This window comes from Lepisma saccharinum, unplaced genomic scaffold (assembly GCF_977018435.1).
Source record: "Lepisma saccharinum unplaced genomic scaffold, izLepSacc3.1 HAP1_SCAFFOLD_513, whole genome shotgun sequence".
NCBI classification, from domain to species: domain Eukaryota; kingdom Metazoa; phylum Arthropoda; class Insecta; order Zygentoma; family Lepismatidae; genus Lepisma; species Lepisma saccharinum.
This window is the reverse complement of record NW_028143196.1, coordinates 48,418-192,596: the sequence shown is the minus strand read 5'-3', so window position 1 is coordinate 192,596 and position 144,179 is coordinate 48,418.

Here is a 144,179-nt window from a genome sequence, read left to right as displayed (position 1 = left end):
AACAAAAAAATTATTTTGTTAGTCATTACAAAAAAAAAAAAACACTGACTGTCATTACAAAAAAAACTTTGACCGTATTCTTAAATAACCAGCATACCTATGAATCTCTTTGGTTTCCGAAAACAAACCAACATGGAGACTGTACACCACACGACGACAGATCATGAATTTCTACCTTCCATGTTAACTAAACTCAACGGTCTACTGATTGTTCACCTTAACAGCATTTGGACGAAATTGGATGACGATGTAGGCAAGATGTTTTACGTCTTCAACAACAATTTACATTTTTACGAAATTCCGATCGATGGAAAACTTCAAATCACCGTGAATCCCGAGAACATAGGCGAAATCAAAATATCTACCGGCAAGAACATTTTTCGAATCAAGCACGACAAGATGCTTTCTAACATTACGTACGATGTTTCTGCAGGAGATTATCTTTACGTGGAACTCCTAGGAGATTACGACAAACTCATTGCTCTCTTCGTAGAATTACGAATCGTCTATCCTATTATAAATAACCGTTAACCAAAATGCCTAACGATATTTTCGGCAACACTAAGCGTGTAGACCACGCAGAAGAGATTCTCATGTTGGACGTCCGAATTAAAAAGTTGAGGAGCGATTTGATCGCTTTGCAGGAGACCTTAAACAAAAGTTTAGAGTCGGAGATCGCTACGCTCCAAACGCAATGTCTCGACCCCATTCTGAAAATCGATTCCGAACTGAAAACGCTCATAAAAAATTATGTCGACGTACCTTCTTACGACAACGTTCAAAATATACAGTTGAGCGTGGATAAGCTTCAAAATGATTTGCTCAAATTGCAGCAATTTCAATCGAAAAATGAAGATTTGGAAAAATTGAAACTCGAAATCGAAGAACGAACTTCGGCAATCGAAAAGAATTTCTCTGAACTTCAAACCGTCGTGAAAGATATTGATGTAGAACGCTTGCACGTCGTTGTTTCCAAATTACAAGAAGAATTCGCCAGCACGTTGGAAGAAATTAAATCCAAGTTACAGACTTTGGAAGATACCATGACGAACCTACCATCGTCAGACGAACTGCAGGTCATCGGCAAAAGCGTCGCGAACATAAAAATTCAATTGGAGGCTTATCAAGATTTCGAACACATTCAAACCACCATCGCTACGCTTCAGGCGTCTCTGGAGTTGATCAACGAAGAAATTAAAAATATTCACGCTGAAGCAAGTGCGTTGACGAGCATACAAGACACGTTGAGCACGGTTCAGCAGAAGATCGAATATTTAGAAAATTTGAACGTCGAAACGAATCTTGCTCATTTTCATCACGTACTGGACAACATACAGGGTGACTTGGAATCGTTACGGACGAACGTACCTTCGAGCGAAGATTTGGAAAAATTGAAAACAGCGGTGACGGCACTATCCGATTCGAGCGACATCAAAAGTTCATTGAGCGATCTCGAGAGTAGGGTGGCCAATCTCCCCACCTCAAAAGAATTACACGCTTTGAAAAGGAGCATATCACGTATGCTGAAACGACTGGAAACAGAAACAGCGAACGTGGAACAGATTCGAGACGAACTTGCTTCGCTGGTGTCGACGCTGCCCACTTCGCAGAGCGTCGCCGACCTTCACACACAGTTTACCGAGATGCGAAGCATCGTGAACGATCTTACCGAGAAAAGTTCGAAATTGAATCAAGTCGAGAACCTTCAGAGTATCGTCGTTAACATCAGAGATCAAGTTGGAGTGCTGGAATCCACGCCGGAATCGACGCTGGCCTCTTTCGGTGCCAAATTACAAGAACTCAACGAAAACTTCAAGCAGTTGAACGTGGAAGTGAAAATCAAACCGTCATTTTCTACAGTAACAAATACCATCGTCGAACATTTGTTGCCCGTACAAAATACACTGGGACAGCTTCACAGCAACTTCGTTAGCGTCGATACTAAATTCGCTAAACTGCATTCTCTGCAAGCCATCGAAATCAACAGCGTACCCAATCAACAGAGAATCTCCACGTTCGTCGAAGGTAACAAACTGTACATGTTACATCCTTATCATCCGTACTACAAGTTTCTTCTCGATGGTACGATTCAGATAAACGAATTTTCGTACTGGTCTCACGGCAGAAAAGCTAGCGTTCCCACCATGACCTTGATATCGAATCGCGGTGTCCAGAAAGCAGGAAACATTCCTCTGGCACGTTGGAACGAAACGCGCAACATATATGAAATACACGAAGACGAAGATCTCACCGTTTTTGACGTGAGTGCCGGCGATAAGCTGATCATTCAAAACACGAGCGAAGTGCCACCCTCTTTGAATCCCATCACGCTGGTGCTTCTCTTCAAACGTAATCTCTAAAAAATGTCTAGGCAAGCCATCGTCGAAGAATTGCATAAACCTGCACACCGCAACTACGAACGTTTGGCGGTGGTGACCAAGGGAATCGACGACCTCTGGCAAAGTGACCTCGTGGAGATGAGTAGCGGCAATCTAAAAAATGTGCATAAATTGAACAAGGGCAACAAGTATCTCCTTACCGTCATAGACACGTTTTCGAAATTCGCATGGGCTCTACCTTTGAAAGCCAAAACGGGGATATGCGTCACGGAAGCATTCAAGACAATTTTTCGCGAAAGCAGCAGACGACCTCGGTTTTTGCAAACAGACAAGGGGAAGGAATTTTACAATGCCGTATTCCAAAAGTTTATTCGGAAACACGACATTCGACATTATTCAACCTTCAGTCACATCAAAGCCAGCATCGTGGAAAGATTTAATCGAACCTTGAAAACACACATGTGGAAACGATTCACGCTTCGAGGAAATTACAAATGGGTCGACATCCTGCCGGAACTCGTCGACACCTATAATGATACGGTACACAGAACGATAGGCATGAAGCCAGCTGACGTTACGAAATCCGACGAGCAGCGTTTAATTTCTACAGTTTACTGTCCAAAGTACACTCCCACAACTACCAAAAAATCAAAATTCAAAATTGGAGACCAGGTGAGGATCAGCAAATTCAAACGCACCTTCGAGAAGGGATTCACAAAAAATTGGAGCACGGAACTTTTTACGGTGGCTCGAGTTTTACCCGGAAACCGACACACGTATATAATAAAAGATAGTAGCGGCGAGATTTTGAAAGGAAGATTTTACGAAGAGGAACTCTCTAAAACAAAACACCCCAACACGTACCTCATCGAGAAAGTATTGCGTAGGAAAGGCAACAAACTGTTTGTCAAATGGCTGGGACTTCCAGAAAAGAGTTGGATCGACGCGAACGAAGTGATCTTGTGAGTACGTGGAACGTGGTGAAGCGTCTACCGGATTCGGAAAGTCAAACAAAAAAAAAGAATGGTGAGTTGCTTCCCGACAGCATCCGCTGCCTGATCGTAGGTCCTTCAGGGTGTGGAAAAACAACACTGCTCGTGGACAATTTTCTCCTCGCACCGAATTGGTTAGATTGGAAGAACAGGCACCTCTACGTATTTTCGAAAAGTTTGGAGCAATCCAAATACCAGCAACTGATGAAACTGTACGATGGTCTGGACATTGCAACGTTCGCTTCGGAAATAAAGCCACTCGACGATTGTCGTGAAAATTCAGTCGTTGTGTTCGACGATGTCATCCTGGAAAATCAAAATGAAATTCGCAATTTTTTCACGCAAGGTCGTCACAAAGGAATAGATTGCTTCTTCCTAGCTCAAACGTTTTCCAAAATTCCAAAACAGTTAGTACGCGACAACGCTAATTTCATATGTTTGTTTCGCCAAGATCACACCAACCTCAAGCACGCGTACGATGACTACGTAGGCGGAGACATGAACTACAATCAATTTTCGGAACGCTGCTGCTCCCACTGTTGGAACAGTGACGATTTCGGATTCACGACGATCGACATGACGAGGAAACCCAACGACGGAAAATACAGAAACAAAATCAACGACTTTCTAAACGTTGCAACGTTGTGAGAAACGACGTGTATAAATAACGTTATGACGAAACGAAAAATCGAAGACGAAAATCTCAAGCTTCGCGATTACCTCGCGAAACGCTTCAAAGGTTGGAAATCCGAGAATCGCGGATTCTACGAAGAGAAGAAACGTCAAGATCAACCTGTGATCGACGCCATCGGCGATCTAGGTAAAGAAATTAAAGGCGTCACGGAACAAAATAAAAATTTGATCAACGAACTCGTACCACTTGCAGCTAAAAGTTACACCGTACCCACGCCCATTTCGAGCATTCCTTCGACGCCGTTCGAACTGAAGGACGTACCGCCACGACGTCGAGCCATAGGTAGCACGCCATCGTCTTTGGATAAGATCGAGTTGGGACCTTTGGCACGAGACTACCTGAGCACGGGGAAATTCGACAAGGATGAAGTGTTCGGATTGTATCCAAGCATGGAGAGCAACGAAGGCGGCGGTGTGGTTTGGAAGATTGGAAAATCGAAGGTGAGCTTCGAAGGCAACGACATTAAAGTTAATTTAGGCGAGAAGGATAGTTGGAACAGGTATCCGGGTACGGTGGGACTGTGGGAACTCGTTGCCAAAAAGCAGCCGAAAGATTACACCGACGAAGATTACCAGAGTTACAAGGAAATTTTGATCATGACGGATGCCTTATACCAGAACAACGACGCCTCGCAGAATAGGGTCAAATCCAGCAGCGGTGAGAAGTACAGAAATCTCATCAAACCGATATGGAACCAGGTGAAAACAGGCAGCGGCGTCAAACTCTACAACACCCTGCCCAAAGAGTTTGTGTGGGTGGACGACGTGCGCAAGCTCATAGACCGATTGTTGGTTATTGCAGGAGAGGAGAATGCAGGCAATCGTAATTTCTACAACGAGAAGGTAGGAATTGTGGACATGATCAGCACCAAACTTTCCAACTTCATCGTGAACGACGACAAGGGCATAGGTCACCTCATTAAAATTATCAACACGCTGCCTCCGAGATTCTGGAACGTGGCCGAAGGAAAGGGACTCGTGAACGACATCATCAACAAGTTACCTTTCGAGATGCATTTACCCGGCTACCAGTTCTGCGGACCGGGTACCAAACTCAAGAAAAGATTGGAGAGAGGAGACAAGGGTGTGAATCCGTTGGACGCCGCATGCAAAGATCACGACATTGCCTACAACACCACTCGCACCGATCTGGATGCACGTCACGAAGCAGACAGAAAGTTAGAGCACGCAGCTTTCGAAAGATTCGTTAGCAGAGACGCTTCGCTGGGAGAAAGAGTTGCAGCACTGGGCACCACCATAGCCATGAACACAAAACAAAAATTTGGATGGGGTGTGTAGAAATAAAAAAAATTCTCGAACCGTGAAAAAAATTTCTTCGGCATATAAATAACACTACATAAAAAAAAAAAACTCTAGTTGTGTTTGCCATATAAAAAAATGAGTAAACAATCACTAGACGCCCAAGCATTAAAACAAATGTTAAATTCATCAGTCGAATATGTAAAAATTCAGGAATTGGAAGTGGACAAACCTTACACGATAACTTCCGTTTCAATTGTTTCTACCCAGTATGGTCCCAAGGCGCGTCTGTTGCTCAACGCACAATACAGTCTATTTTTACCAGATCGATACGCTAACATGTTATCTGACGAGAAGCTGGCTATTTTAATCGAGAACAAAACTCAAATCGTGTACAAGGGTACAAAGGAACTTCTTGGTAAAAAACAAAGCACGTAATAGAATTTGTGTAACGGTTCTGCGCGGAGTATATCCTTGAAAAAAAATTATACGGAACAAAAAAAAATCTCAGAACATTTATATATAAATAACATACCGAAAAAAACTACACAAAACAAAAAAATCTCAGAACATATATATAAATAACATACCGTGAAAATAACATATAGAGCATCAACATGAAGCCCAAGGGTGTCGTGTACCAGATACCATACTCCAATTTGAAAAATCTAGGTACCCTCGATGGTTTACTCACCAAGAAACAACGCGAGAAGAAACGTTCTTGCTTGACGAAAGGACACGGAATGAAATTACTTCTCAGCACACCTCAATTGAGACGCTTGCAGCGTTCGCGGAAACAGCAAAAAATCGGAGGTTTCATATTCAGCATCCCAGCCATCCTGGCAGCATTGGGGGCCGTTGGAAGTTTGGCCGGCGGAAGTGCCGCCATCGCGAAAACAGTCATCGACTCGAAGAAGAACAAGGCAGAATTGGAAGAACAGAAACGTCACAACCTGGCTATGGAGAAGAAGGGGAAAGGTATAACCAAAAAACAAAAAAGCAACCTCGTTGCTTTGAAAAAATATAAAAAAAAGAAGAAGCCCTGTCCAACTTCGATATTGAATCTCTGATCGAACTGTTGGGAATAAAAAACTTCAGGGGTGTTTTCATGTCCGATTCTCTACCCTCTGCTGTGAAGAAAAAAGAGTATGGCGTGGTCAACCTGGACAGTTACAAAAATCCTGGTACACATTGGATATGCTACCTCAAAATTGACGATAACAATGCATTTGTTTTCGATTCGTTCGGTGGCACACCACCTGCCAGGTTGGTGAAGTATCTCAGTGTTGCCAACCTCTACTACAATGACAAACGCATCAAGGGTTTCACCGATGTTAACTGCGGCCACCTATGCCTTTCCGTTCTCGCATACATGTCTAAAATAAATAACCCGTCGGTGGAACATTTTCAAAAAGCATTGTGGAATCTTAAATACGATGGGCGTGTTCCATCTCACGAGCGAATCTTCGATCTTGAAACTCACGCTGCACGACGACATCGTCTATCCTAAATCCGTAGCTCTGCGTGCATTCTACAGCATGTACCTCATACCTAACGTCACGCAGCACAACAACAAAATTAGTGTCGGAAGCGAACACATCGTCGTCACGCCAGGCCAATACAATCTTTCCACTTTGCAAGCTCAATTACCCAAGGGCACGTACCTTTCTCAAAATTCGGTCACGCACAGAGTGGAAATCGTGTCGGCGACGGAGACCGTGGACCTGGGTACCATAGGAGAACTTTTAGGTTTCGAGAACAACACCAAACTCGAAGCTGGCATCAAACACACGGCAACCAACATTCCTAAATTTCTGGCCATAGAAACTCTAAACGTTCACTGCAACGTGGCGGAAGGAATGATTACTAAATCTTCGGACGGGGAGTTGCTGGGAAGTCACAAGCAGACGGGAATCATAGCTACGTTCAAACCCAGTTCCGAATTCATGGAACCGATCATCTACACACCCTCTTCGCCGATCTATTTTCCAGTATGCCGCAACCGCATAGACGACATAGAGTTGGTGGTGACAAACGAGAAAGGAGACGTGGTGGATTTCGCAGGTGCCACTACAACGGCCATCGTGGAGATCAACGTATAATAAATAACACGCATAGTGAAAATGGAGCAAATCGAAAGTTACGAATTGCAATCTTTTCCTCCCAACCGTCGCACGTTCGCCAATCTCAACGAAGCGAACAGGGAGATCGAATACGACGTGGACGTAGGTGATGGGTTTGTTCATCCTCACAGAGCGGACCTCTACCTTCAATTCGACGTGGTGAAGAAGGAAAGCGGAGACGCGTTTCCGCCCAATGCAAATTTGATACTCGTGGACAACTTCGTGCCTCACCTGTTTTCGCAGGTGGAGGTGAGGAAACACAACACCGTCATCGACAGAATAGACTATCCAGGCATCACGTCGACGGCAGTGGGAACTTTGAAATTATCCAAAACGGACGCAACATACTATCAAGCAGGAGGATTCGAAGCAGGGACGAAAATATCGACGACAAGTCACACGGTGCTTTTTCCCATGCGTCTGCTGCCGGGATTCTTCTCGGACTACAAGGAGATCATGTGAAAGGGAGGATTGCGCGTCACGTTTCGAAGGGCAGCCAACGACAACGACGCACTGATGCGATACACCAACTTGAACGCCGACGGCACGCCGATAGCCAACACTTTACCCGAAGCGGCCAAGTGCGTCATCCGGAGCATGGAATTGAGAATGCCGATCGTGGAATACGAAACAAACTACGCCCTCAAGTACAAAGCGGAGATCTTGAAGAGTCCGCAGGTGCCGATTCACTTTCACGGTTACCAGTGCGTGCAAAAGGTGGCGTCGGGAAGTCACATGGAATTCGACGTGACGACGCAGTTCAACAACATACAGTTCGACATGCCAGATTTCGTCGTGGTGCTTTTTCAGACCGGGCGCGATAAAAATCAGGAAAAAAATTCCAGCAAATTCGACAACTGCAAGATCAAGAATATTTATCTGAAGAATGGAAGAAACGAAGTGTTCCCGCGCGAGAATTACAACCTCGACATGACCAAAAACGATTACCTAAAACTTTACGAAGCTTACACCTCTTTCAAACGCGTGACCGAGGGAAACGTGGACATGTACTACACGCCCAGCGAATTCATAACCCACAGACCCATGTCCGTCATCAATACCACGAAGAGGAAGCAGGTGGTGGTCAACGATCGCACCAACATCAAGGTCGTCTGCGAGTTCAACAGCCCGTTGCCCGAGGACACCGTATGCAGTGTGATCCTGGTCGCCGAGAAGTCCTTCGTCCACGACGTGAAGAACGAGAGGGTCACAGAGCAGTTTTAACAAGTTTTTAACATTTTTTCTTGCACAATAAGAAATTTTTGTACTAGCACAATCAGTTTCAATGGCACAATACGAAAAATTTCACTAGTTCAAGATCAGTTACAATATCAATTTCATTACTTATCAGTTACAATATCTTTTGCACTATAGCACAAGACAATCAGAAAATTTGCACAAAAATTTTGTTGTTGTTGTTTTTACATGAGAAAATTAACAATAAAATTTTTTTTTATCGTTTCAGATGCTGTTGAACATCAAAAACACATACACATACAAAGACACTAAAAAAATAAGCATGCAACTTTATTTGTAACACACACACATATATTCTCCATCTTCATCAAAAAAATATTATAATAAACATAATTATTTTTATCTATCACACAATAAAACTCTATATCCAAAATATTACAACATCAAATAACACTAGAGTCGTTAGTACACGTTGCATGCATTACGGAGGTCCTCTGTAGGGTTTCATGGAAGTTTGGGAAAAAAAAAAAAAAACACGTGAAACTCTACAGAGGTGCGGTTATCTACAGCCGCAGCCGTTAGAACCTTTTTGGGTTGGGCACCACGCACCCTGGCGGGGTTAGGGGCCAGGCATCCTAAAAAAACAACAATTATTTATTTGTTTGTTTGTCTCACAATACGAAAAATAATAAGAAGCGCCAGCGCGCGCACGTATGTATAGCACATCGTGTTTCCCCCGAGAGAGGTTTACAAAAATCGTAATAGGTCTCTCTTTCTTTATCTTACAGCAATATTGGTATCTCTATCTTTTTTTTTAGTTGCAGATGGGTTGCCAACACACTCTAGTTAATAATGCTACATATTATACACACACACGCACACACATACTGTGTTGCCATCCATCCATCTCTCTCTTTTACGGCAGTATATATTTGTTGCCGGCACTCCTTGCTAAATTGGCTAAACCCTTGCCAAGTAAAAAAGCTGTAGGTAGGTGTGTGGCAGCATTGTCGGTTGTTTAACTCTTCCCTCTCTCTCTCTCTTTTTTTTGTAAAAAAGCTATGGCAAAAATATCAGTAGGTTGGCAAATTGCTTTATGCACTGTAAGGCCTCAAGCAAAATTGCCAGCTCCTTGCTTTAGGTTAGGTTAGACCAAAACAAAAACCTTGGTGATTTTTTTCAAGTGAGGAGTTGGCAACACTGCAAGAAAATAAGGCTCGCCTTACGAGAAAAATCCATTAAAACAAGCCTCAAGCAGTATTGCCAGCTTCTTGCTTGAGGTTAGGTTAGACCCAAAAACAAAAACCTTGGTGATTTTTTCAAGTAAGATGTTGGCAACGCTTCAAGGCGAGCCTCAAGCAGTGTTGCCAACTCCTTGCTTTAGGTTAGGTTATACCCAAAAACAAAAACCATAGTGATTTTTTCGAGTGAGATGTTGGCAACACTGCAAGGCAAGCCTCAAGCAGTGTTGCCAGCTCCTTGCTTGAGGTTAGGTTAGACCCAAAAACAAAAACCTTGGTGATTTTTTCAAGTAAGATGTTGGCAACGCTGCAAGGCAAGCCTCAAGCAGTGTTGCCAACTCCTTGCTTTAGGTTAGGTTATACCCAAAAACAAAAACCATAGTGATTTTTTCGAGTGAGATGTTGGCAACACTGCAAGGCAAGCCTCAAGCAGTGTTGCCAGCTCCTTGCTTTAGGTTACATTAGACCCAAAAACAAAAACCTTGGTGACTTTTTCGAGTAAACAGTTGGCAACACTGCAGAACAAGCCCTCAAGCAGTGTTGCCAGCTCCTTGCTTGAGGTTAGGTTATACCCAAAAACAAAAACCTTGGTGATTTTTTCGAGTGAGGAGTTGGCAACACTGCGAGCCCCACCGAGCCCCATTTTCGGGCGCCGAACCGGGGACACTGACCTACTCAAGGTATTTTTCCATGGGGCATATTAACCAGATAATAGTGTTGCCCCCTCAAGAAACACCACTTGAATTCGAAATTATCGCATTCCTGCATTCCCATTATAATAAATTAATGTACATTACTATGACTGGGATCAAATTATACGCGTGAAATATATACTTTTAGCTTACATTCGTTTTCTAAAGGGGAGAAGTGGCCATCCTCGCCCCCCTTTCAGATTTCCATGCTCCTATATTATTATACTTTAATCCAGAAATTTAGGGTTGAGGAATCTTATCGCCGGTTATTAAACGATATTATGCTCTTGAAGAAAATGAAGTATTACGAAGCCGATGAAAGTTCACAAAGCAAAGCAACAACGGCGGAAGAAGGTGCAGTGGCACAACCACAGGGGGCAGGGGAGATTAGCCCTCAAACTTGTACGGAAATCAATTCTAGGAGGTAAGGAAGGCGGCAAACATTGGACTATAGAAAGAAAGGTTGCAGAATCTAAGAGTAGCAAGACAAAGGGATACTGAAGATGGATTTAGTTTTCACGTCTGTCGTGCACTATTTCTTCCAGACGGTCAAGAGCACCTGCAAGGAGGCACAGAGGGGCAAGTGCCCCCTCTTGATTTCTATCTTTATACAAATATAAATAAAGTTATATAAACTTGGACAGTTGCTGCTGCTTACGGTGTACGTCTTGCCCGTGTAAGGTAATAAATAGATGTATTATTAATTTTTGAAACCCCACCGTTCATTTATAAACACACTGTATATGAGTCATTGTGAATTCGAGTCAATTAAAACATTTTGCGTTGTTGCGAGATTATCTATTAGGATAAAATTTGGACATAATGAATCTAAGTAGAGAAAATGCAACTTGTATATCAAAATTGCCATGTCCATCTGATCTCCGAAAGTAGTGTTTAGCACGTCACATTTCAAGTATATTGTAATAATCTTCAATTAAGCCAAACGTTAACGAACAAAACAACTTTTATTTAACTTATAACTTCATGTTATATAAACTACATGAAATACATTTAACAAAGACAAAAGACAAAAGACAATCTCTCTCCAACTCGACTTGCTCACAGTATCTCTTCTAAAATTTTTATCTTTTATATTTTTCGTAACTTCTATCATATATGATTGATTAATTTGAGTCCACTTTATGCACAGTTAGGCTAATCGGGACTGGACCTACAGTTTAAATTGAAATCCCAATCACTTGTGTCTCCACCGGGTATCGAACCCGGGACCCCTTCATTACAAGGCGACGACGCTACCACTGCGCCATCGGGGAGGCCATTTCAAGTATAGTCCATGATTGTATCTAGTAGTATATGAACGAGATGTGTCCCTCCATTCAAACAATACGTGGCTTGTCCCTACCGAACGAAGTGTGTCACTTATAAATTAAGTTTCCGAAAGCAGGTATTATGCAAGAACAGAACAAAAAATACTTGTGAGAAATTACAAAAATTATAAGTAAGTTCGTGGCGGGAGTTATTGACGGTTTTCCCCACAACCTATCCGCTTTAGGTTCCGGGTTCGAGTCCTGGTCTGTAAATATCTTTTTTAGGTGTCTCTTAATTAATTTAATCTAATTATCATCCATCTTCATAGTTTCGATTAATTATAAAAGTGACATAAAAGCGAAGCAAAATAAGAACAAATAAAAATAATTGCAAAATGATTACAATGTCAGAACTACATTTGAAAAATAAAATGCGAACAGAAGATTCATTTTCAAACAGGTATTTGGGTAGAATTGTGTAGACAGACAGCATGATCCCGAAAGTTGCCAATCCACGTGTAGCATGACCTTCGATACTGGGGTTGTGCTTTTTCAGGAAAGTTTGCTCGACGCTCTTCAAGCGTCTTATCAAGAATGCCTCGGTGTTTGCAGCATTACCAACTTATTTTTCGTCGGGAAAATCTTTTTTCTCCTATTTAATCTGCGGTTGACTCTACAATACAGCATATTAATCAAGATACAACAACTGAATTACGGCGAAGTAGGTTAGAAACCCTGCGTGCTCAAGAACAGCTTCGATAAGGCACCTGAATTGTTTCGAGCTGAACCAGGAAATGGGCGATGTTTATTCCCCAAGGCCATTCCGTAAAACTAATGCCACAAGAAGTTTTCTGTGTGGATTTGTGAGCATGAAATTGTAGGTTAATGATAGTGCTACAAGACGTCAAGTGGATTTATTTTTCTGTTTCGTTATTTTAGATAGCTTTCCTACCTATATAGTTTGAATAACTAATTAATCATTTGATGAGCAGACAAACACGAAGAAGCCGATCCCGTGGCAAATTGGTTAGCGTAATAAACTGCGAAGTCTAATGTCGGATTAGAGCCTGGACTAGAAAATATGGATGGGTTGGGTCATTGTCTTTATACCACTTCCATCACCTATCACATCCTTTATCATCGCGATTAACCGAAAGTGGTAGACGCGAAATAAAAATAGAACCTTTGCATGGAAGTCCGAAAGAGAGGCAAGGAAGGTGGGGGGGGGGTGCAAGACCCACCTGGAAAATGAAAGTCAACCAAACACTATATATATATCACACAATTCCATTTCAGCTGCAATAATATATGTTAATTATTGCATGAACATAACTAGCTAACTAACTAACTCTCTAGCCTTCTTAAACCCGAAGGTTCATGGCTGCAGCAACACAGGCCTTCCATCTGTCCCTATCTTGAGCAAGTTCTATATACTCTTTTCCATCCCTACCGATTTCCTTTAAGTCTATCTCAACGTTGTCCCTCCATCTTCGTCTTGGCCTTCCTAAAGTTCTCTTACCATCAGGTTTCCCAACAAGAATCCTGTAAACTCCTCTTTCCTCTCCCATTCGTGCCACATGGCCTGCCCACCTAAGTCTTCTTGATTTAATTATTCTAATTGTCTCCTCATCCCTTTTAGGTCCAAATATTTTCCTAAGGATCTTATTTTCAAATAAGATGAATATGATACGTAACTTCAAATTAAAGCAATGTTTTTTGAGGAGACAACACTGTTATGCACCTTGTTTGCCCCCCCCCCCCCCCCGGAAAAACTACCTTGCTTGCCCCTCTTTGGAAAAAACTCAACAAAGTGCATTGTGAGGGAAATGCGTTTCAAGTTGTCAGCACAGTTCGAGCTCCACAAAAACTTGGTAACAGTAGATCGGAATGTTTCATGCGTGATTTTCAAAGATTTTATGGAGTTTGCACTGTGCCTGGCAACTTGAAACGCATTTCCATTACAATGCACTTTGTTGAGTTCGCCCTTCGTATCCGCAATGCCTCATATTTTCAATTACTTTGAAGCATTTTGGACCATTTTTTATTTTTATAAGCAACTGCATTAATTGATAGAATGATCTTAAACATGAAACTAATTGTTTCTTCCAATGATTAACTGTTTTCTTTGCCTTTCATTACGCTAGGTCACTCAGCCGCTATCTTCGTTGTGAGCCTAGATTAAGTGTGATTGGAGCTTATCCTATATGCTTTCTTCATACAGCATGGCTGTCGGCTACATGTTTGACATCTTAACACAACTTCTTTCAAACATCGCTCATGAAATGTATTTCACCTATCGTCCTACGGGAATCAGAGGGACGTAACTACAAAAATGCTGTTTTCAGTTTCGTGAAAAAAAAATCCTCTGAAGAGTATTTGGAGTAAATCGACATTTTCCACTTCTAATGCTTATCTGTAAGGCGGAGTCACGTTTAAGAGTCATATTCCTAAGAATACATTATTTCCTCTCCTATTAATTTGATAAATTAGAGTTAAGTCGCTCTGGTTCTCACACACGCTTTCAGCTCCTATTTTCCAAAATTTGGCACGTTAGGTATTACGCCAGATGTGTCATTTGGGTACGATACTACATTTTTATTATATGCCTGTGGAGATTCGAACAGTGTTCTCGGCTTGCGAGCCAGGTTATATCGGCGTTAGCGTCCAACGTTTGGAGCGCGTATATTCCTCTAAGCAGGATGCTCCAATGTATGCGCTCGAAACATTGGACGCTAACGCCGATTTAAGCTGGCTCGCAAGCCGAGAACACTTCGTCAGGAAAGCTACACTTTTTTACCCATGAAAGTTATTGTCCGTGGCCTGCAAGCAAGGTTCTTGCAACAAACTGCCTCGAGAGAATTATGCGTAGGCTATGTGTGACTTTTCTGTTTCTCAGACCACGTGTGACTACCTACAAATTATGTGAAACAATAACATAAACAACTTCCCATCTGAGTATGAGAAACCACTTGCATTCTAGCCGGGTTCGATTCCTGGTGGAGGCACAGTGATTCGAATTCCACTTTAAACTGTAGGCTCACTCCCAATTAGCCTATCTGTGCATACAAGTAAACTTAAAACAAGACAAACTTTCATTCTAACCTCAGTCACTTATGGGAGCTGCTTAGAAGTAGTAGTGTTGACTGCCATGACTAAAATTTCTGGATCCAAGTTCACTTCGTCTCAACGATTTTATTTGTTGTTTTAAGTCCCCTTTATGCACAGTAAGGCTAATCGGGACTGGACCTACAATTTAAAGTGGGATCCGAACCACTTGGGCCTCCACCGGGTATCGAACCCGGGACCCCTCTCTCGACGATTTGACCGAGTCTGCACTCCCTGCGCTGCACTCCGCTGTCTATGCAATGTAGTTTTAAAAGTTGTTAACTGAGGTATCCTAGTCACCAATTCCACCGCTGCCACCGGTTAGTCAAGGTGTGACTCATCATCAGCCAGGCTCGAACGAAACGCAACTCATTAAACCGTCGCGGACGAACTGTAGCATTTTTCTAGGAATTTCGCTTTCGGACGAAACGCTACTGAACCGTACAGCAGTCCCAGTGCCTGCTCCAAGTTGCACAGCTGCTTTCGGAGCTCTTGGTTTGGAAAGGGAGTGGGGATGAGGAAAGGGTCTTGATTTTTCATACTGAATCTCGTTCATTTCGTTCTCCTATTTCTCTTGGTTGAATTTTCTGAGATACGGAATCTACCTCATTTTCCTTTTCATTACGTTTTATTGCGTCACCCACAGTACTCTTACATGTAGTTAACATTTTCAATTTCCCTGTACCTGCACCCTTTGGTTAGGTAAAAATAAATAACTGCAGTTCGTCAAATGTTGTATTTTTGTTTTTGTTACCCATTTTTCTCGTACTTCAGTCAGGGGCAATGGAGCTACTGGTAACAGACGTAGTTAGGAAATAGCATGAATTGTTTCTTCCCCGCACTGTAGTTGACCGATAAAAGAACTATGTAAAGTCTCGTTTCTATTACCACAAATTTTACCGCGCAACATGACACGCGGCATGCGACGCTGCATGTGCCAAGCATTTGTTGAAATGGAAACTGTCTGCAACATGCCGCGGCGCAAGTGTCGGGGACAAAATTGCCCCAAACGATTAAGACGCACAACGTGCGCGGCGACAATGAAAACAGTCTACAGCAAGTTCCTGGGGCACGGGCATACGAACTAGAGTAGAAACAGACGACGCGACTACAATCTGTGGTCCAACAAGATTTAATAACAATGCAAAATCACTTGCAGTCATTCTTACAAAGTTTTCGTATCCACTTTGAAGACGTAAGTCTCTCATCAACGAGTTATATGCTCCTTCCGAATTTCTTTTCGCTTGAAAACTTCTAATCCACCATCTAGGTTGTTTTCGCCTCTTTTTTTTTATAGAAATTCATGATACGCGCCTGCCATAACCACAAAACCCGCCATAGCTTTATTGTTCATCTTTACCCAAGTTAAATCACCACCAAATTATTACAATACAAGAGAAGAAACACTGACTACTCTAAAGCACTGCACAACGCTACACTGCGATCCTGCACTCCAGTGTTGTTGCGGACGTATTTTGAAGAAGTAGTTTTGAATTGGAAGCAGTACGAGTACACTAAATGACGCGCAACATGCGCCGGCACATGTTGCACCTCATGGATCTGGAACTTGTCAGAATGGAAACGTAGCTTAACAGAAACAGAAGGCTTTCACGATTTGTCTGAATATTAAAGTGATCTCTTCTTTCACACCCAAACATAAATAACTATTTTCAGATTTGAAACCGTAACAGGGGTGTAAGGGGTGACCTTCCACGTAGTACACCCAATCGTCAACTTCATTCCACGTAGTATACCCTGGACTGCTCTTTGCAGGCTCTGGCGACTGACCCTATAGCCAGTATAATTCTGTGTGTTCTGTTTTTTGTCATGTGTGCTGAGTGCCCCTTTAGAGCCTCAGCTTTTAACCTAAGTCAGAATATTTTAATATTTCAGTTATTCGATATTACAGTTACGTTATTTGTTATGGTAAGGGGCTGGACCCCGTATAACGTGGCGGTTGCAAAATAGCCTAAGTGCTGACGCACCCAAAATTAAAAAAGAAAAATGTAACAGGGAATATAGCTTTAATAAATGTCTATAAATATTTCACTATCGTTTCTATTTATGTACATGTTGTTAATTTTGAAATATTGTGAAGAAATGCAGCAAAATGCTACATATTCGATTACTAATGTGAGCCACTGTACATGTTATGTTTTTATTTCATGAACAATGCGACACCACAGGTCCCGAGTTCAGATCCCAGCCTGTATATTGTTTTCATTATTTTCTTCGTGATGTCCTTTCATCAATTTTGTCATTGCATCACCCATCCTCGTCTTCGCGATTAGCCAAAAGTGGCAGAAAACCAAAGTTAAATATAACAAATCAAAATCAAACATTACTTTGCAAGACAAGAATGGATAGGTTATTTTGAAGCTGCTGTTATTAAAAGCAAATTGTATGTAGCTTTCCTAGACAGAAGTTTCAAACACAGAAACTGATTGATTGGATAAGGGCTGTGGATTCCTACTCGAGCAGAAAATATATATGTTTCAATTTATTACGTACAACAATAGCAGACTGATTTCCCGCTAAATCAAAGAAAACTTGCATTCACGGTTACAAATTGACGTGTTGAATGACCTTAACTACAGACTTCGCTCACTCCAATTCTGATTAATCGAACAGCACACCACAACGTGGGTCATTAAATATTTCCAACTTACTCTCGAGTTCCTCAACTAAAAATAAATTGACTGCGAGACAAAAACTCCTCTGCGATAACTATATACCACGTTATATGCAGAGTATATGTAAGTTGAAATTCCATCATAATAATTTGAATTCTTCAAGTAGTAGCTACAAATATAATTTTTCATGCATATTTTCTTAGCAAAATATGAAGTTTCTCACTTCACAAGGATAACATATATATAGTATTTCACAAGAGTTTTTAGTTCGAGCTAGTCGTAGGCCTAATATGAATATAAACGTCACTTCATTACTTAGTTTAAAAAAGTGCCAGGCAATCAAAATTCGAGGGTATGCCTGAAATTATTTGTAGTATCTCATGTATCAAGGGGGCTTTTTAAGTAGTAATAGTAGAAACGTAATTATACTGCATGTTGCAACTGAAACCCTAGCCTCGAAGACCGAAGTCGTTGGGTGGTCCACTCATACACTCGGTACCAAACATTTCAAGTTCGAGTAGACACCTGGGCATGGCTGGTTTTTTTTTGTAAGCATCCCTTCATAGATTTAATATGATCATCATTCATCTTCATCGTCGCGATTATCTACAAGTGGCAGAAAAGCGATATAAAACAAGAATAATAGTATAACAAACAAAAGAGGATAAAAGGATGAACTGAGTTAATGATAGGAAGTTTTATAAAATTACTGTTTCTTGAAGAATCCTGTCCTTTGTTACTATTTTATTTCTCAGTCACACGTTGCTCAATGTTCACGTCGACTGTCGTCCTTACGTACTTGAAAATTACTTTCATGTCTGCCTATGCTCTTCTTTCAAACGTGGTAGGTGGGCGCTCTGTCTGTTTCTACACCAATAAGTTTAATGAACCTCCTGTCCAAGAAGACAAGAATTACTGAAAGTAATTTTCAAAATTGTAAGCGGATGAGGCCCTTGTAAATGATAAAATATACTGTCCTTTTATTCGCTTAGTTTTGAGAATCACTTCCCATACAATTCTTGCCTTCTTGAGAGTCCAATGGCCCTGTCTAGCCACAAACCAGTTGCACAAACGCGGTTTCGTTTGTTTCGTACAACAATTCCATCTAACGTTTCGTTTCTACGTAGTTTCTACTTGCTAAAAGTGCCTTTCATATCGCCCCAGGGCGTTCTCTACTCGGCTCCGGAGCGAGATTATAAGAACTTGCCCACTCCGCTCCGGAGCGCTCCGAGGTTGGATAATACGAGTTTATACAGAAAACTAACGATCAAGGGTTCCGAGTACATTAGTAATTTTGTTTGTGGAATTTGTACGGCATTTGAACATCGCCTGTTATTGTTGTTATAAAACTGATTATTACTAAACGCCACGGAAACAGTCCAGACAAGATTACGTCGCCCACCTACAGTGTTGCCAATAAGCAAGGAATAATCCTTACACAATACACCAGGGAAGGCACAATCAACCGCATACGTACAACGCGCAATGTGTCAACTGTGAAGCGTAGAAGAAGTGTGGAAAACCTGGAGAACCAGGGGTGTGTAGAAGGCAAGGGGAAGCTTTGATCTTCACTGGACTGTTTTCGTGAAGAGAGCGATATTATTATTATTATTACTATTATTATTATTATTATTATTACTATTATTATTATTACTATTTTCATTATCACTTTTACTACTCTACTACTACTTCTGGGGACAATATATTTCAATAGCAGTTGTGCCACCTGTGTTTTATAAGTTGAGAGAATGGAACTCTCATTTACTGCCACCAGGGATCGCGACTAAAACTCATTTCCGTTCGACTTCTGGTTCGGGCTAAGCACTTCGGCATATCGGTCCGACGTTACAGTCCACACCGTGGGAGAAGTGAGTTATTCCGGAATATTGGTTCGAGTAACATTGGTCAAACTACTGCAGAGAATCCATTTGACCTTTCGAACGCCAGGAGCACGCAGAGGAAAGACGGAACAACGTGTACAGAGGAAGATAGGCAGACAGGTGTTCATGCAAAACAAAACACTCGCTGGTGCATTATTGCCATATCTAACTTTCTTTGCGCTGGTTATGATGATACTTTGAATGTAGCGAAAGATAAAAGTTTAAAGTAATTGGGAATTCAGGTTGCTAATTTTCACTGTATGTTTGTTCCGGCATAACTCTCGAACGCCTGGAACGATTTCAACCAAACTTGGTACACATATCACCTACAATCTGGAAAGAAATACTGTGTAAGACATCTCTGGCACCCCTAGGGGTGAGGGTGGGAAGGGTTGACATGTAAAACGACCGATATTAGTGTGGAATCCATAGTTTTCGGGGTCGTTAAGATGAATAGTGACACTCCCAATGCCGTTCAACTCCAAAACACCCCTGGCAACCCTAGGGGTGGGGTGAGAAGGGGGCGACATGTAAAAATAATAAAAAACGACCGATATTAGTGTGGAATCAATAGTTTTCGGGGTCGCTAAGATTAATAATGACACTCTCAATGCCGTTCAATTCCAAGACACTCCTGGCACCCCTGGGGTGGGAAGGGGGTGACATGTAAAACGAGCCCGACCCTGTGGCCGAGTGGTTAGCACATCACGCTATGACGCCAGGGGTTCCGGGTTCGAATACCGGCTGGGCATGGATGTTTGTGAGTGTCCATTCATCAAGTTCATCATATCATCACTCATTCTCATCTTCGCAAATTAGCCAAAAGTGGCACAAGAAGCGAAGTAAAATAAAGCAAATCAATCAATTAATTAGTTAGTTCTACTATAGACCTTCAATGATTACCAAGGTTTCAGATGCATGGAACTAACGATTAAAGATTTTATTTGTCGTTGTTGTACATTGTTTGCAATAATTGTAGACAGCTTATAATTCCACTAACCGAGACTGTTTCGGAAGGATCCCTCCATCCATGTTAAAAAATATTTTAAAGCCCATAAATCAAAGTTCACAGGCACACATACTATGAACATACTTTTAGAAGAGAACACCTATTTTAAAACGTCTCTTTAAGAAAGTAACAATACGCGTAAGCCAGAGTCGGTGTAGCACACTTTTAATACGATTGGCAACGCTGCATCTCCCTCGAAAAGGCAACGATCTGTCTGCCAAGTACGTACAACAGCAGAAGTCATGACGCAATGCACCTGCCAAGGAGCGAGCAAGACACTACGCGCCAGTTTCCTCCACCTTTCCTCTTGAAAGGGGAACAACAAGGCCAATCCGCTAGCCGGTAGCACTGACGTCAGTCATCTACACAAGAAGCGCAGAACACGAAAACAAACAGGGCTGTCGTGTGGGGGAGGTAGCATAAGCAAACGTACAATCCCGCAACACTGATTGCTTGAACGGGTTCATATCCAAATTAAGATAAGGATGAGATATGATGAAATTGAAGAAGGGTCAGTCACAAAGAACTCCAATTCCCAGACTGGAGTCGTGAAGCGTTGAGATAACCATTGATGTGGGGGTAGGGCCCGACACATTCCCAATCTCGCTCGGCCATTTGGAGGTGATGTGATCAGCACCACGCTCCGGCCACCTTTACCCCCCCCCCCCCCCGAGGGTTTCCCCTAGTTATCCATTTATTTGAGTCTGGGTTAGCCCAGGAGCCGCTATATGCTGGGACAAGGCCGGAATAATTTCGAAGTTAGATCATCCACCGCGGGATTCAAACCCTGGTCTCCAGCGTTGCAGTCAGACGCCCTACCGACTAGACCAGCAGTTGCGGTTACACCATTCATATATAAAAATAACTATCTCACCGGATATGAGCTTGCACTTCAAATGCTCCGATTGCGGATCAGAGCACTATTGTATCTCGCCCCGCTCCGGATCGGATCGTGCATGTAAAAATAAGTAACCACTCCGCTCCGGAGCGGAGTGCTGTAGTACCATGCTCCGCTCCGGAGCGAAGTGGTATCGCACCACGCTCCGCTCCGGATCGGAGCGTGCGTGTAAAAATTACTAACCACTCCGCTCCGGAGCGGAGTGCTGGCTCGCCACGCTCCGCTCCGGATCGGAGCGTGGAAGCAGAAACATCCAACCACTCCGCTCCGGAGCGGAGTGCTGTCGTCCTACGCTCCGCTCCGGATCGGAGCGTGTACGTAAAAATTACTAACCACTCCGCTCCGGATCGGAGCGTGCAAGCAGAAATATCCAACCACTCCGCTCCGGAGCGGAGTGCTGTCGTCCCACGCTCCGCTCCGGAGCGAGGAGCGGAGTAGAACTGACGCTTCGAAATCGCTCCGGAGCGCTCCTTTAGTACGCTCCGCACTCCGCTCCGAAACCCTGCTTCGAACACGCCTTCGATAACGGTATTTGCTATTCGTAACGGATATGTGTATCACTTTTTCGAAACAGACTTTTGTGGAGGGAAAGAACTGTAACGTTACAAAAATAACGAGCACAATTATACGAGAGACCTATGTTATTCTCTCCGGAACACGGCATCGGACACGGTATTGCACATCGGAACGTCTGTATGATACCAGCTATCAATAACGTTGTTGCTTTGAAGCAAGGAGTGTAACGTTTTTACAGTCGTGGCCTCAATTAAGTTACTGGTTAATTGTAACGTTACTACCACTTTCCATACACACTAAAGTTACTAGTCAATACGTGACAAACTTGTTTCTTACCCTGTAACGTTACTGGTTGCCGGCAATGGATGTAACGTTAAAGCGTCACCTAACGACCTACTGCTTTACAGATCAGTTATGGTTCGGTACCGTTATGCACACCTGTAACGTAATGTTCATATACCTGAGGTAACGTTTCTGTTCACGAAAAAAGTTATTCTGTTTCTGGTTGTAACGTAACGGAAACCGTAATTGAAAATACCGTTCCATTTCGTTACGTTACGACTCCCTGCTCCTGGAGGTCAGAGGAATGAGAAAGCCTCGATACGTCAGGAGGGTGTCTCGTAAAAAGTATTACATGGTGTTACGGGGTGTTTACTGTTAGTGGTTATAATATTAGCGTATGCTCTGGGTCGAATCCTTGCTGTGATAACTTGATGGCTTTTATCAGGGAGCGTGGCTGGTCTCATTGTCACCTACTTCCTTCTTCTTTCCTGCCGAATGAAGTGAATAATCTTCTGCGCGTTGCTCTCTATCTGGTGCTACTAGGTTTTATTATTTCTAATGAAATACCGGGTATCCCAGAAGTCTTTCCCTGATTACAACCTTTTTTTCATATCCACTATATGCAATGTAGAGACGTGAAAGTGGTGCCAACATGTTGGAAAAATAAGCAATTTTTATTTGTTGCAGGTTTCAGTAATGTGGCTGTAGTGTAGCAGTGTCAGTGCCAAGGAATCCGGAATTAATGCTCTTGACATCGGGTGGCATCTTTCCATACAATGTTTCTTGGACTTGACAGGATTTGGGAATGAAGATAAATTCCATTTTTTAAATACCAACTTATTGATGGCAGATATTCTAGACGAAATAATTCTGTAAATTTGAAAGTTCCTCTGCACTGTTATTGGTGACCGGGTCTCGTGATACCAGAGGGCATGCTGAGCTTTTTCCTGATTTTTGAACATTTCCGGATTCCTGGGCACTACACTACAGCCACGTAACTCAAACTTGCAACAAAAAGACTTGGTTAGTTTTCCATCATGTTGGCACCACTTTCACATCTCTACCTTACATATAGCGGATATGAATAAAGTTTGTAATTAGGGAAACACTTCTAGGCCACCCTGTACCTATAACCATTCGAATTACATTATCCTTTTTGAGATATATCATAGGGGCAAGTGGTCCACTGGTCTCCCCCTTGTGGGCGCCATGAACGAGGTGACTCGCTTTCAAAGATTTACTGTATTGTTAACCACACTTACATCCTCCATGCATCTAAATAGATGCAGATTCAAACATAGCTACGCATTTCTTGGAATAAATGAAAATTAATATCCAATCTTTGGTTCATTTACTGTAAGTTGCAGTCAGTTTCAATGAGTTCTGTAATTTAATTGCAAGAAGTTAAATTCACTTCACTATCTCCACTTCTTTCCCCGCCATGCATCCTTTCGTCAAGATCAGATTGTTGCCATGGCATTTGAAGATACATGTGTGTGGCTTTCAAGCTGATGAGGTCTCCGCAGCTTTAACCCGACGCCTTATAGTCATGTCAGAAGGCCACTCTTTACCCGGTAGAGGCACAAGTGGTTCGGATTCCACTTTAAACTGTAGGTCCAGTCTAGATTAGCCTTTCTGTGCATAAAGTGGACTTAAAACACCAACTCAACAACAACAACAACAGAAGGCCACTCAGTAAGGATTAGTGTGTAAACGCCACTGCAAGTAGTGTGCGAATTAACGGGAAGGGGTGGGGGACGCCAGAGATTTCCACCCAAAAAAGTTCATTCCGGCAAAATAAATTTATTTTTGTCCCTGCCAGGGATGTTTAAGAAAATTTAATTGAAGGCATGTAGTATACCATTTCTTAACTATGTATCAATCAATGTTCTCTCAAAATATTATGTAACAAATGTGCATAGAAAATAATAAGTTTACGAGAAACCGGTGTCAGCAAAAACTAAACAAGTAATATTCACGACATTGAAACTGTATGTATTAGTTTCAGTTATATAATACTATAAAAATGAAGAGTAATATATCGGTTTCTTGGTTCGTTTTCGTATTTCAGTTAGCAACTGTAAAACTCACTTAATTCTCTTTGACCAGCAAGCCATAAGCACTAGGCAAGCCCATCCACCTTGCAGCCTGTTGGATAAAAATGAGAGAGACGCATAACTTAAGTATTTCTTGCTCTCCAAAAATAGATTTTAGCTATTCTGAATAGCTTCATAAATTAACCTATTATCTCGTTTACCTTACAGTTCGCAATTCGTATAACTTAATCCTTGTTAATGGATTCATTCTCCCGTAAATAATAATTAAATGTTTTCATTTGAAGTTAGCAATTCGTATTTCATAGTATGTAACTTATATTTGATCTTTTCTAGTCGTTGATAGCTCTTGGAATTTTAGATTACTTAGCTCTAATGAATATGTGTTTATTCAGAAGAATGCAATGCGTGTTATAACGCCTAAATCTTGTTGGTGTTAGTATTTTAATGACACAAGCGAGACTTGAAATATTAATAATAAAAGTTATATACTAATGTGTAACATCTCTTGAGTTATTTTTAAGTACATTTAAAAATAGGCTATTCAATAAAAGGCATATGTGAAGATAATAAGAACATAAGCAAAGGTGGACATGTGTTAGGTGTGCCTTTCTTCCTGCTATTGAACAGCAGTATTCCAAAATTATATTTTGCCATACATGTCTTCTTTTGGATTCTTCTGTATATTAGGGTACAGCGAAAAAAAGCACTTTGTCAAAGTAGTATATAAAAGTGGAATATGTCTTTTCACTCTCTTACAACGTACAAAAATTCTCGGTTCGGGAACTTCACTCTCTCGGCGCTAACTTTGATTTTGAAATTTGCTGTGGCAGCAACTAGAGGGGAGGGGGCATAGAGGCAGTTTACCCCCTCTACTTTTACCACTCTTGCCTCAGCACCATGTCCTGTAAATCCTAAAACTTGTCTACCAAGAGAAAGGAAACTGTCTTGGCTCCCCACAGTTTTGGCACACAATCGCCCCTTCTAGCAGGAACCATCAGGTAGGCAACCTGCTGTCACGTACACAAACTGCATTGTTGGTGTTTGAGGTAGAGGATCATAGATGGCAGCATGCAAACAGAACGACGCTTATGTTTGATGATGCATAAAGCAGTTCAGAAAGTGGGTCAGAGATGGCAGCACTCAAGAAAACGTATACAATTGTAAAATTAGAAAAAGGAAAGCGCTGATGTGGTGAAATAATGATTATAGATATTAATACTAATTATAATGGAAGAAATAAATGAACTTAGCACAATAAGAGGATATAAATAAGGTGGAAAGGGTAATTAATATTCAGTAATAGCATAAGTGATCATTATATAAAAGTTAAGAAGTCGAATTGTAATTACGATTCTGGGTCTATTTCTGTTCCCACGAACTGAGAGTTTCGTGCGGCTTTTGCGTTGTTGTTCCCAGGTGTAGCGCCATTTCACGGCAGGCACCCAAGCACTTTTAATAGGCGCAACTAATGCAGCTCCAAGTTAAGGTTAGAGCCGGTCAGGCGGCGATCTTTAACTAACCCCTTTCTCTTTGTTTGTCTGGGAGATCGATCTTCTTAATATTTACGTCAATTTGGATAAGATCGACAAAGAAGCCCACAGAAGGAAAAGTAAACAATATGTAGTAATTACAAGAAGAAGGTGCCTTAGTAATTATAAGAAGAAGATGACTTAGTAATTATAAGAAGAAGAAGCCTTAGTAATTATAAGAAGAAAATGACTCAGTAATTACAAGAAGAAGAAGACTTAGTAATTATAAGAAGATGACTTAGTAATTACAAGAAGAAGCCCAAAGAACAAGATTGGCTACAATTAATAAGAAATAAAAATAGAAGAAAAATATTGTATGAAAAGATTTCCAAAGTTATCTAATATTTGTACTTGATTATTCAAGAATATATTACGAATTGTACCTTCCGTAGTGGGTTAAATCTATTGTTTTCTTTCTATATATTCGTAGTGTTAGTCACCCTGATGTGTGCCCAGAGGTATCTCATTGTTTCTACCCTGTGCTAAGCTGGCAGATGCTCACGTGAGAGGACGTGGCATAGATTAATGGCGACCAACGTGTGGGGCACTATACAGACCAGAGGTTGAAATAACTCTAAGAATAAGAATTTGGAAAGATAAGTAAAGCAAAAATGGAAGAAGAAAAATATATATGTTGTGGCGAAGAAGAAAATAAGGAAGAAATAATACAGTGTAAGGTTTGGGAAGAAATAAAACACTGGTTAAGTGAAGGAATCCGGAAAGAAAAATATGAGATGATATGTGAAAGGGGAGAAGGATACGAATGCAAGGAATGCAGGAAAGCAAAGTTAAAGGAAAAAGAAGGAAAGAAAGAAGAACAAAACACGATGGAGATGTTTATCAAAATGATGAAGGAAATAAAAGAAAGTCAAGATCAAAACAGCAAAGAAGTTAAAGAAAGGTTGGAAGAAAATAATGATAAAATAGCAGAGTTGGCAGAAGTATGTGAAGAAAACAGGAAAGCATTTGAGAAAAAGATAGAAGAAATGTTAAGGATGTCAGATGAAAGACATGAAGAAACCAATAGAAAGATGCCAGCAGAGGAGTACAAGTTTAGAAAACAAAATTTTGGCAAATAAGAAATAGATAGATATTAACATTTCCAAAATAGATGAAGTAGAAAACAGAGTAGAAGAAATGAAGATTGCGACAGAAGAAACAATAGTAAAAGAAACTTTGAAATTTAGAGAAATGATAATTACAGAGCGACAAGAAGTTGGGGAAGAATTAGAGGAGAGTTATAAGAAGATGCAAACACTCGAAAGTAAGATCGACAGAGGAAAGAAAGAGAATAAAGTACAATGGAGAGGAATAATTCCTAAAATAGAGGATAAGAGAGTACAAGATAGACCAATAGGTTTCAATCGAGAAGGAAATGATGGAAAAGAAGAGTATGAAAAGAGGAGAATAAAAAAGGAAAGTAGTAGCAACGAATCAATTACAGAGGAGGAAATAAAGCATAAAAGGAATCATCAGAGGAAGAAAAGGAAATGGAAAAGTAGTGAAGAAGGGAGCGACAATGGAAGATGGTTGGACAAAGTAAACGGAAGTAATTTGGAAGTGGAAAGATATAAGACAAGAATCCCTAAGCCTAATGAATTACAACACTTGCCCAAGTTTAATGGAAATATATCTGACAAGTGTCCACGAAAATTCCTGAAGGAACTAACATCTAACGTCAAGCTCATGAGGATACCAGGAAATATGATACTGGACCTTATCGAAGGATGTTTTGAAAAGTCTGCGGCAGGCTGGTATCAGTTAAATCAGCACAAGTTTGGAACATTCGAAAAGTTTAGTAAATTATTTTTGGAATATTATTGCAGTGAGGAAATTAAGGAAAGACAACTGGAGACATTGAAAAAAAATATATAGATTGGTCCAAGGTTGAGAGTTTGGAAGCACACACATGGGAAACATTAAGGAGCTTCCGAAATTTAAATGAAAAATGGAATGAGGAAGAGTTGGTTAGACAAGTGATAAAAACGCTACCAATATGGACACAAAGAGCGGTGGCTGTATTAAAAATAAGGAAGGTGGAAGACTTGATAGACTACCTCAGAACAGATGACATGCTGAAAAAGACTCAAAGGTCATGGGATAAGGAAAAGGAAAGTAGATATTATCCTAAGAGGCATCATCCTGAAGAGGAACGTCCAGAGCAAAAATTTCGGAAACAAGAATTCGGGATTAGGAACATAGAAGTCAGAAATGCATATAGAGGCAGAGAAAGATGATTCTTAGAAGATAACGGAAACGGCAGAAGGCGAAATAATGTTCAGGAAGAGCAAAGAAATTATAGAAGAAATATAGGACCGTGGAGAGGAAAGCGCGGATATAGAGGAAGAAATGATTATTGGCAAAATGTGAATCAAAGAAACTCAGAAAGAAGGATGGAGATAGAAGAAAGGCAACCTAGAGGAAACAATTACAACGAGAGAAACGAGAGGGGAAATACTGAGATAAATGAAGAGCAAAGAGAAGCAGTGGAATTAGTTAGAAGCCAAGTGCAGAACGAAGTAGGAAATGCTGGATGGCAGCAGATAAATGAGGAATCGAGGAACGTCGAGAGACTAAACTTGTAGAGCTCTCGCAGCAACTCCCAGGTGTGAGAGCAAAGGAAAATGATGAATATATGAAGGGAGAACATACGATAAATGAAGAAGGAAATCTGAAGTTATTTTTAATTGGAGAGCCGAGTTTTGAGAACTTAAAACCTGGAAGATCATTGTATGTGGAAGCAGAAATAATAGAAATTAAGGTTAAATGCTTGATCGATTGTGGGAGCGTTGTCGAAGTAATGAGCTATAAATGTTGGCAAAGAATTAAAGAGAAATACCCACAAGCAAAATTAGACGCTTCTGCTAAGGACAAAGTCAGATTAGTTATGTCTGCGGGAAATTAAGAATACAAAATTCAGGGCACGGTACGCATCATGATGAGCATCAGAGGAACTAATTTCGAAGTAAAATTTCTGGTGATAAAGGGTTTGAGGTGTGATATAATCCTAGGAGTACCATTCTTAGAAAATTACAATGGGCACATACACATAAAAGAAAAACGGCTAAATCTAGAATCAATGGAGAACATGAAAGTAGATATCCCTATGGAGGAAGAGATAAAAGGTCACGAGTGCGAAATAGGCATTAGGAAGCAAAGTCTTGTATATCAGAAACATGATGCAGTGTATCAGAAGAAAGACTACGATGATATAATTGAAAATGAAAATGTAAAAGGTGAATATGAAAGAGCGGTCGAAATAGAGGACCATAAATACAAGGCATCGAAAGAAGAAATACAAGCCAAAGTGGATGAGTGTCATTGGATCTCTGAAAATGAAAAAGAAGAATTAAGATATATTTTGTTGAGACATAGGGGAATATTTAGTCAACGCCCAGGGGTGACGGATGTATACACCTATAGGATTGAGGTAGACACAGCGAGTCCAATAGTGTCAAAGCAATATCCTATACCCTTTGCAAAGAGAGAAGCTGCAGAAAAGGAATTGAAGAAATGGTTAACTTGGGGGATAATAGAGAACTCCAATAGCTTACATGTAAGCCCAATGCACGTGGTAGACAAACCGGAGGGAGGTGTGAGGCCCGTACTGGATTTAAGGGAGCTAAATAAACTTTTTCCGGCAGAATATACTTCACATCATTTGATATGACTTTGGGATACTTTCAGGCAGAAATAGAAGAAGAGTCTAGAAAATATACAGCGTTTCGATATGGATCAACGTTATTTCAATTTAGAAGGCTCCCATACGGTCTAAATTCATCAGTATCAGTTTTTATGACGGCTCTAAATAGAATAGTTAGTATAGAAACAAGAGAATGGCTTGCTATATATGTGAATGATATGTGTATACATACGAAAGATTGGGAGACACACATAGAAAAAATAGATTGGGTATTAAGTAAATTGGCAGAAGCAGGATTAACTGTCAAATTGGAAAAATGCTGTTTTGCAAGGAAGGAAATACGTTTCCTAGGTCATGTAGTATCTGGAGGTAAAATAAAGATGTGCCCAGACAAAAATGACGCGATAAGAAAGTTCCCAAGATTCCTGGGAGTATGTAATTGGCGATCAAAATTTATACACAATTACGCAAACAAAGCCAAGCCATTATATGAACTTCTCAGAAAACATATAAAATGAAAATGGGAAGGAGATGAAGAGGAGGCTTTCCAAAGACTTAAGCAAGACCTTATACAAGCGCCAGCTATAAGCCAACCTGATTTTGGGAAAATGTTCCTTTTAGGCACAGATGCATCGAACATTGGATTGGGAGCATACATATTTCAGAGAAACGACTCCAACGAAGAGAATGTGATACAATATGCTAGCAGAAGCTTGAAGAACTTCGAAAGAGCGTATACGATAAGTGAGCTAGAGTGTCTGGCGATAATATTTGGAATAGAAAAGTTCTCTGCATATCTGAAAGGCAGAAGATTCAAGGTGGTATGTGTTCACAAGAGTCTAGTTTGGTTAAATTCCGCAAGACAGTGGAATGCAAGGCTGACGAGATGGGCGATCTTACTGCAACAGTACAGTTTTGATGTTATGGATATAAAAGGAAAGGAAAACCATGTTGCAGATACTCTAAGCAGAGCACCTTTGAAGAGAAATCAGGAAGCAGAGGAAGTGATTAGGCTAGAAATCAACGCTATCGCTGAGGAAGAAGTAAATGGTATTAAAGAAGAGGAATGGTGAGTTGGAACAGAGGAAAATGAGGAATTAAGGGATATTATCAAGGTGTTGGAAGGAGAGGAAGGAAACAAGAAAACGAGGATGTCTAAGATAAAGAGCAAATATAAAATTATAAATGGCATCGTTTTCCAAGTTAGCTATGAGAATCCGAACCAAGTAAGGATAAGTGTACTCCGAACCTTGATAAGAAGAGTACTCGAGGTCGTGCATGAAGGATCTGGCCACTTCGGAGTTTATAAAACGTTGAGATTAGCTAGAAGATTTTACGTATGGAAGACTATGAAGAGTGACGTTGTTAACCATGTCAGAAATTGTACAGTTTGCGTACATACTAAACCCTCAAAGATAAAATTCGGGAAAGAAGAATTACATATTATCACTAAATGGCCATTAGACATGGTTTCTATAGATTTAATAGGACCATTACCTAGGTCTAAGGGATTTTTGTATATATATTGACGTGTGTGGACGTATGTAGCAAGTTTATAATGTGCTATCCTTTAAAGAAAGCTACAGCCAAAGAAATAGTCAAGAAGTTAGATGAAGGATTTATCAAACATTATGGTAGACCAAAGAAAATGCTGACAGACAACGGGACTCAATTTACTTCAGAATATTTCAAGGAATATCTATATTTCAAAGGCATAAGGTTGATTAATGTTACAAGATATCATCCAAGTTCCAATCCAATTGAGCGTTACAATGGAGAGATTGAGAGATTACTTAGCATGTACTGTCATGATCATCATACAAGGTGGTATGCAGTAATTAATAGGTTAGTTCGATTATTAAATAACTCTATATCAGCTGAGGCAAATATGAGCCCGACAGAGATTTTCTTGGGATATGAAGCAGAACCGATGATTTTCGATGATTTAGAATGGCCAAAGAAGGTTATGGAAAGGGAAACGAGGAAAGAATTTTTCAATGATTTGTATAAGAAAAGAAAGAAAGAAAGAGGAAGTGAAAAAGGGTGATATAGTTTATTGTAAAACACACCCAATAAGTAAGGCCATTGATAGCACAATTAAAAAACTGTTTTTCAAGTATGAAAGTCCGCATATTGTATTAGATACATTTAGGAACGCATGAGAAGTGAATAGTAAGAATGGATGTTGCAGAAAATTTTTCCTTGCTTACGAAATTTCTACGAAGGAAAAATTTCAACCCAAAGGAGGGGAATTTTGTGTCACGTACACAAACTGCATTGTTGGTGTTTGAGGTAGAGGATCATAGATGGCAGCATGCAAAAAAAAGACGCTTATGTTTGATGATGCATAAAGCAGTTTAGAAAGTGGGTCAGAGATGGCAGCACTCAAGAAAACGTATACAATTGTAAAAAATAGAAAAAGGAAAGCGCTGATGTGGTGAAATAATGATTATAGATATTAATACTAAATATAATGGAAGAAATAAATGAACTTAGCACAATAACAGGATATAAATAAGGTGGAAAGGGTAATTAATATTCAGTAGTAGCATAAGTGATCATTATATAAAAGTTAAGAAGTCGAATTGTAATTACGATTATGCTCCTATTACGGTTCCCACGAACTGAGAGTTTCGTGCGGCTTTTGGGTTATTTTTCCCAGGTGTAGCGCCATTTCACGGCAGGCACCCAAGCACTTTTGGTAGGCGCATCTATTGCAGCTCGAAGTTAAGGTTAGCTCCGGCCAGGCGGCGATCTTTAACTAACCCCTTTCTCTTTGTTTGTCTGGGAAATCGATCTTCCTAATATTTACGTCAATTTGGATAAGATCGACAAAGAAGCCCACAGAAGGAAAAATACACAATATGTAGTAATTACGAGAAGAAGATGCCTTAGTAATTACAAGAAGAGATCTTAGTAATTATACGAAGAAGATGCCTTAATTATTACATGAAGAAGATGCCATAGTAATTATAAAAAGAAGATGACTTAGTAATTACAAGAAAAAGAAGACAGTAATTATAAGAAGAAGATGACTTAGTAATTACAAGAAGAAGCCCAAAGAACAAGATTGGCTACAATTAATAAGAAATAAAAATAGAAGAAAAATATTGTATGAAAAGATTTCCGAAGTTATCTAATATTTGTACTTTATTATTCAAGAATATATTACGAATTGTACCTTCCGTAGTGGGTTAAATCTATTGTTTTCTTTCCATATATTCGTAGTGTTAGTCACCCTGATCTGTGCCCAGAGGTATCTATCTCATTGTTTCTACCCTGTGATAAGCTGGCAGATGCTCACGTGAGAGGACGTGGCACTGCACAACAGAATGAGTTCCTACATTTTTCTACGGTTGTACTTATACTCTGTCCCGGGCATCTCTGGTGCAAGGCAACGCATAGCGGCGAGAAGGGGGTCGAGTGGGCGAAGCGAAGCAGTACCCGCTGCAGGAAAGGTTGGTATCTGCAGTCGCTTAACCCCTCCACGCAGATTTGTCCCCTCGCACGTATTCGTTTGTGGAACCGTCTCGCGTCACTACTTGCGCATAGACTTGTTTTCGTTCGCTTGCTCCAGATATACTCGGGACAGAGTATATATTCTATTTCTGACTATGTGTGCGCGTTGAACACTTCCAATTATAATGCCTTCCTTTTTTCCGGTATTGATAAATACGTAGGCTACCCTACATACTATGAGACCAGTTAGACCAGTTAGTATAGGTTTTTGCTAAACATTTCTGTATATGTGGCATCATCAGTCCTCAGCTTTATTTCCCACTCGCCATACTTGGGCAGGATTCGAACTACACTCTATTCGGGATTCTCGGGAGCAAGCGAAAGAAAACAAGTGTCTGCACAGTAGGACTCGAGAGAGCTCCGCAAATGAACACATGAGAGGGGAGTGAGTGCATGGAGTTGAAACGCAGCTGCAGCTACCAGCCTTTTGCAGCAGCGCGCACTGCTTTGCTTCACCCTCTTGCATTCTCCCCTTCTCTACGGTTGTGTGCAACCGTGCTCTACAGATTACCGAGACAGAATGCAAGAATACAAGTTTATTTTGAGTTTCACATTCGTTCCTTTATTCAAACATCAACATTCATGGGTTTCGTATGGGAAAAAAAATGTTGCACTCCGAATTATAGCGCCAAACTTTGTTTACTGAGTCTACAACTCTCACATGTTCAGGCCCGAAACTAACAAAATGATGATGTCCCCTATCAATAGTGTTAGCTTATAACTTTTAAAACAAGTTATGACAGTTTGTTAGTTTATCTTTTTTAAATATTTTTACATTTGAAATATCGCATTTTTCATTTAGTGCCCCTTTTCAAGCAATTTTATGCGCTCCCTTTACAGATGGAAGCCCAAGCTCTTTAGTACGGCGGATATGTGTAAAATCGTGTATTTTAGTGATATAAGCATGAAACTTCGAATGTAGTTTACTGTACACTTTAATATCATTTTAAAGATTGGAGGCATTTAAAATACCCCGTTGGTCAACAATGGCGGACGTTTTTAAAATGGCGGCTGCTTTATTAGTATATCTTTTGACAAAAGCGGTTCTAAATGCGTATTAATCGAAAAAATTACATTGTCTGCCTATATTTAAGGGGCATGTTTTTCATGATTGTTTATAATAGCATGTTGCTGTTCAAACAGCTTAAGTTTTGAAGTGTAATCGTTAATTGTTAACACTTTAGTTACTAATTATCATATTTCACGGATGTGGTTATATGGGTTGTATACATTCCAAGGGCAAAAAGCAAAACACTGAAGCATTTATAGTCGGGTCAATATGGAGATATTTACTCAATTGTGCATTTTTGTGATAAAAGCATGAAATTTGGTCAATAAATTAGTAATATCATATCAAACGTTTTGAAGGTTGGTGGCACTGAAAATACCCCATAGGAAGGGGGTGAGCGAAATGTTTTTCAAAATGCACGTCGTAGGGATCCTCAATACATCTGATGGGCTACAATACTATCGTCACTTGTTTTATATTGCCGTCACGGAAAATAGTGCTGGAGACTATAAAATGAATTATTACATTATAACAAAGACGTCTGATAACAGGTAAATGATAATTGCCTAAATTACAGGGGCGATTCTTGAATATTGATACCCTATAATTTGCTTGCGTCATACAACAGTTATTTCTGCTTAGCTTAAATTTTAACAATAAATAAAAGGTTATTTTACGCCACTTACATTGAGGTTACTTCATCGAAGGACCCTATGAAGAAAATAATAACGTTATAATTAAGCAACAATATGAAACCTGCAGATTCTTGTCTTGATGTCATCGATAACCAATTACGCCTTTATAGTATCACAATGAGAATAATGGATCGCAAATTGAAGTAATACATCAGCTCTCCATGTCATAAGTGGGTGGAACACCACTTTTAGCAGCGTTGCCCACGAGGTGGGATTTTCGTCTTTCTCATTTAGTTTCTTCTCGTGAAAATGCTGTCTAGTTCCGAAAACAGTCGCTTATCTCGTCTATTGACCAACACTAAGCTTTGCGGGGAAGGAAAAGCCTTCGACATGTGCGGCCTTGAACACCTTTGAAGAACTGACACCTAAGTTTCAGTTTTTGCTAAGGGTACCACCTGCTGAGAATACTTTCTATGTTGAAAAGGGCGCTACATCGTACCTCAGTATGATCGTTGGAGACCCGAGAGGAACGTCAACGATGTCCGAAGAGTTAGAAAGGAAAAGAAATAGAACATATTCCCTGTACGTACAAGAGATGCTATGCACTAACATCATCTTCGAGTTGCCTACCAGGCTGGCCAGGTATAGGGTCGACCCCTGGAAAAGTCTCCAGAACTACACAGGCTTGTTAAAGTCGGCGAATGCAAACCGAAATGGCTAACACTACCACCAGAGAGGAAGGCATGGGTATAAATTTTGAAGTGCGGCTATGTCGATAAATGTGCAAGTGATTTTCCAGCATGGACCCGATCCTCGCGACGTTCGAGCTCACTTGTGAGCTAAGTACGCTGAGCGCTAGAGAGTTTAAGAGCGAGTATAATAAAGTGAACGTTTGCGTGTTCGATTCCTTGATGCAAGTTGTCCTCTTAGTCCATCAAGCTTTCAAAGAGATCAATTCTATCATTTTCCTACTGATTCACTGTAAACCCTTCCGTGTTCTCAACTATGCAGATGCGGTGGCTGTGACGAAGAACAAGACACCCTTTGAAGATGTCAATTATGATTTCGTGATGTTACTAAGAGCATTTATTGATTGTATTGATCTTTTCTGAGGTACTGATTATAAGCAATAATTTGAAAATTAAAACAATTTGATCAATGGATAACATTTAATACCGTTGTTGATTTGCAAGATACTCTTTCAATTAGCATTAAATAGTTCAGTCTTTGTTTGTGTTTTGCCCCTGGAATTTATACAACCCATATATCCACATCCGTGAAATATGATAATTAGTAACTAAAGTGTTGATAATTAACGATTACACTTCAGACTTCAAAACTGAAACTGATGGAACAGCAACATGCTATTATAAACAATCTTGAAAAACACGCCCCTTAAACATAGGCAAACAATGTATTTTTCGTCATTAATACTAATTTAGAATGCTATTGTAGGCCTTATTGGAAAGTGTTCTTTCCTTTTGACCAAAAACAGAGATAAATCTTCAAACAGGACCAATAAAAGTTAATTTACACCGCTTTTGTCAAAAGATATACTAATAAATCGGCCGCCATTTTGAAAACGTCCGCCATTGTTGACCAACGGGGTAGTTTAAATGCCTCTAATCTTTAATATGATATTAAAGTGTATATTAAAGTACCTTTGAAGTTTCATGCTTTTATAACAAAATTGCACAATTCAACACATATCTGAATAAATATCATAAATATCTGCACATATCGGCCGAACTATTTGAAACCTCAAGCTATCCTAAATCCGAACACAAAGTGTCCCTAAAGATACTTTACAACTATGATGTCATACAGCACAATTTGCAATTAATATAAATAACATACCATGTCTCATTTCATATACCAACGCATAAAGCAATATTGTGTGTTACCCTCTCTAGCATATCCCTGTTAAGTGTGGCAATGGCAGTTCTTATTCTGGCCTTCAAAATCATGTAGATCAATGACAGGAGTGCTTTACAGTACGTCTCTGCCATAGCCCAACAAGAAGACGTCCAGGGGTGTAATGTAAAAGGGATCTAGGATGCCGCAAGGCAATTGGACCATGTCTTCCAATCCAACGTGTTGGAAATGTCCTGGCCACATCATGTCTCACCTCTGAGGCCCAGTTTGGTGAAAATTGTATATATTTATTCTCGGTTTTTATAAATCGAAAGTAAATTACAGTTACTGAATACTGCATTTTTAAAAAAAGTAAATAACTTTTTAAAGAGAGATTCATTTTTAATTCGATGTTTAAAATGCATAGGGCATAGCAGAGTTATAGACATTTAAATGATAGTTGCACTTCATATATCAGCATCGTATATGCGAAGAACATTGTCATTCACAAACATCCATTGTAAAGCTTGAAAGTCACAACGTAATTGTATACGATAAATTTTTCTAAGCATACTCGTAGCATAGTACATACTCAGTGTAGCAAACTGAGTGTACGAAGATTAGCAGCTTCTATTAATTAATATTTTATATCATAACTGCCTCGTTTTCTTATAGAAAAGTTGGAAAAGCATGCATGCCCCTCATTCAAAAATTCAGTAGAGGGTTATGACTTATTTCGGAAAAAATGGATAAAACAAATTCTTAAAACTTAAATCGAACTATAACCTTTGAAGCTACGAATTTGACTTTATGTTTTCAAATTATTTCTAGTGGCATCTATCCTGTATTTACTTGAATTGATGGAATTGAATTGATCTTTTAAGTTCACTTTATGTACAGATAGGCTAATCGGGACTGGAGTTTCGGTTTAAAGTGGGATCCGAACCACTGTGCCATGTGGCTACACCAGATGTCGAACCCGGAACCCCTTGATTACAAGGCGATGACGTTACCACTGCGCTATCGGGGAGGCCTCCGTTTTTAATTTAAGTCATTATAATTGTGTGATTCATCCTTGAATTTAACACAAAACGGACAGATAAACTTGATTCGCAATTATGACAAAGTGCCCCGTGGCGGAGAGGTAAGCACATCTTGCTACCACGCCAAGCATCCTGGGTTCGAATCCCGGCCGGAGCATGGCTGTTTGTGAGTGTTCATTCATCAATTTCATCGTATCGTACAACAATTGGTAGGATAAGGAGAAATTAGGTTATCACACCCTCTTCGCAAGTTTCAAGTGGCGCCGTGAGCCTATTTCAAGTCATAGATACAGAGACGGCGATTAGGGGGAGGGGGCAATTGCCTCTGCACGTTTCGCCATTTTTGCCCCCGCATTATATTAAACCTTACCTACAAAGGGAAATATTCTGTATTTGCCTCCCCCAGTTTAATTTGGACAAAATGAGTGTTTATAACCCCCACGAAGAAATATATATCTAGTTCATCTATTTCCAACCTTTCCAACATGTCAAAATGGACAACAGGTGGAACTGTACGAACATCTATAGCTGTTACGGAAACACTTAGATTGATGTATTGCAAAATTGTGCACACAATTGCGAGCCAATTAGAGAAATATCAGGTCGAATATATGTTAGATCCTTACACAAATTTGCATGTATTTCTGATTTTAATAGTTATTCTTTTGATAGGAGGTCTCTTATAGTGTTTGGTCTAGTTGTTACTATTTTACAGTTTACAGAATAAACTTGTGTCTCAAATTATATGAAAACAAATATTTCTGTGTCACACACTAGAGGTGCAGTGTTTGATAACCTTACATGCTTGTCACTTATACCTCAGACATTTCTCCCATGCAGAGAGAGAGAGAGAGAGAGAGAGAGGTGGGGGGGGGGGGTGTTGCTATTCCAGAAAGCGAGGAATTTCATATCTGCCTTAAACATTTCTAGTAAAGAAACACACCTTTCCTTCGATGCTCGTAGCAGAAATTAGTGTCAGGTGACTTAGCAAATGTGAAGGAAAAAATCTCAAGAAGAAGGAAAAACTATATAAAGGAAGTTGTTACATAACGAAATACCATCTCCATGATGCAAGTGCTTGGATATTCTTCTCCTCAAGAGAGAGAGAGAGAGAGAGAGAGAGAGGTGCTCGTTTTAGAAAGGCAAATTATAATCTTAACTGCATGACGACTATTTCAAACCAACTTGTCCACCAAGAGCTTGCAATCTCCTCAAATATTCACAAGAATAATTAGTTTGCAAATATTTGAAACAAGTGTCTTTTGTTCATGTATTCCTTGCTTACAAACAATTGTTTTGTTGTTTTGTTTTGAGCAGGTCTGGGGAAGTACGTTCCCTCTGGAGTTGTTCCAGAAGGAAGGAATATAAAAGTGACATTTTCTCTTGAATGAATAGTCATTTGGATATATAGTAGAATAGATGCATTTTCTGATTAAGTACAAACTTAATTATTGGAAACTAATGAAGCTGTGACGCTGTGACGTCTGGAACTGGAACAAGGGAGTAATCAACGGGTGCCACTAAAAGGTTCAATGCTAATTGACAATTTGATGTGAAAATTAATTGATAGTAGATCTTGAAGACCTACAAAGATGGAAGGAAATAAAACAGTGAGAGAAAGGTAGAAAACAGAGAGAAAGAGAGTTAATGAGAGGCAGAGAAAGAGAGAGAGAAGGAAGGAATAAACAGAGTGAAATAGAGGCAAGAAAATATAAAAGAAAAAGAGAAAATGATACAACAATGAAGGCTATACAGAAAGAATAACAGATCAGGTGAAAGAGTTCTAAGTCTACTTTATGCATAAACTTGATATATAGTTTGAAGTGTGATCCGAACCACTACATGCCTCCCATTGGTAACGAACCCGGATCCCCTTGATTATAAGGCGACGGCGTTCCCACAATGTCATCGAGAAGATCCAAGGTGGGAGAGAGAAAATCTATTCAGGTGTGGCAACCGAATCAAAGGCACTCCTGATAACATTTTCTGAAACCTCGAATGATTGATGGATTTAGTATAGTCTATTTTACTTTTTTCTGCCGCTTTGGCAAATTGCGATGATGAGGATGAGTGATGATATGATGAAATGTATGAAGGGACACCCATACCCAAGCCTGGATTCAAACCCGGGATTCCTGGCGTTGTTGTGCTAACCACTCCACCACGGAGGCCCACATATTAACAGGATACATATGTACACATACATACACACATCTCGTGTATATATCGTAACGCAACTCCCATGCTGCGTTTGGGATCGAACCAAGAACCTCTAGATTTAATTGGGTGATGTAGTTATTCCTCATTCATCTCTTAGATGGTTATCACTCGCTTGGCCTGAATGTGATAAATGCAAGAGGTTACCTTTTAAGGGAATGGCGATAGAAATTAGCTTAGATTAAATATGTACGGCAGACTTGAAGAGCGAATTCTTTAATATTCCTCTCACCGAGGACAGTAAGAAATATACAGCATTTACAATACCAGGAATGTCACAGTATCAAATGAACGTCGTGCCACAGGGCCACGTCAGTTCATCAAGTGCGATGACTCGTTGCATTCACCTAGCGTGCTCAAATTTGGATCCCAATCACTTTGCCCATTATGTGGACGATTTGTTTTGCTTTGGAAATACCTTTGAAGATTGTTCCTAGCTTGTCCTCTCAACTATCACTTGTCTGACCTCCCTGTCAGACATCGAATCTATCACACACCATCGTCCAATAATCGTTCTTCACTTTGCTCCTCTCTCACAATCCGCAGACCTTACTCTTTCTCCTATTCTCGCCAACTGATCACACCTCCTGACAATTCCAACACTCATGCCACATACGCCTTCCAAGTCAATCACCCGACCTTTGCCTGATTACTTATTCAGCATTCCTTTCTCTGATACCTGCTATGCTAAGACTTTATACTTCTTGCCCAATACCTTGGGTACGATACGATGTGTTAACCACTCTGCCACAGAGGTCGTCTGTGCCCTTGTGTTGGCGTTTCCTAGCAATGTCGTTTTGCATTTCAGGCATTTCCGTAGTGTCTCCAAAGATCTTCAACTTTAATCAGAAGCATGCAAACTTTTGTTCAAGATAAGAGATCAGTGGCGCAACCCCAGGGGGTCCAAGACCTCCCAACCTTGGACGGAACTGAGTTCCAAAGGGGGCAAAGGGGGGGGGGAGACATTGACGGCCAAATGTACTTGTATGGGTCAATTACCGCCTACAACTTCAAATTTAATGCAAATAAAAATAGCTACTTTTCGTTATATTTTCTTGCTCTTATCAAGTTCAGAACCGTAGATAGGGGCGGCGGTAGTCGGCCGTGAGAGGTGAACGATCTAAACGAAAATGAGTTTTAAAATTGATTGATTGATTTGTGGATTTAAGTCCACTTTACGCACAGAAACGCTAATCGGGACTGGACCCAAAGTTTAAAGTTGGATCCGAACCACTGTGCCTCCACCGGGTATCGAACCCGGAGCCCTTGACCACAAGGCGACGATGTTACCACTACACCATCGGGGAGGCACAAAAGTTGTAAAAGAGAGAATGCATTGGCGTCCCGTGAAATTATTTGCGCCCTATTAAATCAATATTGATTTCAGCCTGCAAAAAACATTGGATCCAAAAATTCTCTTGCTTGCTTCGCTCGCAATTTATCACTCTTCTCTTTAATGCATTGTAAATTGCCACACAGAGAAATAAGACTTGCTTACATTGATTTTGTTTTAAATGCATGAACAATTGTTTTGAGGAAAGGGGACGTGAACATTTGAGGTACAATTTATGTAATTTTTGCTGTTGGTTTATTGTGAGATGGGTGAATTGGTTGTGTAATGTATTTAAATTATATATGTTGTATATACTGTAATATGCATTGAAGGAACTTTGAATACGTACACAATTTTGTGTCTACGTCGCTCCATGTTGCATAATGTGAAACATATATCGTGCATGAAAGTTATACATGTTAATGTAATATATATATATTTATATTTGGAATGCATTTATCAAGCATTTACTTTCTTTCAAAAATAGTTTGTGTGGTTGTTTTCCATTATTAATGGGAAATTGAACGTGTTGGAAAAAAAAACAAATCTTTTGTTCGAACAAAAATTCTTTAGCACCAACTTCCACCCTCTTTTTGCATAATTTACAAGGGTAATAACATATTTTATACTACCACTACCACTAATACTGCTGCTGCTACTACTACTACTACTACTACTAATAATAATAATAATAACAATGGCGTTGGTCCCGGGTTCGAATCCCGGCTTGGGGATGGATGTTTATGAGTGTCCATTCATCAATTTCATCATCCCCATCTTCGCAAATTAGCCAAAATTGGCAGAAGAAACGAAGTAAAATAAAGAAAATCAAGAATAACAATAATAATAATGTTATAATAACAACATTATTATTATTATTATTATTGGTACGTTTAATCTGGTACTTGCCCCCCCCCCCCGTGACGAAAAATCGTGGTTGCGCCTGTGTAAGAGATTGATCTATATTCTGTCCCGAGTATCTCTGGAGCGAGCAAGTCTCTGCTTAAGTAGTGACTCGAGAAGGCTCCACCGATGAAGACGTGCAAGTGAACGGGATTGCATGGAAGGGGAAAAGCGACTGCCGTTACCAACATTTTCAGTATCGTGCACTGCTTCGCTCCGCCCACTGCTTTTTCCCCTTCTCTACCATTAAGCGCGGACTTACTCAGAGATTCCAGGGATAGAGTATGTGTGTTACTAGCTTAAATAACGACAAGGTCATATTTCACACTTCAACGTTTATATTATATGTTATATTCCGTGAGTTTCAGACACTGTAGAGAATGTTATTGATAATGTTCATAAACAAACAATATTTGGTATCTTCTATTCATTGCCTTGTTATATCGAGTTACTAATTTCAGAGATTTCAGAGTTTATCTTTTCTTACAAAGTTTGCAAGAAAATATAAACTCTTGTGGTTAGCCCAGCACAGTACGACGCCAGGAGTCCCGGGTTCGAATCCCAGCCTGGGAATGCCTGTTCTTTGTGAGTGTCCCTTCATCAATTTCATAACATCACCACCCATCTTTATCGTCGCGATTAGCCAAAAGTGACAGGAGACACTGAATAACAAATCAAAAGTAAACATTGGAGTTTATTTTCCTTCCGAACTCCTGAGAGTTGCACTGGGGTAAGTGAATACATTACGAAACAACTTGCTAATTTTCTGTTGCTTTTTAAAATTTTCCAAAACAACTTGCTCAGGGATACAAAAAACTTTCTAATCTTTATGCACCTTGTGTTCGCCACAAGGTAGGCGTATTGATATTGAAGTGAATTGTATTTTTGTTACTTTAAGACGCTTTTCTACCTCTCTTGGTTAATCGCGACTGTGAGGATGAATGGCGAGTTGTTGAAATAGACGAAATGATAAACACTATGAAATGTCCGTCCACACTTTAACCATGTTTTGTAGAGTTTCTAATTCCGAACTTAGAACCTATAGAATTGGTGGCTTCGTGCCAGAATGCTACAGAGAATTATAACATGTCAGCTTATCTATGAATATTGAAACGTGGACAGCACTTCGAATTATAAATATAAACCTTTTAGAAAGTCAATACAGTTTTTGTACTTCAGTCTCCATTCTGTGTTTTTTTTATCCAGATACTCCAGCATATATTCGAAAAGGGTAGTGTAAATCTTACCCGCAGAGCTTGGGTTTGAATGTTTGGATAATATTACAAATTATGAACTTTGGGTTTGATTTCCGTAGCCAACGATAAAGACTAGCCCTGAAACACGATCGTGACGTCATCAAGTGAGTCTGAACGTCCGAACCTTGTTAAGTGGGATTAATTAATACCCTGCATTAATTCATTTCATCAGTAATAATAATGCAAGTTATCTGTTTCTGGATACTTTTTACGTATGCCTATAGCATTAGAGACAAACATACCAAACTTTATGGACTTGTAGGGAGTTGGAATTTAAAAGGCCAACAGATTGAATGGATGGCTACGGCAGTAGCTTTCTTTCACGTTATTTCAAATTTGGTTCTAGATTGTGGTGCAGATAGTTAAAGATATATTTTCTCAGCCGAGTTGGAAAGCATTCAAAATTTATTTTAGGAATAGTATAGTAAAAAACATAAATGGATACACAAGAAACAACGTATAAATTTTGTTTCCAATGTTTTACACTGTTTTGTTTCGTTTGTTTCAGGTTGTATAGTCCAGTATAATAATGGCGGACCGTAGACTGTCGTTGCATCAGAAGATCTCATTGGTGACTTGGTTCGTTGAATCACGCTCCCAATTAGTGTTCAACGACGATTCCGACTGGAGAATCAGTGTGCATGGGCACCATCCACCAAGTCCATATGGCGTTATGTTGATCAGTTCAATAAAACTGGTAATGTTAGAGGGAAGCAAAGCGGGGGATCCAGACCAACTGTGCGTACAGAACAGCATATTGCCGTAGTGCGAGAATCTGTTGTGAATAGCCCGACAAAAAAATATTTGCGACGATTGTTTATGGGGTTACCTCAAGCAGGAGGTATTCAAGCTTAAACCCCGATCTAAATGAATTGAGGGCATTATTGATCAGCGAACTGCAGTAGTTAGTCACGTAACCCTTGGTAAGATTTTTGATAACATGTGCATCAGGGTCAGGGAAGTGTAAAATCGTCAAGGTGGACACTTTGAACATGTCTTACATTAAACTTTAGTCTTTGATTGATCAGATCATGTAAATTTATCTTACGATGGGTATCATTAAAAAATGTTTTTGTACTTCAAAATCACGGCGTTTTCACTGAAACACCCTGTAGATCATGGTTTGTATTAAAAAAATAATACATGACACTAAGAAAAATATTCGATACCAATAATTTTATGTGATTATACTAGGTGCTGTCCTCCTCCATGGCCGTGCGGTCTAAGGCGCTGTGCTTTGGTCTCCGACTGCGGGACGTCATGGGTTCAGTCTCTGGGTTCTAGGTCTGTGTATAGGATCGGTGGCAACCCACCAATGTGAGGAAACTGGAGAGCTACGATTCATTAGTGTAACCCGGTCTCTGAATTCTCCTATAACGACTGAGGGTTCGACGTGCTGACCCGACGTCATGCAATTACCGGTTTGAAGATCTCCACACTTCTAGGTGGGGTTGTGGGAGGGAGACTGGCAGTCGGGAGATAGGCCTAGGCCCTTCAAGGGCTGTCGAGCCACGGGTTATTTCTATTATTTATATACATTATGTGCATTTTTTTGTGACTAGTTTTTGAGAAATCTGCTTCAAGTTAAGTGCACAAGTTACCGTAGTCATAAATTACATTTGTTTTAAGTAGTTTTACTCATTGAAATTTTCAATACATCGACGAGCAGGCGTAAGGCGAAAATGTAAAACTAGCCTAACCTACTCGAAACACATGGATGTTACACACCAAATCCAAATGAACAAACTTACAAATGGAAGCTTAGAGGAAGACATTCACGATCAAGTAGAAAATGTAAGTCATTAGAATATTAAAGATTGGTTAATTGATTGATTTGGTTTATTTCACTTCGCAATTCAGCCGCTTTTGGTTAATCGCAAAGATGCAGCTTACTTTAAATAAGCAAAACCGGCGCGAGAAACAAGTACCATTTAGGCCTTCGGTACTATTAGTTACAGCAATGTTTTGTTACACAATCCATATAATTTATATATCTTTTCGGTAGACAAGCCAGGTAATGGTAAAAATCAAGAGGCAATATATGATACAAGATTGTTTCTCAGGATAGGGCGTGGGTTGTAGAAATTTCGTGTCATTAACCACATGACAACAGCAATCTACTTCAAACTGTACATAACCTTAGGTAAAATTACAAATTCGAGAGAAGTAATTATTTTTTCTGTTTAATAACTTTGTCCATGGATAATAAAATAAATTCACTAACACCTAAGTTCATAATTATGCTTTACTCTTGTACAAGTGACATTTTGACAGACTGTGATAATAACTGTCTCTCCAATGCTGCCACACGGAGCATAAATATAAATAACACAAATAGATTACATGAAATTGCAATAACTTACTGTGCAAGGGTATAAATCGTTATTCATAAAATAGTAAAAGTTCATTCTAGCACCTTGCATGCAGATTTTCCATATACATTTCCAGATACACCTTGGTTGCCAATAACCAGGAAAAAATGTCTTAAAATAATAAATAAGACAAGTGTAATAATTAAAGATCAAGCTATTTTTTTACAGCAATGTTCTATAAAGGGATACTGTAAAATTATGCACCATGTATTTCTGAAGTATTAATTCGAACTCCTAATTTCTGACAATGTATGTATGCACAATAATACGGACCTACAAATTGCATTCAACATTATTTCGTGTTAAAGGTAAGAATGTTAGTAGTTATAAGTTAAACATCCTTACCAATAAACTAGTTTCCAAATTCTTGAATGCCGAACTTCGAGCTGGTTGAATACAAACATTTTTTGAGGCCGTAGTATCTCGAAGCCCCGGTTAGTCCACTATCGAAAAAAAAAATACAGCACATAATAGCTCTTGCAGCAGAGATCCTGGCGACTTGTTTGGGACTTACTTCATGACGTCAGTGTCGCTGGATGACGTAGGCTTCAGGGCTGGTCTTGATCGTTGGCTGCGGATTTCATGGAACCATGCAGTATACAGTATTACCTTCATATGTATTTAAAAAGAGTCACTGTTAGAAATATAATGAGGTAAGATTTGATTACAATTAAGGGTCTGTCAAGTTGATGCTCATATGCACGAGTATATATTTTATTTTAAGCGTAGGGTAAATGCCTAAGAAATTTTACATTAACAGAACTTATTTAGTTACATGAAATAAAATATTTTTAAAATGAAACCTAAATATGTTTAAATATAAATTTGCTAGAGAGGTAGTATTTTTTTTAAAGAGACTTTCATTTTAAAATTTAAATTCTTTTAAGTTCTGCCATCTTGTGTCCGTTTTGTAATACCCTCACAAATATTTGTATAATGTGATCTTGATATTAATTTCATTATTATTGAAATGAAAGTTCAAATCCTATCAAAGAACAGGATATTTCTAACTCACGATTCGCCAATGTCCGTAGCCGAGTGGTTAGCAAAGCGCGCAGAGAACTTACTATTGCCCCAACATGTCGTAATTAATTGCACCTGCACTTATACATCATGTATCGCATACATATCACCCCCTCTACACACACACACACACACACACACACACTACTGCTGACTTATTACTTATCTTTACTCCACAGTATACAAACTAATCAATTGAATGTATTATTTTATCATAACACAGGCTAGTATTCGTTATGCAATATAATTGTCTACATGCTAAAGATAAGCAAGACGTTACGGGACGAAAATGCCGGCATCTGCTCCATGTCACGAGCTATCTCGGCCTAGAATCAAAAAGAACGCACTGTATAATTTTTATATTACAATAAATAATCTTTAATGTATTATCATGTGTTTTTCTTTCTTTGCTTTTAATGATTTATTGTATCTCTGACAAAGGTTGGTTGTAAGAAATTCCCATGAATCCGAATCCGAAACACGTCTGTTTAAATAAAGACTAGTATCTTCTATTCTACCGCGCATGGGCGTTCTTTGAGTGTCCCTTCATCAATTTTATCATATCATCGCCCATGCTCATCTTCAAAAGTGGAAGCTATATACACTAAACCAAATCAATCAATAATCCACCAATGAAATTTTCTGTGTAGGAGGCTTAAAAATCCATCTTCAATATTTCAAAATACTTAGATGAAACTGCTCCAAATCTAAATGCAACATAATATGTAAAGAATAGAATGCAATAAAAAATGCACACAACAAATAAGGTCAATATGAAGCGTTTTTAAAGTCCATTTAATGCACAGAGAGGCTAATATGGTACTAGACATACAGTTTAAAGTGGGATCCGAATCACAAAGTTGACCAAAAGGTCAACGTGAAAAAGGGTTGAGAAAGTAAATATAGGGAAATCATATTTTGGGACTTCTCGCAATATTGGAGGACCCCATACAAGTGATTTAAAAGACTGCAATGGAAGAATGCAGTTGGCTATTTGAATGAAGATTCGATATCAAGTTCTAACATTTGGTATTATTTGTATAGAGTAAGCAGTGGTGTTTCCCGGAGATGTTGATTGAGCCTACACATCTCTATTTTATGCAAATAACCTTTAAACTTATAATACGTGAATATGTTGTATAATACAAGACTAACTGTTAAAAAGAAGAAGCTTTAAACAAATATTTTTTTCAATATTCCTGGACATGCTGCAGCATTTAGGAAGTTCATGTTGTTGCCATGGTTAGCAATCACTAAGTTTTCGGATCTTACGAGCAAGAATATCTCACATACATATATAATGAGTTTAATATTTATAGTAGTTTAATTATCATATTTATTTAAGGAACAATTTTAATATCCTATTTTCTACGGAAATGTTAATATCCTACTTTCTACGCAAATTTAAAATAAGCTGACCTTCCCCAAGCGAAGAGATGGTATTTAATATATTCGATATTGCAATTAAATACTGGATGTCCCAAAATGAATGTTACCATTTAAAAGTGTTGTTACCTGAAATATTAACACAAATATATATTTTTCGTTTCAGATTCGAAGAGAGTAAACCTTGGAGATGATAATGGCCAATTAAAGAAGGAAGAAAGAATCAAATTACTTAAATTTTATTTCAAGAACCAAAATTCTATTGTCCGAACACAGAGAGAATGTGTGTTACCTATGGGGTTACCTTAAAGGCCAGGTGTCTAGAAGTAAGCCCAGGATACTCCCCCATCTCAAAAACAACATCCAGGAGGAGTTTCAAGCTATTGGTCCAGACACATAAAGGAAAGTCATTGAACAAGCCATGGAAAGGGCACGTGTCTGTCTGGCGAATAATGAAGCCCACCTACGCACCTACGTGATATCATATTCCGCACCTAAATAATGAATCTCCTGTTTGTATATACTACTTGTGATTCAAATTTATTGTCAACAGATTGATTAATAAAGATGTTATTTATATTTGAAATGGTAACATTCATTTTGGGACACCCTGTAGAAGAAATACATCGCTCTGGAGATTCGGCTAGAAATTCTTTAAAATACCTAAATGTTTTGTGAGATATGACTTTTATCAGGTTTTATCAAGTTTGAACTCATGAAGCAAAATGATAGGCTTTTCTTGCTTTGACAGTGTCGTTGTAATTAGCCTATAATCAAGATAAATCAAGCGTTGCAAAATTTACAATAAGGCAGATATATCAAGCAAATAAATAATCTGTAAAATTACATGCAACAAAGAAAACAATCAATAAGATGTATTAAATAAATTTGCAAAACAGAAAAAGAAAGAATTCGGCCATTAGTTTTGCATCAACTTCACATTACGTAACATTCTTGAGATTACATTAATAAATGGTGCCTTTTTCGCAATCCCTAGAACTTTTAAATATCAGCACTGAAAACGTTTTGACTACTTGTGAACAATGTAATTTTTTTTTATCAAGCTAAAGGTACATAAGTGTGTGTTTTAGAATCACTTATAGCTAGATACGATCGCATTAAGTTCATGATTTTGTGAAGTGACTATAACTTTTGTAAGGTATTATTTGCTGCAGTAAGACATTGAATATCATGTACAAAAGGGGCGTCATCTATATTCCTTTCAGTGATTCTATGAATTTTTTTTATGATTCCCTCAATTGTATTGGTTTGTTTATTTTACTTTAATATACTGGATTAGAGATTATAAATTGATATTAAATATTAAGTTATATAAGAATTATATTTACTTCACATAATTACAGCCTATCCTCAGCATGACATTTGTTAAAATATAAATTTAAAAGCAAAGTTGCTGGAAGAGTGACAAATTTATTTTTCCTTCATTTCTAAATTTACATAATTTTAGTGACCTGCCTTCTGTTTACCTGTTTTGTAATAATTCCAGGAATATACGCGCAATATGATTATGGATCTTTAAATCTATATCCCGAAAATATGTGGAACAAAGCCGCGCATAGAGAAGATGTGAAAACGACTGTGGCGAACGAAGCGCGACACACTGCTTATAACAGCTGGTAGCTGCAGTTTCATTTCTCCACTTCCCCTCTCAAGAGGTCATTGGTCAAGTTCTCTAGAGTCACTAATTGCACAAAAACACGTTTTCGTTCCTAAAGTGTGTATCCCTTTAGGAAGACACTTCCACTTAGCACACCTTGGTCTGATTTTTGCGGATCTCATTCATCACACACCTTATTGAGCACCTTCGTCTGCTGACGTCACGATAAATGTTATAGTTGTTAGATTAAGCATGCTAGGTTTTAGGCTCTGCATACTAGCGAAGCTCTGACGCCTGGACCCAGGCCATCATAATCCTCTCTGGGACTTGTGTCTGTTCCTTCATCCATTTAACCTTATCAGCATTCATCATCATCTTCGCAATTAGCCAAAGGTGGCAGAAACGCGAGGTACAATCAACCAATTCATTCATCTGTTCGCTCGCTCAAGAGATTCGCGGGGTAGAGTATAGAAAAAAAGAGTCATTGCCCAGTCGAGTCGGACAATCGCCTGGGAACTGAGTAGCAGTATTCAAGCACCACATAAAAAGTTGAAAGATATCATGTAATATGATCACTTCAAGCATGATCGTTTATCTGTAATTTATCGTGTATGAGATATTATCATCATTATTACTGAGACATGCGCCAATCACTACGGCATATTCTACAATTGCATTTAAGAGTGCTCCATTAAAAATTAACATTTTGTGAAAACTTAAGGATTGTATATTTTTTTGCAGATCTATGTACGGATTCTTTCCTTTTCTCAATTTTGAATCTTTATGGCAAGTTTCTTTTGATAAATATTATTTTCAGATTGAGAAAAATCATAAATTAGTTATTATAAAATTTTCCTGTGTCATAGTTTGAAATAAATTATAGTTTTCAATGCATCAATGGTAGTGCTTAATAAATTGTTAATTAAATTATTTGTATTATTTACAAATTGGATAGCTAATTATAATTTGTCTAGTACGTAAAATATTATCATTACTGCTCTTTCATACATATTGTGTCAGAACAACATGTGTAAGTAAATTACAATAACAGTAAATTACATTTATGAAACACTCAGTCGATTTTGTATTTCGAAGGTTTACACTGAATTACTTTCTGCCGAGTCCCGCACAGTGGCCTGTTGAACGCTGGTACGAATCTCTTGGGGGAAGCATAACAACTTTTCTCCTGAGATTTCGGCCTGGGTATGGCACCCTTGACCACCCACCATTGTGAGGAAATTGGGGAGCTACGAATGAGTATCGAAACCCTGTCATGGAAATCTACAACAACGGCTGGGGGTTCGTCGTGCTGGTCACACTGGTGGGAGTGAGGCTGGCAGTCCATATGTAGACGGGCCCTCACGGCTGTCGCTCCACGGTTTATTACTATTTTACTTTCTGCCAATGGTGTGCAGCTAACGTTGCCGTCTTGTAATCAATGGACAACAGGCTCGATTCCTGATACAGGCAGAACAGTATAATGTTGTCATTTAGGCCTATGTTACTCTTGCTATAAGAAATGTATAGTTGAGTTTCTGGTGAAAGCATTTTATTCAGGCACTTATGAAAAAATACGGTTTTAAAACCGATCAACCAATCTGTTTCTAAGTGATGTTCTCAGAGATGGAGCCCCGGTTTAATATATAGAGTATACGGATTTTTTTTTATAGGAGTCAATATTTAAGATTAACTAGATTCAACTTCTTCACCCGTCCCACAAGTACTTTTACCAAAATATGACTATCCAGCATCTTGGACCACCAATTTCCATGCTTGCTGATAAAACACCTACTGGGACAAAACGACAATAGGCCAAAACAATAAAGGAAAGAAATACATTTACTAACTAACTAAGTCTCTAGCCTTCTTAAAGCCGAAGGTTTATGGCTGCAGCAACACAATTCTTCCAACTGTCCCTAATCTAGGTAAAATCAATCCAACCTTTTCCATCCTTACCGATTTCCTTTAGGTCCATCTCAACGTTATCCCTCCATCTTCGTCTTGGCCTTCCTACAGATCTCTTACCATCAGGTTTCCCAAAAAAATCCTGTAAACTCTTCCTGCCCATCGCATTCGTGCCACATGACCAGCCCAACTAAGACTTCTTGATTAAATTTATTCCAATAATATGTGGACAGGGATACAAATTGTGCAGTCCTGAATTATGTAACCTTCTCCACTCACCTGTCTCCTCATCCCTTTTAACTCCAAATATTTTTCTAAGGATTTTATTTTCAAATACTCTTAATTTATGTTCCTCTTTTAATGTAAGGGACCAAGTTTAACATCCATACAATACTATAGGCAAAATTACTGTTTTGTATATTTTAACTTTTAGTTTCTTAGATATTAAACGAGAAGATAAAAGTTTGTGAAGGGAAAATTAAGTCTGGTTCTTATTTCCTCTTTAATATCATTTTCATTTGTTAGTATTACTCCTAAATACTTGAATTTGGAAACTGGTTCAAGCGAGTTGTTATCAATAATTAGATTTTGATAATTACCTAACACTTACTTGGTTTCGGCCCGTAAACATATATTTAGTTTTCTCTGTGGAAACTTCCAAACCTATCTCTTAAGCTGCTTTAAAAAAACAAAAACATTTTAGCATTAGCATACACTTACGGTAAGCTAAATAAAGTGCATGAACATTGAATTTATATGCCTTAAAATTGCAACGAGTATATCTGACGAAAACGGTTACTGGTAGGTCAAGACACGCACACACACCTAATTAGGAAAACGCATTGCTCGCTTCACTAACCTATAATTTTAGGCAATATAACATCTACTACACAGAACAGCAGCAATAATTTTCCCTTTACAACTCTCGACGTACAGCTTCTGTAGCCAGAATCACGTACGGTACTCCCCATCTCTCTCTATATCTTCTGACCACATCGCGTGTGTGTGTGTGTGAAGAAAGAGTCGGCAAAGACACAGGCTTTGCAAAGACATGCATATGGACAGAAAATATAAATCTTGGGATTTCGCCGGTCATTTCTATTGCTTAATCGGAATTTCTTTCCAGTAAAGCACGGGAGAATTAATATTTTATGCCATTTCAAGCTTTCGCATATATGGGTGCGATTAACCTGATTCTTTGTTTCGTCCTTGATGCCGCACTCTTGGTGTCAGGGGGTCGCGTTTAATGGAAAAAGTAGCACACAAAAGTTTTTGGATATTTCGACGTCGGTGCACGAACACACGAGACACTACTCCATTCCCCAGAACCGCTTCTAAATAAGGTCCTTGTACACTTGCATATGATTTATTTCCATCCACTAGGTTTAACACGTATCTTTATGTAAAGCCTGGTTTTGGCTGGTACCTTTGCAAAGGAGAGATATTTTCTATACCCTGTATCGGTTATCTCTGGAGCAAGGCCTTGCATAGCGGCAGAGAGGGAGAGGGGAGGAATCGAGTGGGCAGAAAGCATATGCTGCTGCGAAGGCTGGTACAGTCCACGCGGTTATTTCGTTAACGCCGAAGAACTGAAGAATGCCGCCGCCACGAACGTGGGTGGGGATAAATAGCGGGCGAGCTGTTTTCGTCCAATCACACTCAACCTTCAGTCAATGGGCGCAGCTGTCATTCTGCTCGTCTACTCCACGTGGAGTCTCAGTCACGTGACTGGGAATACGCTGTTGCCGTACTTTGAAACTTCAATGCGGAGACCGCGGGAAGGTGCTTGTGCGTGGAGGGACAAGGTGGCGTAGAGTAGATATGGAGAGTGTGGCAACACTGTGTGCTGAATGCGATTGTTGCAGCTGGTGGGCGTGCTCCCTGGACTTCAAAGCCAGCCGGTCGTTAACGTATCCAGCGCGTCGACTTTAACTACATTCGCTTTCTCCCCTCCAGCAATACCGTTCCATGTCACGTGTTCATTGTTGGAACCGTCTCGCGTCACTAACAAAGAACACAAACAAAGAACGCCCTTGCCCAGGTCGGTAATGAAACCCGCGAGCCCTGGAGTCGTAGTGTTCTGTGCTAACCACTAGGCCACAAAGTGAGCATTTTCGTTCGAAAAAAAAAAAAGAATCTTGTAATTTCTGGTTTTGTTGGGTTCAACTTTATTCGCCTCGTCGTTACTGCATCTAGCGCCTAGAACCCACAATTAGAACTACACTCTGTCCCAGCTATCAAGAACGAAAACAAGTCTCTGCGCAAGTAGTGACGCGAGATGGCTCCACCAATGAACACATGAGACAGAACAGGATTGCGTCGATGGAGAAGCGCCTGCAGTTACCAGCCTTGGCAGCATCTTGTACTGCTTCACTCTGCCACTCAATTTCCCCCTTAAGTCCGGCGCTATCCGTGGCCTTGCTCCACAGATACACGGGACAGAGTATTGATAAAAAAATATGTGTATTTGTGTGGCCGCGGCAGTGTGATTGTCGGGGGCACATATGTATTCATGCGGGAGATCCGAGTTCTATTCCCGCAGTGGGAAATTTAAGGTAGGGAAGTTTCTCAGGAATATCTCTGCATTGAGAGGCTCTAGGGTCCACCCAGCTTCTAATAAATGGATACGTGGGGGCAAACCTGCGACGTAAAGGCGGCCGAAGCGTTGTCACATGATCTCCATAAACGACGGAGATAGTGAATAATTGGGACCCCACTTCCACACCCTTCTATGTGCCTTCTGTTGATAATATCAAATCCTTGTGTAGACATCGTTTTAGCAGATTAAGAAACTACATTGTTAACAAATTTAAATCACCAGTCGAGCTATGGCTACGATGGCCGGGGTGAACTCAATCAGTTTTTCATTGCCTACAAACAATGGGCCTGATTTGAGCTTAATAACGGGTTTCAAGATGGCTGATTTCAAACCGTGCCAAAAGTGGCACTGTTCTTGTGCTTCAAATTTATTCATGTAATTATCAACAATGATGTCTGTTCCCGTTATGAGACAAGGATTCATTGATTTTCGTAATGTCTGCATCGACCGAATTACGGTGGTGTTGGATAGTTCGTTTCGTTTCTTCATTTAATTTACGTCAACCGGAAGTTAGGAGTCGACGGAGGAAATGGAAGTAGAAGTGGAAGAAAGCGTCCTTGGTCTCCCTTAAAGATAGCTATCCTAGATTTCATCTGAGCAACTGAAGAAACCAAGTGGAAATTCCCAGTCACGATGACTAACCACAAGATTTGAACCTATGATCTAACAAGCACTTCCGGTCAGTGGAGGCTATTGGTCCCCAGAGCCCGGAGTGCAAGGTGCGAAAACTGAGGGGGCAAGGACAGTATATTTCCCTTTGTAGATAAGGTTTAACATAGTGAAGGGGCAAAAGTGGGAGGGGGCATCTGCCCCCCTGGCCCACCCAAATCGCCGCCACTGCTTACGGTACCTCAAAGCTTTCATCTCTTAGTATACAAACCTATTTCATTAAACATTCTAATCGAACTAAGTAATCTAGAATTATTAGCTCTGACGTTAATAGATTTAGTAGGCCAGCAACTCGCCTTCATGGATAACACAACTGCTTTCTTGTTATTTATGCCTAAATACTTCACTATTAAAGCATATGTGACTTTACGATTTGAACAAAAATTACAAATTGGAAAAGGTTCAATGAAAACCGAAAGTACTACTTCTGTTTTTAATATTTAAAACTCACCATATATTACAATGTATACTTCTTGCTTTGTAATTTGACCGCGTGCTGCACTTTTATCAAACTAGAGCTTATATTAGATGGAAATGAATAGACATGGATATTCGTTTTGTTCCATCATCTATATCATTATGCATTCTCATCGTCACGATTAATCGAAATATTAAAAATTTGATGTTAAATAACACTGCACTTTTATAAATCACTTAATGTTTTATAATAAAGCTTATACGTATTACTTGTATAATCGAGTACTAATACAGTAAATTAAAATAGGTTTGTAGTGTTTTCTTACTCTCTCTGTGTACATATGTATCTGTCTTTCTTTCTCTCTCCCTTCCTCTTTTTCTTTTCTCTATTCTATTTTTTGGCAATTTGTCTTAATCAGTTACCTTTATAATCTCCCTTCCCCTTACACTCATCGATATGTTATGAGCTCTTACTTATCTTTACTCAATCTTAACTCTTTTTCTGTCAATATTTCTCTCCACCTTTTGTTATCCTTTCAATCTCTCTGTCTCTCTCCTACATCTTCCTTTATCACTCTCTCTCTCTCTCTCTCTCTCAATCTCATAAGTTTTCCCTCTGTTATCTCTTTACTATTTCTCAATAGCCTTCTCTCTCTCTCTCTATCTTATCTCCTTTCATTTCCCTCTCTTTTATCTCTTTAAGTTTCCCATCTCTTCTTCCAATTTCTCAATTATTTTCTCTCCTTCCCTCTCTTATCTCTTTAACCATTTCCCCCTCTTATTTTCCCTCTCAATTTTCTTATCTTCTCAACGCTTTTTGTCTGAATCTCTCTTTGTGTGTGCGTGTGGGAAGAGCACACACAAGGTCTTCATCCACTGTGAGAACATGAGGTAACCCTTTTCAATTAGACGGACAAAGATGAATGTTCTCGATTGAAGCCACCTCAATGAATGGAAGCGAGCATGCACGCACACACGAATGGGAAGAATTATGAGAAATCATTTGTAGGTGGTCATTATGTAACCTGGCGTTAAACAACATGGAAGTCAAAATGCCAACCAACACGTTAACCCCACGTGATTCAGAAATTACCGGTTCGCTATCCAAAAGCCAGGCGCAGACAAAGACCCGAAACACACGCACGGCAAAGGATCAACAAAGTGAATCGTGAGTTAAGAAACTGGGTGGACTGTCAAGGTAGCTTCGAAATGTCGTGAAGTCGCATCGAGATGAAGACATCAATCGAATTCATTATGGCAATATGGCAGTCGTGAGCCAGACAAGGAAGAAAATAGGTGACGAGTGCTGGCTACAAAGACCAGGAAACGTTGCGATGACATTTTGCTTCGGCTTAGGTAGCCTGTTGTTGGATAACGACTTCAAACCGAACTTAACGCCTTCGTGCCTTGTGGATAATTGCAAACCTTGTGCTCTCGGCGTGATGTTGCTATTGTGTTCGCTCGCGACCCTAGGCGCTGCAGCTGGGTCCGATTGCCGATAGAAGGATGCTAATGAACATCTCACTCGGCACCTCCGCCCTGAAATTGAACACTGAGTTCGTTAAGAGCTAATTTCTCTGTAACTGAGCACACAAGTGCACGCGAGCATACAATTAAATCATTGATGTTGATGTGGAGGTAACGTTACCACGCCTATCTTGAAGGATCACACCCTACTTTGTGAACACTTGAAAACAAATTCTTCACACAAGTTTGAGATTAAGTTCACTTTATGCACAGATAAACTTATTGGGACTGAAGCTACAGGTTAAAGTGGGATCCGAACTAGTATGTGCCTCCACCGGGTATCGATCCCAAAACGATTACAAGGCGACCAGTATAGCACAAGGTCCCTGTTCGCACAAGCAAACTAAATGTTCAATGACACAGAATGGGAAAATTAAAATTAACTTTTGATAGACAAGTTGGTGATATGGATAGATACCCAGATGTTAATTAAATTCTTACATGTTCTTATACCTCCATGGTAGAGTGGTTTTGATGTCGCGCTACAACACCAAAGGTCCCGGGTTCGAATCGCGGCGTGGGCATGGTTGTGAGTATCCCTTCATCAATTTCATCATATGATCACTCATCCTCATCTCCGAGATTAGCCAAAAGTGGCAGAAAAGAGAAGTAAAACAAATCAAATAAATCAATTCAAGGTCCCGGGTTCGATCCCCGGCCGGTTCAAATCCGGGAACTTTTCTAACGGTGGAAGCGGCCCCGGCGCCCACCCAGCGTCGAATAACATGGGTACCTGGGGGAAACCCTGGGGGGTAAAGGCGGTCAGGGGCGTGATGCTGATCACATCACCCCCACTCACGACCGGATCAAGAAAGTGTGGGGCGTTACCCCCACACCCCCTATACGCCTTCATGGCGTGGTGCTATGCACAGGGGAACACTTTACCTTTTTTTTTTACCTTTTATATACTTGTAACCAGTATGTTAAGAATAATTGCAGATCCATAACGAAATACATTTTTTGAACATTAGATTTCAATTATGACGCAGCTAAAAGTGACATTTCTAAGCTAATGCATGTACATATATTTTCAATCAGCGTCTGTAGTGAAAAATGTTAACAGGGAGAATGTTTGGTCGAGCGTTCGAGTTAGTTGAAGGGGGATGCTTCTAACGTTTAATATGGTGCCAAATAAATAGCTGGGGGGAGGGTTTGCGATACCATTCCCCTGAAACACCCTCACTTCGAACACTGTGTGTAACTTAGAAGATGGGTGAGTTTGTAAATAATTTTATTAATAACATTATCGATTTATTTTGTTGGTGTGGTGATGCATTAGCGTAATTATATTGTTTTAAATATAAATAATAATTCTATCTTCAGCATGCCGTTCATTAATATTTTTGTATTGTTTATTGCATTTTTTGGCATTTTGTTATTCCTATCGTTTGTAGATTAATCGTGGCGATGAAGGTAATTGGCGAATATAAGTCATCAAACACACACAATTTACCATTCATTAATTCAAAAATATGTATATACCTATGTATATTAGTGTACACTCACCGGCAATAAAAATGGGAAACCTTGATCCTAAAAATACTCGCTTCGTTTCAAGGTGTCATGTGTGTTGCCTAACTTTACTGTAAAACCTGGATTTTAATAGCACATTTTTAATGGAAATTTTTATCACCGCCGTAGAGTTATGCAACACGTATAACGTCTAGCAGGGAAGCTGGAATTTCAGGCTGTTGGTTTCTCATTATTATTGCCGGTGAGTGTATATGAATGTTGAAAATATTACATTTTATGATAACAAAAGGAAGAAAGAGATTGAAGTATGTTACCTAAAATGTTTAAGCAAACATGTATTATTCAGTGACGATTGTACAGAATACATCTACCTGTGAGCTGTATAACTAAGTGTGCTGCTGGTAGAAAGTACATAATCTGTTTTCACTGCTCATTTAAACAATTAATAAGAAAGATTTAAGTATTGTCTTACACGTGTCTATTGCCCGACCATGAATAAAGGACAAAGAACTTGTTGAAAGAAAAAACAAGGATTTTTTTGTTGTTTCCAACGGGAAAGGATTGGAGGCAACATATCTCACTGAGTAAAAGAACAAACAATTTTGTGTGCGGGGCATTTTGGAGTTTCGACAAACAAAAGACCGACACATGAGCCGTGATGTAATCCCAGAAAAGGAGTCCCACGGGATGAAAGTAAGTAAATATTTGTCGGTTTCCTTTTTCGTATCCATTAACAGTGGTCAGCCACGGAGCATGTCTAAGTGAAGGAAATGTCTGTGCATAAGAATGAATGCACTTTCTTCGCGTGTGAGTTGAAGTCTGAATGGAAATAGAATTTCTTTCTGGTACCTGAAGCAGCTGTGCGTCCACGGAGAGTTACGAGGGTCACAACCCCCTTCTCATGCAATATTATGCTAAATACTAGAGAACAAGGAAGAATATAGCACGGAGTATTAAAAATACAAGCCATTGTCAATACGCTTTGGATTACATCGACACTTACGAAATTATTCAATGGACGTCTCTATAACACAGGTTCTCAAACATTTTTTTCATTGTACACTTGTGTCGTAAATAAACGCCTAATGTTCCACCATAGGTTTTCTCCGAAGAGTGGATTTTGGGGATTTTTTTTTTTTTTTTTTTTTTTTTTTTTTTTTTTTTTTTTTTTGCTGCCTGATTGGTTTTTGATATGTTGGAGGCGTGTATCTGCAATGGAGCAAAATAGTATTGGGCTGTAGAATCCTACGTTTATTATTTTATTGGGTGTTCCTACGTTTACAATCTTTCATGATTAGTTACAAAAATAAAAATGTGGAACACATGTATGTTATAAAAAACTTGAATTTTCAAATATATTTTTTTCAGTGTTATTTCAAACAAAGTAAAGAAAAGAACATATAAGGTAAGCAGAATTTTGTATTTTTTATTGTAAATCTTGAGAGCTTGTAGTGAGAAGGATGTGCCTGCACAGCCTGATACATTTTCTTGATGTCTGGTTGTGCACTTGAAACTTTCGGCTCCAAATTTAGTCTATTTCGTTACTTGTTTTTCCTTAGATACACCATGGATAAAAAAACCACTCTTCGAGCTGTTTGTGTACCCCCTTCAAGTAGTTCATGAACCCTTTGGGGTACGCGTACCATAGTTCGAGAACCATTGCTCGATACAAAGCCTTTGGTGTTGGACTGTCCCTAAAGCTGCATTGAAAGAAAATGTTATTTTGGAATTCCTCTGTAGAAGAGACCAGTGGTTATGGCTAATTTAAAATCAGGTTGATCCACTCTCTCAAGACGTAATAGGCAGTTTTATAGGTGTCGCTGTTTTCGGTGCAAGGTCTCTGCCCACATTCTGCTAGGCTGTGTGACCATTAATTCATGGAAGATATACGTGTCATGACTGCCTTGTAGGGACGTTCTTTTCATAGGATATGATATATTTATTGGCATTTATGATACAAGCCCTTCGGCTGTGGTATTATTCTACATTACGATATAACCCACAGAAAACTTGTTGCAAGTCTGGAGCAAACGTGCCATGCCAAGAGAGAAGCTGTGAGCTTGCTGCAAGCTTGCATCCAACTATCTAGTTACCATTAGTCGAAGTTGCAGCAAACTTGCCAATGCAAGCCTGCATCAGGCTTATCATAACTACTGTAAGCTTTCGGCAAAAACTCATTTGCCGAGTATCATTTACATCGAACTTGCATTAAGCTTGCCATATCAAATTTGCTTCGACAAGCTATACTCAAACTATCATAAGCTTTCTACAAGCTTAAGTGCTATCTGGGAATCCGCCTCTACATTTGAAAACATTTATAAGCATACACAAGAAACATTTAGGGCAGAAATATACATACACACTTTAATATGCAACAATATGTCTTTTCTTTAATATTTAAGATTGTCCACTACGCTTGTGCCACTGATCCGTAGACGTCACTCTCACTGACCCGTTGTATCATATTTTTTCGCTCCCTCCACACTGCATGTAAATAAAAGCTCAGAGCTTTGCTGTTCCCTTCCATTATATCACTCCTCTCCTCTCTAGATACTACCTGGATTGTCTACTCAATGCTGTCCCTTGCATTTCTGAGGGGCGCTGACCAAACACACTCATGTAGGATGTGAGCCCTCGTCTCCTCTTCGCCGCATAGCGTGCAGATGGCACGACCGTCCGGCCCCTTAATCTTGTGTTGCCTCCATCTCCTAGGAGGCACCAGGCGAGTCCACTTCTTAGTTGGTACATACACGTATCAATGTATGGCTTCCTCCCCCATTCCGCTGACACCGCGGCGGCGATCGTTACCTTCCCCCTAAATTCAGCCGAGATGTCTTGCATGCTGCTATCCACCATTCTTTATATTACAAGTATCCCAATTTCTGGCTCAGCAGATAAAGTGAACAGCCAATCAGACGAGAATATTCCCCGCGCTCTTCTATTGAAGGCTGGAAATAACGTCGGTCTTGCTGTTGTGATCAAAATGAAATCAATTAACGTGCATAGATTTATTTGGACCCACAATAAAAATGTAAATATTAAATATTTTTTTACTTAAATATGTGATCCTTCTAAATCATTAATAGCCATTCGAAGTGACAAGGAATAGTTGCCACACTTTATAATTTCTTCAACATATCTTCTCAAACGACAATTCAAGATACACGAATAAGGTACACTGGCAATTTGTTTACCTTAGTAGTAGTTATAGGTAGTATTTCATCAATTTATTGATGATAATGATGAGTTATTGTTGTTTGGACATTAAAGTGTTCGTACATTCTGATCCAAAGTTGGAGTATTTTTTTCTATTTTGTGGAGTTTTGACATCTGTAATAGAAGAAACGTTATTCAGTATAATATCACACATTATTTCGTTCAGCATTTATTTTAGAGTATGAAGTATATCCTTTAAACAGCCGAGCCTGTTTTCGAAAGTAACCCCTCTCTCGCCGCGGCCTTTGCGCGCGATTTTTAATTTTTTACACTTATTTAAGAAAAACATTATATCTCTGAGACTATTTGAGCAATCTACTTCGGATAACTTTTGTTTGAAAGCAAAAACATCGGAGCACGCGACCGTGTACAATTCAGAAAGCTCAAGTGAGAAAAACGGGGTTGGGAGGAGCCAAGTCACCAATTTTCAATGAAAAGAAAAATCTGGTATTCGCTCCCTCTTCTCCCGTTATTTTGGAAAAAGGGCGCAAACGTTTGCATTTTGTTCAAGGAATAGACCTTTTGCAACAAAGGAAAACATTTTTAAAGTCTCTAGTCCTCATATAGGCTGAAATATGACGCAATATGTACAATCCTGCATTTTGGCAAAAATGGCTAATTTGCATATTAGAGAATAAATTAGTATATCTCTGAGACTATTTGAACAATCTACTTCGGATAACTTTTGATTGAAAGCAAAAACATTAGAGCGCGCGACGGTGTACAATTCAGAAAGCTCAGGTAAGAAAAACGGGGTTGGGAGGGGCCAAGTCCCAAAATTTTAATGAAAAAACAAATCTGGCGTTCGCCCCCTCTTCTCCCGTTATTTTGGAAAAAGGGCGCAAACGTTTGCATTGTTTTCAAATAGTAGACCCTTTGCAACAAACTGAAACTTGTTTCAAATCTCTAGTTCTCATACAGGCTGAAATATGACGCTATATGTAAAATCCTGCATTTTGGCTAAAAATAGCTAATTTGCATATTAGAGAAAGGGGTAGGGGGGGGGTTTCTTCCACATGACATTTCAAAGTCTTATCTGAACATCTGTCAGCGTTTACAACCTCACATACAAGTATGAAGGTCCTAAAAGCACGTGAATGTTGTAATAGGCACCATGGGTCATATCTGACCCATTGGCTGTTTTCGCCTATACTTTCTATGGGTCATATATGACCCATTGGCTGTTTAAAGGATATGTAACAAATATTAGTAGTAGCTGAGTTAGTGCTGAACGAGAAAAAACAAACGCTGTAATGTGAATTTGGTATTGCATCTGTTTTTCCACCGTTTCCTCTACATCTGAAGTGGTATCATAGTAGGCCGTTTCAGTCTCATGTTCCCGCTAGGGGAACGAAGGTTCATTCGAGGAAATGTTACAAGCTATTGCAGATACAAAAAATAAGAATTGGTTTTCCAACAGTGCTGTAATATACTAATTTATAGTCGTGTAAACTAGTTGATTGATCAAAAATCTATAGTTAATGAATATCAATTTTCCAGATTATAATTGAAGGGCTCCGGTGTAAAACATGGTAAGTGACATTTTGGTAATTTTTGGGTTGCAAAGTAAAATGTACCATCCTTCAATTTTCGAGTAAAATTACCATGTCATACAATTTGCATTGGACTCAGTAAAGCCTTCTGGAATTGGTAAGCACAAAACATAAATGATTTATCTACAGTATCTCTTCTAATAACCTTTTTTCTTATTGAACTCAGAAATGACCAAAATTTCACTTAGCATGTTTCACGGGGTGTAAGGGGTGACTTTCCACGCAGTACACCCTGGACTGCATTTTGCAGACTAACGAGGCTCTGGCGACTGGCCCTATGGTAAGTATAATTTTGTGTGTTGTCCTGTGTTTTGTCGCTATATGTGCTGAGTGCCTCTTTGTAGCCTCAGCTTATAACCGGTCAGAAAATGATAAGCTTTTAGTTAGAACAATGCATTACAGTTATACTATTTTAGTTATGGTAAGGGGCTGGACCCCGTATAGTATGACGGGTACAAAATAGCCTTAGTGCTGACGCACCCAAAATTTTAAATTCAAAATCAAATCAAAATCAAAAAGCATGTTTCACACCCGAGCCCTTCAATTAATACCAATGGAACGCAGCTCCAACTTGCTTAAGAAACATATTCGTCTGACCTTTCAACACCCATTAATCTTGCTATTGGAATACATGGAATACACTACCTATACATATAAGGAAAACCTGCTTTTATTTTGTATGCATGCACATGGCAATTCAGAAGCTAAACGATGTTCCTGTCGACAATGTTTGGGTGGATAGAGAACACTGCACTGTCATGAGGCACCATCAATTAGCAGCTGAGAAATGCATTGAAAACGAGAGTCCGTGGCAAAACGAAAAAAGAAGATGCCGCACCTCTTAACTTTCACCGCAGACCTTTCGGATGAAAGAAAAAACGTAGAGGAGAGGTAAAAAAACCGAAAGACAATAGGGAGGCCCACGTGGAGATGTAAATCTGAAGACACCGTTAGCCAAACCGACAGCATTCCAATGCTGTGTAACGGGATTCTTTTTCAAGGTTACCTGAAGGTAATACTCCCACAATGCTCCTCTCTCACGCAACACTAAGAGAGAGAGAGAGAGAGAGAGAGAGAAAGGGAGAGGCTGTATTAGATTTCTCCTCACGCGTTGCATGTTCGAACAAGCAATCTTGTGAAACAGTCTGCTCGCTCAGGTGTGCATATGTACAGCCTTGCTTCCCAAGCGCTTGTTTAGAATGCAGACTCCGTCCAACATGTTAGTTTATGTCGTGTATGAAACGGTGACATAAATTTTGTGTATTATTAGATGCATCATTTCTTTTTTTTACTATTTTCGTCTCCACGTTGCTGACGTAATCTTCTCTCTTACGCAGACAGCATGGCTGGTCGTAGAGGAAGCAGTACCTAGTTCGTCAGCATCAACAAAATTGAAGAAAGCAACAATTCGACATAATTTTACTACCAAAAAAAACTATTTATTTGACAAATTTGGAATGATTATTATTGGCTAATTAAAAATAATATTATTGGTCACTTCTCACAATTAAGCATTCATCTCCTCCTACAAAAAATTACGCACACAATCACTAAAACCCCTGTTCTCTCCGGGACTCCAACAAAAAGATTTGAGACATGAAATTATGCAATAGAAAGTTGCGACGACACTATCATAGTATCGGAAACATCGGAAGTAATGTGTATAATCCATTGAATTGAAAGTGAAATTAATTTCTAGTAAAACTACAAAAAGGGAATGCAAATTTATATAAGACAGCACATATTCATATATATTTTTTTGTATCAGTAAGCAATGATATTTGCTTGTAATGGATGCGTTTAAATAAGCTTGTATTACTTAAATGTAAATGTTAATTGTTCTCAAAGTTTTACAAGTATTGTCTTTAAAATATTTTAACGTTCTGTTTCCTCGCAAGTTTGCCACTTACCATTGTAATGAAAATAGACGTGTAGAATTTTGTGGAATGAGAATTCATTTTGAACATTATATATATGCATGTACAAAATAAATGTATTACTTTATGATTACTATTACGTCAGTTTTTTTTTATGGATAATTGAAATGAGATAATAACTTTTAATACCTTTGGTTATGTTACAACGGTACCACAGGAAGAGATAATATTATCCATAACTATTAATTTGTATTAAAATGATGGAGAAACTAAATTGAAATTTCCATTTCTTCCAGTAATAAAATTAACAGAACAGTAACACGGCAACTTAATGAGAATTAATGAGATTAGTAATCTAATTCTGTTTAGTTCGTTAGCAAGAAATCATCGGAGATTTCAAAAATGAAATTGTTGTTCGTTTTACAAATATCTGCCATCTCTCCTGAACATGATTTTTACTTCTGGTACAAAAATATTCCATCTAGTAGATTTCCTATATTTACAGGTTAAAATATAACTATATCAAAGATTTATTTTTGAAGTATAATAAATCTTATACCGAGCAAAATAAACTTCAGTAATTAAATTAACCAATTTAAACATGAAATACGTTTTATGGCTTTCAAGATATATAAAAGGGAAAATATTATTCTGATTTTTATTTAATTAGAGTTTGTTCATAATAAAGTACAAAATCATTACTATAATATCTACTTTTTAAAATTGTCAAGATCGTCCCTTTTAGAATTTCTGGACTATTTTGGAAGACTTTTCGGAAATGTAAGATGGTGTCTTTCTTAGTAACATATGCTAGTAGTATGAGGCATCGTTTAAGCTATCTTTTATATTAAAATATAAGTCGAACATAGTGGCGGAGTGTTGAAAGTAATCGCTATAATATCAGACGTTCCAGATGTGAGTCCTGGTTAAGGCATGTATTTGTCCAATCTTCTATTTCATCGATCATCCTCGTCGTCGCGATTAAGCTAATAGGTAGAAAAGCTGCGTAAAGTAACCGAAATTGAAAGAGATAAGAATAGATAAAAAGTGATAGGAAAAGTTCGTTAAGCATAGAGTAAGAACACAGATTGAGATTGAGATTGGTTTGCTTTATTTTACTTCGCTTTTTGTGCAACTTTTGGCTAATTTGCGAAGATGGGGATGAGTGATGATATGATGATATTGATGAATGGACACCCACAAACATACACGCCCAGGCCTGGATTCGAACCTGGGACCCCTAGTAAGAACACAGAATACGCTATAGTGGAACCACAAGGAAAGAAACCTGCGCAGAACCTCATCGCGCTGGCGGGTGGGGAAAGGACAGGGGGAAGGAGCCGTCAGCGTGGCCAACGTCAGTGTTGCCAGACCTACTAATTTCTCGGGAGAATTCCTTAATACACTATTGCTATGACACCTGCAAAGTCCTGCTCCAAAACACGTTTCCTGCTGATCTTACTTGAACATGGAGGGGGAAGATGGGGTGGAACTCCACTCAGCCATGAAAAGTGCTGTTTTGAACTGTGGAATTATGCCAAACGATACTTAATTGTGCTAGGACATTATTTTATTACTATTACTACATTACTATTTTTAGATGGTTGTATTTTATCCCACCCGATTCTATTTTAGTTATTTTACTTCGCTTTTGTGTCTCTACGGGTAAGTACGACAATATGGATGAATGAAAAACATGAAATGGATGAAGTTACACAAACACAGTGAAACGTCCTTGCCTTATGAGGTAGAAACACTGACTTCGTAGCGTGGGCAAATTATTTTATTCATGTATGTGTGTGTGTATATATATAAATATATATAATGTATATATATTGAATGCAGCAACATAGAGGCAGCATAACTGACGAATAAAGCATGTGAGTGTTAATAACAAGAAATTTGTTACATAAACTTTCATCGGCTTGAAAATACTTAATTTTCTATCCTTAATATACTATTCTTAAATACTTCATTTTCAACAAAATTATATAGCGGCATGGCCGTCCAGATGGAAGTGCAAGGATGGTCGCCGCCCCCCTCCCCTTCTGGAAAATGAATGTTGACATAATTATTTCAGACGTATGAGTTGATTTCAGTCACAGAAATTTACATCCATTATTATAATAGGGATGTAGGAACGTGATAATTTCAAACTCAAGTGCCGTTTTCTGTGAAAGGCAACATTATTACGGGGTAATATGCCTTGTTTACCCGCCTGATAATAATACATTGTTTCCCCCTCGCTGGAAACAGTCTGCGGACGTCCCCTTGCCCCCAGCCCCCCCGAGAACGTCGTTCATCCGCTACTATTAGATCATCGGATTTTGTAGCAGATCTTCTGGTTTCCCAAGGAACAATCTCCCGATTTTTTCAAGTCTCACCTGGCAACACTGCCCCGAGTACCGATAACGGCAGGGAAGATGCGCGAACGCTTTTGACGGAAGGTTTTATTTCCTTGTGGTCGAGCTATAGTAAACCATATGATAAGACTAAAAGTATGGACGGGTACTGTGCGTTTTGTTTTTGTAACTTAGATTACATCATGTCGCTTTTTAAACTTTCTAGGTTAATCGAGACGATGAGGATGAAAATTAGGAATTCGATTGAAAGAACATACAAACTTAGGTTAGCTTCAGCCGTGTTGCTATAACCTTTTAGGCACGGATGATAATTTGTGTAAATTATTAAAGATCAGTGAAGAAGATTCGATGAAGTCATGTGGTGATCTTGTTACGCGCTGAAAAATAAAATTAACTCAACTGGACTGAACTCAGCAACGCAAACATTACATGAATTATAATACGGTCAGGATAAGTGCCTAACAGTCGGAGTTACCGAGAATAAACCTAGGAGGATTTGATTTGAAGTACCTGAAATGACGTTACATAATACTACGGTGGTTCTGAATATACACATATATTAAAGCACAGATAAATACACATTACATCTTGCCCTCTTTCACTCGATCTCACATTCATACACTCATTTCATGGCATATTGCGACAATATGACAATTACAAAGGTTAGATTAATTAATACTTTGACTATACTCATGCTATTTTTTGGCTACCTTGCCTTTTACAATTTACCATTTAGGGTTTTAAGTATAAAGTGAATAATTGTTCCTTGTGCGAACCCCTTTTATCTTTTCTGAAGGTATAAATATATTTCAATGAACTTTTGTTTGCTGTTAACATAAACTCTGATCTACAACATTGATAGTCCGCCGGAATATCGATGCCTAGTTATGCCCTAGCACTGATTTAAGTCATGCAATGATTTGATTTACGCAGATTCGCGGTAGGTTGGCGTTATCTCTCTCACACACGCAAATGGTTGGATCTTACCTTCGCTGCATTCCCTCTGTCCTGGGTAGGGTGAAAGTGGTCCTACAGTATTGGAAGACGTCTGCACTCCATTGTGGCACTTCGCGGTTATCCTAGTTGGCGAAAATGGATCTCCCGGCAGTTCCGTATGGCATCATCGGATCCTGGCTTCACTCGTTCACTTTTCGCGGTTTCCCATGGACACACGTGGATATTAAATGTTATTAACTTCTGCTAACTTAGGACGTTGTTTCGGACGATTGACACAGGTGGACGTGTCTGGCGTTATTCTCACATACCACGCGTATGTGCACGAATGCGTTGACGGCGAGGGGGAAACGACCCCCCTGGGTCTACTCTGCTCTACTCCATGGCTCTAGCTCACACTCAGGTGGCGATTGTAGGCAAACTGTTTTTTCGCTATTCCGAATCATCCCTTTTATTCCAGATTTGAACGAAGTGACGCTCTAGCCTCAGTGTTTAGGTATTCATTTATTGTTTCTGGTGCTTTGACCGTTGTCCTCCTATCCTGGTCAACGCTCACTCCGGTCCTTAACCTCTGGTAGCAGCCCCTCGTGCAGAGATTAGGTTAAATCCTCAGCTATTGTATTCGACACGTTCCGTAAGGGCCAACTCAGTAGGGTAGCGTCTCCCATTGAATCCAGCGATGAATCTTTAATAATTCATAACTCCCGTATTTCTGTTCTGATTAGGCTCAAATCTTGGAATCAGTACTTTCATGATGTGGTCTTCGCTGGTTAAAATCTCATCCAATTCGGTCCATTGGTTTAGAATTTGCTCTTTTCCTGCTATTCCCCATAAGAATACATGTAAATCCGAATTCGGGCGAAAAACGGTGGTTGAGCAAGTTAGTGTTGGCTAAGACAGTTGCTAGACACCTGTATTCGCGACGGATTTTAATATTACCAATTGTAATTAATTCTTAATAACGGGCAATTAGATTAATTACTTGTTACTCAATATTTGACCGTTATAATCTTTGATTTAATTATAATGACTTCGTGCCACGCGTTAACATCATTGCATTATCCTTGAAAAGCATTAAAAGAAGTAAAAATTTCCAAGTAGTCAATTTTTGCAAATTTGAGAGGACCTGTCACCTAATGAAAGCAAAAAGTGCCCACTTGAACTAATTACACCTTGAATATATATATGCATTTACGTATCAGATAAGCAATTTTCTTTTTCGAAGATTACTTGCATTGCACTTGACGTACCTGACTATTGCCATTAGGGTAACTAACTTTCAGCCATGAATATGCGGTAGATTTAGTTGCGACAAATTCTGCGCATTTCTTGCGACGCGGCATCAGTAGAACAAATGTTTATGGATTGGATAAAAATAAATGAATAAATTAATCTACATTTTATATAATACACAGATCAAAATAGACAATAACAATTTACAAATTTGGATGTTTTATAGACCTAACCCATGTGTATTTCTCCATTGCTGCCGCAGAACTATACTCTATCCTGGATATCTCTAGAGAAAGCGATCGAAAACAAGTCTCTGTGCAAGTACTGACGCAACGCGGCTCCAACAATGAACACGTGAGAGGGAATGGGATTGCGTGGAGGGGAAAAGCGACTGCTGTTACCAGCCTTGCTTGCAGCGTTTACTGCTTCGCTCTTCCCCCTCGATTTTCTCCCCTTTTCTGCTGCTATGTGCGGCCTTGCTCCAGAGATAGGCGATACAGGGTATAAGCGAAATCTGTTGAAATTTCGCGATCTTGGCTTTTAATGAAGAATACGGGAGAAATAGAATGTTAATACGGGAGCTCTACTACGGGATATCCCGGGAAATACTGTTAAGCAATAATAATAATTGCTTTGGTTCACTGATCCCTTGAAGATCATGTGCCTTCACATAAAATGCACCATAACTAACAAACTCTCTAGTCTTCTCAAACCCGACGGTTTATGCTTACAGCCAGTGGGGGCGATTAGGGGACGAGGGGGAGGCAGTTGCCCCCTTTTTTGCCACTTTAGCTCGAGCACTGTGCTAAACCTTATCTAACAAGGGAAAGAAAACTGTCCTTGCCCCCCTTCCATAGTTTTGGAATCCAATCGCCGCCACTGGCTACAGCAACACAAGCCTTGTATCTGTCCCTATCCTGGGCAAGATCAATCCAATCTTTTCCATCCTTATCGATTTCCTTTAGGTCCATCTCACCGATATATCTCAATGTTATCTCTCATTCTTCGTCTTGGCCTTCCTACAGGCCTCTTACCATCAGGTTTCCCAACAGGAATCCTGTAAACTATTCTTTCCTCTCCCATTCGTGCCACATGGCTTGCCCACCTAAGTCTTCTTGATTTAATCATTCTAATAATATCTGGACACGAATACAAATTATGTAACCTTCTCTACTGGCCTGTCTCCTCATCCCTTTTAGGCCCAAATATATTTTCGAGAATTTTATTTTCAAATACTCTTAATTTATGTTTCTCTTTTAATGTAAGGGACCACGTTTAAATATTTAGTTTTCTCTTTGCTAACTTCCAAACCTATATCTTTAAATGCTTTGAAAAATGTTTATAAAATATACCTGACGTACGCTTGATGTTTTACATTTTAGAGTGTCTTATCTTAATCTTCATGATCAAATGGTCAATTATTCTTTAAATAGTAAGAGAAGTTAACTTACTAAAACACTACTCTAACATTTCTAAACCTGAAGGTTTTGACGGAATGTTTTTCACCTGTCCTTATCTTGGCAAAGATCAATTCTCTCTTCACCAGCCTTCCTATTTTCCTCTGGGCCCATCATAATATTGTCATTCCATCTTCGTCCTGGCTTTCAGGCAGGTTTTCTAACATGAATTCTGTAAACTTTTCTATGCGTTCGCATGAGTGATGTGAGGTCTACCTGCCTAGGTGTTGTTGATTTTATTATTCCAGTTAGCATCAGGGGATGGCTATAGACCATAGGCGTAGCTAGAACTTTATATTTGGGTGTGCACAAAGAAAAAAAAATGAGGTCTTGTACCTTTTTAATAGCATATTTTGCAACACAATCACTTGCCTCTTTAACTGCACTGGTGTTTGTAAAGGAATATAAATTCACTAAATGACAGTGTTGAAAATTTGTATATATGTATATATGTAGTAGAAAAAAATCAAATTGCATAGAAATTACACACACAAAATGTTCATAAATGTTACAAACAAATACATCAAAATACACTTCATCTATAACAAGAGAAGCCTGTCAAAAGGTACAATGTTCTTAAACTCATCAATAACTTCGTTTACATCAATAGACTAAGCTTTTTCCTCTTCCACAAATAGCAAGAGCAGGGCTTCCAATCTATCCTGCTTCTGAGTTGCTCTTAATTTAGTTTTAACTTGGGAAAGCTCTCTCACACGTGCAGCTTGAGACAGGTATAGAAGAAAAACGCTGCAGTACAGAGTAGAATGCAGTAAATATCTTCTTTCTCCAATGACATCAAAAGATCGAAAATCTATAGACACTCGTTTCATCAGCGATAATTCACGTTTGTACCAAGTAATGACATTTTCAACTTCTTACAAACTGCCGCTTATTTTCTCTCTTATTAAAATATCTGTATTTAATTCTCTTTGATAAAGCAGCCCATTAGGGTGTGCCTAGGCACACCCGGCACACCCGGCACACCCCGTAGCTACGCCTATGATATAGACTATACACTTTAGTATTGTGTAACCTTGGCAGAGTTGGCATGTTTAAAACAATTAGTGTTTATAACAACTTGTTTTAAAAGTTTAAAACACACGGCTGTTTTTTTACAAATGTTTAAAACATTTTTAAATTGAATACTATGAGAATGAAACACTTAATATACTGCATATAGTTTGTAATGCTTATGTTTTGTTGTATTCACGATAAAATGTCGTTTTTCGAAAAACAGATTAGCTATCAGGTGGCAACTGTGGAGTAGTTGAAGCTTCTCGTACAGTCTACATGCCAGATTTAAGACAAACATAAATAGGCCTTTTATGAAGTTATTCAAGTGTTTACTTTAAAACTAGGAACACATACATTCCTTGCATTATTAACAGATTTCTTATTAATCATTATTCGTAAAAATCAAGTCTTCTTGGCATTATGTTTCAAACGTTTTATTTGTTTAAAACATGTTTTTTTTAGGTTCTTGATTAAAACACTGTCTAAACATTTAAAACATGTTTAAAACAAAATAAGCTGTAATGTTTAAAAAAACAATTTTTGCCATTCCTGAACCTTCTCCACTGTCCTATTGTTTTATCTTTTTTAGGTTCAAATGTCTTTCTTAAGATTTTATTTTCACAAACATTAATTTATGTTACTCTTTTAGTTTGAGGTACCAGGACTTAGGTAAATCTAGACAAAGCTACAGTCAAAATTTCTGTATATTTTAACTATTAGATACTTTGATATTAGTCGATGTGATAGAAGTTTGTCTATAGAAAAGTATTTATAACATACATTACCTGAATTATGGTTGCTTTTCATTTCCTCTTTCATATCATTTGCATTTGTTAACATTGCTTCTGAGTGTTATAATTTAGAAAGTGCCGACCTCTGTGGCGAAGTGGTTAGCACAGGGCGCTACTACGCCAGAGGTTCCTGGTTCGAATCCCGGTTAAGACTTGCATGTTTGTGTTCATCTGTCCTGAATGAAAAACAGAATTGAGATCAATTAAAATGAGTTTGATATGTGGGGATAACTCCCGCTTAAGGGTTTCCCTTTTAAAGAAAAAAACAGAGTGGTTAGCACCGCACAATATGATGTCAGGTGTCTCTGGTTCGAGTCTTGGCCTGGGTATGGGTGTTTTTGTGGGTGTCCCTTCATCAATTTCATCATATCATCACATATTCTCATCTTCGCGATTACCAAAAAAGTGGCAGAATAGCGAAGTGAAATCAAACAAATCAATTCAGAAACTGATCCAAATGTTCTCTATGTTTCGATTGTTACCTAACACTTGGTTTTGCCCTACATGTTCTCTGTACTAACTTCTGGACCAATCTCCTAAAGAATATTTTCCCCCCTAATCAGAGGGTCTGCGCACGCCTATGATTTGGAAAGTGTTTTGTCGAGTTTTGTCGTTAGCTAGGGGGATGTTGCTATGGTTGAACATGGTAATAATGAGACAATTGAGTGATTGGGATGCTTTGTGAAAATTTGCTAGAGGGGAATATCATTTCCCTGCATCCCTCCTACATACAAGGTGGGCGAGAAGTCCCTTTACATGTTAATAGCATAGTACAGTTAGACATGTAGATAAACATTTGATTTGGGCAGGGATAACGGCAGACCATCTGCTTGGACTATATTTCTTTTATGGTTCTGTGAACCAGCACAGCTATCTTCACATGATTAACACGTTGTTGCTTCCAGAATTAACGGCAAGAGGAATAGCTGACATCGTTACACTTCAACAAGACGGCGCTCCACCACATTTTGCTGTGAGTGTCCCCAAACGGCTAAATTAACTGTTTCCAAACCGCTGGATTGGACGTGGATCACGATACCTTTCAGCACCGTTGCTATGGCCTCGACGAATCCCAGACCTCACCACACCGGATAATGCACTATGGGGCATAATAAAAGAAGACGTTCGTAAACGACGATACGTGAACAACGATCAGCTGAAAGACTGAGTTCGCATGGTATTTGAAACGATCACCCCTGATATGATGCAGCGGATGCACACAAGAACATGGCGACGCATCAACCATTGCGTCGAACATGGAGGAGTGCACACTGACCTTGTTGATCAATGAACCTTGAACCTTTGTAACAATGTTAATATGTTATTGACAATAAATGTTAATGTTAACCAGACATTGTTTATTCAAAATAAATGTTGAAATTTTAAAAAAATATATATATACTGTTTTGTATTCATAACAATGTTTATCTACATGCCTAACTGTACTATGCTATTAACATGTAAAGGGACTTTTCGCCCACCCTGTACAGTACATCTGATTAGTAGGAAACTTAGTATAAACTGTATTGTATTTATTTTATTGGCTTCATTTAGTCTGCATCCAAAACACCCATCCATTCATTTCTTTCCCTTATCTCTTGTATATTATCAAATGTATACAAAATATTCCCTAGCCCCAAGAGAGTTTGTTTAATGTTCATTTAATAAACACATACAATATTTTCTGATTCAAAAGGTGCCAGAAAAAAATCCAAAACTCATACCAATAAAATCAAAAAAATATTCATCCAGATAGACTGTTTGATATATTTTTTACATTTATGATGCATGTGAACAATACCTAACCAAGCCAGTATGGATTGCCGTATGTAAGACAGCAGACCCAAATGTTTCCTCCCAGTACCAAATCGTCCAACCTCACACGTGTTCATGTTGAGTTCCTTCTCTTCGTGCTCCTTGTAACTTGTCAGACATTTTGAAATATCTCGCCTGATATGAAGGGAGGATGGATGTCTAGCACCATATTTAGATTGCTGTTGTCTTGTTGGACACAGTTGTGATGCCGGTTTAGCATTTCAATGCGTTGCTTACAATGGAAGCAGCTGTTGTGTACAGAGCGACCTGTCTTTAAGGCTTGTGACAAATAGTATACATGATGTGCAATGAATATTTCTGAACGTATTCATATTTGAATTGAACATATTGGTACTGGTTCTTCAATTTTTGAGCTTAGATGTGAGGAAATTACTTCATTTTCTCACATGACTCTCTACACAGTATTTAGTGTAAAAATTAAGAGAAAATGTAAACATTAGGCATTTAGCCAAAACACAATGAATGTTGAAAAACCAATGATATATAAAAAAAAATTAAAATTGACGTCAATTTGCGAACGAATGAATATCCCGTTAAAGATGTCAGAAACTTTTAATGTTAAAGAGGAACACATAATGTAAATTATTACGTTCTGTAGCTACATCATATCGAACATCATAAATCCCCCACTGTGCTCCAATTAATGCAATATCAATAAGAAATATATATAGGCCTATAGTATACGTATTTTAATCTGCTTAAGGGGAAATTGCGATAACTTTGATTTTTTTAGTTACAATTTGTTTACTTAGCTCACCAAAATGTATAGTCACCTCACAGGTCCTCAAAGAGCTAGATTGTTTCTTGCTTGACAAAAGCACTTTTATGGGTTAAATACATTTAAATTTCTACCGTTTGAGAGATTTATATCGTTGAATGGAAAAAAATGTTAAGAACACAATATACATACATACATACCGTGTATGTATGTGTATATATATATATATATATATATATATATATATATATATATATATGGGAGAGTGCACAGTACCGGACAGCTACTATTTCACTGTATCCACGATTGTTGTTATACACGAACAGCAATGCAAATGTGAGACACGCTTGTGTGGCGCTACTAGTAAATTTGGAGTAATCAAAGTCACAGATTGCGTCATAAGAGGCCATCTGCACGTTGGAATAAGTAAGTGAACGACGGAAGATAATTTTCAGCAGAACAATCTTTCCTGAGTAATGAGTTTCATGAATCATAATAGGTATTTATTAATTTATGATTAAGTAAGATCGAAAACTATTAACAACCTTTGCTATCGTGTTAACTACGCGTCGTCTGTAAACGAATTTCGCAACACGTGTATGTGGTGCAGTACCGGACAGTAAGTATACTCCTAGTACCGGACACATGAAAGTAAACACCATTCGTATTGGAATTGTGTAATTGGCCATTTTTCTTTCTTTCAGTTGGAATATCACATTATGAATGAAAATAAGAAAGGGAAGTGGAATGAAGAAGACATGAAAAGTGCAATAGAGAAAATGAGGACATGTGTATTGTCGATTAGGAACACGTTTTGCCATTTTTTTCAATAAAAATATGGTATCTGAAAAATACTTTATACAGCTTAGGTGTCCGGTACTGTGCTACCTTCCCATATATATATATATATATATATATATATATATATATATATACACACACACACACACATATACATATACATACATACATACATACACATAGACGTATAAGCCAAAATGTTAGGGAGTGGTTGAAGGATTCTTCATACTGACAGAAGATGGCATCATTAATAAAGGAAGATAAATTTACATCAGTAGTAGCGATAATAGCACAGGATCCTGAAACCAAAACAAGTGTAAATGTAATTGTAAATAGGTGATAATCCAAACTATTTAGAGTACTATCAGCAACGCTCTCTTTATGGTCTGGTCCGTCGGTGAGTAATGAGTATCCGATAAACTATTTAAAAATAAAATTATATAAAATACCGTTCCAATACTCAGCAATTGATGAAGAATACCCCACACATAATTAATCATTTCTATCTTCAATCAATTAAAATTAAAAGCACGTGATTTGGTGACCGATAAAGATACAATCCAACTTTATCCACATCATCTCCCTAGTATCCTAAAAAATGAAATCCACCGTGAACCTATTAAATTGTACTGTAGTACTAATTCCCCCAAATGATCTGTTCTCTTAAAGAAAATTCTAAGGAAATAAGGAAGTGTTTAAATTTATTAGAAAACAATGGGATGGATCAAAGAATGTATTTAGCTTCTAATTTTTTTAAGGGATTTGTTAAAAACTGTCCCCAAAAGGACTATATTCTATATAGTTAAGATCTGCCTTAAAAAGGTGTTTGTGTATTGGTTGCCTAGATTTACCAGAGCTGTAGCGACTTGCCAATTGTGCTTTAGTTTCCACAAAGGTGTAAATCTGACATAATAGTAAATGAAACAGAATAATTGCACTGAACCTCACGATATTTTCAGTATTTTCCCACTACATTTTTCCGTTAAAAGAATTCTGACTTCATTTAATACGCCACCCCAACTAGCTTCCGTGGAAGAAACTAACTTCCCATGTAAATTCGATAGTATTGTTATGCATATGTTTGGCTTTACTAGGAATGTTTATGCATTTTTCTAACATATTTTCCAACTTTCATGAAATATTTTTAAACTTTTATGACATAATTACATACATATCTTATAGTTTTATAGGACACTAGCTGATTAGCCGGCGTTGCCCGGGTGTTTAATGAATTCTAACTATAGCGTAAAATGTAACTAATTTTATTTACAGGTATTACAGTATACAAATTAAAAAGTAATATATTTTACAAATTCACAATAATATAAATTTAACAACAATTTATGAATAACATTTTCAGTTCCACCTCCAAGAGCAAGAATAAATACATTGAACGACATTAGGAGTGTCACTATTCATCTTAGATACCCCGAAACTATGGATTCCACTCTAATATCGGTCGTTTTTTATGTCACCCCCTAGTCACCCCCAGCCCCAGGTGTGCCAGAGGGTGTTTTGGAGTTAGCATTGAACACGATTTTTTCGAAAAATCAAGTTTTGATCCTATTGTCGAATCGTGAACGGCATTGGGAGTGTCACCATTAATCTTAGCGACGCCGAAAACAATGGATTTCACACTAATATAGGTCGTTTTACATATCACCCCTTCCCAACCCACCGCTATGGGTGCCATTGGTGTCTTGGAGTTGAACGACATTGGTAGTGTCACTATTCATCTTAGCGACCCCGAAAACTATGGATTGCACACTAATATCGGTCGTTTTACATGTCATGCCAGGGGTGTCTTGGAGTTGAATGTCATTGGAAGTGTCACTATTCATCTTAGTGATCCCGAAAAATATGGATTCCACACTAATGTCGGTCGTTTTACATGTCATGCCAGGGGTGTCTTGGAGTTGAATGTCATAGGAAGTGTCACTATTCATCTTAGTGACCCCGAAAAATATGGATTCCACACTAATGTCGGTCGTTTTACATGTACCACCTTTCCACCCCCTCTAGGGGTGCCAGAGCTGTCTTGGAGTTGAACGGCATTGGGAGAGTGTCTCTATTCATCTTATCGAACCCGAAAACTATGTATACCACTTTAATATCGGTCGTTTTCGATTATTTTTACATGTCACCCCCTTCCCACCCTCACCTCTAGGGGTGCCAGGGGCGTCTTGGAGTTGAATGGCATTAGAAGAGTCACTGCTTATCTTAGCGACCCCGAAAACTATGGACTCCACACTAATATCGGTCGTTTTTTATTATTTTTACATATCACCCCTTCCCACCACCACCCCCACCCCCACCCCTAGGGTGCCAGGGGTGTCTTACCCCAATAGTATTTCTCTCGAGATTGCAAGTGAAACGTGTTCCAAGTTTGTTTAAAATCGCTCCAGGCGTTCATATATACACACATACATCCATATGGAGATATAGTCCCAGGCCTCATACGTGACTGCAGATGCACCACAAAGATTCTTCTTCTTGTGACATAAAGACAGTAACTCAGATTAGAAAATAATGTGGATCAGCAATTGCTCTGTGCTAAAATGAAACAAACTTGTCCTAACATACATGCAGAAATGTACTAGATAAGGAACAAAATACAAATTAAGGTTTTCACTTGACTGGCCCTCGTATATATATTTAGGATATGGTGAACAGCATGTGTGTTCATGTATGATAAAAACATTCTAATTTTAAATTGGAAGTTCTTTCTTACATGTCTCAATGCTAACTACTGGTCTCTCTGCATTAGGAGCGTAAAGTGTATTTAATATTCTACGCTGGTGCCGATGACATTATCTAATTCTAGTCAGAGCACAGGGAGATGTCAACATGAATGTGCATGAACCCTACAGAAAATAAATGATTGCATCTAGTTTTTGTAAATTAATCCGTTGACTGTTCAAATTTTAAAGGTAGAATATTATAAATTTTAGAGTCGACACTTCATTTTTGGTTAAAGGAACAATGAGATCCATCAGTGGCGCACCGCAAAGCCAAGGGAGTGCACTTCTCCCAGATAATGTCATAATTCCCAAAAGTATTTAATTACAATAACGCGTCAGCTACTACCCTATTACTAAAAATAACTTTTTTTAGCTTTACCGAAAATTTACTTCATCTGTTCCCCCTCAATTATTCTCCTCTTCTAAATAATTAAATATGAAACGCCTAGTAGCAAAAGTGGTTTGGAGTTAGCTAAAGTAAATGAATTACTTAGGTTGTATCTGATTCCCCCGTTTCCCCGTCTCATCGCACATGTTGCAGAATGGTGAAAATGTGTAAGATATTTCCCTTCCAGCTTTCGATATTTCTTTATGGGTGTCTACTATAGATCAATTAAAGTCCCTTAATTAGAATTACAATATATGTACAATAAAATGATAAATATCTTAGTTATAATATAGAAACTTGTGGCCTATTTTTAAGTCATACGACTTTCAGTTATAGCAGAGTGTGAAATAAACTTCCTCCTCATTGCAGAGTACGTCATCTAATGTTGATTTCAAGTACTATATATTTTGTTCAGCCTTACGGCGGGCGTTCTACATGATGGCAAGGGAAGTGGGGAGCTGGGAAGCGACCAATCCATTTCTCAAACGCAGCAGGCTGTAAAACGAGGTGCACGTAGTACTTCCTCCCGTCACGTAGTATCTCTTGGCGCCGCCGCTGTTGTCTGATTGGTCTGCGCTGTATTTATTCCCCGCTCCCCAATTCCCTTACCAGCATGTAGAGCGCCCGCCATAAGAGTAGACAAGAGCTATAACAGGATTTGATTCGATTTCATTTTTGTTATTTAACGTCGCTTTCTGCCACTTTTGGCTAATCGCGATGATGAGTGATGATATGATGAAATTTACGAAGGGTCACTCACTTTACATGATGAATATATATTATATTAAAGTCCCTCCAAATTTTGATGTCGCGGTGTGCAACATATTTACCTCTGTGGACACCTTTTGTGTTCCATGGTAGATTTAGCAGAAATATGCAAGGTTCTCATTAAAAGCCCCATATTACGCAACGAAGGTACTTATGCCTCGTATTGTTTGTTCCATCGAAGTGCATTGCGTAAGATCTCGTTTGTGGAGGAGTCAGCTCATCCCATCCTGCAGCAGAGGGGGAGGAAATGTTTTGTAACTCTTCGCGGCCTCCACTAAAGGTTAAAATGTCTGATTGTTAACACTTCTCACTTTCGCCGCAAACATTAAACCCGCCGAGGGAAACTTTGTCTCGTGTCTGAGGCTACGGGGATGCCCGAGGCCACGACAGGCGTTACTCCATGGTTGGCGTCCACTGCGATGGTCTGGCTCTTTGCAGCAGTGTTGCCACATGAAGCGAAATTTCCCTTTTGAAGGAAAATTTAAGCAAAAAGGGGAAATGGAAATTCCATGAAAAATTACATCTGACTCTATATTATTAAAGTTTATGTTAAGTTCCAGTTGCATTATCCGCAATATTTTATTTTATATTATTTATTTATTTTGCTGTTCCTTCGTATTTCTGCTCCTTTGAATAAAAGCCTATACCAATTTATATTCCTGTTAAGGTTATTGTACGCCGCTTTTCTGCACCTTCGGATAATAGTAATATGATGATGATGATATGATAATTATAATGAATTTGTTTTTTTTTTAATTTTTAATTTTGGGTGCGGCAGCAATTAGGCTATTTTGCACCCGGTACATTATACGGGAGCCAGCCTCTTACCATTACAAATAATAACTCTAACATAACATAACTAAAATCTTCTGTTAAAAGCTGAGGCTGTAAACGGGCACTCAGCACACAAAAGGACAAAGGACAGGACAACACACACAAAATTATAATGGCGATAGTGCTAGTCGCCAGAGCCTCGTTCGTCTGCAAAATGCAGTCCAGGGTGTACTACGTGGAAGGTCACCCCTTACACCCCGATAATGATAATGATAATAGTAATAATAATTAAACAAAAATAAGACACAGTCCATAATTACCATGCCATCAGATCTTACAACGTACATACATACAGGTCAGTCACTATAATTACAATTATTATTATTATTATGTGATTTGTTTAAGTCAAGGGAAAAATTTGTCCAAAAACGGAAATTTTGCCCCTTCAATAGGAAAATTATGCCCTCAGATTGTGGCAACACTGCATTGCAGTGCGTTGAAATTTGTTGCGATAGACGGGTTCCCCCCTATTCTTCCAGTCAGTAGCCACGGACACGATGGAACTGAAGATGGAAAAAGAAACGCTGGAGTGGACACATCGTGGGAATTAATCAATTTCAAGGAACGGGGGGAGAGTTGTTGTTTTTAGCGAAAGTTTATAATGCTTTACGTAAGATTCGAAAGCAAAAGATGATGATTTGTTGAAAATATTTGGCTTATGAAAAGTAACATTATTCTCCTTTCCAGCAAGTGAGAATTTAAAATAGGCTATGTCTGACAAATATTTTGATGGAATGCTACATTTGGAGAGGGTTCTTATAATGGAAGATTTTCCCCTACATAGATGAATATTTCTACAATAAATCCAAACGGTAAGTAAAAATTTGTTGACATGGTATAGGACGTCAGCAGAGCCGAGGTCAGAGATTTCAGCGTCCGAGGTGAGAATAGAGTCAACCTATGTGGCTCAGCGCGCTACGATTCCAAGGATCCCGGTATCGAATCCTGGCCTGGGCATGAGTGTTCTTTACGTGCGTCGTATCAATCCTCATTTTCACGATTAGCCAAAAGTGGCAGAAAAGCGAAGTAAACGAAACCAAATCAATGAAAGAATAGGTTTTGCAGTCTACCCCACTCCCCTTAATAATAACAATGGTCGATATTTTGAGAATAAAGTTCTGATGTTTTCATATCATCTTCTGGAAGTATTGTGAATGCTGACATCAATTTTTTTTCCATCACGTCAACATTTTTCACAATTTCACACTCAAAATTCTCATATTCGCCGTTCCATTACACCTATTACAGTACGCAACAACATAAATGTATGCAAAGTTAATTTCGGTTGTTCACCAAACAATAGGTGGTTGCTGGTATCAAAAATGTTACTAATTTTTTCCCATCACGTTAGAAATTTTCTCTAGGTCAGAATTTTTCTCCATGTCACTAAGTTCAGAATGAGGGATTTCGAAAATGAAACCACATAATCAAATTCCATACAATTGTCGTGCCAATGTGTCATGTGAAGTTGGAAGATGGATTAAACACATACAATTCTGTATGCATTTATCGTTCAAAATTGAAGATTTGTATTGCTGAAAATCAATATTTCACCACTATCTAGACAGAGACATCTATTGGGAAATAATGAAACTACACACTGGCTGTAAATATATTGCTGTTTTCTGAAGAAACTAGACGTGATGTGCAAGAATGGATTTCATTTTTGGAATCAGCATACTAATATTATTCAGAGTCAACAGTCAGCTGCAAGACATACAAACCCTTGCAGACCGGTGTAATCAGAGACGCCAACTTAAGATCAATTTCGGGGGGGGGGGGGGGCAGGTTGGCATAAACAATATTTTATATGTGTAAATATATGTAAAATGTGTCCCTGTACGTGAATTTGGGGAGGGTTCGCAGAAAGTGATTGGCCCTCAACGTCGGCGCCTATGAGTGTAATAATAAACCGTGTCGCATCATCACGTGAGGGCCAGAGACTACCTACAGACTGCCAGTTACGGGATGAAGTGTGGTCTGCACGACGAACTACCGGACTACGTTGGTTTACGTGACCGGGTCACGCTACTCATTTGTAGCTACCGAAATTACTCACGATACCCACCCTTCTTAGATTACAAAGGGCCTAACCGATGGCGCAGTGGTAGCGTCATCGCAACAATTTAACAATTGATGACGATAATTACAGCCAACGTAAACAAGTATAAAAAAGTGAACATGTGACGCGCACACCCCTCCTTTCCCCAGACCACTAGATAAGGTTAAAAACGCACAAATGAGAATCAGGCTGCAATGTGTAAGTACTTCACACTGTGCCATTGCGAGTGTCGCACATACACATTTTTATACTTGTTTACTTTGTCTGTAATTATCGTCATGAATTTTTAAATTACCCTGTACTATATGGTATTGCGATAAATATAAAATATTCCGGTCCAAGAATTTGTCATTTTCTACTACTAATGAGGCTCGTATGAGTGTATAACCTGGACGGTGAACGTTGAAAATTCAAGCACTTAAGATTGAAACTCACCTATTTCCAACAACTTTATATTTTCGCTATGTGCACTACTAACAGAGTCGCCTTTGGGACCGAAACTTTTGAATCACCCTATATTATAATAACTGGGAACTTAAACATCATATTCATGTACGTTACTTCAGTCAATATCGTACATTTATCATTATACCGGGTGGTCCATTTATAATGATAGTATGGAATATCGCATGCAGAATGCATCCAATCGAAAAATTGCACAGAATAAAAGTTTGATACTATTGAGGGGGTAAGTCATTGCCGCAAAAATTTCGTCGCCGCCACCTACCCCTTAGGGGAGTGGGGGTAAATTTGAAATTTCAAATGGAACACCCTCATTCGTTTTACATATTTGGATTCCGTGTTGAAAAAGAATAATTTTTTGTTTGAAAAATTTTGTAAAAAAATTTCAAACTTCGAACATTTATAAACATTTTGTAGTTTCAGAATCATTTTTTTCCCTTTATGTAATTACAGTTTTGGTTTCCGTTGAGAACATTTCATAAACGAATTTTATTCAAAAAATGAGTGCAAGGAATTCCTCAAAAGAAAATTGTTTACAATTTATGTTCTTGTGTAACAACAAATAATATTAATTTGTTCCAACTCTTTGGTTTAAAGGAGCAATTTCATATGAACAACAAAATTAAGTATGTTACTAGAAATTAGTTATCATTTGAGGTACACAAATAAATGTTTAAAGGAGCAAATGTTCAAAATGATGACCGTTCTCATCAATGCATTTCAAAACACGGTGTATGAAGCTCCACACTGTTCGTCCCAAAATGTCAGGAGTGATAGAGGCACAAGCATCAATAATTCGTTGCCTCATGTTTTCTGGCGTTGTTGGAACTTCGTGCTAGCACTTTTCTTTAACTAGACCCCAAAGGCAGAAATAAGGCGACTTGAGATCGGGTGAACGAGCTGGCCAAGGAACGAGTCATCCACGTCCTTTCCATCGACCAGGAAACTTTGTGTCCAACATGGCTCGATCCTGAATGGAGTAGTATTGTTCATATGAAATTGTTCCTTGAAACCAAAGAGTTGGAACAAATTAATATTCTTTATTGTTACACAAGAACATAAATTGCAAACAATTTTCTCTTGCAGAATTATTTGCACACATTTTTTTTAAGAAAATTCGTTTATGCAATGTTCTCAACGGAAACCAAAACTGTTATTACATAAAGGGAACAAAATGAATCTGAAACTACCAAATGTTTATAAATGTTCGAAGTTTGCAATTTTTTTACAAAATTTTTCAAACAAAAAAATCTTCTTTTTCAACACGGAATCCAAATATGTAAAACGAATGAGGGTGTTCCATTTGAAATTTCAAATTTACCCCCCACCCCCCCTAAGGGTTTGACTTACCCCCTCAACAGTATCAAACTTTCATTCTGTGCAATTTTTCGATTGGATGCATTCTGCATGCGATATTCCATACTATCATTATAAATGGACCACCCGGTATATCATTTCAGTTAGACTATTACTATTTAATAGTATTAGGAATTTGTCTATGAAACTCTGTTACCGTGCTTTACCTAACCTACCATAAACTAACACAAATCTAACATAACTCCGGATCCCGGCTTCTGATTTCTAAATTTTGTACAGTTATTAAGTAATAGTGAATGTATGATATATATATATATATATATATATATATATATATATATATATATATATATATATACAGGGTGACTGGTAATTAGATGTATTCTCTGAAAGGGGTTAAAGTAGAGACAATTTGCAATAAATTTGACCATATGATACCCCGTCCGAAAATTAGTAGTTTTCGAGATAATCGAGTTTCAATTGTTTTTTTTTAAAAAATGACAATTTTCCACATAAAAAGATGAATTGAGAAAAAACTGCTCATTGTATGGAACTTATTTCAGCGTTTTCTGATAGCTAACAAATAAGTGGTTCGTTGAAAAAAAGTTTTTCCCAAATAACAATCACATGTAAGTAACGGGTGGGTCTAAACGTACAAGTGGTGATAATAAAATGCACTCTTAGTTTACTTGGCAACGTATTAATAACAAAAATGGTATGACACGAAGCGTACAAATTACGTAAATTACTTCCTTGTGACATCTGCTATCCAACAAGGTACAAATGTTGCTAACATTCACATTTGTGTACAAGAAATAATACTTCATTCATCTTCATATGAATGGAATCAATGAACAATACAATTAAAGAACATTATACATCTTGCTCAAAGTGGGCACCACCGTTACGAATGCAGGCACGCGGGTTTATACGGACATTTGTTCTCTTAACTCGTGATGTGATGGTGTCCATGATGTGTTGACCAGCTGTTAAGATCCTCTCCCTGAGCTCTTCTTGCGAGTTTACCGGTGTCTTGTCATGTGCAAATATAAAATCGCAAGGCCTCAAATCGGGGGATCGAGCCGGCCAGGGACTCCTGCCGCCTCGGCCAGTCCAGTTCTTTGGGTAATTTCCATCCAGCCACTGTCGCACGCCCAGGCAGAAGTGTGGATGGGCGTAATCAACAAACATTTGATCGAGCCATTTTTCCTGCCCCAAATCTTAAATGGCATCACTTATGAACATTCTTTGAGGAACGGGATGGCAATGTTGTTGAAGGATGTGCCTCTAGATACAAGACGTGACATGATTTATGAGAATGATGACTGCCCAGCTCGATCCCCCGATCGATTTGACGCCTTGCGACTTTTACATTTGGAGCCACATGACAAGACACCGGTTAATTCGCAAGAAGAGCTCAGCGTGAGGATCTTAACAGCTGGTCAACGCATCAAGGACACCATCACATCACGAGTTAAGAGAACAAATGTCCGTATAAACCCGCGTGCCTGCATTCGTAAAGGAGGTGCCCACTTTGAGCAAGACGTGTAATGTTCTTTAATTGTATTGTTCATTGATTCCATTCACATGAAGATGAATGAAGTATTATTTCTTGTACACAAATGTGTATGTTAGCAACATTTGTACCTTGTTGGATAGCAGATGTCACAAGGAAGTAATTTACGTAATTTGTACGCTTCGTGCCATACGATTTTTGTTATTAATACGTTGCCAAGTAAACTAAGAGTGCATTTTATTATAACCACTTGTAAGTTTAGACCTACTCGTTACTTACATGTGATTGTTATTTGGGAAAAACTTTTTTTTCAACGAACCACTTATTTGTTAGCTATCAGAAAACTCTGAAATAAGTTCCATACAATGAGCAGTTTTTTCTCAATTCATCTTTTTATGTGGAAAATTGTCATTTTTTAAAAAAAACAATTGAAACTCGATTATCTCGAAAACTACTAATTTTCGGACGGGGTATCATATGGTCAAATTTATTGCAAATTGTCTCTACTTTAACCCCTTTCAGGGAATACATCTAATTACCAGTCACCCTGCATATTAAAAAAAATGAAATACCCGTTTTTTAGAAAATGGCTATCAAACTTTTATTTACACCACCTTCAATTGGATTTTACTCTGACATAGGCATGCTATATATCACATAAAATAACACTTCATGACCTTTCCAACGCCGTTTGAATCACTTCTATAGGTGCCCTGATTGTCGAAATATTGCAATTTAAAATTAACAAGATGTTGGAAAAACAAGAGTAAAAAATATACAGTTTGCAACACTGTAATTTCGGAAACTCAAAATATATATATTTGGATCTGTAACTTTGTATAGGTTCATACCTCACGTGTCCCTTCCAGTATACCAAATTTCAAATTATTAAAAAAAAATATGCTTGAGGACCTTGTTGATTTCACATGGAATGACCCAAATGGGGCAATGGTGAAGAACAAAGTAGACACGGAGGCTTGAGTCTTGCTATCCGTGACTTTTTCCCGTCAGCGAGCAATAAACACTTTGAATTTTTAGAGAAATCATATGTTTAATATTTTGCTCTAAATTATATCTCCTCTTTAATTTCTAGAGGATAAGAATTGAAACTTTATTTTATATTAAAACCTATGTACTCTGAACGAAAACATGTATTGTAGTAGAAATAATAATAATAACAACAACAACAACCCTGACGTAACAGACCGCGATGGTCAGTGAAATTCATACGAGATTACAGCGTTTCTATGACTGTAATTGGGTAATATTTGCTATTTTTAGTCAACTACATACAAAGCAAAAATTGAAGCATTCAACCGAATAACGCTGTATGGCACTTTTTTCAGTGAATGCGAGAACAACGGATAAAACCTGTTGTATGTTACTGCACTACAGTAGAAACAACATAAAACCTTATGCAAACACAGTAGCAATCTTTGGGCAACATCCGACCTTATGACTGGCCAGCGTGTAGCCTCTAGAAGCAGAGCCGCAGCATGCTTTCACTGGTAACTCAGCACATGCCCAAAAGTGCCATACATGGTTATTCGGTGGAATGCCTCAATTATGTAATTATATAGAAATCTGGTTCCTAGTAATGGCATGAATTTATTTCGTAAATGCAAGATAGTGGATTATTTTACAAATATAAGCATCTCCTCTTAATTCTTGGCCGAGCTACATGGCGGAGTGGTATCAACGCAACGACGACAAGTGTGCCGGGTTCGAATCCCGGCCTGGATATGGGTGTTTTTGTCGTGTCATTCCGCCAAATTCATCATCCCATTACTCGTCATCGCGATTACTCAAAAGTGGCAGAAAAGCGACGCCAAATAACAAAACAAAATCCTGTTAGTACTTGAAATGAACATTAGATGGTGCATTCTACAACGAGGAGGAAGTTTATTTCACACGCTGCTATAACTACAAGTAATGCGATTTAAGAATAGACTACGGGCTTTAATATTATAACTGAGATATTAAGCTTTCTATTGTACTTGTAACTTAATTCTAATGAAGGGATATTAATTGATCTGCAGAAGACATGCCTAAAGAAATGGCGAAAGCTTTAAGGGAAATACGTATCTTCTTACTTATTTCAATTTGAACTTTTGGTAAATTTCTCGTATCGGACAAACGGCTGAAATTTGCTAGTTCATTTAATTTGAATATTCGTATTTACGTATTCTGCATTGAGAAACATTGTTAAAGGTGGCATTTCACTAATTTCATGGAAATAGGCTCTATTTGCGACATATCGAGTAAGTTTTCTTAGTTTCCTTTTGCCTTCGTAACACGCAAAATGGCGGTCACAGTTTCACTACCGTATTCGGCATGCAGTGTTTCCACCTCACTGCACCCAAAAATACCTACGTAGCCCCACAAACCATTGACGCATAGCCCCACGAACCATTTTCGGTAAGGTTAGGTTAGGTAGGGTCACGTTTAGGTTACAATTGTTAAAAATAAGTTTAGAAAAAAATATGCGTAGCCCCACACACTATGCGCGCATAGCCCCACGAACCATTGCCACATAGCCCCACGAACCATTGACACATAGCCCCACAAACCATTTGCGGAAACGTACAAAAACACGTGTTTGGAAACACTGACCGGCATTGACCGTGATTACGTCATCACACACAGACAACATCCGGCTGGAAGGAAATGGATGCAACAGTTTCCGTGTATCGGTCACACATTTATATCGAAAAATAGATGATTTACCGGCAAAATTCAATGAACGATGCGAGAAACCACTTCCCCGAACTTCCAGAAGTATAAAAAAACTGCATTGGGTAAGTAATTTCTCCTGTAAATTTGAAGAAATCCGTTTGTCCGATACGAGAAATTTACCGAACTTTTATTAATTACAATTCCAGGTTAGGTTGTGTTATCTCCTTATAATCTCTGCGACATTCTGCAACCGGCGGTGACGGGAATGAGAAAGAATCGCTTATGTAATATTTATGAGCTATGCGAAAGTGCTTCATCACTCAGCCTAATTTGCATCACAGATTGCACTTGCCTGTGAGGAGTGAAGATCCTTTCTCAGTCCCGCTACAAGTTCCTAAACCAGACTTGCTAATTTCAGAAACTCCCACAAGAAATTATGTTGACAGAATCGAGTGGTGAAAATCGCTCTGCTTTATTGATATGCATAACAAGGTACAACGATAATGAAAATGAATGTCCTTTGTAATTTGATGATGCAGAATCGCTTATTTGATTAAGTGTTGTTCGAAGTACACTTGAGTGACGATGCGAATTACTAATGCAGCTGCCCTTCCTTCAAATCGAGTTTGAATGTTTCTCTACTCAATTTCACCTATAGCCTACTCTGTCCCATCTAGCTCTGAAGCAAGGACGTAATATCTTGTAATATCTTGATTGATTGATTTGGTTCATTTTACTTCGCATTTCTGCCACTTTTTGACTAATCGCGAAGATGTGGATGAGTGATGATATGATGAAAATGATGAGGGGACACTCACAAAGAACACCTATGTCTGGATTCGAACGCGGGACCCCTGGCATCGCATCTGTTGTAACCGCTCGGCTTATCTTTATTAATAGTAAATTAAAAAAAAATCTAAATTCAGTGACAGTAATAGATATTCTTATCAACAGTTTCGGCAAACTTTGCTTTGAAAGCACTTTATACTCACACAGACTAATCGTGACCGGACGTATAGTTTAAAGTGCGAACCCCTGTGTAAACAAAAAAGCAACTACATTAATTAACGCAAAGTAGTGCATAAAAGCTACTGTTCCAACACACGTCTAAAATGCATCAATATTGAACATGCACTGAAATGCATTTCATTCTACTAATTATTATTTATACTACAGGGTGTGCAAAAGTCGGGTTACATATGAGTCGTTCCATACGAAATCAACCCAGTACCCAACCTGACCGTCTCCGATTTTAATGAAATCTGGTGAGTTGAAAGTATGCATGGAACTTAGAAACTATGAAAATTTTGAGTCTCGTTTGTCTTGTAATTGTAAAATTATTCAAAGTCAAACTTCGCAGTATGTACCCTTTGTGAACTAGTTTATCTATACTACGTTATGTGTAACTCTGCTCCTATTTGGCCTAGAGAGCTGAAATAAAGTTTATTGTGCAGGGAATGAAACACGCTTTCCAATAATATGTAACAAGCCTACCTTTGGATAAAATAGAAGTTTTGTCACATGACCTTCACCTTTGCCCTTGAATATCTCAAAACACATCATCGCCAAAATTCGTGAGAAAAAAGTTGTACACCATGTCATACTCTAAACCATGTGAAAAAATAAAACTAGTACTGCAATGGGATCAGAAGATACAAAATAATATGTGTAGCTATGTGGCTGATAAAGGTCTCATTACAACGTACTAGGGTGAGTCAAAAGTCCCTTTACACCTCCTATAAAATGTAAGGGAGTTATGCTGGGTACAGTTGGTCATAATAGAAACATGTTAGGACCAGTGGGGACCATAGTTTTGTGTGTCAAGAGGAGGTCTGCCATATTGTTGGCCATCATATTGAATTCAACTCACACATATTCAATGGAAAATGGTGATGTGATATATCAAATCAGGTCTGAATTTCCCGAGAAATGCAGTGTGATGCTTCCTTTGGAATGAAAAGTAACGAGGCTAATTTTATGTTTACGGTGAAATTATTAAAATAATATGCAATACCCGTTATATACATTAGATAAACTCCAGCTGAATTGCTGATGCATGGATAACGTGATTGGTTCACGGTAAATTTTCCAGTCGATGGATTGGTAGCCGGGGACCTGCTGAAAAGCCTGTACATTCCGCAGATCTAACACCTTAGGACTTTTACCTTGAGGAACATTTGAAGGCAATGGTACATACACTAAAATTGACCATCTGAAAGAATGCATATTTGTTGCTTGCAATTATATCACACCTGTTACATTGTTTACGTGTTCTTCTATGTGCGTTTAAGAGACGTTAACGAGCGTGCATACAGGGACATGGGCAACGTAATGACCATATATCGTAAGTGGAATATTTGTTGCTGGTTAAAGATACGTTAGAAAAACTTCGCCACTGCATTTCTCGTGAAATTCTAGCCTGATTTGATATCACATCACCCCCTTTCCATTGAAAACTTTTGACATGAATTCAATATGACGGCCAACAATATAGCGGACCTCCTCTTGAAACACAAAACTATGGTCCCCATAGGGCCTAACATGTTTCTATTATGACCAACTGTACCCAGCATAACTCCTTTACATTTTATAGGAGGTGTAAAGGAACTTTTGACTCACCCTAGTAAGTTGTAATGAGGCATTTTTAGTCACATAGTTACACATATTTTGTATCTTCTGATCACATCGCAGTCCCAGTTTGATTTTTTCATATGTTTTAGAGTACAGCATGGTGTGCCAAATATATTTTTTAACGAATTTTGGCGATGATGTGTTTTGAGATATTCAAGGGCAAAGTCAAGGTCATGTGACAAATTTTTCTCTTTTCCAAAAGTAGGTTTGTTACATAAAATTGGAAAGCGTGTTCCATTCCCTGCACAGTAAACTGTATTTCTGATTCCTACGCCAAATAGGAGCAGAGTCAAAGCACATTTAGAATAGCTAAATAAGCTCAGAAAGGGCAATTTCTTCGAATTTTGACCTTGAATTATGAATTTACAATTACAAGACAAACGAGACTCAAAATTTTCATAGTTTCTCTGTTCCATGCATACTTTCAACTCACCAAATTTCATGAAAATCGGAGATGGTCAGGTTGAAAATTTCAAATATCTTTGTTGATTCGTCATGGAATGACTCATATGTGATATTGTTCCTGTTAGTTTGTTTCCGGTAACTAATGTTCTATTGAAAGACGAGAGAGTTGAAGTCACTTTATACATCAAGACCATCGTGTACACTAAGCCTAAGAACTAATCACAAGCGCCATCCCTCAAATCGCCTCCACCACACAAGCAGACGTTTTACACAACTGGTAGCGTGGAATTGAATCATGTATTCAAACACTCTGGGTAAATATTGAACATGCATCTACTGTATCTATAACCATTGCATATAAGTCAATTGTATTGTTTGTGTGCAGGTATTTGTATCCCTATGTAACGTGACTACTTTTGTATATGAATCACCATATAGGTATACGAAACACCTGGTTGAAATGTGTCAAATATTTCTTATTTACTTCCAAGCAGCACTAAGTTATTTTTAATTCTTAAACTATAAAAGTAGTTCATTCTCTTGTTAAAAATGAGGTCTTCTTTTAAGGAATGTAGCATACTGCATGCGTATTAAATGTTGGCCATTTGAAACTTGCATTCGAGAGAATGTTTTCTTTTCTTGAATAACAAACTAACAAGAATGGCTTTAACTAACTAAGGAGATTAATAGAAAAGTGCTTGAAAAGAAACCAGTCCTGTTAACTAATGATGAAATGAAATGCATACATGTAATAAAATGCATTTAAATTTGATTTAAGTACAAAGAAGAATTCATTTGATTCATCTTAATAGTTCATTTACTCTTATGCATTACAAATGCTTCGGATCTGAAGTTTCGAACAACAGTGATATGTACGGTTGAATGTACTGATGAATTTTAAGTACAAAAATTAAGTTTGATTATTTTCTTTTTGTGTCCATCCAATCTGCCCTCTCAGGAGATAGAACCCGGGACCGCTTGATTACAGGCAATAGCGTTACCACTTCCTCATCGGGGTACCCCGATTTTCTTCGGAGCCTTACAGTATTTACCGAGATGCAGTTGCCACTCCACATCTCGCTGCCTCCTCCAATCCTGCTGCTGCTTGTCCGCGACTGTTTCCAGCTAGCCAACATATCTGCTGGCCGTTCCCCTATCCGCAACCTGGGGACACGCCTGGTGGCATGAAGCTCTGCCACTGGGAAGGTAACCCAGCCCAGGTCATATTTGTATATATCTAACATAAATGAAGGCTGTAGGAAGAAAAGCTTTTTTGTTTTACCGAGTAGGGGCGCACAACTGAAAGGTGAAGGGGGAAGGGGGGGGGGGCAGAGCGTTTTTAGTTACTCTACCGCGTGCACTAAAGCCCTACGCCCACGATTTCCGCACAGGACATTGTAATAAGTCACGTGACTTTTGACTTCGTTCTTAAAGCGGACAGAGAATAATCAAATACTACAATCCCCTTTCTAAAAGCAGCCTATCTGTAGTCAATAGCAGGTCCATTGTAGGTTCACCAGAAAACGAGTATGAGTAAAGCTAAGAAACACCAGTCAGTTAACAACCCTGGTTAAATCAGCCCCAGTGATGGCGCTAAGAATAATCTTGCATAGGGTGCTCAGGGTGTGTGGAATTAAATTAAGGGGGTGTGATGTTCTAGCCACTAAGTCAAACACCAATCAACTTTTAGTAAGCATCTATGATAATATACCAACGAAACTGAGGAACACTAGCCAGTTGCTTCAATTTCAACATGCACACACACAAATTCCATATCCTTGTAATAATTTGCCAATGATGAAAAATTATCATGTTTGCTTGAAATTTCATTGGGTCAGGTGTTACAATTCTGGCGCCTAATAAGCCAGAATTAATTTAACACACTTTTCCTTTCATTTTCGAGTAATCAATTGATCACTATCAATCAGACTCTCGTGTGTTTCATCGCTATCAAATTAAGTTGTTGAACGACGCGATATGAATAATTCATTTCTTGTGTTTGGTAGTTTTCCATAGCTGTAGGCAACAAAAAGAAGACCCATTTGTTGCACTGAGATCATCCTCGACTTTTGCCTGTCAAGAACAGATTCACCTTGAGTTCAAAACCGACCCTTTTGGTGTAGTAAACAACATTCGTTTCACTTGATTCTTGTTCGGCTTCACTAGAAATGAAATAATGACGATGAGGTTGCTATTTTCATGTCCACGTGCTGTTTTAGTTTTGTAACTTCGGAGCAACATCTTCAAGTTGCATTGTTGCACTCTAAGGATGTTCTGACAACTACAAATGTACAATTATCATCATTCCTTATGCAATTAATTATCGTTAACATCGTAAGATGCATGATTCAACACTTAATATTAACCGATTAGGATCTCTGTACAAGGTAGATTCGGCAAGTACTACAACTAGTGCTTTTTACGCTTGAAGAGACAAGAAATGGCTACTCTGCTCCAATTATGTATCTGGCAACCTTGTTGGCAATTTGGTCTAAAGCTGAACACCGCTGAACGTAGACATGGTAAATGAGTGCGTTGAAATGACTTGAAAGAAAGAGTTTCGAGAGCAATGCAAAATGAATTTTGAGCAGTTTACGTAGAAACATTACGTTCTTACATTCCTGATAACATCGAGAAGCGTTGATTGTGGCAGTAAATAGTTAGAAATGGATATTATATCTATTATAATGCGATGTTTAACGCATGTTTATGCGTAGTAAGTTCTAAAATAATGCACGTTTACTGCTTCTAGTGAATTGTGGAAAACAGAATTGCCACGTACAGTCATTTGTACCATTCCTACCTCATAAGAACCATTCCAGAAACTTTTGGAGCTAGTACAAAAGTAGTAATGTCGGTGCAAGATACAAAATGTTTGATGATCGATTCTGAAATAACTTTATCCTGTGAATTAGAAAGTGTTGTTCTTATAAATGAAATTTGAGGCATTTGGTCCTTACAGGTGGTTAAAAGTTCAACAAATTCGAATTATTCGAATTGAAACCTGATATGTTAAACCTTGTCATTGCACATAGTAGATTTGAGTATCGATTCTGAAAATATTGTTAATGTTTTTTACGTCGTTTTAAGCCGCGGTAGCTCAGTTGTTAGTACGTCTGACTACCACGAGAGAGAGCCGGGTTAGATCCCCGGCGGGAAGAACCTGTTCAAGCTGCTCCGGCGCCCTCCTAGCGTCACAAAAGCCCCACCTTCGGCCGTGACCAAGAAAGTATGGGGTAGTAACGCCACACCCGCTATACGCCTTCATGGCGTGGTGCAAAGCACAGGGGGACACATTACTTTTTTTTTGCCACCTTTGGTACGTACAACCGTGCCTTCGCGACGATGAGGAGGAAAGATGTAAAGGTAAAGGGTAAAGTGTTCCCCTGTGCATAGCACCACGCCATGAAGGCGTATAGGGGGTGTGGGAGTAACGCCCCAAACTTTCTTGATCCGGTCGTGAGTAGGGGTGGTGTGATCAGCATCACGCCCCTGACCGCCTTTACCCCCCAGGGTTTCCCCCAGGTACCAATGTTATTCGACGCTGGGTGGGCGCCGGGGCCGCTTCCACCGTTAGAAAAGTTCCCGGATTTGAACCGGCCGGGGATCGAACCCGGGACCTTGAGCATGGTAGTCAGACGCGTTACCGACTGAGGTAAGATGATTAGAGGAAACTGAGAAAGTAGAATTCGCCCACCACAAACATTTAGAGACCCCAGATTTATAGATGGATTAACTTTGTAAAAGGATGAAGTCTGTCGTAAATGAAGTAAATGAGATTTGTGTGAATTAATCAAATTACAATAATAATAATTTTCCGAAGTGTAGAACGATAAAGAAACCTCCGGACAGAGATCCATATTATCACTTCTGGTCTGGTTTCAAGAAGTCTCGAGTACCCTGGTCTGCTTGTCGTCTTGATGTTAAAAAGATCCATACCTGTTTGAGCCTAGCATTATATATTCTGTCACCTAAAGTACTGCTTACGGTATAATCCTAAACTAAGATTATGGACCTCCCCGATGACGTAGCGGTAATGTCATGGCATTGTAATCAAGGGATTCCGGGTTCGATACCCAGTGGAGGCATATACTGGTTCGGATCCCATTTTAAACTGTAGGTCCAATTTCGTTTAGCGCATCTGTGCCTGTCCTGTTTAATGACGTATGCACCTTCGCATACATGTTATTGGAGTGTGCATGGTGGTTCAAGACCAATTTTCGCTACCATCCATCTACAATTAGTTACCAGCACTACCAGAACTACAAACACTAAAAAAATATTTATTTATTTATTTATTTACGGTACACGAAACTTAAATTTATAACCCTTATCTAAACACCTTAGGAAGAAAAAGTATTCAATTGAAGTTTGTAAGTAATTTTAAAAGTCAAAATTCTGCACTAAAGGAGTATATACATGTAACATGTATGAGTGTGTGTCTGTTTCTAATATTTTAAGATGTTAGTGGTGCCATCTTTAATTCTTATTGTAACCACATTTCGGGGAGATAACGACGTCAAACTAAAAAATGGTTGCATCCTGTTTTTTAAATGAATACACAGATTGTTAAATTTTAATTGCAAAATATTGTAAATTTGACTTGTAACTGTGTTGAGAAAACATACACTACCAGCTGCTTGCAGCTTCAAAACAAGTATTTGTGTCGAGTATCTGTCCGAGGTGGGTGATGGTAATCATAGGCGGATCTACAATTGCATTCTGGGAGGGGCACATAATATCATGTAGGCATATACAAGTATGTATGTAACACTGGATATATTATGTGCAAATTATTTGTGTATGTGTGTGTACAGTCATGTAAAAAGTACTTCCTCCATGAATAGGGTGACCAGACGTCCTCTTTTATCCGGACATGTCCTCCTTTTTAGGTGTCTGTCCGGCGTCCGGGCAGATTTTTTAGAAATCGGTAAATGTCCTCCTTTTTCGGAGAGATTGATTGATCCATTGAGTTGGTGTTTTAAGTCCACTTATGCACAGTAAGGCTAATTGGGACTGGACCTACAGTTTAAAGTTGGATCCGAACCACTATGCGTCTCCACCAGGTATCGAACCCGGGGCCCCTTGATTACAATGCGACGACGCTACCACTGCCTCATCGGAGAGGCCCCTTTTTCGGAAAGAGTGCAGCATCGACTATAGCGAATGTGCTGCACAGGCAATGTATCAATACCGACGATCATAATTTGCTATTTTACATGGGGCGCATGATCAAGTTTTTCTGAACGTGTCATCATCATTATATTTCTAACTTGTTGCTTCTACTTCTGAGGGAGCCCCAGATTGCCTGCGGGAACGCATACAGTCTCTGCAGTTCTGTTTCGAGTCACACATACGCAATACAGAAATGCATAGTGAGAATTTTGATTATTGAGTAATAGTTACTTTTACTAAAGTGTAAATTCAACAATAAAAGCATGAAAATATTAACGTTTTAAGGATGGAAGAATCAAACATGAGGCAGAGTGTCAAGTAGGCGTACGCAGGGCTGCAATTGTGTTCTGGTGGGACGTAACGGTATACAGTATACAATATATATCATAATTGCAGTTTTTAACTTTCGTTTTAAAAGTTGTGCAAATGCAAAATTTGTAATCGGGGCTCATTTTCAAAGGTGTTTGCATTTACGTCTTTGGTTTTTCACAAGTCCATTGCTGTTTTCATTTGAAAACTTTGATCTTCTCAATATTTGTGGAGGGGCTGCAGCCCCATCAGCCCCTCCCCATCTGTGTCAGCGGCTGTCACATTTCCCTGTTGATGAAAGAGTGCCAGAAATGTTCGCATCATTAAAATGTTTCTTGTTCAATCAAACCTTAACTACCTAAAATTTTAATTCAGTTTCTTTCGGAAATAGGTTAAGCGAAACTTAATTGTTTCATTTGCATTCACATATGGGGGATATTTCATTCCAAAATCCAAAGGATTTGAAAAGGAACACATTTGTGTGCTTAAAATTATAGATACTCTTAGTTATGATTGTTAGAGCATTTATTAGAAGATTGCTTTCTGTGTTTAAAGGTAAGAGGAAATTATTGAAAGTGCTGAAAAAGATGGATTTGTTAAAGAGGTAGAACAATATATGTAGCTTGTGAGTCTTGTTGATGAATTTGAATGATTTAAGTGAAGGAATAAAACAAATCGGAAATACAGTGATGTTAAAAAATGTATGGAAATCTATGGTTTAAATTAAAGGAATTTATATTGATGATGTTAAAGTTTTTACTAATTTTTCATCTTAAAGCAGTTTGTTGGTGGTAATTCTGAATTAGAAAATGTAAATGAGAAATAGACTAAATATTTCCATTCAAGTAAGTCTGCCGAATGTTATTCAGAACTACTCAAAATATAGCAAAATATTTATTTTCTGTGCCGCGACAACTTAATACAAATGTTGAGAGAATTTTCTCACAAATATCAACAAATTGTTGGAGAAAGTCAGATCTCGTACCCCTGCGGAACGAAAAACTTACTTACCTGAGGGAGTTCAAAAGCCCATACTTTGTTTTATCACTAAAATTCAAGAAACCGTCACTGCTTGTCTTGTTGTTTATATAAATACAGATGCCGGCGGAGTGGTTAACACATCACGCTACGCGCATCCATTCGTCACTCATCTCCATCTTCGCAAATTAGCCAAAAGAGGCACAAAAAGCGAAGTAAAATAAAGAAAATCAACCAAAATGAATCAAGATAAGTACAGTTATTTAATAATTTTAATAATTACAAAAATTAACATCATAAATGAGAAAAATAACCACTTGTTGTATGATTGTCACACACACATTTTATACACTGAACCTCACAAAAACAATATTATTTATCCATCAAAGTTTTTTTTCGTGTTTATGTAGTTGCTGTTATTTATAAATAATTATTACTATAAAATACCATTGTTACTAACCATTTGTGCACTGCCATTATCAATGGCACGAATAACATGCATCCAGTAAAAGGGGAGTTGCCTGATAGCCCAACCAAGTGTATTTTCCCTTTACGTTGCATTTTATGTCTTTATGAAAAAATGTAATACCGAAATATTTTGAACACTCTAGGGAACATTGTAATTTTTTTCTTTTTTTTTCTAAAAATATTCAGTTGAAAATCTAAGAAGTAGACAGCCCCCCCCCCCTTTGGATAAGCTAAGGTTAAGGGTAGGTGTCCTCTTTTTTTGGGTTTTGTCCTCCTTTTTAGCCATGCTCTGTCCTCTTTTTTGAATGTATGTGTCTGGTCACCCTATCCATGAAGCCTTAAAACAAGTACTCTTATGGGGGAAGTATTTCTATATCCGACTGTACATAGATAGATAGATTAGAGATAGATTGATAGATAGATCGATAGTAACAAGCAGTAAGTTAATACAATTACGTATATCTTGAAACGTAATAGATTAACTGAGATTGTAAAATTACTGTGAAAGACGAGGTATTTAGATGGTGGTTATTTTTTAATATGAGGCATAAATCTTTCGTCGGAATCCCCAGGACTTAAAGTGAGTTGTTGACAACATCATTATACACATTCTAGCATACGAATCTTAAATTTGATAAGCACTGACTCTATGTGTAATTCAACTTATTGTGTTTCTTGCAAAACAAGACAGATGGCTTTGTTTAATGTGAGACCGCTTTTAGTTCTTTTCCTATTAGTTTGTTTCATTATCATTGATTATAATATAATAAAATAAATATTATATTTGGTAGATGCCATTTAACCCTGGAAATAAGATTGAAGTAGATAATCAGAATTTTTTATTCAATCTAAAAAAAAATATATGCAAATGGATTACCACCACTTTTGGTGTTAAAGGAGAATTGTGTCAATTGTGGCAACATTTTTTTCTCACAAGTTAAGTTACGTATTGTTTAATTGAAAAAGGATTCCTGAACAGAATTTAAATAGATCCGGAAAGAAAGGTTCCGGAACCGAATTTCAATTCATTCGGAAAAAAAGTTTCTGGATCGAATTTAAATTCAGCCTGAAAAAAAGGTTCCTGGACCGAATTTAAATTCAGACGAAAAAATGTTCCTGGACCGAATATAAATACTTTAAACATAAAAAGATTCTTTACTGTCCAGAACCCATTTACGCTTGCTTATTTTCTCTCCTGGACCGATATTGAATTTATTTAAAATTCCTGGACCGGAATTGAATTTATTTAAAATTCCTGGACCGGAATTGATTTTATTTAAAATTCCTGGACCTTAAACAATCCTTGATTTAACAATTGCACCGTTTGAATTCATCATGTAAAAATTGACTCTAGAAAGCTCTGTATTCTGTGATCTGCAAGAATATGCCGAACCTAACCAAGGTGGTGATTGGGATGACAGAGGACAAATGTCGGGGATGTAATTTAGTGTCTCGCGTTGAGCAACGTTCAAAATTCCGTTATGTTGTAAACGCCAAGGTCTCGGCAATTGTGTGTTGGATTGATGTCGATGTTTCAGCCGGCCTTCAGCTTGAAAGGATGGAACTAAATCGTGCCCAGCATTGCGCATTCCTCCCTCCAGCAGAATAACCTTTGTGAAAGTTATTGAAGTCCGGTCAGTTCGGTTGAAGGGAAATTTGTTTCTTTGAAGGAGTAGCATCCAGTTTGCAAATTGTATTAATTTGTATTGATATTCAGTATATCAATGGGATATGGAATGCGGGAGGAAAGAAGAGTTTACAGGATTGTTGGTAAACCTGATGGTAAGAGATCTGTACATAAGACCAAGACGAAGATGGAGGGATAACCTTGAGATGGACCTAAAGGAAATCGGTAGGGTGGAAAAGATTGGATTGATCTTGCCCAGGATTGGGGGAGATGGAAGGCTTGTATTGCTGCAGCCATGAACCTTCGGGTTTAAGAATGCTAGGGTGTTTGTTAGTTTTGCTATTCAGTATATACTGGTCATTGAAGACATTTTTTTCATTTCCATATCATTCTTTTAGATCTATGGGTATAGGACAAGTCAACACCTCTCTTTGGAATGGCAGCTTTCCCGATGATGTGATTCAAATAGATGTTTTCGAGTTACCAGTCAGGTTAAGCTGATACTTCCTTCCATCGTTTCATCAGGGATTCCATGATGAGAGCAGTGTATGCCCTTGAAATGTTGCAAGTAAACTCTGACGTAACTTGCCTGGTTACCCGAGTACATCTATTTGAAACATCTATCATTTATGTTACCGAGAATTTTAATCTGTTTCTCTGGGCTCCTGGTGTCGTAGCACTCTACAAAAGCCCCTACACGATTGTATAAGATCGCAATACCACACATCACTGAGTGAATTAAGAATTGATGACGATAATTACAGGCAAAGTAAACAAGTAAAAAACGTGAACATGTAATGCACACCCTTCCCCACTATAAAAGGCTAACAGGCTAAAATACTCACTTAACACTGTGTCACTGCGCGTGTCACACATTCATATTTTATACTTGCTTACTTTGTAATTATCGTCATCACTTCTTAATTACCCTGCAATATTGCGATAGCATTTGTATTCCGGACAAAGCATATCAAATATTTGGCTACCAGTGAGGTTCGTACCAGTGTACAACCTGAACGGTGCATGCATTAGTGCGGGCAATAAGCGCCAAAATATTTCAATTCCGCATACTAGCACCAAACTTTTGGTTTGACTAAATACATATCAAAAAATATAAATCAGCCGGGAGATATCCTTAGAAATGATCACGCTCAGTGACGTCACTAAAATGGCTGCCAACCAACTTCTTTGAAGTTGAATATCTCAGAAACTACTGAACGTATTTGAACGAAGTAGGTCTCATTTTAAAGAATATGTTTATATTTAAAAGAACGTTTATAACACATTTTGCCGTAAAATGCAATAGTTTTTTCATAAAGTTTGAATTATGATATTTTTTCATATTTCTTGTAATTTCCTGTTCCATCCACTTCTCAATGCGATTTCTACACAACACTGTATAAGGTTATTAAAATAGTTTATATACGGTAACTATACGTTTTGCTGTATGCTTACACGTATTATTAGTTTACATACTTAAAATTGCTCCTTAAAGATTTATTATTAATAAATTGTTTTTATTCTACTTTGACACTTTCTTAAGAATAAGTCCCACCCCAAAAAAGCTTTTAACAATTTGAACATGAACTCTATATTTGAAATTTATGACAATATAATTAGTTCATTATTAATTTATTCTCAAGCAATGACCTTGCACTTGCATTGGAGTCCAGTTTTTACACAACGGCAGTGTGTACATCGTTCCTTGCGCTTATAAATTACCAGTTCTTTTCAATGTCTAAAGGATATTGAACTTGGCACCATCATCGCGTCTCATCCCCACTGACATGGATCGTGATTTTCAGGATATCTAGCCAAGCAAACATTGCCCGTTATACGTGTCGTAATAGGGCATTCGCCATTGGCGAGATATGTTCAATGTTTCTACTCATCTGAGTAAAGAGTATATCCTGTTTGCTTGATTTTCGTATTTTGTTGTACAGTCACGGACACGTTTGTATGATCCCGTTGGCTTTCAATGGGATCATACAGATGTGTCCGTGACTGTACTTGAAGCATGATACATTAATACCACTAAACGTTCAAGTACAGAAAATACCATGTTGTTGTTGACACTCAACGGGGCCTCGCCGACCTATCCACCTCCCCGGAAACATTAGTCCTATGGCCATAGGCGCCGACTCCATGGGGCTTGGGAGGGGGGGGGGGGGTTCTAGCCCCCAATGTTAACGATGTGGGTCAGAACCCCCAAATAATTTTGCTTGAGAGGATCTAATGTATTATATTGCTTCTCTTGTAAAGTTTACTCTGAATTGTGCCACATGAACTTAACTTTAAATACACATTTGAAATGTTCTAGACCATCAACTTTGGGGGACTGAGACCGCTAAACCATCAACTTTGGGGGGCTATGATCAGAGACAGCAAAACACATGACTTATTACTATATACTAAGTATATAAATATGAGTATTGTTAACATTTTTACTAAAAGAGTTTCAGAAGACGATGTGCATGAACTAGGGGAGTGCAGGGACGTTCGGGCTACAAATGGCTCTCACATGACATTCAGAACGAGATCGTTGATATATTAGGGAGATCTGTTTTGCGCTCCGTGGTAGCAGATATTAAAAGTCGGGAATATTTTGCTATTATGGTTGACGAAACTTGTGACATATCCATCCGTGAACAATTGACATTCTGCATTCTAACTGCGATTGAAAATGTTGATATTTTTGAGGAATTCATGGGCTTTTACGATATTCCGAACACTGAGGCCAAAACTTAAAAAAGGGAGGGAGTGAGTCATTCAATAATTTATTTCAATGATCAGAGCCCCCCCCCAATAATTTTGACAAGTCGGCGTCCCTGCATATGGCACCTGCCTGTTGACTCACCCTGTATATTTCATTCAGGTGTTATTATTCAGGTAAAGGTGAGAATGAGGAAACTATAATAATATTGAAATGGAGGAGGGGAATTACACAAAAGAACATTCCTTGCCCAGCATACGTAGGCAGGACCTCGCATTGCTGACTCTTCTCCTTTTGACTCCATTTCCTGAGATAGTGTTACGTGTTGATGAAAATGATGTAAGCACGAATAATGCACGTGCATAAATTCTGTTTACAGTCGCAACTTTATAACACGCAATTCTATGTGTGTTCATGTGCGTGAATACCACTTGTTTAAAATTCAGGTGCATACACTTGACCACGTCTTAGCTTAACATGAATGTTACGTCCAAAACCCGAAAGACCTTGAGTGCATTTGTGTATCATATAAACGAACGTGTGAAACATTCCTTACTATGATGCAATTCGGTTGTATATATTTCTGTCACCATTTGTTGGTCTTTTCTTCCCTCTTCCTCCAGTGTGTGTGTATAGATATATTTTTCAGAAGTTTTAGGACAGGAGAAAAAGTGTTTTAGCGAGTTAAGGTGGATTAGAAGATATTTGATGAGTTAGCAAAGACTTTAGAATAAACATTATGCGATAGCCATATATATGGTTTTTTTACGCAATAGTATTGTATTGTATTGGACATGTTAAACAGTGTAAAAAGGTATAGGCTGAACGCACGGCCATGAAATTAGGCGGGTGGCAGAAGTTCGCGCTGTTGCCACGTCGGAGCACAACCCCGTGTGTTCAGAGGTTTAAGAGAATGAAAGATGTCGTTGTAGAGTTAGTCTATGTATTCCATGAGATACAAACTGACAGTGTTTGCTCGAAAGGTCAGGGGTGACACAAAAGTGCCCCGGAGAGAGGTCGGTCTGACGCTCGAACTAGGCAACGCAGCCCGGACGACGTTGCCACACAGTGCGCGGGAAGCAGAGACTTTTGTCCCGCTCTCGCTTTGCTTTTCCCACGTGTGGCACCAGCGCAATTCTGCCCACCCTGATTTCCTAACCTGGATGGATTTCTTAACTTATAAATTTTAGAAAGTTAAAAATTTGATGAAATATTGAGAGGAAACTGGCAATACTAAAAATAAATTACTTCGCCCAACAGCCCTCTAAGGTCCAAGGGCTAACAATATGATTTTTAGAATGAGTGACGCGTGGTCAGTGCAAACGGTCGCAGTCATTGTTTCTGACTGCTTGAACCTCCGTACTATTGCTTCCAAATAGCTCCCAACTTCTTGGTTATTTGATTTGTTGTTTAAGTCCAATTTATGCACAGTAAGGCTAATCGGGTCTGGACCTACAGTTTAAAGTGGCATCCGAACTACTATGTGCCTTTACGGGTATCGAACCTGGGACACCTTGATTACCACAGCGCCATCGGGGAGCCACTGATCCACACTTGCTCTCATGATGCTATATCAACGCCGACATTTTGGAGTTCCCACCGGGGATCGAGCCCGGAAACCATTGATCACAACAGCACCTTTACCACTCTGCCATGAACAAGGCCACACACAGACGTACTTATACAATTATATACGCCGAAATTGAGATTGCGAAACATTTTTATTCCAACCCCAAGAGGAGCCTTTCTTGCTATCATCCCAAAATTCACTGTTATTGATTGATTGATTTCCTTTATTTTACTTCGGCTTTTGTGCCACTTTTGGCTACGAGTGATGACGTGATGAAATTGATTGATTGATTGATTTGATTATTTTACTTCGCTTTTTGTGCCATTTTTGGCTAATTTGCGATGATGCGATGTGTGATGATATGATGAAAATTGATGAATGGACACTCACAAACATGCATACTCAGGCCAGGATTCGAACCCATAGCGCGATGTGCTAGACACTCAACCACGGGGGGCAGCAAAATTCACTGTGTTAAGAAATTTATATTATAAATAATGGTAATCTGTATTTTCCCAAATCACCTAATCGTTTCATTATGTAAGATATGAATGAGGTTACTCAGACAAAGGGTCCATTAGAATAGAATTAAAGAAACATAGTGGGCTGTTTCCAGCAAGTAAATATATTGTACAGCCGCTTACACTTCTGGGTTGTAACAATTCCATTGGTTCTCAATGGTGTCGTTACAACCCAGAAGAATCCGTGACTGTACTTGTGTACAGGGTGACTTAAAATGTTCCTTAACACCCCCTCTAAAATACAAATGAGTTAGGTTTGGTATAAATGGTCACTGTGCGAATTAAACTTTTTACTTTGGGGGGGGGGGTGCCCACTCCAAGGTCACCCGCAGATTTTTTCTCGGGGGGATAGTAACATTTCATATCTTGCCCTTCAGTCATAGAAACTTGAACTATTGTTTAGTTATTATTATGATTGCCATATAATTATTGTTATTATTATCATTTTATAATAATATATTTTTTTACAGAAATTCCAAAGGATAATTCTTGATATTTTCTGCACTATAAGTGTCTGAAGTTTCTTGAAATTAACAGTTTGTATTCCACACGTTGAAAACAATCACTTTAAGTGGAAATAGTGTGCACAATTCGAGATTTAAACTTTATCGGGAAATGGAGATTTCCTTCAGTCTCCAATATCAGGATTATTAATATTTCCTTCTCAATTCCGTCCCGACGAAAATTTCCCATCGTGGAAAACCGTAGTTACGGCACTCAAAATGATTCTAATATCTCTTGTGAAAACGTTCTCTCGTTATTTCGTTGGACATGACAGTTATTTGATGTAACTAACAGTCTCTAAATCGCAGGAAACAATATTCTTTGTAATAAAATATCGCTACAATTTCATGATTCGATTACATGAACTTCTCCCAGATATCTCGGTGGGACAAGTGCTCACCCCCTTGCTGGCGCCGTTGACACACCCAGTGGCGTATTTTTTATTTAATTTTGGCAAGTAGGTTTTTTGGGTGTGCAGATATGTATATAATTTACCAGTTAGTAAATTAAATTATTCCTTACGGTTCCACAATTATAAATACCTTAGAACGTTGGTTCTAACCTACGTCATTAAATCTTACTTAATACATTCATAATGGCAACCTGGTTTTATATGAGTTGGCAACCTGATTTCATATGAGTTGGCAACCTGATTTCTTATGAGTTGGCAACCTGATTTCCTTTGAGTTGGCAACCTGGTTTCATATGAGTTGACAACCTGATTGCATATGAGTTGGCAATCTGATTTCTTATGAGTTGGCAACCTGGTTTCATATGAGTTGGCAACCTGATTTCATATGAGTTGGCAACCTGATTTTTTATGAGTTGGCAACCTGATTTCCTTTGAGTTGGCAACCTGGTTTCATATGAGTTGGCAACCTGATTTCATATGAGTTGGCAACCTGATTTCTTATGAGTTGGCAACCTGATTTCCTTTGAATTGGCAACCTGGTTTCATATGAGTTGGCAACCTCATTTCATATGAGTTGGCAACCTGATTTCCTATGAGTTGGCAACCTAATTTCTTAGGAGTTGGTAAATTTATTTCTGAGATAGCCCAGATCTTGGACTCAGCATACGCCACTACTGCATGGATATCTTTGATGACTAGGCATTTAAAGGACATGAATGAATGATTTTTCAGTTATGCTTTTTACAAAGTTAACAAATGGTATACTTTTTGCTTTCAATTCTATTTTCTTTGAGGCGGGATAAAAACATCGCTGGCAGGGAAAAAAATAATTTTATTGTGCGGGAGATAACATGTTTTGTGGGGGGGGAATCCCCAGCACCCCCCTGTTAATTCGCATACTGCAAATGGTAAGGTAAAGGTAAAGTTCTCCGTGCTATGAAGGCACATTTAAAGGATGTGAGGGTAGGGCACCACATATTCTCGATCTAGTTCATTTGGAGGTTATGTGATCAACACCACGATGCGGCTGCTTTTACCTCCAGGTATCCTTTGATTTGAGACTTGACGAGCCCCAGAACCGCTTTATGCGGGGACAAGGCCGGAATAAATCCGAACTTTGATCACGCCCCACGGGAATCAAACCCGGGTCTCCCGGGTGGCAGTCAGACACCCTACCGACTGATCATACCTACGGGGAAACATATTGGCGTGTTCCAGAATGACGTCCGCCATATTGAATTTATAAATGTCCACCGTTTGCTCAATTTTGACATTTTCAAAACTATGTGCAAAATATATTTCAATATAGCGGACTTTAAAATTTACCGAGTTCAACCTTAAAAAGTATATTTAGGACGGTTCATGTCATATGAACAAAGGTAGTAATATTGTAATAACCTCAGATACTTTCCTAGTTGGGAACAGTTATAATAGTTATATCGACAATACATGTGCAACTTATAATATCATTATTCTTTAGATTCCATAAAAAAATCAATAAAATTGGCTACCTTCATCTTCTACTGTCTAGAATCCATTTATTGAAATTTTCAAGCAAAGGGAATTAAAATCCACAACTTTAGAAATTGAAAAAATGAAAATTTTGTACTTACTAGTTTAATTACTTGAAGGGAAGTTACTCTGGGGCCGACCTCCGTGGCACAGTTCTCAGCATAGCCCGCTACGACGCCAGAGTCTCGGGTTCGAATCCCTGCCAGGGCATGGGTGTTCTTTGTGAGTATTCACTCAACAATTCATCATATCATTACTCATCCTTTTGTCGCCCCTGTCAACACATGCTTTTTCAAGCAAAAAACTATTCAATCTGTATTGTATTAATCTATGTTGGAATCTTTTCTTTTAAAAATGTGTTATTGTTAATGTTACAATAGGTAATGAATTGTTTGACTTAATTCAAGAAAAATGATGAAACTATGGAAGTATTAAACAACTATGTAGTAACCATGGTAAATTGTAAACAAAATTATGATATAAAAGAGCTAGACTTTTGTAAGCCTACGGGACATTCTCCTGGTTGCCGAAAGGCTGATGGTTCAGGGGACGTTGGGTAATATCTTGCTTCAATCTTCGGATTGGCTGGTGTACTTGTGCTCCATTTGGCAGATATTCCACAAACCCAACTCTGAATAAGGCGTTCTCCTGCATCATCAAAAAGGCCAGGGTTATAAACTTCGGTACAACTAATAGGTTTAGGCCTACGAGTTGTACCGGGTGAATTGTCTGTTTGAAAAAGTGTTTGTATATCATCGGAAGTTTAAATAAATCTTCGAGTAAAAGATCTAAAGGATCTTTCATTTCAAACCTACATAGGTGATAATTAAAAATTAAATCCTGCACCACAGACCTCGCAAGGGCTTGGTCCTACCAACCCTTAGAAGCCTTTGAGAAGTCCGATAAAAGGGTTGTAACAGACTAACATAAAGCCCTAAAAGGCAGAAGGTGCGTGTCATCCTCATCAAAAAGTGGTAGAAAAGCGACGCTAAATAACAAATCAATCATTCATAAATCAGCAAACCCTTAAGAACAACACAACACAATTCCAACGAAGGATTATCCTGTCTGGAGGTCCACACGCCATAGCATCGTTAGTCTGCAAAAATCAGTCCAGGATATGCTACTTGGAAGTGAGGTTAACATTTGGGTGCTTCCGAAAGGGTCAGCAAATCCATATCTATAGTTTCACGAAAAAAAGATACAAACTTCCACCCTACTCTCCGGGACACTGACTGCTGACATGCTCATAACTCGATTTGTCCGGGCGTTTACAGTAAATTATATTCTTCTTTTGAAGTCCCTTTTTTGTCTTCAGCAGAGACAACGCTTATTCCATTTACTCCTCATATCTGACCTTCAGTTTACCGTGACAATGAGAAAGAATTATGATAACAACAGAGGCGCAGCAAAGGGTGGGCGAAGGGGCCTCGCGTCCCATGGGCTTATTATTTTTTTTAATTGAATTGCTTTGAATAATGGAACGACATTAGAACAGACTACAGATTTTAAATACCTCGGGGTTATAGTGCAGCAAGATGGTAGAATAGATGGTGAAATTATAGGTCGATCCCAAGCCTCAAGGAGACTCTTTAATGCGCTAAAGAGAAATTTCCTAAATAATCCATTAGTGACCAAAAATACGAAAATCCGTGTGTATAAAGTGATATATTTACCTACATTACTTTATGGTAGTAAAACCTGGACATTGACAAATAAACATAGGAGTAAAATACAGGCTTCAGAAATGAGATTTCTCCGCAAAATAGAAGGGAAAACAAGAAGAGACAAAATTAGGAATCAGACCATTAGAACTAGCCTGGGCGTATCACCAGTGCTTGAGAGAATCGAACAGAACCAGTTACGATGGTTTGGGCACATACAAAGAATGGAAGACTCCAGAATAGCTAAACAAGCTTTGAATGCTAAGATGCAAGGAGTAAGACCACGCGGGAAACCAAGAAGAACATGGGAAGAAGATGTTAAGGTAGCTGTAGAGGCTAGAGGAGGAGAGTGGGGGAGAGCAAAGGAGCTGGCCCGAGACAGAATCCGATGGAAGACCCTCTGGGAAACCTCAACACCGCAAGGTAGAAGAGGATCGACTAAGTAAGTAAGTAAAAAGTAAAAAAAAAAATGTAATAAATATTGGTAAGGAAAATAGATGGAAAGGTGCTTTAAGGGGCTCTGTGGGCTTAAAATTACAACATTATGTTGTTTTTCTTCCCAGTTATAAATTGTAGTGAAACATTTCAATTTGAATGAATGGAATACGTCAACTATTTAGTATTTTAAATACACTGGGTTGTAGCCGTCTGATTTTAGAATATTCAGGAAGACAAACAACAACAATGAAACGTTCTGAAATTCAAAATTAACTGATACGGGTAATGAGCAAAGATATCAAAATGGCTATATTAAAAAAAAAAAAGTTAAATTAGCTAAGACCAGAGATTTTCTAACTTCACGTTCAGTTTCAATATTTACTTTCTTTGAGTTCGAAACTTCTTCTTTTACATTCTAGATTATTTTGTAAGTGACCTACCTGCCGCAAAATTAGTTTGGTATTGAGAGCTGAAGGAACATGCTTCACGGTGTTGCCATATCATGCAGTACGGTACGCAGTGCAGCCGTCTGATGCTGTGACGAGGAAAACGTGTTATGAAAAGGAACAACAATGTGTTATTGTTTTTCGAGGAAAACTTAATAACAATGATGCCAACAATGATGAATGTGTTATTGTTTTCTCTCTTAATTTCCATCTCCCTTACAACATGAACGAATTAACGAAACGAGCATTGTTGACAGGTTACCTTTTCAATCCATTCTGTATATACACTTTCAATAATCATTTCTTTCCGAAGTCGCCGTTAACGTCTGCCCATATTTCAATTATACAGCAACTAAATTGCACAAAGTCCAGTTGGTGGGGCGTCTGACTTTCACGCGTGAGACCCGTGGTGGTTTGTGGAACTTTTTCAAATATCCCGAGCGGCTCCGGGGTCGACTCGGCCCAAGTGAGTACCTGGGGCAAACCTGCGGTAAAGGCGGTTAGCGAACCACATCACCTCCATAATATGACCTAGGCCGAGGTCGAGAATGTGTGGAGCTCTACCTCCACATCCCCATATGCCTCCATACTTTACTTTATTTTGCGTCCATTATTTTTTTGTATGAGAATCCCAGATATTTTATGACTTTCCTTAAAGATGTTTCCCCACCTTGAAAAAATGCCGAATCTTTCAACGAAACTCGCAGTTTCCCAACAGTGGGATGATCTTTCCTCCTATAATAAGAGTAAATATGGCGACGAATAGCATGTTGCTGAAAAGTATCTAAATTTGTCACGTTTACTGATATTCCTCTTCTTTCCTGGGGTTTCCAGTTTTGAAGCCTCGCATTTATTTATTTATTTCTACCACATTATATTTTTCTTTCCCTATGGTAACAATAGTGTTCTTAGACTTTATTTACAGAAATGATTGGACCCCCATTGTTTTTCTCTTGCTCAAATTATTTTCGCTCAGAACAAACCATCTCCCGCCTTTGTCCTTTGATAAGAATTCCTTTTTCTTTTAGTGCATGGCCTCTTTGGTACATTTTCATCTCGAGTATTGTCTCCTGTGCTTGACATTCTTCACACAAGCTCACGACACACACAGAAAATTATGTACAAGAAATAACCCACTAAAACAACACGCTATATACAAAAAAGAATACTCTAAATTCAATAAACACTAAACAAACGGACCGGTTGAAATATCACAGCAACGCAACGCAACAAACAAACACGTCCTCTCCCAACAACATGAAATCTGATCGCAGGAAGAATCGCCCGATAAGCGGCAACACCGAGATAAACGTTTTCTGTTGCTAGGTAACCAGGGCTTGGGTGAAACACTGGGAAGATTTTGATTGGCTCGCATGCCAGCAACCCACCCTTCCGCAGTGACGTAGACCCGATTTCAACACGTTGTTCACAAGCGTCAATACCAAACTAATTTTGCGGGAGGTAACACACAACAGCACAACAATGTTTAACATGCAACAGTTATTGTTCATTGTTGAAGCTATGAACAGTAGCTATGAAACTACGTCCGACCGCCCCACACGTGTAAGAATTCTATTGTACTTACACTTAAGGCAAACGTTCTCTACCGGATTTCCATTCAAAAGTGGAGAGATGCTGGTAGTACAGGTAGTACGTAAGTTTTTGAATTTTATTATTTTCTGTAATTTCTGGCTAATAGCGACGATGCGAATTTAGTGATGATGTAAATAAATTAAAGTACACTTACAAGGACACCAATGCCCAGATCGAGATTCGAACACGGAAACTTCGGTGGCAAGTCGGTCACTGAACACACTCGGTCACCAAACCAGCGTGTTTATGTTATTAATTCTACATTGATTTGGCTTATTTTACTTCGCTTTTCTGCCACTTTTGGCTACTCGCGAAGACGAAGATGATGGGACATTCACAAAGAACACCCACTCTCAGTCCGGCATTCGAACCAGGGACCCTTATTAATGCAATTTATGTTCAAAGGTGTTGGTCTGTAAAATAGATAAACCCTGTGGCCAATAGGTCTTAAGAGTGCCAAGGTCTGTCAACCAGATTTCAGTTAGATGGCCCCTAGTGAACTCAAAGAGTCCCATCGCCGCTACTGTATACAGCTTGATAGAGTAGACTGCAGAATGAATGCTATTTAATCTCTTGATATGCTATTTTATCTACTAGTTATATTCTGTGTGTTATATTTTGTTAGCATTTTGTTAGCACAAAATATAACACACATGATTTGCCAGAAGTAACTTGGATTCTTGCTGTAACACGATTATGCCTTGCTTCCATATTAAACACACTATAGTTGCTGACAATTAAGAGCATTTTTCACGTTACATTTCCACCCTATATCTCATGGATTATTGTTATTCGGATGGCAAGAAAAACTATAGGATCTCTCCCGATAAGGTTTTTTCCTACCGTTTGGTAGGAGACGTCGTGGAAATTCCACCTAGGACAATGGGTCTGCCTATGCGTTGGTGGCCCTATACTAGGTGTGATGGTACATGACGTTTTCCGAGCTGTACGAGTTCGTCTTCTCTGGAATATTGCTGAGTCGGGAAGGTCCTACGTTTCCTCAGCATCCACTATTGTTACTGGTGAACTTAACATGCTTGCCACAGTACAATTACAGTGATAACAGCAATCTCTGAGATATTTCCATGTCACTTCAAGCAATGTAGGTGTGTAATGAAGTATGTCTTGATAGTCAGGCTGTTTGTAGGTATGTAATGTAAGACCACTAACAGTTCTTCCTTTTGTGTTTGCGTGGTAATTCCTTAAGCTTGTAGGTTAGGTTGAGTGATAGGTATTTCAAGTACTTTGTGCAACTTTTATTACCCTAGCTTTAAACATAAAACAAGTCAGTAATTGCAGATTCAAAAGGAAGAATGGTGTATTATCACAGATCGCTGTGTATATCAAAGCGAGATCTTGTTATACACAGGTGCTTTTGACATTTATGTCGAGTGTATTTGCAAGCGATATATCAAGTCGATTGCAGTTGGTTTTCCGGCGCAAGGCTGTAAGGTACAAATGACCTTGAGTCCCTCTTCCAATTTAAAAAGAGAGGCCTTCACAGATGGTAGATAGAGACTTTGACGCAGTTGTGAGGCTTTGAACTGACATCTACCTGTACCAACGCTAGTTGGCGTCATCTTTTCAGGACCTTCCTTAAGAGACCTACATCGACAGAATTATGAAGAACTCTCGAAAAATTAGGAAATATTTCGGAGATCAAAAGCACAATAGACTATATGCAGATGACGTAATAATTGTAATAGAAGTTATGCAAGAACAGAGTTGGATAGGAAGTCCTGTATTGCGATAAATTCTTTCGAGGACTTGTGTGATACGGCGAAATTGACGATTGCCAACCAGAAGACTCACTTTATAATACAATAGGTTAAGCTGAATGCTAATAAACACCCACAGATAAAACTCAGAGAAAAAAAAATTATGAGAGTAAGGGATGCTAAGTATCTAAATGTGAAATTACGAGAAATGGAACGATGACATGGATTACGTAACTTCAAAAGCTGAGCCTGTAATAAATTGGTTGCAATGTTCGAACACATTCAGACTCTCTATGTCATTTATGAACCCAAACATATTCAAAATCTAGAACGCGATTGTTTCTTTCGACGGACCAATCTAAGTAGACTACCTAAAATATACAACATATGTAACAATAATAACATCATCACAAATGAAGACGATTATTAGAATGACAGGCTCATTTCGAACATCATCACTGATAGGCTATGCCTATCGACAAAATAATCAAACACAGAGTCGCCATATACTGGTGCAAGAGAGAATTTACAAGTAATTTGCAGATGTACCCCTACCATTGTAGAATTAACTCCTAGATCATCCAGGAGTGGAAGGAAGAATGGACTAACAGCCTCCACGCAGCGGCGGCGCCAGGATTAATCATCTAGGGGTGCTGAGCGGGTGCGGAGAGAAATTCAGGGGGTGCGATGTTGAAAATAAGAAAAACATTAGACACGTATGCAACCTTTCAAAACTGGGGTGGGGCAAGGACAATTTATTTTCCCTTGGTAAGGTTTAGCATAGTGCGGGAGCGAAAATAGCAAAAAGCGGGGCGGAACTACTACCCTAATCGCCGCCACTGATTAACATAAATTACTGACTGAAATGAAATTGAAAGCAGATGGAATTTTTGCTCCAGTGTGAGGAAGAACAAGTAGACGGAAAATAAACCGTTTATCAACAATGCAATAAAGAACACAAAAATAACATAACTCACATTAAGTTATAGGCAATTATCGAAAACCACAAACATACCACTTGAAGAAACAAAAAGAAGAAAAGAATCATAAGAACAATGCTGACGAGAGGAAAAAACGCTGATCTTCATAGAGGCTGCCGCCAGTACAGGAAGCATATATATATATATGCACTCTCTTATAGTGCTTGCCTGTTGAATACAATAATAACGGTCTTACTTCAGTATCTAACATTCGGTGGTCAATATAACGACATGACATAATATAACACACTAAGGGTTAGTGTTTTCAGTTGAACGTAGGAGGTGCTGAAGGGGGTGCGGAAAAAAATTAAGAGGTGCACAAGCACACCCTCGCGCCACCCTGGCGCCGCCCCTCTCTCCACGGGAGGAGACTGCACCACTTCTTCCCATGCAAAAGAGAGAGGCTGATGACGACAGATGGCTGTCGCTGACACCTCCTACGGTAAATTGTCCAAATTCCTCAGCACACAAAATATATGTTTAAGTGCTGCATCATATTAGTAATGCTTCTGTCTCTCCATTTTCAATGTCCGTTTGATGTGCACTTTGCAAAAGCTGGCTCACTGACCACCTATTTACAGGAACACCAGCATAAGAACAAATCACAGAGCTCACTGAAAATAGACTGACCCTTTGTTGTGAAATGTTGATTGTTCTAACACAACAAATTTAAAGGAAACAAGTTGTTAAGGGTGTTTTTTTTACCAATATTTGTTCATCGGTAAAACATCGAGAAGAAACCTTGTTACTGAAAATTGGAAATGCTTCTTTATTACACTAATACCATGGTATATTTACCCACAGGGATAGAATTCAGACGCCAGCGCCCTTTTCTCAGGAGCCAGCTCTTTTTTTTATTATTTGCAAATCTGGTCTAAGAAAGCCATGAATCCAACACATTTTGAAATATGATCTTAAAACATTTAATTTATTAATTGGATTGGATTAAAAGTAATTAATGTTTACGCGAGAGTGGCTTTCCTCAAGAAGGTTCAACTGCAACAACATGAAAATCTATGCAATAATTCGAATATACGGCCGACTCTACAATATCGCCACAGATTTTAAAATTCGGCTCGCAACAGTGAAAAAGAATATAATGGCATGCTTATTATTATGATGTAATGTTACACGTGATACAGAAAACACACAAACATTAAAAAACACATACTGTGCTCGTTATTTTTTAAGAAAAAGGCAATGGAAATTTCCATAAGCGAACTAGAAATATTAATAAAAAGAAACATATTTAGCACTGAATTTGAAAATCCAGGCAAAAAAGGTAAAGTGCTCCCCTGTGCTTAGCACCACGCCATGAAGGCGTATAGGGGTGGGGGGGTAACGCCCCACACTATCTTGATCCGGTCATGAGTGGGGGTGATGTGATCAGCATCACGCCCCTGACCGCCTTTTCCCCCGGGGTTTCCCCCAGGTACCCAAATCATTCGACGCTGGGTGGGCGCCGGAGCCGCTCCCAACGTCAGAAAAGTTCCCGGATTTGAACCGGCCGGGGGTCGAACCCGAGACCTTGAGCATGGTAGTAGTAGTCAGACGCGTTACCGACTGAGGCACCGCGGCCACAGGCGAAATCCAGGCAACAGGTGAAATTTTTCAGGATCCCTGTATTTTTCTACCCCTGTTTATGCATACATACTCTGACCAATACGCCATCGAATCCAAGGTTCACCTAAATTTTCAAGATCGAAGACCAGAGAAAAGGATGTGCCTGGAATTCAAAGAAATACGTCTTTACATTTGACAATACCTCTGCTGACGTATGTCCGAAGATTTTGTATCTATTCACTTTGAGATGCAAATTTTAAAGAACGGATTGCGACTTTGCATTCTGAACTCACCAAGGGCACCGCAATATGTTGCTCTCCAATGGATAACAATATACAATACTAACCGTCTATTCCACTCTGGACCCCTTTAAAAAGCTAATCCGTAGAGCATAGCTACTTCTGCTAAAAGAACCATATATTGTTCACATAAAACAATGCAATTGTAGGTTCGGTGATGTACCCAACTCTGAAATTGGCCCCTCCCAACAGTAATTTCTTGATCCGCCACTGTCCATTACCGTTTATTTAAGTGTTATTTCTCGCCAAATTTAGAACACGAATCCTTGGAACTACGATTGATAACACTGAGGAACAGTGAAATTGCGGCACAGTGTTTGAGAGCTAATTTAGGGCAATTTCATGCTGCTGAATAATGATATAATAATATATTTCCTGAATTGGCTCTAATTTATGAAATAAATGCAACTAAACCAAAATGGCGGAAACATAAGACATACATATAAATGAACTTCCAACAACAATTTAATATTTCTTTTTGTGATTACAATCATTATTATAAAAATAAATTTATATAGGCCTATGATCATAATAATTAAGAAAATATGTACACAATGAAGAAACAAACTATGTGAAATGTTTTCTATACGATTTCCTGCTCTATTGCTTTTTAGGACAATCCCTCTGTAAGCTCCAACAGTGGTCGGCCATCATGTGGCGATCCCACCGTCCCTGGTACCTTTCTTCCATTATCCTTATATCCTGATGGAACCTTTCTCCCCGTTCTTCACTAAAATCACCAAGGTTCTCAGGGAATCTGTCAATGTAGCTATGTAGAAAATGTATCTTCACACTCATATTAGCTCCCAATTTCTCAAAATTTTTCAACATATTTCCAACTATATCGGGGTACTTTTCTGCTCTGTGATTCCCCAAAAAGTTTTTGACGATGAACACAAATCTCAGCCAGGCCTCAGATTCGATGTAAGACATGTAATTTGTAAAATTGGCATCATTTATAAGTGTACGAATTTGTGGTGGTCCTTCAAAGATTCATGCCTTCAATTTTTCAATACTTAGTCCTGGAAAAGTGTGGCATATATATTTGAAACAATCACCACTTGTATGTAAGGCCTTGACAAACTGTTTTATCAACCCAAGTTTAATATGCAGTGGCGGAAGGATGATTTTGTCCCTATCTATCAGCGGTTCATGAATGATATTAGCTTTTCCCACTAATATTTTCCCTGGGGGGCCAAACTTTTATCGTCCAATGCTTTTCTCTAGCATGACTATCCCACAAACATAGGATACAATGATACTTCGTGTACCCACTTTGCTGTCCTAGTAAAAAATTCACCATCTTCAAATCCACACACACGAGCCACTTATGTTCAGCATATACAATTTTTTTCTAAAACCATTTTTATGTTTTGGTATTCTTCCTTAAGCTTTGTTGAGTGTCCGATATATTGCCTAGCAATGCTTCATAAGTTGCCTAGCAACAATGTACAAATAAATAAATAAGTTTCTTAATGGGAATTTCAGACCATTATCAAATTTTGATATTACCGAGAAAAGCGTGGAGTAATTTTACCTCCTACATTTTCCATGGTGTGTTTATTTTTATAACTGGAGTCAATTCAATTGAACCAATCATACAATTGGCAATCACAGCTGTTTTGTGTGCTGAAACTGTTATTAAGCTTTATGCCGCAAAATATAATATTTTTTTTTGTTCCCCAGTGTAATTATAGTACTCTTCGCCTGATGGCAGATTAGTACGTACATAGTATATAATAAGATTTCATTAAAGAATTCCATTAATATCTCTGAAATTTTGGAGGATGGACAAGCATTCCATCAACATATTAATATAATCAGCATGCTACAGAATGCTAATTTATTACACTACAATTAAAACATATATACACAGTTTTAATGAGGAGGATTGTTTTTTTAGAAAAAACAATTAATAATTATTATAAAGTTGCGCCGCCATCTAGCAGAAGGAAATAAGACTTTTCCTGTGATCAAATTTTCAAAACACAAACATACTCAAAATGTAATGATTCTGTTCAAAGACATATCGCACAGGATTTTGGTGAAGCCCCCAGCTCTTCCTCGCTCTTTCTCCTTTCTCTCTTCTTATTATTCCCCTTTCGCTTTCCATTTACTATTTCTCTCGTGTGTCCGCCTGCCTTCTTTCTCCTTGCTTGCCCATGTTATTTCTCTTTGCCTCCTCTCTCTGCATTATTTTCTTTCTCTCATCTTTTACTTCCTGTCTTCCTGTACTCTATATTTCTCTCTCTCTCTCTCTCTCTCTCTCTCTCTCTATATATATATATATATATATATATATATATATATATATATATATATATATATATATATATCCCTTTCTCTGACCTATCTCTCTACTTTTCTCTCTCTATTTATCTTACTGTCCTCCCTCTATCTCTCTCTCTGGTCTTCTTCCTATTTACTTCTCGTGTTCAATATTTATCTTCTCAAATTCTCTTTCTGTTTTTCCTTTTGTTGAATTTCTTCCTTCCTACCCCTCTCTATTTTCTATCCGCACCTGTTTTCTATTCCCTCCACGTGCATCTAGATGTACTATAAAAGTAGTCATATTGAAATGTCATTACTCCTATTTGAAAATGTCTTGTGTGTTCTTGACTTGGGCAAAAGAAACAGCTGGTGGCAACACCTCTGGACCACTGGAACAATATGCTTGAAATACACAGGAAGTAACTTTATGTGCATTGTACTGAGTCGATCTTCAAATGTACTTCCGTTATATTTGCTAGCAAACGGAAGTAAATCTCTCCAATTTATTTGCAGATACTTTTGCTATTAGAGAAAGAAACACTAGTGAATCTGTCTGCAATGTTGCTTTCACAACTGTCTGACCTTTCCCAATAATCTACTTATCCCAATAGTTCTCACAATTACATGTCAGGGCATTCTTCGCCTTTTCAGGAAGATATCAACCATTACAATGTGCGTCTGAAATTAGTTTCTTTTATTCAAGATCCAGAAGATTCAAATTGCCTCAATATTCCAATTCTTCCTGTTGTCATTTCGAATATACTTTACATGTCAGTTCAGTACATCCCGAAACACAAAGCTTGTGGTCAATAAGAGCGAAACTCAAATGATTGTTACTTTTCTGCAACGCTAAGCACGTAATGACAACAATGGATTTGTAAAGCATTCAGCGGAGTCCTTTGTTGAAGAGGCCCGATTCAGCAGATGTTCGTAGAGACGGGTTCTTACAAAATCAATCGAAGGTAAACTTGTTCACTCCTTCCTTTCAGAATGCCCAAAGCGAACAGCTGTAATCAAAGTTTAATCTATGTAATCTTCCAAACGAAAGGTGAGTGAATATCCAACTTTGAGGATCTCAAAATGTTGCTTGCTTTGGTCCATTGTTAGGTAGGTAGATTGGGCCCGTTAGGTAAATACAAGGCTATGGAACAAGCCTGATATACAAGTCAAAATCTTTAAATTTAACTTTCCACGTGATGTCCTACCTCAATCGTCAACATTTTCTTTCATCTCCCTTTGGCGCCATCTGTTATCATTGCTAGTAACTACTTCTATTTTATTATTGCCACCAGGTTGTCTCATTATGTTGCGATTAGTTAAAGAAACAGACAAAGATAAAAATGAGAACACAAGATAAATACTAAATAAAACGTACCCTACGTCAGTTGCTCATCAGTAGATTTGAGAATTTTAGGCTAGAAACAAAGAAATTACCGACCTCCATTGCGGAGTGGTTAGCACAGAGCTCTACGACGCCAGGGTCTAGGGTTCGAATCCTGGGCTGGTCATAGGTGTTCTTTGCAATTGTCTATTCATTAATTGCATCATATCATCGTCACTCATCTTTATCGTTGCGATTAGCGAACGTGGCAGAAAAACAATGTAAAATAACCAAACCAATCAATGAACGAAGGTTTAGGCACATAAACTAAGTTCCAAGAGAATTAAATTGTGTATCTAAAAATAAATTACGTATCCAGGTTGTGGGTCCAGGATTAAGACCTTAATTTTTTTTTTGATTCTGAAAATAACACCCACTAAGTTATTTGTTTTTAAAAAAAACTGTTTTGGTACAGTAAGTGAAGTTGATGTGTTTTTTAATAATACGAGTATATATGCAGAGGTGAAATACTAAAAAGAAATACATTGTATTATATACCAGACATTAAGAAAAAACTATTATCAATGTGTGAAACTCGACTTCTAGAAAAACATGATTCACTTTATGTTTTTCTTAAATTTCTTCAACCTTGTCATTTTTAAAAAAATCAATGTTAATTTTAAACTAAATTGTGATGCATTTTTAAATCTAGAACATAGATGTGATATTACACAAGGTAAACCTTTATACTTGATATACAATGTTGATAATTGAATGTAATTGTATTAACTTTTTGCAATCTAATTTACATATACAGTATGTAACATCCTTATTCGTACACACGGATTTTCAAAGAAAATGCTTTAATATCTGAAAGGAAATACACTCTTTTGAAATTGTTTCTTTACAATTCAATAACTAATTTCATTAGGAACATAAAATCTTACCCAAATTCTGTATAACCAATGACAATAATAAATTAAATTAAACTGAAAGAGAAACATTCCATTTTTTGTACAACTTTTCTATTCGTACACTTAATAATATAAAACTTCTTGAAATGGAAAGCGTGTCAAGAAAATGTGTGTGCTGATGAGGTCAAGCTCATAGGAGGGGAAAATGTAATATGTAAACTATTTTTTTTCATAATCTTGTGTAGTAGTAGTGCTGTGTAGTGTGTGAGTTTGTCTTGTGTAGTAGCTGTGGTGTCTAGTGTGTTTGTGTTTATCTTATGTAGTAGTTATGTTGTCTAATGTATTTCTGTTTGTCTTGTGTAGTATCGGTGATGTGTATGTATGTGTCTTGTGTTGTAGTTGTGCTGTCTAGTATGTTTGTGTAGTAGTTGTGGTGTGTAGTTTGTTTATGTTTATATTGTGTAGTAGCTGTGGTGTGTTTGTGTTTATATTGTGTTATAGTTGTGATGTGTTTGTGTGTGTCTTGTGTAGTAGTTGTGCTGTCTAATATGTTTGTGTTCGTCTTGTGTAGTAATTGTGCTGTCTAATGTGTTTGTGTTTGTTTTGTGTAGTAGTTCCTCCATTCATATTGGGGGTTAGGCGTAGAGCTGACAACTTTGCACTGTAACAAAAATGTCAAGAAACAGCAATATAAGGCCATGGATGTTCCCAAGGTAAACTATTCCGGAGGTAAAATAGTCCCCCGTTCGGATCTCCGGGTGGGGACCACTTTGGGAGGTCCCTGGACTAAGGATTAAATCTACGTTAGGAATAAGGATATTAAATTAGGCACCTGGAATGTTCTGAGCCTTTACCGGCCTGGGGCATTTCAGTGTACAGTTAATGAGATAGTTAAGTATAAATTAGTTGTAGTAGCTGTCCAGGAAGTTAGGTGGCCAGGAGAAGGGAATTGTAAAATTAAAAATTATACTTTTTTCTATGGTGGTACTGAAAACAATAATTTTGGAACAGGCTTTTTCATAAATAATAGAATTATCTCGGCTCTTAAAACAGTAGAATTTATTAATGATAGGATATCATATGCAGTTTTACAGGGTAGGTGGTGTAAAATTATTTTAATAAACATACATGCACCAACGGAAGATAAAGATGATAATACTAAAGATGATTTTTATACAGAGTTAGAACAGGTCTTTGATAAATTTTCTCTGTATGATATGAAAATTCTGTTAGGTGACTGTAATGCACAGATTGGCAAAGAAGAGACATTTAAACCCACGATTGGTAAAGAAAGTCTTCATGAATTAAGTAATGATAATGGTATAAGATTGATTACTTTTGCAACCTCAAAGAATTTAATTGTGAAAAGTACCACTTTTAAACACAAAGATATCCATAAATATACCTGGTCTTTACCAGATTGTAAAACTCATAATCAGATAGATCATATTCTCATTGATAAGAGAAGGCATACTAGTATAATTTACGTTCGTACACATAGAGGTGCTGACTGTGCCAGTGACCATTATTTAGTAATTGCTAAATTAAGAGAAATACTCTCAATGATAAATCATAAGCAACAAAATCCAAAAGTTCTAAAATTTGATACAGGAAAGTTTACTGATGAAAGAATGAAGAAAGATTACCAAATTAAACTGTCAAATAGATTTGATGTTTTGCAGGATTTAAATGATGATGAACATATAAATGAAACAGAGGTAAATAAGAATTGGGAGCACATACGTAATGCAATAGAATCAGCAGCTAAAGAAAGTATAGGATACCATAAACCGAGAAAAGGTAAGCCATGGTTTGATAATGAATGTCATAATCTAATAGAAATAAGAAATCAGGCTAGACTTAAGTGGTTAAATAACTCTGTTGATACAAATCTAAACAATTATAATAGAATAAAGCGAGAAGTTAACGGCCCGTTTAGAAGTAAAAAAGAGATTACTTGAAAAGAAAAATTAACGAAATTGAAACAAACAGCAAAAATAAAAATATCAGAGATTTATATAAAGGTGAAAATGAGTTTAGAAAGGGGTGGCAACCTAAAGTAAACTTGATAAAAGATAAAGACGGTGATTTTCTAGCTGACCCAAGCGATATTCTAAATAGATGGAAGAACTACTTTAATGACCTTTTAAATGTCCCTGTAGGAGATAAATCAGAAGGAAATGAAGTCCACACAGCAGAACCTTTAGTTCCAGAACCTAACTTGACTGAAGTTAAAGATGCTATTAAAAGGCTAAAGAATAACAAAGCACCTGACATTGATTTAATACCAGCTGAGTTAATTAAATATGGTGGAAATTCATTAATATGTCAAATTCATAAATTAATTTGTTTAATATGGAATAAAGAAGAAATCCCTCAACAGTGGAAAGAATCCATAATTGTTCCTTTGTTTAAAAAAGGTGATAAAATGAACTGCAATAATTACCGTGGAATTTCTCTACTCTCAACAACATATAAAATATTATCTAACATTCTTTTAACAAGACTAACACCATATGCTAATGAAATTATAGGTGATTATCAATGTGGATTTAAACGTAACAGATCAACTACAGATCAAATTTCTCACATCAGACAGACACTTGAAAAAAGTGGGAATATAATCAAAATGTCCATCAGCTATTCATTGATTTCAAAAAAGCATATGATTCGGTGAAAGAGATAAATTATATAATATATTAGTAGAGTTTGAAATACCTAAGAAGCTTGTTAGTATGATAAAAATATGCACCAGTGAAATAGAAAGTAAAATTCGTGTTGGTATTAATATGTCTGACAAATTTACAATTCATGATGGGTTAAAACAAGGAGATGCATTATCTCCATTGCTCTTTAATTTTGCCTTAGAATATGCTGTAAGGAAGGTAAGAGAAACTAAAGAAGGACTAAAATTAAATGGTGTGACTCAGTTGTTAGCATATGCAGATGATGTAGACTTACTGGGGGATGATGTGAACACAATTAAGAATAATGCTAAAATATTTTTCAAAACTGCTAAAGAGATAGGTTTGGAAGTTAACAAAGAGAAAACTAAATATATGTTTACAGGCCGAAACCAAGTGTTAGGTAATAATCAAAATCTAATTATTGATAACAACTCGTTTGAACCAGTTTCCAAATTCAAATACTTAGGAGTAATATTAACAAATGAAAATTATTTTAAAGATGAAATAAAAAGTAGGCTTAATTCAGGAAATGCATGTTACTTCTCTCTTCATAAACTTTTGTCTTCTCGTTTAATATCTAAGAAACTAAAAGTTAAAACATACAAAACAGTAATTTTGCCTGTAGTATTATATGGGTGTGAAACTTGGTCCCTTACATTGAAAGAGGAACATAAATTGAGAGTATTTGAAAATAAGATCCTTAGGAAAATCTTTGGACCTAAAAGGGATGAGGAGACAGGTGAGTGGAGAAGGTTACATAATTTAGAACTACATAATTTGTATTCATGTCCAGATATTATTAGAATAATTAAATCAAGAAGACTTAGGTGGGCAGGCCAAGTGGCACGAATGGGAGAGGAAAGAGGAGTTTACAGGATTCTTGTTGGGAAACCTGATGGTAAGAGACCTGTAGGAAGGCCAAGACGAAGATGGAGGGACAACGTTGAGATGAACCTAAAGGAAATCGGTAGGGATGGAAAAGAGTATATAGATCTTGCTCAAGATAGGGAAAGATGGAAGGCCTGTGTTGCTGCAGCCATGAACCTTCGGGTTTAAGAAGGCTAGGGAGTTAGTTAGTTTATCTAAAAATAAATTGGACCCTAATAGAAACTCTCCAACTAAGAATATATAATTCTATTAAAGTTTTATGTATGTATAAAGCTACAGATTAAATGAAATGTTATTGTTACAAGAGCAAAGTTTCTTCTCAGAAGAGATCAAAGTATTCTCACTTCTACCAAGAAACAAACATTGAAATATTTCGAAAAACATGTGTGTGCAAGCGCTACATGAACTTCTCTCAGTCATGTTCCATAGTGATAACCATGGTATGTAAACAAGAACTCAATTATTGCTGTGTATAATTGATTTGCATCGCAAGACTGTCGCATGCGATTGGATAATTTGAAAGTTTGGATCGCAAGTATTAATGCAAGACACTTCCGATGTATAGTAACTCAAAATGATATTCTACCGCTTTTATGGGACCTATGCATGCTATAAAATTTAGGCCCAGCTTTTAAGCAGGTCGTCCCAATACGAATGTGTACCAAAAATAACATAACAACGTGCAATTCACTTTTCAAAGCAACCATTGAAGGCCCTCTTTCACACTCTTTTTAGCACACCAGAAACAACGTTATTCAGCTCCCTGTCTAATTGAAAATGGGTTCCACGAAGTTCTTTCTTCAAGTGCGGAAGGTGCACACAGGGTACAAGATCCGACGAATACGATGGGTGTGCAATCACTTGAATTCCCAGTTGGTTGATATTCTTTTGTATCAGTTGTTGTCATGGAGATGACCTTGATTTAAGAGATAAGTGACACTGAAAGTTACAGAGTGAATGTAGAACCATTCTCACTTTCGTTCAGAGAATTACTGTATTACTAATTCTGGCTACATGGACAAGCGAAGACCGTAAAAAATATTAAAGCATCTATATGATGAATATTATACTAAAAAGCAAAACTAAGCACTAACAACAATTTTAGGACATTTCTGGACACTAAAACGTTCCAAATAGATCGAATCTTGGATGAATCGTTAACATCTAAAGTTATTTTTTCACTTCTTAGCCAAAGTAGTAGCATTAAATTCCATAATTGGCGACTAAGAGCAATTGTCTGTTTCTCATTCTGTGATCCTCAAGGAAAAATGAGATTGTGTTCTATATGCGTACAAAAAATTATTAAATCGAAAATTATCAGATTGGTTATTACAAATTTAATTATAAAAGTCATTGGTTGTATATGTATCTGTGTACAAGTGGAGATGCAAACTGTTAGAATCTTGAATAGGAAGCAACTGATGCAAGCCACAAGTGGTGATGCTAACTGCAAGAATCTTGAATAAGAAACAACTGATGCAAGTCACAAGTGGTGATGCTAACTGCAAGAATCTTCAATAAGAAGCAAGTGATGCAAGTCACAAGTGGTGGTGCTAACTGCTAGAATCTTGAATAAGTAGCAACTGATGCAAGTCACAAATTGTGATGCTAACTGCCATAATCTTGAATAAGAAGCAACCGATGCAAGTCAGAAGTGGTGATGCTAACTGCAAGAATCTTGAATAGGAAGCTACTGATGCAAGTCACAAGTGGTGATGCTAACTGCTAGAATCTTGAATAAGTAGCAACTGATGCAAGTCACAAGTGGTGATGCTAACTGGAAGAATATTCAATAAGAAGCTACTGATGCAAGTCACAAGTGGTGATGCTAACTGCTAGAATCTTGAATAAGTAGCAACTGATGCAAGTCACAAGTGGTGATGTTAACTGCTAAAATCTTGAAAAAGAAGCAACGGATGCAAGTCGCTGATTACTATGTGATTTCTTACTAAAAAGCGCTTGTAATTAGTCGTTGCTTCTCTGTAAATGGATCGTACGAAAGGAAATAGAAAACAACTCATATTACTAACGAAGCGGAACTAAATTCTGAAAGAAATAAATGGGCAGAGGACAGCAAGTCGGAGTAATAAATCACAACGAGAAACCGAGAGACACACACCGTCGCCTGAGTCCTTGATGGCAAGAAACGCAGCAGGAGACGGTGCTCATCCCCGTGGTTCTGGCTACTGGGATTTGTTCCTGATTTACTGCCCGGCAATGAGCAAGTGGTCTGCGACACGAAGAACAATGTGGGATTGCATAAGAACGCCTTGACTGAGCTAACACTCCCTGTTGCACTGTCCAGGTTACATGCAACAGTAAGAAAGACGGCACCACACTATTTCAAGGAAACATTCCGCGAATGTTTTACCCTCTACAATTCCAAACTCAAGCAGAGGTGCAATACTAAAATGGAATCAAAGCCTGGCTTGAATGTAATTAAATTCCTCTTGAACAAATGTTTCAATTCAAGTCCTTGCTTCGGAGGGAGCAAGGGATGCTGTCCAATGAAGAATTCATTTTCCTTAGGGAGGATGGGCACCCCTGGAGTTTAATGAACAAAATTCTACTGCATCTTACAAACAAGATGTATATGGTAGTTATACACTAATTACCTAAGTAATTTTAATTCAATTGGAATAATGTTAATTTGTACTGTTCGCTACTGTACTGTACACTTCGCCAGGAACATGCCACGTGTAAAATCACAAGTCATCAGTCTTCTCTTATCTGTGAATCAATCTTTTCACTTCCCGGCTCCTTGAATGATACGTTAGCATCTTCTTCGGGTTTCAAGGTTTTCATCAAAGGATCCCAAACTCTGGCATATAAGATTTCCCTCGATGACACGTGGCAACCGAATATTCGACCTTTGATTTGGGATAACACTGGGGTATAATACACTTGTCAACGAGTAGAGGTGAACAACTCATCAATATAAGTTCTCCCCGATGGCGCAGTGGTAACGTCGTCGCCTTGTAATCAAGGGATCCAGTGTTCGAAATCCTGTGGTAGGCACATAGTGGTTCGGATTCCACTTTAAACTGTAGGTCCAGTACCGATTAGCCTTACTGTGCACAAAGTGGACTTAGAGCATCAACTGAAATCAAACCGCTCCACTGTTGACTTGCACCGTAGAAGAGCAACGAAGTGTTATTCGTTTTTTGTGGTCAGAGGAAGTGAAACCTTCTGAAATCTACAGCAGAATGAAGCTTCAATAAGGAAAAAAATCCTTAAGTCAGGGGTTAGTGCATTAAATTAACGAATTAGATGGACGATCTGCTGTTTTACTGCTTCAGCTTCCACATAAACTGACCTTCCACTCAGGTGTTCATCACTGACATTTCGTATTCGGTCTTTAAATCTTTCCACCCATTCATACACTCTTAAAAATTATTTTATAGTTTTAAAGAAATGAATCTTATGTATTTTTATATTTACACATTATATTTGTACAAGGTAAATCATTTTCTGTACATTTAAGGTCCTACATTTGTGAGATTTTGACTTAATCGATGTGTTTGAATACCAAATAAACTTTGTATTTTGATAGAATTGCGACTATAATGCAATGCGATTAAGAGTCTCGAGTTTAGGCTGAATGAAGTATGTGACATTCACTAGTCAATCATTTGCACGATTACATTTCGTTTATAAATATTTGAAACTAAAACGCGAAGGTGAAGATACAACTTCTATGGGTCTATATATTAGTGAAAAAACTGAGCAATATGCAGTTCATTATTACCTATATTTCCATTTTTTCCAGACACACTACCACACAATGACTATTGATTCTCGTTGCTATAGCAACGTTAGAATTCCAAATATCTCGTTTATACAGCGTATAGCGCAATAAATAACATAAAACATAATTAACGTTGTACAAAGTAATTATTATACATTTTTTTGAACCGTTAATATGTATAAAGTGATTTCTATATTATGAAATTAATAATTTCAATAAACATACAATTATATTGTGAGGATTCACAGGACCGTCACAACATTCCCCTCCTCCGGGAAAATGAAAACTACCAAACAGCGAGGAGGAGTTTTCATTTACAAATCAGTCCGACGTTTATCAACATAACTAAAACAAAGTTACAAAGTTACATTCGACAACAACGTGCACATAAACAGATTTGTGCCTAACAGGTAATAACAAGTCAGAACATAATAAAACATTCAATTCTACAAAATGATAAACAGAATGGTTTCCTTTTTCCAGTATCTACTCTCATAAATTTAATTCTCATACAAGAGTTGATTCCTCTTTCCTTCCGAACAGTTAAACACTCGAAGATTTGAAGAGTTCACCTTGTTATAATATTGCTGGTTCATTGTGTAAAGAATTGCATTATTGTCCATAATTTCTTTGACAAGGAATGGCCCAATATACAAGTTGAACAATTTATGAATCTGGCTGTTAATTTTAGAACTAACTTGCCTTTTTTTTATCATAACCAAATCTCCTGTTTGAAGTTTAATCGAGTTCAATGCATTCTTAATCTTTCTACTTCTTCTAGATTGTCTAGTCCTGATTTCCGCTAAAAACAATTTGCGTTTCCATGGCAAAGATTTAATTTGTTCCGGCCAGCCGATTTCTTCAAATATTGAGTCCTTCATATCTTCATGTAAGAAAAGTTCACCAGGAGATAATCCGGTAACTGAAGAGCAAGAATGATTTAGTAACTGAATAATAGAATTTATTTTTGGATACCAACTGGTGTGATTATCATTGCAGAATAATCGCAGTAATCTAATAATCTCCTTATTGTACCTCTCAATAGGATTAGATTTCGGATTGTATGTAGTGGTAGTAATATGCTTAATTTTCCTTGAATCCATGTAGGCTTTCCACTCATTTGATGTAAATTGGCTTCCACAATCTGATAATAATACATTGCATACAGGGTAATGTTTAAAATATTGTTCTTCAATACGATTGATAATTTCTCTGGAAGTCGCTTTTCTTAACGGATAAATCATAACAAACTTTGACATAACGTCTACAATTGTGAGAAGATATTCATATGTATGTGATCTTGGTAATTTTCCGATTAAGTCAATAGAGAGGAAATCGTGTGGGTGTTGAGAAACGACGTGATATTCATCTCTCCGCAATGGCCGACCTACAATCTTGGTTCGTGCACATTCTAAGTAATCTTTCAGGTAATTTCTAATAGATTTCCTAATGTACGGCCAAAAATATGCACTTCTACAAGCTGATAAAACCTTCTGATAACCAAAATGTCCATTTAAATCATGCATTTTGTGCAATACCAAAGGTATAAGCTCACGTGGCACTACAAGTTTTCAAATTTTTTCTGAATTGGGGTTTATAAAAAAGAATTTTGTCGTGAAGAAGATACTTTGAAAAGTCTTTATCAGTTGTACTATATTCCAGGTGAGAAATTATATTATTACATTTTTCATCTGCTCGTTGAGCTTTTAGCCAAATAGAAGAAGTGCCATCTTGTGAATCTTTCACAATTACTTGATTGATATATAATTTATCATCAAGTGCACAATAAGTAGTACAAGGCGGAAATCTGCTCAACGTATCAGCAATATTATTCGAAACTCCTGGGACATGTTATAACGTGAAATCAAAACACTGCAGTTTGAGAGCCCATCTCGTAAGACGAGAATTAAGTGATTGTGCAGTTTTAAGCCAAGACAACGACTTATGATCCGAATATAAGTTGAAATCAGTTCCTTTAAGATATATAGCAAATTTCTCCACAGCAAATAATATAGCTAAACATTCCAATTCGTGTGTACTATATGTAATCTTTGCTCCTCTAAGAGCACGACTGCCGTATTGTATTACACGAATTTCACCATTATCAACTTGCCAAAGTACACAACCCAATCCTTTCTGGCTTGCATCAACAGAAACACAAAACCTCAACTCAAAGTCGGGTAGACTCAATGCTGGTGCTGAAATTAGAGCATTCTTTAATAACAAGAAAGCTTCTTGACACTGAGGTGTCCAATAAAATGGCACATTCTTGCGTAAAAGATGATATAATGGACTAGCGATATCTGAAAATCCCTGTATAAAACGATTCCTCACGTTTGCCAATCCTAAAAATTTGCGAAGTGACTTCTTGTTTTGAGGAACAGGAAACTGTAGAATAGCTGAGTCCTTATCATGATCGACCTTAATCTCGAAACCAGACACCACATGACCCAAAAACTTAATTTCAGTTTGGAAAAATTTGCATTTGGCAAATTTTATGGACATGTTCGTCTTCTGCAATGTCCGTAGAACATAATCAAGATGTTCAAAATGTTTCTCTATTGTTGGGCTAAATATTAAAATGTCATCCACATATATCATCAGAAATGAATGAGCCTCTGGTCCAAACACCTTATTCATTCTCTCAACAAAAACAGAAACAGCTGATTTTATACCAAATGGCAAGTAACAAAACACATGCTGTCGTCCTCGATACGAAAAAGCTGTGTACTTATACGAGTGGGGCGTAAGTGGTATTTGAAAATATCCACACGAGAGATCAATCGAAGCAACGTTAGAATTACAAATATCTCGTTTATACAGCGTATAGCGCAATAAATAACATAAAACATAATTAACGTTGTACAAAGTAATTATTATACATTTTTTGAACCGTTAATATGTATAAAGTGATTTCTATAATATGAAATTAATAATTTCAATAAACATACAATTATATTGTGATGATTCACAGGACAGTCACAAGTAATGAGTATATCCTGGATTTGTGGACACTAAAATACCCAAATATGCAGGCAAAAACGCACAAAAAATCTGCAACATTGGTGCGAAAATAGTCACTAAAAATAAGAAAGTCAAAAATAGGCTATAATTTCTGATATTGTAAGTAACGAAGAGCCTCGAGTACAAACTGTCTCATCCAAAACTGAATAGTTGCATAACATGCAGCCGAGCTTTATATAAAGGTGAGATTTAGTGCTATTTACACCTAAATACTACTTCCAAAGAAAGTCAACTGCTTTTAACCATGCTCAAGAGTCAAGCAGACTATCCACCACGCCATAATCCACGCTGTTCGTAAACTGCAGGTTGGAACTAGGGATGGCCAAACGGATCCGGATCCGGATCCAAAAGTTACGGATCTGGATCCGGATCCGAAAGTTCCGGATCTGGATCCAGATCCAAAATTTACGGATCTGGATCCGGATCCGAAAGTTCCGGATCTGGATCCGGATCCGAAAGTTCCGGATCTGGATCCGGATCCGAGAGTTCCGGATCCAAAAATTTAGGATCCGGATCCGGGTCTGAAAGTTTCGGATCATTCCAATGTATTGGAAATGAAAACACACATAAATGTGAGACATTCCATTCCAGGATGAAACCTTTAACACATATAACAAGATAGAAATGTTATACAAAAATTATACAATTGTTCTACAGTTACAGTTTTACAAATTAAAATAGAACATTATAATATATGCAGTGTTATATAATTACAAATGTAAGACTAACAAGCGAGGTTATCTAAGTGTCCCCCTCCAATTTCCATGAAACTTGGCAAGCGTATAGTGGGACCCAAATGAAGAAATACGTGTTTTTTTGTTTCAGCTAAAAAACTTTTTTAGGGGGCAAGACCCCCTCAAATGTCAAGATGAAAACAAATTGAAGTGAGGATCTGGCCCCTGTGTCCTTCCGATTTCCATGAAACTTGGCAGGTGTATAGTGGGGCCCAACGGAAGAAATACGTGTCTTTTCGTTTCAGCTAAAAACGGTTTTAGGGGGCAAAACCCCCTCAAATGTCAAGATGAGGACAAATTGAAGTGAGGATCTGACCACTGTGCCCCTCCAATTTTCCATGATACTTGGCAGGTGTGTGTATAAACGGGCCCAAAGAAAGAAATACGTGTTTTTTTGTTTCACCTAAAAAACGGTTTTAGGGGGCAAAACCCCCTCAAATGTCAAGATGAGGACAAATTGAAGTGAGGATCTGACCCCTGCGTCCCCCTCCAATTTCCATTATACTTGGAAGGTGTGTGTATAAACGGGCCCAAATGAAGAAATACGTGTTTGTTTTGTTTCGGCTAAAAAACTGTTTTAGGGGGCAACCCCCCCTCAAATGTCAATATGAGGACAAATTTAAGTGGGCATTTGACCTATGTGTCCCCCTCCGATTTCCATGAAACTTGGCAGGTGTATAGTGGGGCCCAAAGGAAGAAATACGTGTTTTTTTGTTTCAGCTAAAAAAGCGGTTTTACAGGGCAAAACCCACTCAATTGTCAAGATGCGGACTAATTGAAGTGGGGATCTGACCCCTGTGTCCCCCCCCCGATTTTCATGGAACTTCGCAGGTGTATAGAGGGGCCCAAAGGAAGAAATACGTGTTTTTTTGTTTCGGCTAAAAAACTTTTTTAGGGGGCAAAACCCGTCTCAAATTTCAAGATGAGGACAAATTGACGTGGGGATCATCTGACCCCTGTGTCCCCATCCGATTTCCATGAAATTTGACAGGTGTATAGAGAGGCCCTATGCCCCCTGTTTCTTCCTATGCCATATTTAGGGTGGTCCCCACTTCAATTTCTCCTCATCTTGACATTTGATTTGGTTGGTTGATTTGTTGTTTTAAGTCCACTTTATGCACAGTAAGGCTAATTGGGACTGGACCTACAGTTTAAAGTGGGATCCGAACCACTTGTGCCTCCACCGGGTATCGAACCCGGGACCCCTTGATTACAGGGCGACGAAGGCTACCACTGCGCCATCGGGGAGGCCGTCTTGACATTTGAGGGGGGACCTCTATACACCTGCCAAGTTTCATGCAAATCGGAGGGGGAGACTTAGACCTCCCTTGTAAGTTTATTAATTAATTACACGCACACACACACTATATATATATATGTGTGTGTGTGTATGTATGTATAATATATATATATATATATATATTAGCGCGTAACAATATGTTTTAAGCACATTCTTACTTTCTAAAGAAGCGCATGTGGGATGGCAAAACGGATCCGGATCCGAAAGTTCTGGATCCGGATCCAAAAATACCGGATCCGGATCCGAAAGTTCTCGATCCGGATCCAAAAGTACCGGATCCGGATCCGGATGTGAAAATTCCGGATCCGAAAAATTTTAGGATCCGGATCCCAAGGATCCGGAACCAACCGAATCCGGATTTCGGATCCGCGAGGATCCGGATCTGGCCATCCCTAGTTGGAACAGCTTCGCTAGTGATGTCGGCATGACGTTTCGTGTGACGTCTGCGTAATCCACTCGTAAGATCTGGGCTGAGTTGGCTGGAGTTTACGAACAGCCGTATAGCCTATATTGGTGATTGTCACTTCTTATGATACGAATATGCCATTAACATTGCAGTCATTCCATACGACATGTAACTGCATAAACGTTAGAACTAAAATCTGCAATTTAAAACATGTAGAGGGGGTTGAGGCCCGAGGTAGTAATTTCCGATCTGAAAACAAAGGAAGAAATCTTCCATCGAGTAATATGGACTGTGAGCAAACTCGTGATGGTAGAAAGCTTCATTGTCACTAACCTATACGAAATTAGTGAACAATAAGGTAGCACCATGCACTCATCCACTTTAAATTTCAGTCCCTAAAGCGTCCGTCGCTTCCGTTATAGCCAATATCTCAACGGAGCGTGATTAGCGATTGCAGAAGTCACTTTCGCTTAAATATTTGAATGGCTATTCAATCACCTATGACACAGTTCGCCTACGGCACGTGTTTTCCAATCCTTGTCGGAGGAAATGCCTTCGAAGCAGTGTTGCCACATGAAGGGAAATTTCCATTTTTAAAGGGAAATTCTGACCGAATTTTAAGCGAATAGGGAAAAGGGAATTTCGATGAAAAAAATACTAGTTTAAGCTTGTTTTTATATCTAGATTTCTGTTTTGTTTTTTTTTACGTTATTTTTCTGTAGCTATTTTTGCTTAATAGGGTCATGAAACTGGTGATGAACAAACACAATTGTGCATTCATGCTAGGCCAAGGTTCGAACTTGGAACATCAATCCTGTATGTGTAAGCATTGTTTTACATTTTTCGTAAATAAACTATTATTATTATTATTATTGCACCCATGATTTTTTAGTTGAAGGGAAAAATTAGTCGAAAAGGGAAATTTTGCCCCTTGAAGAGGGAAATTGTGCCATCAGATGGTGGCAACACTGCTTGGAAGATGCATCAGTTCCTCTTTCCAGAAGACTTTTTTCTCTTATTTCCCGCCAGTGACGACAATGAAAGTAGGCCACGGGTCCATGACAATACCATGCAGAATAACGTAACAGAATATTTGTGATTCATGTACATGCCTCCAAATATACTTTGTTAGTCACTGCCAACACTGATGAATATTTTTTGGCTTTCTTTTATAAATCATCTTCACAAAGAGGGTGACTCTTAATTATTATGAATTAGTTTCTTACCAAACTATCTTTATTCAATAAAATTATTATTACTGATTACGTCAATTATATTCTTCGAAATATGATCCTTCAGTTCTTGTTTTAAGTCCACTTTAAGCACAGAAGACTAATCGTGACTGGACCTACAGTTTAAAGTGGAATTCAAACCATTATGTGCCTCCACCAACAAAATTAACTCTTATTGATTGGTTGATTGATTGATTTAATGAATTGGTGTTTAAAGTCTAGTTTATGCACAGAATGGCTAATTGGGACTGGACTTACAGTTTAAAGTGGAATACAAATCACTAGGTGCCTCCACCAACGAAATTAACTGTTTGCATTACAATGGGAAGTCCAATAGGCAAGTAATGCAAATGCATGTAAACATTAAAATAAACAAGACGACAATGTCATAATAATGACTCAAGTGTAATTTCTTTAAAAAAAACCAAATAATTTAATTCCCAGTAAAGAGTAAATTTATGAATGTATTTATTTGTCTAAAATAAATTACTAGTATGTAGTACATAACATAAATTAAGAGTATTTGGAAATAAAATCCTTGGAAAAATATTTGGACTTAAAAGAGATGAAGATGCATAATCTGTATTCATGTCCAGATATTGACAGAATAATTAAGTCAATAAGAGTTAGGTGGACAAGTCATGTTGCCCGAATGAGAGCTAGGAAAGAAGAGTTTACAGGATTCCATTTGGGAAACCTGATGGTAAGAGAACTGTAGGATGGCCTAGAGACGAAGATGGAGGGATAACTTTGAGATGGACCTAAAGGAAATCGGTAGGGATGGAAAAGATTGGATTGATCTTGCCCAGGATAGGGACAGATGGAAGGCCTCTGTTGCTGCAGCCATGAGAACCTTCCGGTTTGAGGAAGCTAGAGAGTTAGTTAGTTAGAATATAGTAAATGTTGTTATTACTAAAACTCCCGGACAAAAATAAAGATACATGTCATTAGTTACGACTTTGTTTCTAAGCATGTAGATATATTATATTTTTTAAAGTTAATACGTAGGTTATACTGTAACATTATTGTTAATTTTGATCAAGTATTTCTAGGAATATAAAAGATACATCGGATGATGGTATGGGCAACACATTAATTGTTCAATAAGGGCGATAAATTTCTCACATGTAACTAAGTTGCTTGTCTGTACTTCAATATTTTCATTAGCGATTAGCTAATACCGAAAGAAGTAGCGAGCTGTAAAATTGTAAGATATTGAGTTGGTAAATGTATATGTATACGGTATACTAATATTTTGTCTTGTAGTAAGCCTAAATAATAGTATCTTAATTTTTTTTCAAATATGCATGCATGGTGTGCATTAGACTGCTGCAATGAGCGTTATTTGCTCGCCCGGCAAATAGTTCGCATGGACGACGCTAGGTAGCGTTAGGAACTGACAGCTCTTCGATCACCATGACGTCACGAGCGAATTTTGCTCGAACAGGCAAAACGATCAGTATACGCTCGAAACCCAGTAATTCATGTGTAACCGTAATTTTTCTGTAGTATTGGCCCTTCAAACGTGGATCGTGAAATGAAAGATGCAGTGAAATTGAAACTGAAGTGAACATAGTCATCATTTTCATATTAAAATGTAATTTAGTCCATCTTTACAATACATAGCAATGTATGAAAATGAATAGATGATTATGGGCTGAAACTACCAGGATGGACTTATAGGCATATATTTATACGATTATTGTCCAATTAAAAAGATATTTGATATTCTATATATGCGAGCGAATTACGCTCGAGCGTGGGAGATTCGATCGAGTATTTTCGAGCGAAAGTGGTCCAATGCAGTACTCTAGTGTGCATGGTTTCTAGTTATGCATAATTTGAGAATTTGGCATGAACTAGTAATAGTTTTCAAGCAGATGCTATGATATTTTCCATAGGATTACGAAAAATATGTCAATTTGATGTGAATATGTCATGGCACCCGTTATTTCTCCTACACATGCTGTATTAGAAACTTTCTTCACGATTCAATGTCTAAACTTACCTAATTTTACTCTGTGAACTTTATTTACAATTTCCCTTAAGGCTGAAACAGGAATTGACCTTTGATCCAATCCAAGCTTGAGTTAATTGGATGCTGTCCTTGCCATGACATTATCATTTTGCTTCTCAGTTCTTTATAATTTATGGTAATTAACCTCATCATTCAATGATGTTGCAACAGTATACATTAAGATAGTTATTAAGGGATAAAAGTAATTTTAGCTACTATGAGGAAAACAAAATAGCTAATCTCCATATCCTACAACACGCTACGTAAGTAATTATATTAATTAAAGTGGACATCTCAAAGCGGAAAGTGGAAGTTTGTTCTGTTTGGTTATGATGAAGAAATATGAACAGAATAAATACACGTACTGACCGTCAAAGCACGTCGAATAAATTCAAGTACATGAAGATGAAAGCGAAACTGATATGTGACATTTGTGAAATCTTGCTAATGAGTTATAAATATCATAAAGGTATGGTAATAATATAGTTTATAAGATCATAGTTTCCTACTTACTTTAAAAAATATATATATTGAGTCAAATAACCTGTCTCTTCATTGGAATCCAAGAAAGATACAAACAACAACTCAGACACTATTGTAGAATCATCTTGTTGTAACGCCCTCTCTAGTTCACAAATGAAGATACTTCGTTGGTTGTAGGATAGTCAATACCAAAAGCTCGAAAAAGCACCTTTATACCATCATTGTGTTCGCCTGTGTAAACTAACTATCGGTATGTCCGAAATGACAAAAACGATACAAATAATATTTTCTTCACTGATAGGTGGCAGCACTGTGCGAATTAAGCCTTTTTGCTTTGAATTAGGTGTCCACTCAGTAGAGTGCAAGTTTGTGTGTGTTACTAATCAGTAAACTTAACTATTGCCTTGTTTCTAAGTACCTTAAAGCATTAGTTCTAACCTAGGTTTAAATTTTATATCATCCACATGCAATTTGGAAACAGTAGCCTATATGTATATTATAAGAAAAACCTAACCCACATAAAACGAGTATGTAAACTAATAATACAAAACAATGGACAAAATTTCTATTGCCAAGTTCAAACATAACGTCCATTAACCTACCTACAAGTTCCTTTTGAATACTTTTAATCCATCAGCAAACGCCTGCTGTGACTTGGCTCGGTGAGGTTGTTCAGTTTCAGAATGGTGTCCTTCTTAGTCCACAAGGCTGCATACTTTTCGGCAGGGAAATCTTTGATGACTGGTCTACAGCGCCTTGAATAACGTAGTGTGGAAAACGACCCAAGAAACTCGTTCTCCAGACGGATCACAAACATAGATGGCAGTGCTATCGAACCAGGTGCTAATTTTGTTATGAAAGTAATGCAGCTTAGTTTTTGGAATATATTGTGTAGATTTCTTTGTCTAGAAAGGCTGAATTGATGGAAACAGTTATATTTGTGGAGTGATTTGCAGTCACGAAATGGCATTAATTTGGAAATAAAAGTAAAATAAAATTAATAAATAAATAGCATGCGCAACACAAGAAGAAACATCGCAGTGATTCCGGACGTCAGGTATTGGATTGTGTACTGGAGTTTTATTTTTCTATGTTATTAGAATAGAAATAGTATCCTGAGAGATATTTTATACTGAGGCGACAAACCACAAGTGTCGCTTGGAAGCGAGCAGTCCGTAATCAATGCAGCCTTTCGAACAGTATGGACACATGCTCTGACTGCACTGTTTCCTCAAGGAGATTTTACACCAAAGCGACACGCGACAAACGATACGAGGATTTCACAAAAAAAGCGACACAGGTCCTTCGGTCCTAGGCAACTGTCATACCGAAGCGACACATGTTGCTTGGAAACGAGCCAATCAAGAGCAACATTTCACATCGTAGCGGCATGACGGGAAGCACAGGCCAGCGTGCGGTTGGTGAAATCCTCAAGCGATAAGTGTCGCGTGCCTCTTGTCGCTTTGGTGCGCAATCTCCCTAAAGCAAGACACTCATTGCATCGCGCATGCGCGAACAACAAACCACGGCAACATGTTGCAAGCTATTGCGGAAATGGCCCAGTTTCAGCGACGCACAAGCGACAAAGCGATACGTGTGACTTATCGTGTCGCCTTGATCTGTTGTTGTATTCTGCGGTTTTTCGTGTCGGCTATCTGTTGTTCGCACAATTAGCAGCGAAAGCTTGCTAATAGACGGAAGGCACCATGTCGTTTGTCACTTAGTTAGGAACGTTCTCTGTAGCGTCACTTCGATCTGAGCACCCTTTCTTTAAGGAGCTTTCCGACCGAAGTAACAAGTAGCACGCGAATACGCCATATGAACGTATCGTTTGCTCTTTGGACTCTCATGGTTCATGCAATGAATGCTATTTTACAGTCTGGAAGTGTGTGTCACTAGTGTGACAGTGTGAACATCCCGTGTCGCTTGTCCCTTGGTTTGAAAGTTTCCTTACACTCATGTCGATGGCACTAAGAAAGTTTTGTGGGGTTCCCCTTGCCGTTTCATGGAATTATCATTATTATCAACGCCGCGATTAGTTTAAAGCGGAAGAAAAGAAACAGTAAATATAAAAGATATAAATGCTTCAGTGTGTATATCTTTGAAAGAAATGATGATGATGATAACAATTATGAACCTAATTCATACACAAAAATTTAGTTGCGAAGAGCATTCCAGGCGTATTTTTTCTCCCGTATTATTAACGAAAGTATGACGATAACAGGACGTGGTCGACTGCCTAGAATGTTTGTTGATATCTTCGCGACCACTGTACCACATATCATAGCAATTATCACATTAATAGAAATGCTTCATGTAAAAGAATCAGACGTTGCAGCGAAAACTCCATTTACTTCCATTATAAGCAGACGAATACCAAGCACCGGGTCCAACACCAGCGCCTCTAGCGGTATCATTTTCGAGTGGAACCAGCCAGAGAGCGCAGAACCGTGCCGTTTTCCACACTACGTTATTCAAGGCGCTGTAACTGGGCTATTAAGGGACACGAATGATTTTTCAATTGTTTTGTACATAGTTAAGAAATTGTATACTATGTGCGTTCAATTCCATTTTCTTTGAGGGTACTTAAAACATTCCTGGCAAGTAGCCTATAAAAATAATTTACTTTTGCCGGGGATATTTTTTTTGTGGGGGAAAATCCCCGACATCCCCCTCGTTAATTCGCAAACGTGGCCTATGGCAAAGGTGAAAAATCTAATTTTCTACAAATTAAGTCCTAGAGGAAATCTAAATCTCATATTGTTTATTGCGGCTCAATTCATAGTTAGAACTGTTTAATTATTTACGATGGGCGAAAATAAGGGTATGATAAAACAAGACAATGTTTTCACAAACAATGTGTGTGCATCTGTTTTTTTCTTATATAATAGGTTGTGACAACTTTCTTGACTAGTGTAATACAGGGTGATTGTTATAGAACCGACCTGGTAAATTTGCTAAGAATGCTGCAGACGATGCATATAACAGGGGGCAGCACTTATGCTACAAGGTTAAAGGACACATAGTGGTGCACATACGAACGTCTTTGCAGTGCAGGCGTCATACCCCAAAGATTCACACACCCCCACCCCGATCTCTACTATCCCGGATTTTTTATTGTGGGGTTTACTGAGGGGACAGGGTGTATGCAGAAAACCGCGTACGTTATGTTGCAAGCTCTAAGAACAACATTTCTGCTGAAATTAGGAACATCACCGGGGAAACAGTGCGGCGAGCCACGGCGAGTATGCTAACGCGGGTGGAGGAGTGCCTTCCTGAAAACGGCGGGCACTTTCAGCACATGCTCCGATCACAATCAACAGCACACTATCCAAGGTACGCCATGTATAAATTACGTTATTATCTGTATGGTAAATTTCATATTACAGCTCATTTTGTCGGGCCGGTTCTATAAGAATCACCCTGTATATGTATTTTATCAAAGTTTGGAGAATATAATTTAAGTTTAACTTATGCGCAGATCATGAGCTAATTGTTTTAAAGTGGAAATCGAATATCTGTATATCCAAACCGGGTCCTGAACCCGAAACTCTGAATTACAATGCGAAATAATTACTGTCGTTTCAGCTTTGGAAAATAGATTTTGAATGCGTATTTGGCAAGCTTCGAATATATTAGATATTATACAGATATGATTAGAATAATTAAATCAACAAAGCTTAGGTGGGCAGGCCATGTGGCACGAATGAGAGGAAAGAAGAGTTTACAGGATTCTTGTTGGGAAACCTGATGGTAAGATACCTGTAGGAAGGCCACAACGAAAATAAAGGGATAACGTTGAGATGGACCTAAAGGAAATCTGTAAGGAGAGAAAAGATTGGATTGATCTTACCCAGGATAAGGACAGGTGGAAAGCTTGTGTGGCTGTAGCCACAAACCTTCGGGTTTAAGAAGGCTAAAGAGTTAGTTAGTTAGTATTTGACAAGCTTGTTTTTCTACAGAGAGTAATGGTTGAAAAAAAGTGTTGATGTAACACAATGTAATTCAACGTCATTCCAACTTCACTTCAACGCAAGAATTCGCAAAAGCACTTCACAAGATGCTTCAGCCTGTTGCCTCCAACGCTTTATGACATCCTCCAGCACCAGAATGACTGCAGCTTATTTTATTGTCACGTGCTGTGCCGAAATTTTGAAATTTGTAGTCGTAATTTGTACCTGACTGTTTCGTAACGAATGGGTGCGACGAATAATGGTGCTGGAATTGTACTCTTCTCTAGTTAATTCACCTATTTTACCCATGTCACTGGTTTCAAACGAATGAAAAGTCCGACTCGTCATTTAACTATAGATCAAATCATATTCGACGTTATAAATTTACTTTCTCTCTCTCTCTATCTTTCTTTCTCTCCTCTATTCTTTGTATCTCTCTCTTTCTTTGTCTCTCTTTCTCTCTCTATCTTTCTTTCTCTCTCTCTCTTTCTTTCTTTCTCTCTATCTCTCTCTCTCTTTCTTTCTCTCTTCCTTTCTTTCTCTATCTCTCTTTCTTTCTTTCTCCGTCTCTCTTTCCTTCTCTCTTTCTCTCTCTCTTTCTTTCTTTCTCTTGTTCTCTCTCTTTTTCTTTCTTTCTCTCTCTCTCCCTTTCTCTTTCTCTCTCTTTCTTTCTCTCTCTCGTTCTCGCTCTCTCTCCGTTTCTCTTTCTTTCTCTCTCTCTCTTTCGCTCTCCCTCTATTTCTCTCTTTCTCTCTCCCTTTTTCTCTCTCTCTTTCTTTCTCTCTCTCTCCCTTTCTCTTCCTTTCTCTCTCTCTCTATCTCTCTCCGTGACACGACAACTCTTAAAGGAACAAAGAATGCCAAACACCTCTGCTGTCTTCTGGTTCTGGAGGTTTCCACTTTGAATCGAATCCGTGACCGTTTTCACAAACTATAGTAGTCAAACCATTTGACTACAACGGTGACCCAATTATACTACCTTTTCACCTCTAAAAACAAAAACATATGTGACGGTAGCAATAGAGGAACAAGAGTTAAATTTTGTATAGGTTAAGTCGTAATACTACACGCTGATCACAAAGTACCGGTACAAGTAAACAAGCAATTGCATTGTATTTACTGACAACTTAAAAGGGATTTAATATAGCTATTCTGTAATACAAATATGTGCGCCGTTATTATTATTATGACTAGGGCTCGGAAGATGGCGAAGTTAAAAATTCTCTAATAATGACTTACAGAATGACCTTAAAATTGTTAAAAATGACCTAATTTTTACTCTTAAAATGAATGTTTGATTCTTTTATAAATTACAAAAGAGTATTTGAATAATTCGATAAAACTCGATGTTTTAACTACTGAAACAAAGGGTAAAAAGCAATTATGTGCTAATGTAGTTTTATTTATATTTACTTCAAGGTTAAATAAAATGCACTTTAAGGCTTTTCTAGAAAAGTTAATCACCTCCGTTCATAGAGGACCTTGCACGGTAGAGTAGTGTTCTGCCTGTGTCAGATTACAAGCTACTTATATTGTGATTAATTTTACTTTAAAACCACAGGTTAAAGAAATAATATTATCAAGGGAACCTCAAAGTAGACTTCACACAAAGTATTTTGTTTCCTGCAGGAGAAGTAAATTTACCACAATCCATTGCCAAATTCCAAAATAATATTTTGCTATTCCATTGACAGTATTTTCGTTTACTGGCGAACTTGCTAAAACGACCATGTCAGGAAATTTAAATATGCAAGTTTGCTAGTAAATGCATTTACAGTTCACGAAACAACAAAGGAGGAGAAAAATAAACCTCAAAAATGAAGAAAAATGAAACACAAACGGCAAAATAACTGAAAAATAACGTAAAAGTGAAAAAAAAAGGCCCAAAAATGAAAAAAATAACCTGTTTTCTGGCTCTAACTGAAGAGAAACTTGATTTGAAGGCTCAGAAAAAAAGAGGTGATTTTTCAACTTCGGAGCTCTACTTACCATCTAATCTTCATTCATCCTCACTGTTCTAAAAAAAAGTGTAGGTGGCAACATTGGAAATGTCTCGTCCTCTGTGACCATCTGTATATTCTTAGTTCGGTTATGATATATTGAAGTTTACTCGTCTCCGAACCATGGACGAGGCAAGGATGATACATCCAAGTTTCTATTCCATCATCCATTTCATGGATTCATCATTCATTCTCATCGTCACAACTAATCCAATATAAGCGGTGTATTTATACCTAACCAAAATATAGATAGATTGGAACCTATTGGCTTTCAAATTAAATGAGTGGCTCAAAATGTAAAGAAACCTTTTTTAATAAATGTTGGGTATGATTCTGATGATACCAGATACGGGCTAGAATTAATATTTTTTAGATGAGATCTGCTTCTATCAATCGTCGTGGCTACTAACACTCCTTATTTTCTTATATATTTCCTTCTTACTTCCTTTCTGTATCTCTTTTCTCTCGTATATTAATATTTACCTCTCTCTCTGTCTCTGTTTCTGCATAGTTTTCTCTTCTTCTGTTTCACTTTGTTCCCCTGTTATATCTCCGTTTATTCCTCTGTTTACTTATCCTTGTTTCTATCTATCTATGTTTTTACTCTTTTTCGTTTTTCCTTCCTCTCTCTTCCTTTGTATCTTTCTTACTCTCTTTGGCTTTCTATCTTCATTTCTTCCTCTGTTGCTCTACCTTTCTGTCTATATTTTTCTAATTTTCTCTCTTTCTTCCTGCAATTGTTTGTCTATCATCTTTCTTCTCTGTTTTTCTCTTTCTTTCTTTCTTTTTGCATATTTCTTCTCTTCTAAGTCATGTTATTTCTCTTTTTATTTCTTCCTGTTTCTCTATTTCCCTGGGACATGGGCATACCCAGACTTCTTTCAGAATTAATGTCACTTGTAAAATGATACTTGTGATACTTGGTCGTGGTGTTCTCTTACATGTAAAACACATATGCATCATTATTACAATGCTGTTACGAT